Source organism: Leiobunum rupestre, chromosome 5, assembly GCF_980474605.1.
Source record: "Leiobunum rupestre chromosome 5, qqLeiRupe1.1.hap1, whole genome shotgun sequence".
Lineage (NCBI taxonomy): Eukaryota > Metazoa > Arthropoda > Arachnida > Opiliones > Sclerosomatidae > Leiobunum > Leiobunum rupestre.
The window spans coordinates 58,898,838-59,020,897 of NC_143388.1; the positions used below are offsets into that span (position 1 = coordinate 58,898,838).

At 36.9% G+C, this 122,060-nt stretch overlaps 12 protein-coding genes across 25 annotated transcripts; 6 read left to right on the forward strand and 6 right to left on the reverse strand.

Annotated features, from left to right (window-relative positions):
* The first annotated feature begins 12,041 nt into the window (after window positions 1-12,041).
* On the forward strand, window positions 12,042-21,389 carry Arms (Ankyrin repeat-rich membrane spanning). 5 transcript variants are annotated; one of them, XM_090175810.1, is made up of 25 exons: window positions 12,042-12,663; window positions 12,749-12,847; window positions 12,906-13,004; window positions 13,377-13,574; window positions 13,636-13,734; window positions 13,797-13,895; window positions 13,965-14,162; window positions 14,225-14,323; window positions 14,408-14,506; window positions 15,032-15,209; window positions 15,277-15,441; window positions 15,500-15,682; window positions 15,744-15,900; window positions 15,965-16,110; window positions 16,176-16,597; window positions 17,411-17,782; window positions 17,853-18,253; window positions 18,311-18,489; window positions 18,563-18,888; window positions 18,956-19,299; window positions 19,362-19,479; window positions 19,609-19,647; window positions 19,812-20,110; window positions 20,233-20,411; window positions 20,568-21,389. In XM_090175810.1, the coding sequence occupies exons 1-25, from the start codon at window positions 12,553-12,555 to the stop codon at window positions 21,128-21,130; spliced, it is 5,172 nt and encodes a 1,723-aa protein (XP_090031936.1). In that variant the 5' UTR covers window positions 12,042-12,552; the 3' UTR covers window positions 21,131-21,389. The 5 variants fall into 5 exon arrangements, with proteins under 5 accessions (XP_090031936.1, XP_090031931.1, XP_090031932.1 ...); XM_090175805.1 differs by having other exon boundaries at window positions 12,044-12,663; window positions 20,233-21,387; XM_090175806.1 differs by having other exon boundaries at window positions 12,044-12,663; window positions 19,830-20,110; window positions 20,233-21,387.
* On the reverse strand, window positions 21,349-22,172 carry SelG (Selenoprotein G). Its single transcript, XM_090175811.1, has 4 exons — window positions 22,015-22,172; window positions 21,842-21,926; window positions 21,709-21,777; window positions 21,349-21,652 (listed from the first exon to the last, which is right to left on the reverse strand). The coding sequence occupies exons 1-4, from the start codon at window positions 22,031-22,033 to the stop codon at window positions 21,565-21,567; spliced, it is 261 nt and encodes an 86-aa protein (XP_090031937.1). The 5' UTR covers window positions 22,034-22,172; the 3' UTR covers window positions 21,349-21,564.
* Window positions 22,173-31,426: 9,254 nt separating this feature from the next.
* LOC149945441 (zinc finger protein 862-like) lies at window positions 31,427-32,641 on the forward strand. Its single transcript, XM_090176559.1, has one exon. It carries the CDS (start codon window positions 31,427-31,429, stop codon window positions 32,639-32,641), a length of 1,215 nt encoding a protein of 404 aa, XP_090032685.1.
* Window positions 32,642-38,913: 6,272 nt separating this feature from the next.
* Window positions 38,914-40,388, forward strand: LOC149945442 (uncharacterized). The gene is made up of 3 exons (XM_090176560.1): window positions 38,914-39,730; window positions 39,800-39,933; window positions 40,347-40,388. Exons 1-3 carry the CDS (start codon window positions 38,914-38,916, stop codon window positions 40,386-40,388), a joined length of 993 nt encoding a protein of 330 aa, XP_090032686.1.
* A 1,281-nt stretch (window positions 40,389-41,669) lies between these two features.
* LOC149945443 (uncharacterized) lies at window positions 41,670-51,230 on the reverse strand. Of its 2 annotated transcripts, none has more exons than XM_090175795.1 (4): window positions 51,074-51,230; window positions 45,940-46,053; window positions 42,024-42,123; window positions 41,670-41,914 (listed from the first exon to the last, which is right to left on the reverse strand). In XM_090175795.1, exons 1-4 carry the CDS (start codon window positions 51,147-51,149, stop codon window positions 41,827-41,829), a joined length of 378 nt encoding a protein of 125 aa, XP_090031921.1. In that variant the 5' UTR covers window positions 51,150-51,230; the 3' UTR covers window positions 41,670-41,826. The 2 variants fall into 2 exon arrangements, with proteins under 2 accessions (XP_090031921.1, XP_090031920.1); XM_090175794.1 differs by having other exon boundaries at window positions 45,925-46,053.
* Window positions 51,231-61,871: 10,641 nt separating this feature from the next.
* LOC149945444 (cubilin-like) lies at window positions 61,872-70,297 on the forward strand. Of its 4 annotated transcripts, XM_090174936.1 has the most exons (17): window positions 61,874-62,034; window positions 62,623-62,672; window positions 63,512-63,589; window positions 63,671-63,934; window positions 64,006-64,113; window positions 64,168-64,374; window positions 64,438-64,551; window positions 64,609-64,872; window positions 64,935-65,030; window positions 65,100-65,507; window positions 65,563-65,781; window positions 65,845-66,219; window positions 66,287-66,467; window positions 66,545-66,705; window positions 66,769-66,933; window positions 69,221-69,407; window positions 69,614-70,296. In XM_090174936.1, the coding sequence occupies exons 2-16, from the start codon at window positions 62,636-62,638 to the stop codon at window positions 69,361-69,363; spliced, it is 2,820 nt and encodes a 939-aa protein (XP_090031062.1). In that variant the 5' UTR covers window positions 61,874-62,034; window positions 62,623-62,635; the 3' UTR covers window positions 69,364-69,407; window positions 69,614-70,296. The 4 variants fall into 4 exon arrangements, with proteins under 4 accessions (XP_090031063.1, XP_090031062.1, XP_090031061.1 ...); XM_090174937.1 differs by lacking the exons at window positions 69,221-69,407; window positions 69,614-70,296 and adding an exon at window positions 68,374-68,637 and having other exon boundaries at window positions 61,872-62,034; XM_090174935.1 differs by having other exon boundaries at window positions 69,221-70,297.
* Window positions 70,298-71,270: 973 nt separating this feature from the next.
* Window positions 71,271-72,745, reverse strand: LOC149945445 (uncharacterized). Its single transcript, XM_090175013.1, has one exon. The coding sequence runs from the start codon at window positions 72,625-72,627 to the stop codon at window positions 71,620-71,622; it is 1,008 nt and encodes a 335-aa protein (XP_090031139.1). The 5' UTR covers window positions 72,628-72,745; the 3' UTR covers window positions 71,271-71,619.
* Window positions 72,746-75,722: 2,977 nt separating this feature from the next.
* Window positions 75,723-76,706, forward strand: LOC149945446 (eukaryotic translation initiation factor 3 subunit F-like). The gene is made up of 2 exons (XM_090175168.1): window positions 75,723-75,913; window positions 76,029-76,706. The coding sequence occupies exons 1-2, from the start codon at window positions 75,734-75,736 to the stop codon at window positions 76,665-76,667; spliced, it is 819 nt and encodes a 272-aa protein (XP_090031294.1). The 5' UTR covers window positions 75,723-75,733; the 3' UTR covers window positions 76,668-76,706.
* A 54-nt stretch (window positions 76,707-76,760) lies between these two features.
* RhoGAP15B (RhoGAP_ARAP and RA_ARAPs domain-containing protein RhoGAP15B) lies at window positions 76,761-113,409 on the reverse strand. Of its 4 annotated transcripts, XM_090175162.1 has the most exons (19): window positions 95,336-95,629; window positions 95,204-95,248; window positions 82,148-83,688; window positions 81,875-81,936; window positions 81,400-81,473; window positions 80,572-80,891; window positions 80,266-80,508; window positions 80,117-80,194; window positions 79,919-80,053; window positions 79,682-79,787; window positions 79,452-79,623; window positions 79,313-79,390; window positions 79,176-79,247; window positions 78,996-79,110; window positions 78,796-78,932; window positions 78,610-78,729; window positions 77,908-77,990; window positions 77,146-77,205; window positions 76,761-77,091 (listed from the first exon to the last, which is right to left on the reverse strand). In XM_090175162.1, the coding sequence occupies exons 1-19, from the start codon at window positions 95,449-95,451 to the stop codon at window positions 76,950-76,952; spliced, it is 3,699 nt and encodes a 1,232-aa protein (XP_090031288.1). In that variant the 5' UTR covers window positions 95,452-95,629; the 3' UTR covers window positions 76,761-76,949. The 4 variants fall into 4 exon arrangements, 3 of the variants coding, with proteins under 3 accessions (XP_090031288.1, XP_090031291.1, XP_090031289.1); XM_090175165.1 differs by lacking the exons at window positions 95,204-95,248; window positions 95,336-95,629 and adding an exon at window positions 113,281-113,409; XM_090175163.1 differs by lacking the exons at window positions 95,204-95,248; window positions 95,336-95,629 and adding an exon at window positions 85,021-85,093.
* LOC149945448 (carboxypeptidase Q-like) lies at window positions 110,432-112,598 on the reverse strand. The gene is made up of 4 exons (XM_090175166.1): window positions 111,800-112,598; window positions 111,475-111,724; window positions 111,301-111,404; window positions 110,432-111,226 (listed from the first exon to the last, which is right to left on the reverse strand). The coding sequence occupies exons 1-4, from the start codon at window positions 112,361-112,363 to the stop codon at window positions 110,657-110,659; spliced, it is 1,488 nt and encodes a 495-aa protein (XP_090031292.1). The 5' UTR covers window positions 112,364-112,598; the 3' UTR covers window positions 110,432-110,656.
* LOC149945449 (alpha-tubulin N-acetyltransferase 1-like) lies at window positions 113,316-115,662 on the forward strand. The gene is made up of 8 exons (XM_090175167.1): window positions 113,316-114,013; window positions 114,074-114,122; window positions 114,180-114,265; window positions 114,333-114,510; window positions 114,575-114,737; window positions 114,805-114,901; window positions 114,981-115,012; window positions 115,071-115,662. Exons 1-8 carry the CDS (start codon window positions 113,778-113,780, stop codon window positions 115,205-115,207), a joined length of 978 nt encoding a protein of 325 aa, XP_090031293.1. The 5' UTR covers window positions 113,316-113,777; the 3' UTR covers window positions 115,208-115,662.
* Window positions 115,663-115,700: 38 nt separating this feature from the next.
* fwe (calcium channel flower) lies at window positions 115,701-118,977 on the reverse strand. 3 transcript variants are annotated; one of them, XM_090175169.1, is made up of 8 exons: window positions 118,783-118,941; window positions 118,583-118,716; window positions 118,125-118,197; window positions 117,936-118,061; window positions 117,766-117,873; window positions 117,626-117,695; window positions 117,447-117,470; window positions 115,701-117,234 (listed from the first exon to the last, which is right to left on the reverse strand). In XM_090175169.1, exons 2-8 carry the CDS (start codon window positions 118,686-118,688, stop codon window positions 117,073-117,075), a joined length of 669 nt encoding a protein of 222 aa, XP_090031295.1. In that variant the 5' UTR covers window positions 118,689-118,716; window positions 118,783-118,941; the 3' UTR covers window positions 115,701-117,072. The 3 variants fall into 3 exon arrangements, with proteins under 3 accessions (XP_090031295.1, XP_090031297.1, XP_090031296.1); XM_090175171.1 differs by having other exon boundaries at window positions 118,775-118,915; XM_090175170.1 differs by having other exon boundaries at window positions 115,702-117,234; window positions 118,844-118,977.
* Between the last annotated feature and the right edge of the window lie 3,083 nt (window positions 118,978-122,060).

Consider the following 122,060-nt stretch of genomic DNA (forward strand, 5'->3'; position numbering starts at 1 on the left):
TTGCTCCTAGATTTTATATATTGTAATTAAATATATATTTTTTAAAAATGAATTAAAGTACTTTAAGCAAAAAGAAAATATATTCGTATTATTTATTTATTTGTTCCGTCGATTTTGTGAGTGGCGCTTAAATGCAGCTCATGAAATTTGGAAACAGGGAAGTGGAAATCAGGGGTAAACAAGGGTGACAATATTTAAACATGGACACTGTATCTCTAACCGGGCCCTTGATGGGTCAGAGTGTGCAATAACTGGTGGCTTTACCGGGGAGTCAGGTCCGGCTCTTGTAACCCATAAGGGCGGTGGCGCACTGGGAGATGTTAGCTCTGATCAAATGGTCCTATCTCCGCCTCCGACTTCGGCTCAGGCTAACGGAGAGGGTCCGTGCAAACTGGCCGCCTCGGCGGATTGAGTAGCCTGCTGTGGGGCTGCGGGCCTCCGTATGAGGGCACGGCGGACCCATCTCCCGGCCCAGGCTCCCCGCCAGCAATAGGCACAAGTAGGCACGTGCCTACGTTGAAAAAGTGCAGGCCTACTTTGGGGGCCTCTAAATTTTTGAAACGGTGCCTATTATAACCCTCAATATTTTTAGTTACTAGTTTGTAAAATAAGATTTGATATTTCCATTTTTAGCCTTCTGAGAGTAATATAACAGATTGGAAACGAAGAAAATCGAAAGTTAATTTTATCGAAATGTACTATAATTAGAGTACGGTTGGCAACGCTGTCCGTGATTATAGATTTTCCCCTTGAAAAAACTTTTTTCTTTTGAATTGACTGATAAGAGATGGTGACGCCGGGAGGGGGAAATACGTCATGCTAGGCCGCAAAGTGCAGGGACACCTGTCTTTTTGCCTCGGTGTCAGTGAGAAGCTACAATACACACAACAAAGACATTTAGTTTCTTGGAATTTGACGACGTCAGAGAAGAGGACCGGAGGAGGGGATTGCCAAAACTGGATTTCTCTCTTTCTCGTCCCAGCAGAGGTAAAGCCCAAGCCTATTGCTTTGATAGGAAGGGGTTATTCTTTCAAATATTGAGGAATTTGGGTTTCCCCTTTTTCCCTCTTTTGCGAAGTCACGCGATTTCAGTGACCATCGTCAGTGATTAGGGCCTCGCGTTTCGTCAATCGTCATTTCGTTTTCGTCTCCTGAGCAAGATAATTCTCAATAGTTGATTTTTAAACAGCCTTTTTCAAGGCTAATAAGCTATTGTAGCTTAATTTTCCAAACAGCCTTTTTCAAGGCTAATAAGCTATTGTAGCTTAATTTTCCAAACAGCCTTTTTCAAGGCTAATAAGCTATTGTAGCTTAATTTTGCAAACAGCCTTTTTCAAGGCTAATAAGCGATTTGTAGCTTAATTTTCCAAACAGCCTTTTTCAAGGCTAATTTGCTATTTATAGCTGATTTTCCCACTGCCTTTTTGAAACCTAATTAGCTATTATATTTACATATACTATAGCTCTGCTTTATCCAAACAGTCTTTTCGAGACTACTAAGCTATTACAAGCTTCGTTTAGAATAGGTTTTAAATTAAGTTTTAAAATATGAGCACCCGAAAGTTTTTATCTGGGGCCCAAAAACGCCAGAAGCTCAAGAGAGAAGATGGTGTTGTTAGTAGTCAGAAAGGCGCAATGGAACGTTTTTTGAAATCGTCAGGCAAGAGTCATAATGATAGTCCCGGGGAAAGCTTGGGAAATAAAGAGGGTTTAGAATTCGAAGGTGGTAATATTTCTGAGGTTCTTCCAAACGTCAGTTCTGCTTTAGACATTGCACTAAGTAATGAAGCCGAAATTATTAGAAACCCTACTATATCTGCCGATGTGCAAGATTTAACTAATTTAACGGAAGTGCTCTTACACGAATTGGATATTAGTTTAGATAAAGATTGCCTTCCAGTTCAGCCTAAACTCAATCCTTTTCCTAAAACTTTAATGGGTGGTAAAAATCGTGGTTTCATTTCTTCTTGGTACGACAAATATCGGATGCTTGAGTATTCAGTTGCAAAAAATGCAGTTTACTGCTTTTGTTGCCGTCATTTTCTAGGCAGTAGAAATATTGGATTTGTGAACGGATTTTCGGATTGGAAAAATATGGCGAAAAAATTCGAAGAACATTTCACTTCGAATAAATCTTCCCACCAACTATCCTACAGAATGTATTTAGACTACACTGAATTAAAATCTCGTGGATCAATAGCGTGTCAGGTTAATGGCCACCATAGACTTGACGTAATTAGAAATAGAGAGGTATTATCTGCACACGTGGAAGTCATAATTTTATGTTCTCAACAAGATTTAGCACTTAAGGGGAATACATCTGCCGATAAAATTGGAAACAGAGGAAATTTTATTGAAATTTTAGAACTTCTGAAAAGAAAATGTCCTGATTTGAAAGCCAAATGCGAGAGTATGCAAAATATATTCAAAGCTTTGTACAAAATGAAATAATTGACATTTGTGCAAATTTAGTAAGGAAAATGATTGTCGAAGAGGTCATCGAATCCGGTGGGTTTTACTCTGTAATTGCCGATGAAACCCGAGACAATGCAGGGGTGGAGCAGCTAAGCGTTTGTATTCGATATACTAGAATAGAAATAGGTGTCGTAGAAAGATTTCTAGGTTTCACTGATTTACATAAGTTCGATTCTGAGAATATCAGCTTGGCAATTATAAATCTTTTGACAGAGGGTGGTTTAAAACTGGAGAATTGCGTTGGACAGACATATGACGGGCAAGTGTAATGAGCGGACACGTAAAAGGAGTGAGGGTGAAAGTAGAAGAGGCAGTAGGCGGACATTATCCGTACGTGCATTGCTACGCGCACCGCTTAAATTTAGTTTAGGTTGACTGTGGCTCCAAAATATTGGCAGTTAGGGAACTACTTGGTTTGGTTCAGGCCATATACAATTTTCAAAGCAATTCGGTTATTAGAAGCGAATATTTTGAAAACTCCCAAAAAGATCTGGGCTATGAGATACTTAAAATGCCACAAAGCTGCGACACTCGGTGGTGGAGTAAAAAAAAAGGTGTTAGTTATTTTAGAAATAGACTGGATTCCGTAGTCTTAACGTTAGAGAATCTAATTGAAAACGGAAAACCAGAGGAAGCTGCTGAGTGTCGTGGGTATATATCCCAATTACATAACTTTAACAACTTAATATTAATTGTCGCACTAGACGAAGTATTAGGCGTAACGAATTCCCTGTCGGAATACTTGCAAAGTTCGAAAGTTATTTTAACGGAAGCCGTTGCCATTTGCCAAGCTACCGTTAAGACCTTAGAAGAATGTAGGAACTCGGAACGTTTTGATTTAATTTGGGTAGAAGCTACTAAAATCGCAGAATCTGCTTTTATTGCAATACCTGATCGTAACAGCGAACCGATAGCTTTACGGAAACGTAAAATAATCCCTAACAAGAGATTAAAACATAAAGTGGTAACGAGTACAAAGGGTAGCAGGGAAACGGAAGCAAAAACCCTGTTTGACCAGTTGAGGTCCACCTATTTCGAATTAGTTGATAAATTTATTTCAGAAATGAAAATTCGACTATTGGAAAACTCTGGCTTATTCAAAGGTATAATGGCGTCTGACCCTAACTCGGAAAACTTTCTTAACGAAAACGATATCGTAACCCATTGTAACACTTATAATCGGTTTCAATTCGACCTGAATTCGTTAAAAGGCAAATTAAAATAGCCAGAAATTTAATTATCCCCAAGAAATTTACCAGCGTAATCGACTGCTTCCACTATTTAATTAAAATGGCAGATGGGTTCCCCGACCTAGTGAAATACTACAAAATTGCTTCTTGCATTCCTGTGTCAAATACAATCTCAGAAAGAAGTTTCAGTTCACTCAAAAGAATTGAAACACGTCTACGGACAACAATGGGAGAATTTAGGCTTTCAAATCTGGCTACACTGTCGATAAATCGTGATTTGTCGAATTTGTTTAAAAGAAAACCCAAAGTTAGTAGTCGACGAATTTGGGAAAAAATGCCTTTAAAAAATTCAATGGGAAAATAGAAATCATGTCAAAATTTAAAACATTTAAAAAAAATTCTTGAAACTCGGGAATTTTTTAAATAAACATTATAGATGGGGCCTCTAATTCAGGCTGGGCCTACGTGCATAAAATCCCTGGCGGGGCTACTGTCCCGGCCTTTTGGGGTTCCACCGGTAGTAATGTAAGTCGGGTAAATACCCAGTGGGTAGGGTATTTTTAAATAGGTATTTACCCGGGTATTTACCCCATGCCCGGGTTAATACCCAAAACTAGGGTTTTTATGATTGGGGCGTCAGTTAGTATAGGGTCGAGTGGTACTACCTGTTACCCTCCTTGTCTACATCTTTTGCTTTGTTTGGGCTTATTAGGTAGGGCAATTTGGGCAAACTACATTTTTTAAACGCAGTTTTATTTTAGTCTATTTTATTTCTAGCCTGGGAGTTATTCCATATAAAATTAAGGTGTTGTATTCAAATATTACTGTTAGGAGTACAAACATTCTAATGTCAACAAAATGACAAAACATATCAGGAAATGTTTTAATGGCCCAAATGAAATGAATAAAATCCTTAATTGTTCACGTTATCAAAAGTGACATAAGACCCAAAAGTGTGTCAATTCTACCTTTGCGTCCGTTAAAATATTTACTGAGAGCTAGTCTCACAATAGACTACAAAACCTACTAGTTGGAATAGTACTAGCAATGTTATATTTAGTCTATGGTCTGCCGCGATTTTATCTCTTCGATTTATACTCCCGTAGACATACGTTCTAAAACGCCTCACTCGGCGGCGCTGAAGTGGAGGAAATTTCAAATTTTGATGACGTAATTCCAACCCCCTCTCCCACTCCCTCTTTTTACTTCGCGACCAGCTCTCATTAAACATTATACCGTTCTGACACACTTTTGGGTCTTATGTCGCTTTTGACGTTACTGTTAGTGTTAGGCCTGCTAATAAAATAGTCGTGATGAGGAGTCTGAGGAGAGACTGAACTTTCAAGTGATCGTCCAGAAAAGGAATAAATGATATTTAATAGTTATCTCATATGTTATTGTTACTATGTAAAACTTGCAAAAAAAGTAAGAAACAATAATAAAAATTTAATATGAGAATAACTTGATGTGTTTGTGGGTGTTTCAATTACCGTACTCTTATTTGAATAAATTAAAAAAATAACAAAGAAATTAATGGTGTTTATAAACACCTGGGTATTTATGTATTTTTGGTATTTACCCGGGTAAGTACCTAAGGTCAGTGACGGCGATCCCGTGGGGGCTCTGGGGCTCTAGCCCCCACAGGGAAAAACAAACGAGGGCAGAGCCCCCACAGAAATAAAATTGAAGAAAAATAGTAATCAGAGAATATTTATAATCTCACTGCCTTTATTTAGGTCCGAATTCAGTCTTTTTAATGGCTTTAAAAAACGCTTGATGACAGGCGTAAGGTGATGCGTGCAGCCTTGGATATTAGACGCGAGTAGCATTAAGATGATATAACCGTAAAATTGATTTCGATAGATTCGTCCAAACAGAAAATCGACGCATCGTGTACCCTATTTTACCTAAAATACCTTCGTAAAGTATGTGGCCAAGAAAGGCTTAATTATCTATTCATGTACACAGATATTTTTCTAAAGATATCGACTTAACTTTTATTATCAATGTATTCAATGACGGATGAGATAATAGAAAGAACACTTTTAAAAAAATATAAATACTCTTAAAAATTTAGAGCTGTACATTTTCTTGCTTAAGTTTTAAGTATATGAATTTTTGGATAAAAAAAATACTGGTCCGTGCCCCCACAGAAATGTTTTCCGATCGCCGCCGCTGCCTAAGGTATTTACCCTGCGTTTTAAATACCCGGGTATTTTACATCACTATCCACCGGGATATCCAGTGCCAGCTGTGCCGGGTTACTTGGGCTGCTGTGTGCTCGTCGTTTCCCTTTAGGAGCTCTCTCCAAAGGGTTTGGCTCCTTACCTACGTAGGTAGGGTGTCGGCTGGAGTTGCTACAGCATCCATTCTTACTCCCACTGCTGTGTGCGAAGTGGGGATTGGTCCACCCATTGCTCCACCTTCTGCTGGGTTGAGTGGCTTGCGTCAAAGGTGCGACCATCAGTAGTGGGGTACTGCTACCCATGCTGGATTTGTCACCTGTCCGGGCTTGGGGACGCTGGCGTAGGGCACTATGATGATAGGCCTCCGGTGGTATGGTCTCTGTTACTAGGTACACCGGACTACAAATTCTGACACACTGTATCTCTAACCGGACGGGAAAAGCAGCCTAAAAGAGGTACCCCCTCACCATTGCGAGTGAAATTCAACCATCCACTCTCACTCTAGAATGAGAGTGAAAAAAAAATTAAATATCTTCATTCTCACTATAATTTATGAAAGGATAAAAACTTCGGACTATAGAATAAGAGTGAAAAATATTAAAAAATTCACTCTCACTCTAGAATGATGGTGAATAAAATTAAACATCTTCACTCTCACTAACGAATGAGATTGGAAAAATTTGTTAATTTTAATCTTCCACGACTTCACTTTTGGCGAACGCACTCCACTCTCAAGAGTGCCTTTTCCCCACTCGCCGAGTGTACTGGGACCCTATTCTGTAAGCACTTCTCGAATCGCTCTCACGAGATGTCGAAAAACGCTATTCTATAAAATATTTGTCGAATAATGCTACTCGAATTCGATGGACTTCTCGAAGTCGATCTCGTTGTGTCCGAAGCTTACGAGATCGCTTTCGACAGAGGTTTCAACCAATCATCGAGCTAGTAGTTCTTTTTAACTACCCCCCCCCCCTTCTCCCGTGTTGCCAAAAAGCTACCACTACCCAAACCGTCTTTCTTAGGGAAAAAAGCAATGGCGCTTGCTATAGCTCGGCTTGTATTGTTAAATATAGCCTTAGAAATCGATAATAGGTGTAATTTTCAAAGATAAAGAGTTATAAGAGACCAAACACTAAATCCTTTGGACTTAGAGCTCGGCGTTGGATAAGAAATAATAACTTTATTCATTTTTATCCACAAACGAAAATTATCCGAAAAAAAACCGATTATTTTGCATGTTAAATTGCTATATAGCCGTGGATAATATCCATGGATAAACAGTTAATCGTAATTTTTATGGTTAATCAAAACTTTAGCGGTTAATTTAGCTGTTTCGCCGAGCTCTATTTGGACTTTAAATATATACTGCAGTATTAAAATGAAAATAAATATCCTTTCTCTAAACTATAAAACATGGGCGTTTTTAATCAGCTGTTTTTGTGATGGTGTATTCTTATTGGTCGGAAAATAGAGAGCCTATGCGCGATTACAACCGGAAATATGTAGAACCCACGTGGTCTACTCGCTTTGTCGAGAGTCGAGATGTATCACTTCGAAGTCGATTTCAATGAAGTATAGAATAGCATTTATCGAGAAATGACTTCTCGATCGAAGTGATCGCCTTCGAGATCGACTTCGAGTCGACATCGAGAGTGAGATCGAGATAAATTAGAGAATAGCCTCCCTGGCGGCAAAAGAGTGGAATTCTTCAAGGTCAATTTCTTCACTCTAAATGACGGCGGGATATTTGAATATAATACTATTCAATTATTATTTTATGAAGTTTTACAGTGTTCTAAAGATTTCTAAACCTCAGTTAAATTATTTTAAGAACTTTTAAATTTTTCTAATTATTTCTAAAGCTCAGTTAATTAGTTGAATTCAATTAAAGGGAAACCTATTCTCAAAAGGACTAAAAGGCCACTGAAATTTAAAAATCAATCTATAAAACCAGTTCCCTATATTACCAATATAATATTAAAATTTTAAAGCCAAAAAAAACACCCGTGTTTTAATATTGTAAACGGCAGTGGGTCAACTGAGCCTTTGGGAGCATTAGAAAACTAATAAATGTTTACAAATAATTTGAAATAAAAATATCAAATTCAAATTTCCCACGGAATTTTGGAGTGGAAAGAGTGACCTTGAAGAAGTTCACTCGATAGGAAGAGAGTGCTTTAGGGCAATATTGAAGTTTTTAATTCTAAATCTGGAGTGAAGAGTGAAAATATTTTATTTCTTTCACTCTCACTCTAGAGTGAGAATGAAAAGATTTTATTTCATACCAGAGTGAGAGTTAAAATATTTTATTTCTTCCACTCTCGCTCTCTTACGCCAGCTCTAATAGGCGCGTCAATAAAACATCTTCCCAGAAATTGCCAAGAAGTAATATTTCCGACAGCCAGGACCCATAAGTTATTATTTATATAGTGCTTGTTGAAATATTAGAAAGCCTGAAACTTTCTCGAACGTAACATCGGTTTTTTGCTAAGCCTTAACATGAAAAAAACGTTACCTGGTTAAAAGGAAACACTTATTGCATACCGTACTGCAAAAGTAATATATTTAGTTCTAAATGAATGAGTTTTCATCTTTTTCCAAAAGATAATTTTATACGAAATGAATTAACTCTGCCTCCATGAGAAGCTTTAAAATTGCCCGGTATTATAAAAATATTACATATAATTTTAATTATTTATAGCATAAGAGGATGATAATAATAACAATATTATCTTTTTATACTTAGTTTTAGTAACATTATATATTTTACCTTAAAATATACTATCGAAAATTAACATTAGTATGTTCCTTATACCCGTGAGCCGACGCGTTTCTTATCTGACGCAAAATTCTCATGAGGGCAAAAACGCGGCTCCAATTGGCTTAAATATGTCTTTTTGGCTAGCCATTTAACCGTTTAACCACGGCCCCGTGCACGCGGAGCGAGCGCGTGCAGGGGGCCGTGGTTTAACCGACCGACCGGAAATAGCTCCTTCCCAGGTGAATTTGGAGAGGGGAGTAGAAACCAAGGAGGATTAAGGGAAGGGGAGTTGTATTGAGGCTCCTCTTATGGCTGCATCCGTAGTCAGAGAGCGTGAGACGCCCAGTGGGTGGGAGCGGGAGGAAAACGTATGTAAAATACCGGCTCGCGTTCCTGTTTTGAGCGCCCTCTAGTTCAAAACAATTGTTGAAAGTTATTTCGGTTTTTATTTTGAGAATTTTGCTGCTTCGGTGTTTCGTCGTGAATACGCTAAAAATGTATGTCGACTAGATTTACTTAGTAAATAAAATTCGATTTTTTTATCACGCGAAGATTAATATCATATAACTAAAGTAAGAGCATTTTCCATATAAAAAATATTTTGAGTTTTGCAAATTGTTTACTAATTTACGGCATTAGAAAAACAAACACCAAAGCAGCCGAATTCTCAAAATAAAAACCGAAATAACTTTCAACAGTTTTTTTTAACTAGAGGGCGCTCAAAACAGGAACGCGAGCCGGTATTTTACATACATTTTCCTCCCGCTCCCACCCACTGGTCGTCTCACGCTCTCTGACTACGGATGCAGCCATAAGAGGCGCCTCAATACAGCTCCCCTTCCCTTAATCCTCCTTGTAGAAACCAAGTATCTTTTATTGGCAGAGACGGGCAGAGTCAACCGTAAATTTCGCACTTTACTGACTTTACAAACATTTTGCCACCGAACTTTGGAGCCCCTTTAAAGGATTATGACAGGAACCATTTTTTCCCGCTTTCTAGTACAAACTGTGGTAAAATTGTTCCTAGTATTTATTCATTGCGAGATGAAAATAAAAAATACAGGAAATTTGTTATTTTTGTTTTACAACGTCCCTATTAATTGTTTTACCCAAATATCATTGTTTTTAGTGTTTTGGAAAACTAGGAAAACTTTTTTTTAAAAGGAAAATTTCAATGGTTGGAAGGGGAAATTTCGTTTTCGCGACCTGGCATCACTGGATCAGGCATCACTGCATAATTCAAAAGCTCCTAATGAAAACATTGAAAAGTTGGGGGACATCGAAAAATAACCAACATTTTCTTAACTTTTAGATTCAACATGCCAAGTTCTAATCTGGCTCAGGAAGCTCATTCATCTGGATCTCAATCATCCACCACTTTAACTCAACCATTACAAGAAAGTAATGCAACCTCTATTCAGTTATTTAAAGGACCTTGCATCTCTACAGCTCCTCCACCTATCACATTTCCAACAATTAATGAATCTAAAACACTGAGGCAGGTTGCAACAGTTCATCCAACTCAATTAGCTAATCAAGGTTTTGTACCAAGTACCAACATTGAAGTGGCTGATATAAGTAAAGATGATAGTGATGACGAAATTCAAGTAATTGAAGAGCTTATTGATATAACAAAAGGAACATTTTTGGAAAAGTGTCAACAAGCTGTTGTTGCAGAAAAACCGAATTTAGGTGAAACTATTTTGGAAATTCGTCACGAGATTGGACATCCTCAAAAAGTTATCCAATTTCGCAGCTACCCTAACAGTCATTATACAAAAAAAAAATTTGGCCAAAACTGTACTATGTCAACATGTTCCAAAAGTTGCAGCAACCCAGCTAGTAGCATTGAATTGAATGAGCCTTCAAAAAAAATTGAAAACAATTTAGTTCCAATTGTCAGTGTCACCCAATTTCCCATTGAAAATGAAATCGTTACTAAAACTGAAGAAGCACCAGCATTGTCAAATGTCAATAGTGCCAGTGGTGACAAATTTCACCATGAAGGTCACATCGAAAATCAAGCTGAAACATTTCCTGCCATTCCAAATGAAATTAAAGTTCCCAATGAGGATGATTTAAAGCGAGCCGATGATCCTTCTATTACAACAGAAATCCCTATAGAAAATGAGAATAATTCCCACGAGACACATGATAACAAAGATTTTGATGAATTCCCAACTTTGTTAGATGACAATAACATTATGGATTTGGATGATCCTCCATCACCTGAAGCAACAAGCAGCAATGGGGAGGTGATACCACCAATGGACAACTGTGATATATTGTGCCATCTTAAACAAGAGCAAATGGACTGTATTAATGACTTAAATAATAATGATGATGTTAACAAATATCTTATTCAAGAGAATGTTGAAATATCCATTCCTGTGATTAGCAATGTTAGATCTATCACTACATTCTCTGAGGATGAAGACTTTAACAAAGAAAAGGATACTTTGTTGGTTGAAAAGTTATCGTTGGATGTTCCGATTAAGAAACGCGATATACTTAGGTTTCATAAGAAGAATGAAAGTATTTTCAAATTTAAACCCAAAGAGACTAGAAAAATGACTTTCATGCTAATTAATTTGTTTGATTGAGATATTTGAAGCGTATTCAACAAATATATTTCCTTTCAAGCTTTAATGTAACGTAAAATAACTTTAAAATTTTACTAAGTAAGGAAATATAGAGCTGTTTTTTATATGCAATAACATGTTAGTCATAAACCAATGACACAATATAAATTGTGAACACAATTTTTTATTGAAAATATGAAATAATAAACCCATTTTAAAAATGTTTGTGAAAAGTATGCTTCTGTATAACATTTTATGACATCTTTCAAAAAGGAAGATGCAATCATATGTAACATAATCGCTCATAAGTATTCCTCTGTATAAAATTTCAATGAGACTATGGGTACCTTCAACAACTCTCACGGATGACACCGGGGTATGTTCAGCAGAGCTCTCAGCTCATCGGACTCGCCGATTACTAATCGGTGACATCAGTTTCCTACTGTACGCTTTGACGCGTTTCCGGTTTTTCCGATGACTGACGTCATTACTGACGTAAAACTACTATTAATTCAACGCGATTTTAAAAAACACCGATGACTGAATATAAGCGTTCAGCAACTTACGACGTCATTATGACGAAAAAGCTCATCGGTGGAAAATATAAATCCATCGGGTTTTTTTCCGTTGACTGTTACTGAACGTACCCTAGATTATCTTTGGCTTCACCACGGACTGTAAAAATTTACAGTCCATGGCTTCACTAACTTCTTTTTTTTTTACGGAATTGGAATCGCGATAGAAAAAATTTAAATTATAGCGATTATAGCGTTTTCAATTTGATTGCTCGAGATTCGCTCCGAATCTGTCTCTGACGTCATAGATCTCGCCCCAATCGACTAGAGTAAAACCGCAAATGGAACATAACATTAAAATATTCCCGCGCGGCGCTTTATTGTTTTTCATCTGCTATTAATATTAATTTTCACGTCTTGGTCTGCCATTTTTCCAACCGAACTAAATGGAACAAGCAAAAAGTTGCTCCGATCTCGAGCTCGATCCGTTGATCTGTCGAAATCGGCAGATCGGTTTTGGGCGATCTCTGAGCACCAAAGAGCTAGAAAAGGAACACGCGAAACTTGATCGGAGCAGATCCGAGCACGCAAATGGAACATAAAATGTTGATCAGATCGATCTAGAGCAGTCAAATGGAAAACGCTATAATTTCTATTTCTATGCTCCAAACACCCCTGTTTTTAGCGTCATCTGGCGAATGCTCGGTTCAAAAGTGTTTTCCTCCCCTCTAGTACGAATGAAATGAAAGAAACTATGGTGGTTGTATTAACTGTAACTGAACCCTGGAAGATCTGGTCGAACCCGAAGTGATTAGGTTTGCATTTAACTTTAATAATGATACCATGACCAGTTTGCCATTTGGAACCGCGGCTCATCTTATCAACGAAGGCGATTTAGCTACTTTGAATGGATTTATTGATGGGAAATTGGTAACAATTCATGAGAAGGATGAGGTAAGTTTTCTTGACCTCATCTCAAAGTGCAATAAGTTGGACCGAACTTTTGGTTGGACTCATTGTAGTTAAAATTTTGTTATAGAATGGCCAAACTCTGTTAATGATAGCCTGCCAAGCTGGTCAGTTCGAAATAGTAAGAGAATTAATAAGACATGGAGCTGATGTGAATGCCGAAGATTCGGTAATTTTGTAACTAAATGTATGTAATGATAGTGCTATAAGTAATGTTTTAACAACAGGATAGTTGGACTCCGTTAATAAATGCAGCTAAACAGGGCAGCGAAGAAATAGTTCGATACTTGGTATCCAATGGGGCAAATTTGGAACATAAAGAAATTGTATGTATTTTATATTACATTATATTATTTTATTTATTAAGTCAACAGACCTACTAAGCCGTAATGACTTGTTTGTAGGTAGGTATCGAGATATGTACAGTGGTCAATCGTAGGTGAAAAGTAGTATATACAGTGACTCGTAATGCCATATACAAAAGTGACAGTTACAATTTTGCATGTTGAATGACTGTATAAAGAGCTCCGAAAAATAAAATGGTTTTAGAGGGAAATAAATTATGGGTCACGTGACTAGTATAGTGGGATATTATAAATCACCAATGTACATTATAGTATAAATTATACATATTATATGATTATTATAATTAAACTATTCCAAAATAGTAGGGTAGCTGAATAAAGTTTTTATTGCAGGGGGGCTGGACTGCCCTTATGTGGGCATGCTACAAAGGACGTGCCGAAGTTGCTCTTTTTCTTCTTAGGGAAGGAGCATGCCCAAATGTATACGATGCCTATCATGTTTCTTGCTTAATATGGGCTTCCGGTAGAGGCCACGAAGAAGTTGTACATCACTTGATAGAGCATGGAGCCAAAGTGAACACTGGAGACAAAGTAATTTTTAAAATTTGATTATTTAATAGGCATTTATAAAATAAACCTTGTTAATTTATAGTATGGAACAACACCTTTAGTATGGGCTAGTAGAAAAGGCCATACAAATATTGTCAAAGCTTTACTCGATGCTGGAGCCAATGTTGATACTGCTGGAATGGTTAGAGAAGCTAGAAAATTTAAATTATCTGGGCATATTTTATATTTTATTCCATTTTACAGTATTCATGGACTGCCCTAATTGTTGCTGCAAAAGGAAATTTTGTGGATATAGTCAGTCTTACATTAGAGTGTAAACCAAATGTCAATGCTTTAGATAAAGTAAAGCTAAACTTTTTTTCTCATTTAAGATTTTTTTATATTTTTTCAATTGTTTTTTGTTTATATCAGGATGGCTGCACTGCATTAACTATTGCATGTAAAGAAGGTTTTTCGGAAATTGCAACAGATTTGATGAATGCCGGGGCGTATATCAATTTACAGGATAAAAATTTAGATAGCAATCTTATTCTTGCTTCTCGAGCTGGCCACTATTCCATCGTGGATTCTTTACTTAAGAAATATGCTGATATAGATATACAGGGCGCAGTAAGATTTCATTTAAAATTTTGGAGGTTTTTGAATTTTTTATTTACACTTTCCCTTTGCAGGAAGGAAAAACAGCCTTGTACTGGGCAGTTGAGAAAAATCACACTGATATAGTTCGCGTTTTGCTCAGTGCAAATCCTAATTTGGAAATAGCCACTAAGGTACTAGTGTTCTCTATTTACTCTTTGACTCTATTTATGCCATTTGTTCCAAACATTGCGATTTTAAACTTTTTTAAACAATAGGATGGTGATACACCATTATTAAAAGCAACCAGAAATAGAATTGTAGAAATTGTACAGCTGTTGATGGACAAAAAGGCCAAAGTATCGGCAGCAGATAAGGTAAATTATTATATTTAATAGAATGTAAAATAGGGATACACCGATATATGGTCGGTAATATCGACAAAGTTACTTATCATAACAGTAATGTATATGATAAAATCATTGTAAAAGACGGTTCAGTACACTCTCATACCATTTTATTCTAATTTTTCATTAAAAGAAGATTGCAAGAGCAATGTTTCTTTTCATTTTACGTGATACATATTTTCTATTTGTTTACACTCTTAACCCCCTCTCTAAAAATAGGTATGTCTACCTTCTGAAGTCTGGCATACGGTAATGCCGTTGTCGTTGATTGGTTCATATATATATTGAATTAGGTAGTCTCTGCTATTGATATTAAGCCTAAAGGATAATGGAGAAAATTCACAACAGATATTAGAAAAATAGGCCGATATATCGGTGCATCCCTAATGCAAAGTTTCCGGTTCATACACTTGTACCTGTTTGGAAGCCTATACACAAGCCAGTGATGGCTTTGTGGATGTTTCTTAATAATAAATAAATGAATATAATCCACAGAAAGGTGATACTGCCCTGCATATTGCAATGCGAGCCAGCAGCAAGGGCATTGTAGAAGTTCTTTTACGGAATCCTAAAAACAGCCAGTTGCTTTATAGGCCTAATAAGGCTGGTGAAACACCTTACAACATAGATGCTAGTCATCAAAAGAGCATTTTAGCTCAAATTTTTGGAGCTAGTAAGATTTTCTAAATCTATTTTTTTTTTAAGCTATTTACTAAGAAAACTTCTCACTTTGTTTGTAGGAAGACTCAATACAAATGAAGATAGTGAAAATATGCTCGGCTATGATTTATACAGTAGTGCATTGGCGGATATTCTTAGTGAACCTTCGTTATCTATGCCTATTTCAGTTGGTTTATATGCCAAATGGGGAAGTGGAAAGTCCTTTTTACTGAACAAACTTGAAGGTTTTTAATATTGATAAATTTTTTAATAATTTTTTTCACAAATATTTTTATTTTGTAGAGGAAATGAAAAACTTTGCAATACAGTGGCTCGAGTCCACCTTCGAGTTTTCCTGGTTGTCATTTTTTGTAGTTTCTCTTCTTAGTTTGTTGGTGGGCAGTGTTGTACTTCTTATATCTTGGATGTGGGAAGTGGCGTTAGGAGTTGGACTTTTAGTTTTTGTATTAACTTATATTGTTTTAGGTAATTTTTTTTCAATACCTTGTCTATTATTTAGTGAAATAACTTAATTTAATTTTTATAGGTGTTATTATGTATGGAACGCAACAGTATGATTGGATGTGGGCGTATAAAGCTAGTGTTTATTTAGACAAGCAGTTCTTAGCTTTGAAAACGCTACTACAAGTAGTATTTTGCAATCCACCAGCAAACAGAAAAGATTTCAACACTCTTCCTGTGAAGTACGCTTAGTGGTTTTAAGCCTTGACTTTATAGAATTTAAACTTTATTTTTTTTATTTTTCAGGTTTCTTTTCACTAACCATACTAAAGTCAGTAGCTCAGGTGGTGACATGTCGGTTACGCAAATAATAATTTGCCTTTGTCATACCCTTGAAGAAGAATACGGTTATTTTACTTCTAGAATGTTTAGAGTCTTTAGACCTAAAATTGGTTAGTAATTTGGAATGCAATCATTTTAGGAACGTTTTTACTAATATTGTTACTTTTCATTCAAGTATCCGCACCATCATGGAGGTGGCGTAGATTATGCTGCATTCCAAATTTTTTGGTAGCTTTGCTGTCACTGGCTTGTTTTTTGTGTGGTGTGGTACTCCTCCTGCTTTTCTTTATGTCTGCATCACCAAAAAATAAAAGCGATGTAGTTTCGTCAACCCCAAATGGAACAAACAATACTGTTATTCTCGGTGATCTACCGCTATCAGATGAAACGAAAGCTGCATTTAAAACCACTCTTATTAGCCTGGCTTCAGTTATGGCAGTGGTTATACTTTCAAACCTCTTTACATGGTTTCGTATGCTGGCTGCCATATGTATATCGCATCAAAGAAGAATTCAACACAATTTGAGAAATTTGGATGCCAATGAAAAGTCTCATTTAGAAGCTGTAAAGTCTGAAGTAGAATCCATTTCAAATATGGTAATAAATGCTTTTCTTCAATCATAGAAATTCGTTAAAACTAGGCGTGTGGGAGTACTTGAAAAATTCGAGTACGCCTCACGAGCCCGAGCCAGAGTCGGACGTCTTAATATATTATTCGTACGAGTGCCAGAGTCCTTTGCCAAGGCTTAAAAATTACTCTAAGTGGACTGAGTTTATAATTATTCCACTGAGTCCTTTATTTTGTGACGAGTCTTTTGCATCCCTAATTTTTGGACGAGTCCCAGGAGTTAGTTTTTTTCCCCTCATTTTTTTAACGCATAGTTGCATTCAACGGCTCACCACCAGGTAACATCCCGTAATCGCGCTATGGTAGTTGTTTTTATTTTTTATGGTTTGTTGGCCATCTGGTTTAAAGGAGATCACGTGAATAACCAAGCTGGCATCTTTTCTGAGTTTAGTTTTGGTTTTGAATTTCCTTTGTGCTGGTGACACAGCTTTAGTTTTTTACAATAGTCTTAAGAAGTTAAGACTTTTAGTTTACTTAAACTACTATGGGACTCTTAGAAGTTAGAAGTGGTTCCGTACAGTTAAGAATTGAACTGGGCTCGACCAGAAAATTAAGAACTAATTCTTAAGGACTCAAGACTCGTGAGTACAATTCTCCAGGACTCGAGGTGGTGCCTTGGGAATTAGCCTAGCTGATTATTATTATTATTATTATTATTATTATTATTAGACTCGACTGAAACCCTAAAAAGAAGACTCGCACACCCCTAGTTAAAACCTTATTTTCCCACACTAAACTCTTAAATTTTTCACTGTAATTCTGGTACTAATTCCCAAATGTAGGTAAGGTGTTTGGACTCTTTTTTGGGCCAGCAAACTCGATTAGTGGTTATAGTGGATGGCCTCGACAGTTGTGAGCAAGAGAAAGTTCTCAAAATACTCGATGCTGTTCATTTACTATTTTCCCATCCATCTGCTCCGTTCATAACAATCTTGGCGATTGATCCTCATATTATTATTCGGGCTATTGAATCGAACATTCACAGAGTCTTTCACAATTCAAGTATTAGTGGCCAAGATTACCTTCGGAACATAGTGCATTTGCCTTTCTATCTCCAAAACAGTGGACTGCGTAGAGTTAAGGCTGCGCAACAAGCTGCATCTCAAAGTGCAAAGAGATCAACCACATTTTGGAATGAAGAGAAAGAATGTGCGGTATGCATTATTATTTGTTCCCTTCAAGATCCCCATTTTCTTAAAATTAAATTATTTCATTTATTGTCAGACTTCTATAAGAAAAGCCTCAGTCTCCAGTCTTTCTATCCCGGATGTCTTTCGCAAAAACCGCAAGGGCAACCACAAATTGAAAGCCAGTGAGAGTATGGCTAGTAGTATCAGCAACTTGCATCGAATGGTGGCTGGAGCCCAAGATTTGACAAAAGTTTTGTTAATGGATGACTATTTTAGCGATGTCAACCCCAGATCTATGAGAAGGCTCATGAACATAGTTTACGTCACTGGCCGTCTACTTAAAGCATTTAACATTGATTTCAATTGGTATCATCTGGCCTCTTGGATTAACATCACCGAGCAATGGCCTTATCGGACATCGTGGATGATTATGTATTATGAGAGGTACGAGGCTGAATTGGAAGATTCAGTTCCGCTTAGAATAATTTATGAAAAGTAAGTTGATTATTTATAAAAATCTAATTGCTAACTAACACTTTTTTTACTACACAGAGTTAAACCATTCATTCCATCTTGTCGAGAACTGGAGCCAATGATTGACCTTGATCACGATGAGCGAAAATTTGAAGTTTTCTTGTCCTTCCATTCAGGAACTCTTCTCATGAACGACATGAAAGTTTTTCTTCCATTTACAATCAATTTGGATCCCTTCATTAGAAAAACGATACAAGGTTTGCTCCTGCAGTTCTTAAAACTTATTTGATCAAAGTACATATCGAGAAAAATCCAATTTTATAATTCTAGAGGACCATCAACACGTACCCGACATCTTTAGAGCTGATTATGGGGGTGTACATCACCCCCCACCACCTCCTCAACCACCCATAGCACCAGTAGCCCAGAACCAAGGAGACTTTCAAGATAACACCAACAAATGGCCCTATGGCAGTGGACATAACTATCCGAGGCGCTACTTTAACAGTCACACCCCAGCTGTTAGCCCAACATACAGGCCCGATCTGTACCATTCTGCACCAGCTCCCCTACCTTGTCAACGGTGGGATTGTGCTCCTAGGAACTTTGGACATACTTATGGAGGAATACTGAAATCGGCCAACAAGGATGCTGGTGTTAGTAGTATTTGTATAAATGACCACAATTAGACTTAAAATTTATGAAACTAGTAATTTCTACTAGGTTTCATTGGAAAACATAAGACTGAGCACATTGAATGTAGATGGAGTGGTTAACATGTTAAATTCATTGTCCAATATTGACAAGAGTAAAGTCAAAGAGTATTGCTCAAGAATGAGCGAAAACAATATCAATGGCCGTGTACTTCTCACATGCGATTTAGATGAACTTAAGAAGGTTACTTTTATGGCTTTTGGTGACTGGGAGCTATTCCGAGTTGCAGTATTAGCTCTAAGGGATAAAGAGCTGCATGATGTATCTTATGAAGCTACAATTCCGCCTCCAATGCTAAAAAGACATAGTTTGACTCCTGCAACTTCTGCTAATGTGTCAAGTAAATTGCACAGGTGAGTGACGTAAACTGTTACACTCTCTTTGAAATTGTTTTTGATAATATAAAATCATTTAGATCTGATTCAGTTAAGGCGGATGAAAAGCTGAATGCAGAAACAGTGGTGGTTCCATCTCGAACTGAAGAACGAAGAGGTAGAACAAGATCATCAACTAGCTCTGTTTTAGAAAAACAAGTCAGTTCAATTTGGATTATTTGGCTCAATGAGTGTTCACTAACACGACTGTTTCTTAGTGTGGTTTTTCTATTTTTCTTTCTTATTTTACATGTGTTTTTTAAATTAACAATGCAACTGGTTGGTTAGAAAATCCCATTTCCTGGCTCAAAGGATTTAGTCATTCAGGTAACTTCAATATAGTTAGTACGATAACTTAAACACCTACCACGAATAACGCTTTCGCCTTCTCTTTACTTTTGTGGTTCTAATGTTACTAATGAGTTGTCTTTAAAAGTGGTTGGAGTTTTAAGTTAAAAGGGATATTTTTGTTGAGATTACTATCTTCACAGGTTTGTTTTGAAAAACAGGTGACAATGGAAGAGTCCCTGATAGTTGGAGCATTGGAGACGTTAAATGAAGAAGCTTTTGAAGATGCCTCGGAAGAAAAAAAGATTCACGATAAAAATGACGGCCCAAATTTCTTGCACGCCAGTAATCCTCTCAGTCCTATTCTTTCTGATCCAGAAGAGTTGTCATGTGATGACATCACTGAGGTTTCTCAAAGTACGCTGAATACCAATACACCTCAAATGGAATTGGATGTTATGTATCTCAAAGGACCAAGAAGTGCTCCTTTACTTAAAACAGGGTAAATATCATTATTGCGTTTTGGGGGTTTTTTCCTTAAAGGAACAAAGCACACCTTAAATTACTTTTGCGCCTATATACATCTGTTAGTGTACAATATTATTTAAAGTATTTGTCATTTAGGTCTGATTCAATCGATGACGCCTCTTGGGAATCCAGTCAAGGAACTCCGATTGCCAGACCTACTTTACTTTTAACAAACTCGCAAGACATAGCCCATTTGCAAGTGGATTCCACCGAAAGTGCACCTACGTCATTGGCTTCATCTCCAATGGCCCGAGACGTCATGTTCCGCAGCCTGGGTAGTGATTTTCAATTCCACCCTCAGTCTGAATCTAACCAACTTCTGCAATCTACTGAAGATATACCCAAACCATATCCTATCCAATCATCCAATCTCCTCAACTTTATAACATCCAGCTTAGAAACCCTGCCTAAATTTCAAGCTGTCTTGCCAGATATTAAAACCAGCAACTGCAGTAATTCTGATCACACCCTGCTGGCTAAGTCCAAGATACGTAAGCAAGAATTGAAAGATGATACGGAAAAAGATGATTCTGAGAAAATTCATGAACCAAAGTCAAAAATACAAAGAAAAGATTCCAAATCAAGACATAAACACAGTAAAATAAATCCTTATTCCAATCCCGATGATTCAGGGGATGAAGCGACTCCTTTAGTTTCACCTGGTCACTTATCTAGAAGTCAGAGCAAGCATTTAGTAGCATCACCGTTTCACAGTAGCCCTAATTCAGACAGTAATCTTAGCAAGAAGGAGTTGTCTAAAAGTGAGTCCGAAAAAAGGCCACCGTTGGAACGTCAAGTGTCAATAGAAACAGTCAGCTCTGCAATTACTGATGAAAATTACTCTCCGGTTTCAAGGCGTAGTTCAACGACACCAAATAATCAACTGTTGCATCAATTTACCACCAAGATGGATGGGAGCAATAACATAATTAGCCCTACTACATCAGTAAAAGGTATGGAAAAATTGGATAACAGTAACGAAACTGTTTTGTAACAACTTAATGTTGAAGAAAATGTCCCGGTGTTCAAATGAATTGCTGAAAATGACTGGAGAAAATTAAAATGGAAATTATTTACATAAAAGAAACAATGTTTTAATTGCACTAACTACTTCCACAGCATTTAAAACTCTCTGGTCATTTTAAACGTATCATGCTTAATTTAATTGAAGTGTAATTTCAAAGGCTTAATATAAATAATATCTAAGATGTATTAAAATGCTATATGGCTATTTATTTAGCATACCAGTAAATAAAATTTTACATAAGAAAAGATTAATGATTTTACATGAAAAGAAAACATAAATATGGTTGTTCTATCTTCAGAGTGTCTTGGCCTGCTTTTTATTCACAGTTTCCCAAGAACTCATCATGCGCATTATACAAAATGCAGAACGTAATTATTTACAGGCGAGTTTCAAATTTAACCTCATCCACCCATGCTGGCGGGAGGTGGACCAGGTGAGTTATTAGAACCACCAAAGCCTCCGAATCTCCTTGATGGTGGTTTGGGAGGTCTTTTTAAAAATAAAATTATTCAAAGGATGTTGATTTAATAAAAAAAACATTATACCTTCTGCCATCTCGCGAGTAGTTTGAGGAGCTAGTGCTACCACCTCCAGGTTGGAACATGGATAGAAAACTGGGAGTAGCAAGTGTATTGGTTAAAATAAAACATTTTAACTTTAAAAATTAGAAAACCATACAAGAGATAGATAAAATTGGCCACATCGGTGAACATGGAACGCAAAGTTGATAAACTCCATGGCCGTGACTGGCTAACTACACCACCTTAAATATTAAAGTTAATAAATTAATCATTTAACCTATGGAGAACTAAGCCTTGTATTATTAAGTTAAAAGTATACAATTGACTTACTTTCTGATATATAAACCATTTTAAGAACTTATTTGAAATAATACCATAATTTATTTATTTTGAGGATTATCTTCCGCAAATGAAACCAAAACTCTTTTAGACCTTCTTTGAATTGTTGATCATAAATTCATAACTGAACTTACTGAAGGAAATGGGCTAGAAACCCAAATCCACGACGTTATTAAAAATATTTCGTCACCATTCCTTACGAAATCACTTTTCATTGGTTTATTCCTGGGATAATTTTAGCCAATCAGCTATATCTATGGCCAAACCAGAAAAAACTAAATACCATTTTCTAGAAATATTTGAACGTTGCTAGAAATATTTTAGCACATTAAGGAATATTTTAGCACATATAGGAATATTTTAGCACATTTAGGAACATTTTAACACATTCAGGAATATTTTAGCACATTCAGGAATATTTTAGCACATTTAGGAATATTTTAGCACATTTAGGAATATTTTAGCACATTTAGAAATATTTTAGCACATTTAGAAATATTTTAGCACATTTAGGAAATTTTTTAAACTCTACGAATATTTTTAAACTCTAGGAATATTTTTAAACTCTAGCAATATTTTTAAACTCTAGGAATATTTTTTAACTCTAGGAATATTTTTAAACTCTAGGAATATTCTTAAACTCTAGGAATATTCTTAAACTCTAGGAATATTCTTAAACTCTAGGAATATTTTTAAACTCTAGGAATATTTTTAAACTCTAGGAATATTTTTAAATTCTATGAATATTTTTAAACTCTAGGAATATTTTTAAATTCTAGGAATATTTTTAAATTCTAGGAATATTTTTAAACTCTAGGAATATTTTTAAACTCTAGGAATATTTTTAAACTCTAGGAATATTTTTAAACTCTAGGAATATTTTTAAACTCTAGGAATATTCTTAAACTCTAGGAATATTTTTAAATTCTAGGAATATTCTTAAACTCTAGGAATATTTTGAGTTTGAAAATATCTTTAGAAAAATACCTGTGTACATGGTCTTTCTTAGCCACATACTTTACGAAGGTATTTTAGCTAAAATAGGGTACACGACGCCGCGATTTTCCGGTTTTTACGAATCTATCGAAATCAATTTTACTGTTATATCATGCAATCTCAAAATAACTTATAATAAAAAGACCCAAATAAAGGCATTTTTTCAGAAATTTATATACCGGTGCTCCAAGCGAATCAAAAAGCCTACTACACCGGTGGTCTCATCAGAATGCCCTACGCCAGCGTCCACAATCCCGGACAGGTGACAATTTACAAACCCAGCATGGGTAGTAGAAATTTTACCTCTTCTAACCAAAATAGTGTGGTTCGGGCTATAGGTAAATAGTAATTAGTTTTACATTAATAAAAATTCAACAGTTATTGGATTCTATTATAATTATAAAAAAATTTACCTGATGAAAACATTTTAAAGCAAGTGTCGGCTTTAGGTGAAGTAGCTCTTTTTTCAACAGATGTCGCTAGCGTCGAAATCAAAACAAGATGCTGAAGCTAAATGGGTTAGAGTGTGCAATAACTGGTGGCTTTACCGGGGAGTCGGGGTCCGGCTCTTGTAACCCACAAGGGCGGTGGCGCACTGGGAGATGTTAGCTCTGATCAAATGGTCCTATTTCCACTTCCGACTTCGGTCAGGTTTGGGCTGGATACTGAACTTCGGTTCAGGCTAACGGAGAGGGTCCAGGCAAACTGGCTGCCTCGGCGGATTGGGTAGCCTGCTGTGGGGCGGCGGGCCTCCATATGCGGGCACGGTGGTCCTGTTTCCCGGCCTTTTGGGGCCCACCGGGATCTCCGGTGCCAGCTGTGCCGGGTTATGCGGGCTGCTGTGTGCCCGCCGTTCCCCTTTAGGAGCTCTCTCCAACGGGCTTGACTCCCTGCCTCCATAGGTGGGGTGTCGGCTGGAGTTGCTACAGCATCCATTCTTACTCCCACTGCTGTGTGCTAAGTGGGGATTGGTCCACCCATTGCTGCACCTTCTGCTGGGTTGAGTGGCTTGCGTCGAAGGTGCGACCATCAGTAGTAGGGTTCTGCTACCCATGCTGGATTTGTCACCTGTCCGGGCTAGGTGGACGTTGGCGTAGGGCACTATGATGATAGGCCTCTGGTGGTATGGTCTCTGTTACTAGGTACACCGGGCTATAAATTCTGACACACTGACCCAAAAGGCGGGACATAAAAGTATGCTACGCGTTAATTGGCTCGTTTGTAAATTTGTCAATAACTTCGATTATAGTAATTGTTTACAATATATTTTATATGGGATATATAATTTAGGTTCACTAAGTAAAGTAAAAGTGGTCGAAATATAATACTCTATAATGACTCTCTGACGACGTTATTGTTTCGCTATTTTGAATTTTAGCTTCCGTTCCCATTAATAGATGGCTTCACGCTCTCCACGAAAACTATTTTTCGAAGATTCGGATAGATTCATGGCCATCTCTAATAACAGGGGTCTTTTTAATAATACAGGTGGCAATGATAGAGCCGACAGTTGCTTTAAAGGGAATATAACCTCAGGTATTTGGTGTGGAACACCAACGTTTGCAGCTCTGGCCGCTCTTGCCTTTGCCTTTAAAAATGTTTGGCGCCACTGTACAGGGAAATTTGAAAAATTGAAGGGGTCTTCCATAAAGATTGCTTTGCAGGTTATATTCCCTTTAAGTACTAAAAACAGAACCGCGATGCAAAAAATTGATTAGATTTCGCGGCGCCAAACAAACTGCCAGTCTGCTCTCCGAGTTGAATCGTTTCCGCTTAGGCCTAGTTCTGATTTCGCCCGCTAGGACCGATGGCGTTTGAATCAAACTTATTTTTGAAGAGAACTATCCCTGTGAGTTATTGTTAATCCATGCTAGCACTCAGTAAAATATTCACTAAAGTGACAAACTTATAGAATAATATTACATAGACTTATGGTATAGATTATCTTTGATTTTACTACCTACCCATTTAAAATTGTGCTCTAGAGCCTAGACTTAACAAAAAGCACGTGCTTTTTAGTTTTGATTTTTTTAAATGAATTTTATGCGGCAAAGAATTCTTAGTTAAAGAAACGCATCTGTTTCAAATCTTACCCTAAGAATTTTTCTGACTCAGAAATTTTTTTTTTGTCAGAACACAGTATGATACTCTAGACGCACCCATATCTCTATGGTTTTCATGAATAGGCACTTCAATACATAGAAATCTCATAGGTAACTAGAATGCTGCCGCCTACGGCCTAGCTTGACGCCAGTTCGCCTTGAACCTTCAGCCAATGAGAGGCCGTAGAGTGGTTCCGCCAAGGAGGATAATAATCCTCCTTGGATCCGCTACTATAGCGGGAGATAGGTGACGTCATTCTCTCTGGTGACATAAAATTCTTGGCAGAACCACTCTTTGAGCTCTGATTGGCTGAGATCTGGCTATCGTCTGCCACGGCGTTTGGCCCATTTGCCAGTTACACGGCAGCATTCTAGTTACCTATGAGATTTCTATGCTTCAATAGGCGCTTAAATTAATCATCCTCCAAGGAAATCGCTAAGAAGTAATATTTCCGAGAGCCAGGACCCGCAAGGTATTGTTTATATAGTACTTGTTGAAATAATGGAAACTTTTCACCTGTATCAAACGAGTGTTTAGTTTTAACCAGGTAGCTTTTTTTTAGATATTATGGCTTAGCAAGAAACACGACGTTCCATTAGTACAAAAGTTTCCATTATTTCAACAAGCAGTAACTTGCAGGTCCTGGCTCTCAGATATATTACTTATTGGCGATTTCCTTGAAGATTTTTCATTTAAGCGCCTATTACAAATAAAAAAGGGTGCACAAAACTTGGAGTACATTTTTTTTATTTTGCGTTGAGTAGCCTTGTTAATACCATAAGTATGACACTTCATATAAGTGAATTCCGAAAGGTAGTGGCTGAAAATTATATTCCCCCTAAAGAGTAAAATCGGTAAAATTTCACTTCCCATACATCATAAAGCCGTGTCTATCGGAAGTAATCGGTAGTAATATTGGCCTGATCGACTGTCCTTTGGATAACCAAAATACTGTTGGTTCATAGCCGTCTGTAATACATATTACAGGGGGGCGGCAGAATAACAATAGTAGCGGGGATTGGTGTATATAGCAACGAGGCCTTCACACCAGGCGCACAGGGAGAAAAGTCCGCGAACAAACGTTATTTAGAAAGAACAAGCGCGCTGAAAGTTATACACATCAGGAAAATAAACACAAAAAGAACAATAATCATAATCGTCGCGGAAAAGCTTTACGAAGAAGTTTACAAGTGTCCAAAATCACATCTTGCCAACCCGCGTGAACGGTGGTGAGAACACCCACCACGGAGTCCGGGAGACCCCGCGCCTGGAGCGAAAGGTAGAGATTCCGCCGAGGGGTCGCGAAGGAGGCACACGCGAACAGGACATGTTCGGCGTCCTCTCGTACCGCACACCGAGGGCAGGAGTCCGAGTTCCGAAGCCCGAAACGATGAAGAACCGCCTTTGTGGGAAGTCTGCCACAACCAAGCCGCGCGAGAAGAGTGTCCTCCAGTCTAGAAAGTTCAACGGCCAGAACGGCTCGAGAGTCAGGGTTAGGCTTCGCAGCCAGGAGAGGCCACTGGGCTGCGAGAGACCACCAGCTGCGAGAGACCACCAGCTGCGAGTCCACGAAGAGGTGATCGCTTTCCCACAGACACTCTATAGCTCCGAGAGTGTCGAGGGAAGGAAGAAGTGTACCCCCTGAGGACGTTGAAGCTGGGTGACCCCGGCCAGTTTGTCCGCCGTTTCGTTGCCTGGCAATCCCACGTGAGCTGGGCACCAAAGGAAAGTGACGGAGCGGGGATAATTGTCACATAGATCATGGATTATTGAAACAACCGGATCAGAAGAGCGCGTCAGCAGTTGGGTGAGGGCACTCTGAGAGTCGGAGCAAATAACCAGCTCACCAGGCACATAGAGGGCGGCATTACGGTTTTTTGAAATCCAACAGATGGCGGTAATATTTGGAAAATAAGAAGCTCGTGAATTTTCAAAGTTAAAATTTTGTTTCACCCTAAGCCTTAAAATATTAATGAAAGTACTTTATCACGGCATTTTTTATTGTGAAAATATTACAAAATAGAGTGAATTATATTACAATATATCACAGCGCATGTTTCTACAAAATTTTAACTAGGAAATGCTTACTACAAAAACGCTGATTTTCGTCTAAGTTCAAAAATTTTCCATTCCCATTTCCGGTGAAGTTTTTTTGATCAAACAATAATGAACCATGTTGGAACTAAATAATAGCAGACAATTCTTTCGTGTCAATTGCATTACATGTGTAACGTTATCATAGAAAGTAAAGAAATAAGCCTTAGCTAGATGAATTAAAACGTTTGAAAAATCACACGCGCCACCGTTTAAATGCAGCAGTTGACCAGCAAGCTGACGTCACACGTGTGGTTTTTTTTCCCCAATATTACCGACATCTGGCGTTTATCAGAATGCGGAAGAGCCAGATTTGAAAAAAAAATTAATGTTCATAATAAGGCCTGTATTACAGACGGCTATGGTTGGTTCACTACTTGAAACCAAACCAAATCTCAGCGATCGCGAGGCACGAGCTAAAATATAGATTGGCAAAACCAGACCTGCGCGAGGAATTCTCCTCATTTTCAAAATCTCCTTCACCTATACTTTCGTTTCCCATCTATAAAGTTGATGACGCGTCTTTCGTCACAGAGTTAGCTGGAAGTGACGTAATATACGTCATATCCCGCGAACAAGGTTTCAATAAAGAAAATGGATTCGAACTTGTTAAATATAGCGCCGTCTGACTTAATATCCGTCAACTAAATATGTGAAGAAATAGCTGCAGACGACTTGGAATTTCAATGTTTTTCGGCTGAAACTTTAAGTTGTTGTGCACTGTGCAGAGGTAAGTTTTTCATACATTCAATTTCAAACTCGGTCGGTATGGAAGAACTACTAGCAGGTATCGAAGGTGTGATACCGTACCTTGACGACTTCTTCATACAAGTTTTTCAACGTCTCGATGATGACGGAATTCAGTTATGCCGAGTCAAATGTAAAATAGCTGTACCCGAGCTCGACCTATTGGGTTACAGGGTAAATGCCAAAGGGTATACAGCCTACTCATGATAAAGTGGCAGCAATCCACAACCTACCGGCACCTACTGATAAGACAGCTTTACAAGCATTTCTTGGCATTCTGAATTTTTATTGTTGTTTTCTAAAAAATCGTTCAGACATTCTTGAACCTCTACATCGCCTTCTACAGAAAGATACGTCGTTGTCCTGGACGGACGAGCACCAAAGGGCTTTTGAGGACGCTAAAATTCTCTTACAAAAAGATGACTTGCTTGTTCACTACGACTCGGAGCTTCCACTAATTTTAACAAGCGATTCCTCGTCGTATGGATTGGGCACAGTTTTGAGTCATCTGTTGGCAACTGGAGGTGAAGCACCAATTGCTTATTATTCTCGTACACTGGCCAAGGCCGAAAGGAATTACAACCAAACTGACAAAGAAGCATTGGCTATAGTGGCTGATGTAAAGAAATTTCATCAATACCTATATGGCCGTCGATTTCGCATTTACATGGACCACAAGCTACTTTTGGGTTTATTGAATCCTACTAAACCACTACCACAAAATTAATGGTCTCTCCGAGAGTCATTCGCTGGAGTCTGCTGTTATCCGCCTACGATTACGAGTTGATTTACCACCCAGGTGCTAAACTCGCTAATGCTGACGCTTTCAGCCGACTGCCAGTTGTAACTACCCAACTTGAAGTTCCGAATCCTTCAGAGGTTCTCCTCGTAGAAGAAGTACCAGATGAGCGAGTCGACTCTGCTAAAATAGCTCTATCAACCAAGAAAGACACAGTCTTGTCACGCATAGCGCTATTCGCTTTAAATGGATGGCTCGACACCGCACCAGACGATCGTTTTCTACCCTACTTCCGAAGGCGCAATGAGATAAGCGTCCATCGCCACTGCGTTCTTTGGGTAGTTATCGCCACTGCGTTCTTTGGGTAGTTATCGCCACTGCGTTCTTTGGGTAGTTATCGCCACTGCGTTCTTTGGGTAGTTATCGCCACTGCGTTCTTTGGGTAGTTATCGCCATTGCGTTCTTTGGCTAGTTATCGCCACTGCGTTCTTTGGGTAGTTATTGCCACTGCGTTCTTTGGGTAGTTGAGTAATTGTACCTGATGACCTACGTCACGAAGTTTTTACACTTTTGCATGGATCACATCCTGGAATTGTCCGCATGAAAGGTCTTGCCCGTAGTTACGTCTGGTGGCCAAATATGGATAGCGAGATAGAGCATACTGTACATGCATGCCATAATTGCCAAGAATGCCTTCGCAATCCCCCCAAGGCACCCGTTCACCCTTGGGAATGGACTGAAAAACCGTAGTCTCGTTTACACATTGATTTTGCGGGTCCCTATCAAGGACAGACTTTCTTCTTGGTGGTAGATTCTCATTCCAAATGGCTTGAAGTAATAAACGTGTCCTCCATGTCCTCTGCTACTGCCATTGGTAAACTACGAACTCTTTTTGCGACACACGGATTACCAGACACCATTGCTTCCGACAATGGCGCCACGTTTTCGTCGGAAGAGTTAAGTAACTTTCTAAGAAAAAATCAAATTCGCCAAGTCTTCGTTGCTCCATACCATCCGTCTTCTAACGGTCAGGCCGAGCGCATGGTTTCTGCTACGAAGGAAGCTCTAAAACGAAATATAATTGGCGATTCGCAGACACGACTGGCTCGTTTTCTCTATTCTCAACATACGTTACCCTGCACTACAACCGGAAAGACGCCAACTGAGCTACTAATGAATCGTCGGTTAACTTCACTCTTGGATCGTCTTCACCCTGATCTGAACAAAACCACGAGGAATAAACAACAAGACATTGCATCTGCAGCGCAGACTCAACACCACGTTCGTGCTTTTTCACCGAATGAACCAGACACCAGTGTACATCCGCAATTATTCTACTAGGGATTACAATCCAGCTGGATTTTTGCTGGACCGACATCAATCCAGCTGGATCCAACGCGGATCCAGCAATTTATATAATTTTCAAAAAACAAAAGAATTTTATCAAAAATGCCCAACAAGTTAGAAAGCCAAAATATACATGGAGATCTAACCGGAGTTTTTTTTGATAGGCGATGCTAACGTTACCTGGCTGTCGTACTGTACTAAATAGCGTGACAAATTTAAACTTCTCCGGTTTTTTTTATTTGCAATTAGTAGACGTGGTAGTCATTGGCTCAGCTGTAAAAGATCGGTGTTCCTAAAAAGCCACTTTTTTGGATTTTTGTCGAGGCCAGGGGAAAATACTAGCAAATAGTGACTAATAAAGAAAATAGGCCTTTTGAAAAGAGAATAAGTTGAAAATCTAATTCTTAGTTATCAATAAAAAACTTTTGGACTAGCCCAAATTCTGGCAACTATGGATAGATATTTGTATTTTATAGTCCAAAATGCAAAGTGTTGGTTGCACGAAATTTTAGCTATGGCTAATTAATGATTCATTAGAAAGAGCAAACATTTTATAGCAAGTACAAAAAATTTCGTCAAAATCGGTTAAGTGGTCTTTGAATTATTGAGCGGAGCGAACGAGCGAAGCGAGTGAGTGGAGCTCTCACTGTGGTGACTTCAATGGGAAAGTTGGCTGTGTGTGTGTGTGTCGCACTTGGGGGAGAAGAGAAAGGGAATCTGAACGAGACGGAGAAGAGAGAGGGAAATTCGCGGTAATGTCCGGAAGAGAGGGAGACCTTCGCCGCGTGAGGGGGGCAAGAAGAGAGAGGGGGGACAAGAAAAGAGATAATTATTGAGCGGAGCGAACGAGCGAAGCGAGTGAGTGGAGCTCTCACTGTGGTGACTTCAATGGGAAAGTTGGCTGTGTGTGTGTGTGTGTGTGGGTGTCGCACTTGGGGGAGAAGAGAAAGGGAATCTGAACGAGACGGAGAAGAGAGAGGGAAATTCGCGGTAATGTCCGGAAGAGAGGGAGACCTTCGCCGCGTGAGGGGGGGCAAGAAGAGAGGGGGGACAAGAAAAGAGAGGGGGGGACAAGGCACTGCCGTTCAGGATATAATTTAAGTGGAAAATAAAGAGTGGACCGGCTTTTAAAAGTAAACAATAAGAGCGGCTTATCCGCCAAAAAAAAAGAACTAGAAAGACTTAAATTACTAATGTTGTAATTGTACTATTTGTACTAATAAACTGTTTGTAGCTTAATAAAATTCGTTTAGTTTTCTTTTGGTATTAATGTTCAATTAACATAAATACGACATTACTTAAGTTATACAACTCTTCAACAACTCCGTAATTCACGATTATCGTAGCGCCCACGCTCCGCTCAAGTCTTTGTCGAGGATGCCAACCAAGGCTACAAATACTAATAAACCATCAAATTCGAATGATGGGCTAGAAAGCCTACAATTTCCAGATCATAAAATTAGTACTGAATCTACTGAGGCAGAAACGGCAAACAAAAAATGTTTGAAAAGGAAATTTACACAAGAATGGATCAAAACTTTTCCATTTATAGACTACGAAGATATTAAAGGTTTGATGTTCTGTAAAATTTGTCGAAAATGGGAAGGATCCAAGTATGAAGAAAGTGCAAACTTTTTTGTTCGAGGAACGGACAATTTTAGATTGTCTTCCATTTTGGCCCACGAAAAAAGTAAAAGTCACACAGCAGCAACTTTGCAAAATAATAAAACTGTAGGGGTTGATCCTGCAGAGCCATTACCAGCAGCGATTTTGAAACTAAATGAAAAGCATAGAGAAAAACTCATTCATATCTTCAATAGAGTTTATTACATTATTGTAACTCATTCGTCTTATAGTTCTTTTCCAAAGCTTTGCTGTCTCCAAGAAAAAAATGGGGTTTCCTTAGGAAATACATATACCTCACATCACAAAACAGTCCCCTATTTTGCCAGATATATATCTGATGTATTCTTGAAGGAAATTATAGAAATGTTAAAGCAATGCGACTATTTTTCACTAATACTTGATGGTTCAACTGATCGAAGTTCTAGCTCCTGTGAAATTGTCTACATTACCATATTGATTGAGGGTAAACCTACCACTAAATATTTGGCTAACTTGTCACCTGAAACAGGCTCAGCAGAAAGCATTCTGAACTGTTTAAATTCCTATTTGGAAAAAATTGGTATTTTAAATTGGAAGGATAAAATTACAAGCCTTACAACCGACGGTGCATCTGTTTACCATGGACATAAAAATGGTTTAGTAGAGATGATTCGTAACTCCAAGAACAACAAGTTTCTCATTGGGCACCATTGTTTGGCACACAAAATGGAGCTTCAAATTAAAGCAGCATTTCTTATAAATGAGAAGCTGGAAGGATTTGTTGACACTATTAGGGAAATATTTAATTTTTACCATAAGTCTCCTAAAAAGTGTGATGAATTGAAAGAAATTTCAATGCAACTTCAACAAATAATTTTGAAGTTTGGATCATTACCTAAAACTCGTTGGATATCATTCAGTTTTAAATCTGTAGTGGCAGTTGAAAAAAATTGGAAGCCGCTAGTTAGACATTTAAAGCAATTTTAAAAAAAAACGAGACACTAGAGTTCGAGAGAAAGCGAAGAAAATACTTGAGAAGATTTCAAAGTCTTCATTTATTGCTACAATGGCAATTATGTTTGACGTATACTCGCAACTCAGTATATTTTCACAGAAATTACAAGCAAGAGATCTTCTACTATATGAGGCACAAGATGAACTTGAAAACACCATTAAAATCATTAGATGGTACAAAATGAATGGCGATGCTAAAGTTAGGTCAATTACCACAGAGCTTTTGGAATCGCCTGGGCAATTTCGAAATGAAAATATTGAGTTTGATCTAGGCGATGCAACAGCGTTCTTAACAGAAAGTTAAAATTTGTGTGAGAGAGTAGCATCATATCTAGAAACAATGAATGTAGCAACAGAAAAGATCCCCCATGGTCAAATCCTGGATACCAGAACCTGGCCATTAAGCGAAGAAGACTTGAGCCCGTTTGGGAAAACTGAAATTGAGGATATTGGTTTGTTTTTCAAACCATTGTTAAAAGAAGATGAGGCTATTGCTGTTAACTCAGAGTGGTTGTCATATAAAAGAATGGTTTCGACACAAATTTCAAGTAAAGTAAAAACTTGTCCCAAAGATCTTTATGCACTAACAATAAATAAATATAGAAGTAGATACCCAGTGCTCTCAAAGATTTTAAGAGTAATTTCTCTCATTGCCCCGTCTTCTGCTGAAGCTGAGAGAGGTTTCAGCCAACAAAATCTCTTAAAAACGCAACATCGTTCATTGCTTAATGCCGAACACCTAGATGAATCTTTAAGAATATGTTTAAGGAACATAAGCATAGAAGATTTTGATGCCTTTCCTGCAGTTTCTTTATGGCTTTTAGAAGCCAAAAGACGGCCAAAAAGAAGTAAAACTGTAAAAACATGTGTAAATACAGGTGCGTTATTATTTGATGAAGAAAACGAAGATCAAATATTTTTTAAAGTTCCTTAAGTACAAAATTCTTTGTAATTAATATCAAAGCTCTTATGTTTTCGATTAAAGGGATCCCTCACTCACTACAGGGGTAACAAAAAAAACTGTAGCATAGAGCCAGTCTGTATTTTATGTTACCCCTATGCCTTCCCCTGTCGTGAGTGATGGATCCCTTTAATGTAAAAAAATATTTGTGATATATAGCAAAGCTCTTGTTTGTGATAATTATCAAAGCTCTTGTTAGTGATAAATAAAAGTTTATAGAACTTCCTAATCGCTATTGACAATTTATTTACAAAGGTAAAATAAAAGGGGGAAATAAGTGGGGGAAGAGAGTGGTCATGACCAGTAAATTATTTTTTTCAGTAGGGGGTCTAGTGGTCACATTGACCAGTAGTTTTAAAAAGCTTATTTCCAACACTGTACACAAGCCTACGTAGTAGAAAAACGATATGAAACCGACGGCTCCTCGTGTTAAACGTCGGGTCACGCTATTTTTTATTTCGATAATAAACCTAATATTATGATTAAAAACCTCTGGTTTGAAAACTTCTACAAGTAAACAGAATCTCTCCACTTCAGTTCCTTCTATTTTAGGAATAAAACTACAGCTTTGATTTGCCCCAAATTGCTCGTGCTACGGAGGAGAGAAATTCACCGAAAATTTCAGGATTTTGAGGAGCGAAAAAGGTCAGTTTCGGACTAAAAGTTAATACACTTAGGCTTGGAAATTTGTTTCGACAATGACATTTTTGGAAAGAGAACGTCCTGGGCTTCAAAACAAGCCCGCATTCATTCGTTTTTATTACTATCGATTTTTCTAATTGTTGTAATTTGAACAAATCGCCGTTCAGAAGGTTGTCTATGTAGCAGAACGCCATTTTGTTCTAAAATGAACAAAAAATATTCGTTCGATAAAGAACGATGGTTGATGGTTCAATATTGAACTTAGATGTTCTATATTAAACAAACCTTCTTAACGTTTTGTCGTTCGCGGTGGAATGCTTTGTCGTTCGCCGTCGATCATTTTATCTTTCGCCGCGGAACGCTTTGTCGTTCGCTGTGGATCATTTTCTCGTTCGACTTGGAATGCTTTATCATTATCCAATACAAAGAGTACCTAAAGTTATTGCTTCCAAAATTATAGCTCATGTCTCCTGCTGGCGGTTCATCTTGCTAAATTAATAAAAGTTACCTAACCTAACCAATTGCCCGCCGAAAAGGAAAACCAGGCTTAAAACTAGATTATTTGAATTTAGTTCCAACCTCAAGTTTCCTCAACTACAACCATCTTATTACGCTTAAAATATCTACCACGAAAGTGATATGCGTAAAACAAATAAATCTTTATTACATTCTTTTCTCAGCCGAGAGGCCGAGAACTGGTAACATACAATTTTAGAATTTATTTCTATGCTGAAAACGTCGAACCAAATTGCAGTATAATACGAAATATTTTCTGTAAATTTTAATTCTGGAACTTGGGCAATTACATTTCCGAACGTATTTCGTCTACCTTGCCAATCAAATAAAAATATACTTAAAACAACGGTCCGTGTCCTATAAATTCGGACCTTTCACGACCCTTTTTCGTTTTCCCATTCGTTAGGACACGGAGGTTATTTATATCGTTATTTGTGTGAAGTTTATTTTCAATAGGTGGGGTAGTTTCTGAGAAACAGCGTTACAGACCTAACGCCATTTGAGTCGCTAGTGAAGAACAATGAAATTTAATCTTCTGTAAATTTCCAAACACACTGTACATACAACTACAAAAACAACTTTATAACAACATGTTCTAACTCACCCTGTAAATAAATTACTACGAGTAATAGTTTCATCAACCAGTACACTAACTTAAAACAACATAATAATGTACGAAAAAACTACCTATAACAAAGCGCACTCTAAACCACTCATTTATTACTTTATGGATGTTAATCTTGTTTGTTACTTTTGGCCATACGAAGTTTTCCGCAAAATAGTGTCACACTTATTTGTTACTTTTGGTCATACGTTGAAAGTGTCACTCTTATATGTTAGTACATGGTCAACAAACCAATACAAAGAAATCCATATAGGATTGTGTGTAAAACCTGTTCTCTTGGGAACGATCTCTTAGCTATTGGAACGAATCTATTCTATTGTGTACTTTACAAGCCTTCCTCCAGAGGGCGAAAGAGCATTCGTTCTTATTTGAACGAAATAAAATATCTTGAACACGCCGTTCTCGGTTACATACCTTTAGAACGCTATCGTTCATTTTTGAACAGACTGTTCTATGTTGAACGTCTTCTGAACGAATTTTTTTAACAGTGTATAAATAACAAAAATCTTGCTGAATAAAATATATATATATATATATAACAAATAATATAGAATAAATTACGTTAATGAGTTCATAAAAACTTAATAAAGGTTGACGGACTTTTCAAAAAGTTGTTTGTATAAATATCGTTGCAACATCATTTACCGTAACCCTAAGGACTCGGCCCGTCCCAAAAGTAACAAAAAATAGGAGTTGGAGAGAAGAAGCCCCATACATACAGAACACACACAACATTCGCCCATGTTTGAACACAAACACACAGTAAACAAAACATTACAAAAACACGAATTCGAATACAAACGTTCAAAAGCTGGTTTACACTAACAAGTAAGTCAAAACCGTCGTTACGGTGGGCGTTAACGTTAAAAAAATATATCAGATCATTCAGATGTTCAGCCGTTACACCGGTTTTGCCCTGGTGAACCTTTTCCAAAGTTCATGAAACTGCCAACGTGGTGAATACACTTTGCCAACAGTCACACCAAAAAATGGTAAAACCCCTCATAGGGAACTCTGTTATGGTAAAGTCTTATTAGAAGTAGGAGTTATAAAATATTAGTATTAAAGTATTTTAAAGGATTAAATCAATCACGTTTGTATAATTTGTAACGCACGTGGGTTGAGGTATCTATCTACAGCAACTAGTTAAGGCGATTCTTGTTCACATCTTGGAAGAATAAGGCAGACAATTACAAATAAACCAGACTTTTGTAAATACTGGCAACTAGCTACATTTTATTCAATATTAAACCACATACATAAATACAAGAGGCCTTTTTTAAAACTTTTCTGGAAGTACAACCTCAAGAAACAAATGGTATTGATGTTCTTGTCTCACGCAGGGCTGTAGCCCACCTATCGAAGCGGCAACGTTCACTTTTGTGCCATTCGCGGCGCGCGAATCGCGATTCACGTGCCAATTATTTAAAAGTTAATTACTTGCGAATCCGCATCGCTGGATCCAGCAGACCGTAAATTGCGCTGGATCCAGCTGGATTGCTGGATGAGGGATCCAGCAATTGCAATCCCTACTTGCCTCTGCCTCAGCATGGGATACTTCCCAAAGCTTTGGAAGGTTGCTAAGCTAGTCTTTCTGTATAAAGATGGCAGAGACAGGCAGGACGCTAAGGCCTACAGGCGAATCTCACTACTTCCTGTGGTAGGGAAGGTGCTGGATAAGCTGTTGTCAAGAAGGTTGTATTACTTTCTACACAGCAACAAATTGCTTAGCGAAAAGCAATATGGGTTTAGACATATCACTGAGAGAAAAAACTGTAGAATTTACAGAAATATTTTACAGCACCCGTTCTGTATCTTTTTTAATACAGTACTGTACTGTTGAAATTACTATATTCAAGAAATATTTACAGTATAAATTACAGGATGTTTTAGGTATTTAAAATGCAGGGGCTTCATGTAGTATTTATCGTTGAATAGTAATATATACATACATTTTCAGTATATATTACAATTTGTTTTACAATATAAATTACAGGATGTTTTAGGTATTTAAAATACAGGGGCTTCATGTAGTATTTATCGTTGAATTGTAATATATACATACATTATCAGTACATATTACTATTTGTTTATAGTGAAAATTAGAGGTTTGTTTCAGATATTTGTAATAAAGGACAGCCATGTAGTTTCTATGGTAGAAATGTACATATTTGTTCAATACATATTACTATGTATTTACAGTAAAAAATGAAGACGTTTTAAGGTATTTAAAATACAGGTAGTTCCTGTAGTTATTGTGCTCGAAGTTGAATTGCTACCAAACAGTAATAATCCATAAAAATGCATTATTTGTTGTAAATCAACTAATATGAAGAAAAGATTTTTAGTGACATCTCGTAAAAGCATCAATGGAGTCATATTTTTAATTACCCATCAAATGAAAACAAATTAATGTTTATACATTTAAATGCAAATTCATCGCGTTAGTGTTTGTGGTTTGAACTAAGTTTAATACGTGTCTGGATTCCGAGCCGATGAGTTGCATTACTATGTTGTGCACGTGTTTATGTTCCTTGCTTTGAACTTTAGTTCTGCTGAAGCTTATTGGTATATATTTAGCAAATGTGTTGAATATTTTTTACAATTAAAGTACCTTATTGGTTAAAAATTAATAACGGAAATGTTTAGTGTACATAAACTCATTTTTAAGAAGGGTAGTAAAAACAAATCAAATATGTAATATTTCCTGGCTATATTCACGCAGTTTTTAAATGTAAATTCCGTAAAATTTACAGGCGTATTAGAAATTTTAATTATTATTTCAGTTGTATACATTACAATAATTCTGGTTGAAAATTTTACTATGAGCTATTTGTATAAATTACAGGAATCTCAAGTAAAAGATATTTACGAAACTTTCTGTAATAAATACAGAACATTCCTAGCTACTGTGCGTCCAGGAGTTCCATGTAATTTCTACGCAATATTTTTCTCTCAGTATAGTCGGTCCACCACTCACTGTCTTACCAATATGGTGAACCGCATCAGGGATAACAAGGCAAATAATTGTCACAGCAGTCTGATATCTTTAGATATCGAGGGTGCTTTTGACAATGTGTGGATTCCGGGAATCTTACACGGTTTAAGGAACTTTAAGTGTCCAAAAACATATACGAGACGTATGTTAACTCTCTGAAGGATAGGGTGGCAGTGGTGAGGACAGGCAGTACCTGTATACGTAGAATATTGACCGGAGGCTGTACTCAGGGTTCATGCAGTGGACCTCTGCTATTCAATGTGGTTATGGATAGCGCACTGAGGATTGAGTATCCATAGGATTCTCAAATCCAGGCTTTCGCGGATGACTTGCAATTACTATTTTGGGGCACGTCCAGGCGTGCATTCGAAACCACGGGTAAGGTGATCATGGATAAGTTGATTGAGTGGCGCCAAGTCTATAAGCTGAGATTTTCCATAAAGAAGTCGGCGGCAATCACCTTCGCCGCAAAGAGTGTTATGAAGAGACTCCCATTCTATAAGATGGGAGTGGTCAACATTGCTAATGTTGACAAATTGAAAGTTGTCGGTGTCACCATCGACAACAAGCTTACCTTTCTTCCTCACCTCGAGGAAGTTGGTGTTCGGGTGACAAATTTTGTGCAAAACATTGCTTGTTTTGCAAAGGTTGAGTGGGGCCTCGACCATAAAGCGTTAACGACTATCTACAATGGGTGCATTGTGAGAGTAGTTGCTTACGCTTGCGGTGCATGGTGGAAGAGCACGCAGAACAATGTAATGGTGAGGAAGCTGAGCTCAATACAGAGAATTGCTGCCCTACGTATAACTTGTGCTTACCGGACTGTCTCGAGCGATGCGCTAAGGGTCCTTGCTGGTATACAACCATTAGACCTGGTGGTGAGTCAGGAAGCTGCTGTGTTCAGGTCCTTCTGTTTAAGAGAAGACAGCGAGCACTGTGGTGTGGAGATACAAGGTGGTAACTACCTCTACCCAGGTGACTCGTGCGAGGACCACCCAGCGGTCAGGGGCATTATAAACATCAAAGAGCAACTACCCAATGGTAATGGGGTAGAGGTGTTTACTGAAGTTTCGTTGTCCAGTAGGGGTGCCGGAGTGGCATTCGTTGTGTATAGGAACGGTGTAGAGGTCTATAACGTGGTCAGTTGCATTAATGAAAAGGTGGAAGCGTTTCCTCTGGAGCTCTTAGCAATACATGAAAGTATTTGCTGGTTAAGGACGAAAGGTCCAGGTGATGGTGCAACGGTTTTTACGGATTGTCTTTTTGCTATTAACGCAATAAGCAATCATATAAACAATCATGGCTTATTCTATAAAATCCGTAAGGTGTTGAAACGGATGGTGACGTGAGTCACGTTTACTTGGATAAAGTCACACACTGGGTGTGTAGGGAATGAAAGGGTGGACTTTCTTGCAAAGTCAGCAGCCGATCTTCCAGAGGAGAAGAAAATGAAGCCAACTAAGTTGGTGATTAAAAGGTGGCTAAATGAGGTGACGATTCAAAGGTGGCAGGAGTCGTCGGAGGTAAGTGAGAAAGGTAAAGTAACTAAGAAGTACTTTCCTAAGGTTAAAAGTAGTTTCAATACGAACTACTATTTGACACAAATCCTAAATGGACACGGTAAATTCCCACTTTACCTGTACAACTTAGGGCATATTACATCGCCCAAATGCATATGCGGTGCTCTGGAAGCAGACTCAGAGCTCTATGTTCGTAATTGTCCCAGAACGAACCATTTGAGAAGAAGACCACTCCAAGCGGATGGGCTTCAAAATCTGAATAACGAAATGATCAACGATTTCGAACGTGTAATGCGTTACGTCGTTGTAAATTTTGTAAAACCCACGAGTGAGTCGTGAGTAGGTGTTACAAGTATACGGGTGTATACTTATTTTTTGTACGACTCTTAGGAAGTGATTCCTAATTTCGTATACAGGTCGGCGGCTCGGCCGGGACAAATGATGATAAACCCCTGTAATGCTTAGGCGGTGCACGGGGTATATAATTACAATAGACCTTTCTATAAATTCCTAGCTAAACAGGCCAAACATTTTCTCAAAGACAACATAGCGCTACTTCAATAGGATTTGTAAACTTAATTATTCTTTGCTCTTATAAATTCTGCTTATGCTCTTTTCTATTTGATTTTTATGTTCTGAAGCGTCACCCATAAAGTCGATTTCCAATATGTAGCTAAGATAACCTGCGTGAAGATAGTATATTTTGAAATATATCAAGTTCTTAACTGAACTATTTACAAAGTCCATAAGGTATAGTGAATTAACTATTTATAATGGTTTGTATAAAACTATAACCATTACATAAGTAGGATTTTGATCAAAAATCTACTATTCATCCAGACAACTAGGTTGGCAGGTTTGTCAGAGAATCCTTTTTTGAGCCTCCCTGGTTCATGAAAAATCGGGCCAAACCTTCTACCTCTCTATACCCAAAAGTAAATAACGAAATATGTATTATTTTATAGAATGGTCTATAGTCTGATGTCTATGTAGTCCAGTTTTATATTGCCTTTACGCTTGGGAACTTGTGAAAAGGCAACTTTATGACGTCTTCCAGGGTTGCCACGGTACCTGGAAAACCTGGAAAAGTCAGGGAATCTGAATTTGGATCTAAAAATCAGGGAAAAGTCAGGAAATTTTTAAAATTAGTCTAAAAATCAGGGAAAGTCAGGGAATTTTTAAAATTAGTCTAAAAATCAGGGAAAAGTCAGGGAATTTTTAAAATTAGTCTAAAAATCAGGGAATTGTCAGGGAATTTCATTTAGGTTTCAAATAGAAAACCTTTACCCAAATTTAGGGAAAAAATTCAAAACATTTTAACAAAATACATGTAAGTCTAGGAAAATCTCCGGAGATGGTTAGGGAAAACCTGCAAAAGTCAGGGAATTTGAATGTGAATAAACTGTGGCAACCCTGTCTTCACGAGATGAGGAAAATAATTTTCACCCGATGACTTTAATTGTACAATTCTGCACATCAAAAAATATTTCAGTAAGAGCAATTTTGGGGACTGTTTCGTCACAGTTCCGCGTCCGTTCGGTCTCTCGTCTCAATTCGCTTTTACCAGTGTTTCGTTTACGGGCGATTGTCTTCCTGTGATGAGGTTCGTCCGTACGTAACTTAGTAAAAATATATCCCAAAGTGACTTATATTGATTTATGCCACAGTATAGCAGAATTATGTTAGAAAAAAAAAGACCATTTAATGATATATTTTACATTTCATTTTGAGATCACAGTTTAATTTAGCTTCGCGTCGTTTCTCTGACAAAACGCGACGAAAGAAGAATACGACGCCATTATTAGAGTCTATATATATATATATATATGTATCCGTGGGTCTACAAATCATACACCCATCGTGAAACTAAAGCCATTTATTTCATCCTTTCGGATTCTACCATCCGCTATAAAAAGACGCGTCGGTGTTCGAATCCTTTCTCTTCGGCAATTTCCATCGAGTCGCTTCGGATTTCAAAGATTTTCTGAAAGGAATAATAACGTAGAAAATGCTTTTATTGGCGGACCCTCTTTTGAATGCGGAAGACGGCCCTCCTCTCTCCGCCATTAAATTCTTTTCAAACGCCTACGTACATAATGCATTGCGGCCTACGGCATGGCCGGTCGGGTTTGTCACTTCCTATTAAATCTTGTAGCCTCTGCTGGCCGCCAGTAGGTAGCGCTCGTGGAAAGCCTGTAACGAGATAAACGGGGGGAAATCTCTTGATTGTAAGTGGCCGAGACGGCCTGTCCAATGACATTTACGAGACTAAAATTTTCCTTTAAGAATCTTTTTCGCCTTCACTAAGCGCCTCTGAACACAGCCAATGGCTAAATAACAAATCGAAGCCTAGCTTACGCGCGCTAAATGATAAGCCTTGGCTTTAAAAATACCAAAAGTAAATAGATATAAAACGGAAAGTTTCCAATGGTGTCCGTGTAATCTGAGATGTAAACTACCAGTATTTCCTTCATCCTTAAAAGAACCATATTACATATTTAATTATATTTAAAAAAAAAATAAAATTTAATTGAATATATTCATTTTAAATTTGAAAAAGCGTCCTTATGTTTTGAAACATAAACATACTCTGCTTAAATGTCATTAAAGAACGTTGTCTTATCTTGTTTTATTATTTTTACGAGCTTCGGCTACTCCCCAAAAGAAGGCGCTGTTGGCCAATAAAGTTTAATAAACATAAAATCCCCCCCCCCCTTCTCTAGACGGGTGGAGGGGAAAGTCTGACTAATCTCTTCCATGCTCGCGCTCCGACCTTTTGTAGATAGACTCTGCTTGTACGTTGTTCATTGCCCTGCGCAGCAACGTTGCCAGACGTACCATAATTATTGTACAATTCAGTAATTCTAGCTACGAATTTTGGTCGTACCATAATTTTACCAGTGTGCCATATGGTACATCTTTTTGCAATAATTTTAACAGAACACACCATATTTTCAATAATTCTGATAGGACACAGCTAAATTTCAATAATTTTCGAACACACTAACATTTTACTCTCATGTTCAGCCCAAAAAGGTTATTAGTCGCCTTTGTTCAAAATAAATCTAGACGTCGACAACGTCGATTTTTGGTCGTTTGATGTTAAATATTAACTTTTATTTTTTAAAAAATCGCTGAATTCTCGAAACAAGCCTACATGATGCTCGTGAAATAATTTAGCGAAGAATTCAATAATTTTTTTATTCGTTTACCATAATAGGCCTTTCTATAAAGTAACATTGGCCTTCTTGTTTCGATGTTGCTGCTGCGTCACGGGTGACGTATCGATGACGTTTTACTAAGAAAAACCCTGGGCATACGAGTAAATTCGACGAGGCACCCTGTTTTTAGGCTTAAACGAACTGAACTTCTACGTATTTCGTGACGAATGAGCTACATAAAAACAAGTTCAGCAAGCGTAGCTTATTTTATTGAAAGGTCTATTGCCTTTTTTCCATCTGGCAACGCTGATTTGGCTAGTCAGTTTACGTAAAATTAATATAACTACGTACCCTAGATTCGAAATCACGGCGTTTCTCGATAGCGCGTTTTCTCGTGAGGCTTTTACCAGAGATCCTGGCAGTTATAGAGATGCGAAACTCCGCCGAAAACCTGACAAAAAAATGCAAGCATCAGTGCCGCCCTTCGGCCGGAAGGAAGCGCCCGTTTCAAGCCGAGAGACGCAAAAATTGTAAACGCGTTTTATTTTCGAAATAAAGTTTTAAAATGCCTGGAACCTATTGTTCAGCGATTTTTTGTAATTCTTGTAAAGAAAAACAGCGCATTTCTTTATTTAAGTTTCCAAAAGAAAAAGAACGGTGGGATATAACATAAGTTATTTTAATCTTTGTTTTTCAAAATACAGTTCAAAACAATGTCTAGAAAATTGACGCGATCTTTTTGAAAAAGATACCAATTATCTACGTAATAATAATAAAATATGTGCCCTGCATTTTGAGGAGTCTTGTTTCATGAACAATAAAACCAGAAATATAACAAGGCCCAGAAACGTTTAGATCGCAAGTTACTTAAAGTTAATCACTAAATATTAACAAACTTTAAAATATTAGCGTAAATCCTTGATTTAGTCCTAATTTCTCAAAAATCCTGTTTCTTATTTCCTTATTGTGGTTAAACAAGGCCTAAAATATTTAAAAATGATAAACAGTTAAAATATGAACTTTATTTCAAATGAATTTTAAATATATACTAATGTATAAAAAATACTTAAACTAATAAATTATGATTCAATTCCAGTTTCAACTTGGTTTCGTCTTCGTTGGCGTTAGCCCAAAAAAAATGTAAACAACGGTAACAATCCTAGGATCTCTGCGATTACTCCCCACGTACAGGCGTCGCTGCGATCGGCAAAAATTTGAAAAAAACTGGTTTGCTTAGGGTATAGGGAGTTTCGCAGACTATAACTGCCAGGATCTCTGCTTTTACTGAGTTCGCGCCGGAAGTCGGAAAAATCAGGCTCCATAGCAGGGTGAGAAATAAGGAATTTCAATAGATAACCCAAGATTATATTACTCACCTTTAGTTTTCTTTCGTTTAGAAACATTTTTAGAGCTACAGGCATGATCCATTATTGTTTTAAAACAATATAACGCAAAAATATCTGGTATCTTGAAAACCGCGAGTCAAAAACCACGGCGCAATTTTCACTAAAACTTTACGTTTTAACTAGATGTCGGTAGCCCTGCCAGCTCCATGGAGGCAGTATTTTCCGACTTTTTCTTTGGTTTACGCGTGTACCTTGTTCATTGCGCTGTGTCGCGAAGAGGGTAGAACACCATAGATATAAGAAATGTATATAAAGGTCTAGATAAATTTCGGGGCGTCTAAGCCTAACATAAAATACGGAATTGACACCTAGCAGACACCGAGGAAGGCACGTGACCAAGAGCGCGAGCTCTCTTAGCATTTTAGTACTAAGTGCTTGACCTTTCCGCAGACCGTAGTCTGTAGACACCCTCTGTTGGTGACTTTTAGTATAATTTTAAAGCAGGAGACAATGGCTCTCGATAGCACGAGCTTTCTTACCGATAGATAGCGTCGTATAAGGATAGCCTGCAGAAATTACGCGTTTCTGCTAGCTGTCACCTCCGTATTCACCCCCTTTGAAATATTTTATCTAGACTTTTATATACGTTTCCTATATCTATGGTAGACACCGCCCATATAGATAATTTTCTTTCCAGTTTGCGGCGAAAAAGGGCGTTTTTGGCGAAAACTGTCTTGGTGAGCACCAGAAATTTTAAAACCGGCGAAAACCATTGAAAACGGCGAAATTTGCGGCGAAAATATTTTTCGACATTTTCAGTCAGAAAAACTAAAAAATCATCGTCTCTGTAGTCCCCCTACTGTGCCCCCAATGGAAACCCATTCAATTTTTTTGCAGAGATAAAATGTTTTTTTTTATTTAAAAAACAAATAGTTACCTTTTGTAAAAATAAATATATTGCCTAAATCTAAGATTGGAAATAAAGAGAAGAAATATATGCAGTAACACCATAAGTGTATAATATTCTCCCATAAGTTTGTCACGTTGGGAAATATTATACTGAGAGCTAGTAACGAAGTGACGTCATCACCAGAAGAAAATCTCCCCTTAGCGAGGCGCTGTCAAAGGCTACGTGTGACGCGGGAGCAAACGGATGCAAAATGGCGACGAAGCCCGTTATGCAGTCTGTCTTGTGAATAGCTCTCAGTAAAACGTTTGCATGTGAAGAATAGAAAGTGTCACACTTATGTAAGAACATTATACACTTATGGTAACAATAAAGGAAATTAGGTCAATCTATGAGGGGAAATTGTAGCGAAAACGGCGGCGAAAATCGACTATAGAACCGGCGAAAACTGGTAAAATTTCCCCTAAAATAGGCGCAAATCTCGACCTCAGAGTGGAAACACTGGCTGCGGCTCAAATTAGAGACTTTCGGTACTTTTATATCAATTTACTTTTGAAAAGAAATATTTTGGAGTTCGTACGGGTTCGTTGCTTACCGCATTTGGTAGTGTGCCCTTTCATAAGTAGACAAAGAATTTTGTTGGCCGTTTCCTCCTCCACGGTTTCCAAGTTACTTATGAGGCCGGTTAATTCCTCATCTTGATCAGTTTCTGTCAAAATAACCAAAATTGTATAAGCTGCGTTCTCCTTGTGTTTGTTGCTCCTAGCTTTAAGCAGGGCCGGACTTAGAGATCCTGGGCCCATAGGCTGATAAGGAGTCTGGGCCCCCTTTTCACGCGCTGCATTTACTCTTATCCCTGGAACTAGGCTGTGCCTGAATTTCCCTGATTCGGCGTAGAAGTCTGAGCTCTACGGTTATATTACTTAATAAAAGCTCTTAACAATCGTCGACTAAATATGCGATAATTATCCAACATTGCGATTTAAGGCTGCGTCCGTAAACTGCCAGGCAGAAATTTTGGTAATTTTAAAACAAAATCTTCTACCTAACAATTTTTCCAATATAAATTACGATTGATATTATAGATTTATGCCTTCGAATACAGTAATTACGGTCACTGGAGGGCCCCTTCCAAGGATGGGCCCCTAGGCCACGGCCTAGGTTGGACTAGGCGGAAATACGGCACTGGCTTTAAGTAACTAATTAATTCAGAAATATATAAAAAATCTGTTACGAGAGAAACATACATTTAGGCCATAAAAATGAAACGTCTACTTTTTTAACCCCGCGTAAGCACACACGGCATCACGACCCAAAATGTATGGAGTGTAAGCCTGATGACGTAAAGTCTAAAAATTATACTGCATCTAAAAACAATATTTTATGGATTTAATAGATGTGGAAAGTCACTATGTAATGCATTTCAGCCCGCACTATTTTTTCTTCCGAAACGTATTTGGAAATATCAGCGGGAACCGGCGATGATTGACGTTTCAAGCGGATAACATTAGAAGTGTAGAGAGATTAATACTTATATCTCAGAGAATATTATTTACTTCATGTAAAAATAAGTTATGGTTAAAGGCCGACTACATAGTTATTCGGTTTACTCTGTCTTTCACTGGAAGTAGGCTCGCTGCAAGACGTCTGTGCTATGCAAGCAGCCAGCTACCAGTGAAAGACAGAGTAAACCAAATAACTATGTAGTCGGCCTTAAAGGGGAACGGCCAAGCTTTAACCAGTTAGATAGCCCTATAGCCCATTAAAAACTAAAATTTATGGCGAAAACCGCATCAAAAAATATTGAGTGGTTAATTTTTAATAAAATAAAGACATTTTGGGAAATCGAAAAGCGCGGGTCCGCCGCGACAGCTGGTGAGAAGTCGGTGAGACAGAAAAACAACGTAAAAGCGCGCGCTGCTGAAGACGCAAAAAATATCTTTCGCACGCGCGGCGCGTTACAGTTATAAGACACCTAAGCCTAAATTACGCGATTTTAAAAGTTAGGATAGTTCGCAAATCGCTCATACGGGGTTAGGGGCGCTGGCGTCAGCCCCTAAGATGGCGGCGAAAATTCAAACCCAAACACCTGGCGTTATTTTTCATTTCAACTTTTTGGGCCAAAAGCTATTTTTTCAAGACAAAAAAAGGTACGTGTTAATATATTGAACGTCTTGTTAATCTTTTGATACGGAAATAAGGCCATATTTGGAAAAGCTTGGCCGTTCCCCTTTAAGCGACTACAAAATTCTTATCATTGCTTCTATGGTCTTCATTTTAAATTGTAAGATGAGCAGTATCGTCGCCAGGATATTTTGGGAAGCTAGGCCAAGCAGGGTTGGCTGATTTATATCATAATTTAAATCAAGTGATTTTTTTAGAAAAATCGTTGATTTGAATCACACAATGTATTTCAATGAATGAATAAAAAGGTTCTTAATTAAAATGCATAAAAAAACTGAGCAAACTAAAATATTAAATAATCATTAAATTTAATTTAATTAAGATTTCATTTAATTCAAGATTAACTAACTGATAAAAGTAAAATATCCGTTAATTATACAGGAAAATATCCATTAATTGTATAAAAATCAATAAAAATCCAAAAAAACTGATTCAAATAAAAAAAATCGTTTGATTGGATTTTTATTAAAAAATAATAAAGTGCCAAGTACCTGGGCTCCATTATGGTGGATCAACGAATTTATCGCTAATTTGAAATTATTTTGCGTCAAATTTCAAGATAGAGTAGGCCAGGTAGGCGCCACTGAATGAATGAATGAATATTTATTTACTCTTTGTGAAAGAATAAATCCCCTTTATAACAGGGAGGAAACCATAAATATGGATTCACGAGTTACACTTTAAATTATATTAGCCATCGTCAAAAACATATTATACACTATAATTTCGTTTGGATAAGTTTGGCAAAAAAAACTATAGAATTTAGAAAAATAAAACACAAAAGATGGATATGACAAATAATAAAGCTATTTACAATATGTACAGCTCATATATGAATTAATTTGCAAGAGGGAATAAAATTTTAAATTTGGCACTAACTAGAAAAATGTTTAGTTGTCAATTAGCCTTTTAGGTTTACATAGAGCCATGTAGCGGCCAAAGCGAGAAGCTCATAAATTACTGGATTTTCGTCTGCTAAGCAGACTATTTTAATTGATAAGAGACCAAAGCGTCTGCTTAGCAGACGAAAATCCAGTAGTTTTTAAGCTTCTCGCTTTGCCGATACGTGGCTCTATGTAAACCTAAAAGGCTAATTGTCCCCAACGCCCCAGAATTCGTTTCGTCACGGCCAGATCTTGCCATTTCGCACTCCCCGATCCTAAGCCCAAAAGATAACGGATGGACAAGGGAGAAGATCCTTTCACAGGACACGCCATTAGATGTTGAGTTTTAAGTACCCGAAGTCTTACCAGATGGTGCCTTTAGTCTGATACGTAGAAATTTGTAATTATCCAGAAAGCGTTAAATATTTATAATTTTTTCGTGTTTCTATTTATTCTAAATTTTTCCCGTGTTGATTTTTTATTTGTAGTTTTTACGTAAACCATAGTTTTTTTCCTTATCTCCAAAACGTTTAAATTGGCGCCATCTAGTATGAATAAATGCATTAAAATCGAACCTCTAAGGGCTTCTCTCTGAATGTTTGTTTCCTTGGAAGCTTTTTATGAATCGGTCTATTTAGTATGACTCTGCAAGACATCGAGTTTTTTCTGTGTTACGACACAGAAAATAAATGATGATGAGCTATCTGACAGAACTATTATGAATTGTAATTGAATATGAACTTTTCGTTTTAAGAATAGAACCTCGTGAGAAAAGAATCGATAGAATGACGCCCTTGTCGTCGGACCCTGCACGCCATTCAATAATAATATAATCTATTCCGTATGGTTTCATCACATTGTGTGGGAATAATTTAATAACCATGACAGAAAGGTAAATAGAATGGTTATAACCTATTACTATTGACCAAAAAGTCGATAAAATTCCCCTTGAAAAGAAATGGAACAAGTGTTTCGTTAGAATATCACCAATAACAATCCGTTTTCTTGAGAAACAAATAGCTAGAGCGGCATGTAGATGGCGGTAATAGTCTAGCCCCTGTAAATTAACTTCACCCAACTTTGTATCCTTTGCTTTATATTTTTTTTATTATTTATTTAATATCATGAAATAACAACTGCAAAGCCAAAGGTTGGCTTTTGTGCAGAAAAAAAAAGATATAAGAGTACAATAAAGAACATATTTTAAAAATCTACACTGTAAAAGAGGGAAAATTTGATAATTATTCTCGGTTACAATATCGTTGGGGAACAAATTCCAATCAATTTTTTTTATTGTTATTATAAAATGTTTTGTAAATTTTTAAATATTGTTAGTGCAACCTTATTTCCGTTTTCAAAAATTTATATCGTTGTATGCTATAAACTGCTCGCGGATCCAGAAATGGATTCCTCCTTGTTTTAAAAGGGATTTGTAAATTACATAGAGCAAATAAATATTCATTCATTCAGGGTGGGGTGCCAGGGTGGCCTGCGCTTAAAGCGCTCAACAAGTTAGTATGTTCTTCGAATACTGGTTTATACATTGCAAATAGTATTTGTTGTAATTATATGTAATTTAAAATTGTGTAAATTGTAAATAGCTATACATTCTTCAGTCTTTTACTACGCTTGTGCTAGTTTATCGTTCATATCGAGTAGTATATTAGTGTATAACGTATTATTTTTATCTTCATCTCTGCTTGTGAATCCTATTTTAAATTAGATTCATCCCTGTTATAAAAGGGACTTTTGTAAAAGAAGCAAATAAATATTCATTCATTCATTCAGGGTGACAATTGAGAACTAAACCTTTTTGTAGTTAGTGCCAAATTTAAAATTTTATTCCCTCTTGCAAATTCATTCATATATGAGCTGTACATATTGTAAATAGCTTTATTATTGGTCATATCCATATTTTTTCTATAGTTTTTTGCCAAACTTATTCAAACGAAATTATGGTAAATAATATGTTTTTGACGATGGCAAATATAATATAATCCATATTTGGTTTCCTCCCTGTTATAAAAGTTATTTGTTCTTTAACAAAGAGTGAATAAATATTCATTTATTCATTCATTCAAGGCGTATGGAACACTTTTACAGGCGTTTTCGCCTATTTTTTAAACTTATTCTTAAACTCATTACCCGTTAAAGTTTTATACAAAAGTAACTATTATTTATCTACGTTTCAATAAGAATCATTGCTTTACTTTGTATAACTGCTTAAAAGAAAAGATTTATTCGACGCCTACATCTATACTACGTCACGACGCTCTAGATAGGAAAACCAATTAGTCTTAATTTAGTTGGCAGCTTAAATCAATTATAAAAGTCGAAAATCGGGCCGTATACGCAAAGTGATAATTATTTTTGATTAATTAAGTTAGGCTTCTCCCCCAAATGAGATCACGGATTTGGGCCACTTTCCTCCGAAGTCTCGCGTTTTTGGGGGGCGCCTTAATCCTTACATATTAAATCTCTTACTATTTATCATTTTATTTTACTTTTAATTCGAGTTATATCATGCTGCTCGAAGAATACGTGACGATTTATTGAAACTAAAGCCTTAGAACAAAATCGTTTTAAAGCGTTTGTATACATCCAAAATTCATAAACTGTTGATAACAAAATTTGAGATCTTTGAAATAAACTTTAACTTACCGGTGCTAGTTTCGCATATGACGGAGCAATTCCACAAGAATAAACAAAATAAAAATAGGAATCGTGAAACTTCCATACTTGATTCTAACAAAAAAACTAGATCTTTTCAAATGCGTTTATTTTTCGATGTGGAAAGGCTGGCGTGCCGCTCTTATCACCGAAGAACTTCGTTTTCTAAAGTGCTTCTCGGGCGCTTGCTCTTAGCTATGAACTTGGGTCTACCTAGTGGTCATTTGTGGAAGCTTCCCAATGAGAATTTCGTGGGCGAAAATTTAATTATAAGCCTTATTCTGATTACTTATTGGTTCGCGCACCGCTGACGTCACGGAGTGTAGACGGAAAATATTATAGGACCCTTGAGTATTGAAATTAAGGTAAAAATCTTTCGATAGAAATTAAATGGTAAAAGTAATTAATTTTTATCGAACGTCTCTTGAAAAACCATATGGCCTTTGAATGGATAGGTCAATCGAAATTATTTTTGTTGTCTAAAACCGATACAAATAATATAACACAAAAAAGTGTGCCTTTGTGTAAGATTTTTATCGAAATTTATTTTTATGAGACCTGGTTTCTCGCAATAAGTGGACCCGAAAATTGAAAACTCTTATAATCCGTGCGCTATTGAAAAGATTACCATGGAAACCAAATCTCGAGAAATTCTGCGAGTTTTCAAAATCCGCTTCACTTCCCATGTGTAAAGTTAATAATGGAATTGGAAGGGACGTAATTTATACGTCGTATTAAAGAAAATTCTTTTAGGACATACTTATGAGCGATTATGTTACATATGACGATAATATATAAATGAACATGAAAAAAGCTTACAAATAACAAGTTGGCAAGCCAAAATATACCTCTCCTCGGAAGAGTTTCTAATTTTCAGTGAGGTTTATAATGTATCCGTGGTTCTGTGGTAGAATGCTCACCTGACGTGCAGCAGGGCTCGGGTTCTAATCCCGCCCGGTACTAACGCAACTTGAAAAATATTTATAATACACCCAATGACAACAAAAAACGGGCCCTTTAGGATAAACCTTTTCCCTATTTCTAAGAAACTGCGTACGCAGCGATTACCCTTTGCCCCGAAAATGCGAACGCGTTCGCAGGCCAGACAGACAGACCCACAGACAGACAAAGTCCCCTCGGAAAGGTAAAAATGTTGTTTCAACAATATATACTAGCCGTAATAGCTGAACAAACTTGAAGATTTGACCGAGGGGCAGATCACTTTGTTACAGGGTGTCTTAATAATCATGATTAAAAATTTAATCATGATTTAATCACTTTTAATCTTTTTACAGCCAAAGCTACAGATTTAATTTTAATTTAATCTAATCATGATTTAATCATACGAGAGTGTCCTAATAATTATTGGAGTGAGCAGCCACTCTGATTGGACAGTATTAAAGTGATTACGTCGCTGATTACAGAATTAGCATTAGCAAAGACTAAACTAAACGGTGTATAGATTTTTAGGAAGTGGCTAGTAGAGCATAGCGGCCATTTAATTTTGGTCGGCGGCGGAGGAAGGGGGGGGGGGGTCAATTTTTCAAAAAGCCAAAGGCGGCGTTGATATTTTTCGGGAGTGGCAAAAAAAATGAGTTGTTAATATTCCGGAATAATAAAATAATCGGAAAAATAATAAATTTAAACTTTAATTACTTTTTAAGGGTTTTTAATGTTTTTATTGATATACAATTATGTTTAATAACAGTAAACATACTACAAAGCATTAATAGTGTTTTCATTGTTAATCAGTCTAGAGGTTTAGTTTTACTTTAAGATTAAAAAAATGAGGCGAAAATTCCGCTTTATTTAAATTTGCAAACAATATTAGACTAATCATGGAATTAAAACTTTTTTTTATTTTTTCTGGAAAAGTTTCCGGAAAAGAAGGCCTCAGTCGGCAACGACGGCCCTGGATCGGCCGGCCCTGGATCGGCGGCGCTAGGCTCTATAGTGAATAGCCCCGCACTGGCGTGTGCTTCAATCGCGTCGGAGATATCAGTGGGATTTTATTTTATTTGTCATAGAAACGGGCGAGTTTTATAGCCGATATTTCCATAAAATTCTTGCGTACATTTTTCATTAGTTAGCCTGCTGCCGTCGGAAGGGGATAATTCGGAAATTGTCTTCCCCCCGCCCGTAAAACGTGCACTGTAAAGGTTCATCCAATGAAATTTGTACCGCGTTAGCGTGTTTAAAGGCTAGCTGCGTTCTCCTTGTGTTTGTTGCCAATAAATTTGAAGAAAAGAAAACCGTGTGACGTCATTCATTCCCGAGCAACGCATCCTTAGACATTCCAAATGGTTTCCTGATACTCTTAATACTGAGGTGTTGCTTGGGAACGCCTTACCTACAAGAGAAAACTTGCCTCCTCATATCTCCGGTTGGTAAAGGAGTCGTATTCTAAAACTATTTTATTTCGGCCCCTGGACGTCCAGGGAAGAATGGGGACTGGCACCCATTTTGCACCATCAGTAAAACATTACGCACCCATGGTGTTCAGTAAGAAATTGCAATTTCAAAGGAGGGGGGCAACTTTAACCGAGCCCCCCCCCACTTCCACTTTTCCCTAAAACTTGTTAACCAATCAAACGCACCATTTTGCACCACAGTCGAATTGAAAAGGGGGGGGGCTAGGTTAACCCCAGCCCCCCATTCACCATTGACATCGTAAATGGTGCCATTCAAGCGCACCCATTACGCACCATTATGCACCAAAGTCAAATCATTACGCACCTTTATCCCTATAGCATTACATCAAATAATAATTGGGGGGGGGGGCTATGTTAATCCCAGCCCCCTTATTCACCATTGGCATAGAGAATGGTGCCATTCAAACGCACCCATTACGCACCATTATGCACCACAGTCGAATCGTTACGCACCATACTAGTTTAGGAAATAACTTCATTTTTCAATTTTGGACTTTCAAATTTTCGAATTAAAAAAGTGGGGGCTAGGTTTAGGAAATCCGTATTTCCTACCTCCAGGAAAACATAGGCCGAATAGGCCTGGGCCTAGGGCACCAAGCCTACAAGGGGCACCAAGAGGGTTCGAAAAAAATAAAAGTACAAAACTTTAATCATTTGCTTTTCACGAAATATTTTCCGGAGAAATTTTAGTAAATGCGTCCACCCCTATGAACCAAAAACGTTTGATTGTCCCATTCTCTGACGGACTGCCGTCTAGCCCCTGACGACATAATAAATCTGGCAGCAAAATGAATTTTCCTTCCATTTCTCAATTATAAATTGAGGAAGTGCCATTGAAAGGGGGCACCAAAATTCACTTGGGCCTAGGGCACCATAAAGCCTTAATCCGGCCCTGGGTACGAATGCGAGTTTGAGTTACTTTTGCGGGGAAAGGGTAATTATAACATGGGAAAAGCGGAGAGGGGGTACCACGGTAAAAGGGGGAGGGGTAACCCGGTAATTACCACATGAGAAAAAGGGGGAAGAACGGTCATACTGGGGTGGTTCTACTATGGGGAAAAGGGTACCACGGTAATTATCACATGGGAAAGAGGGGGAGTAGCCCGGTAATTATCACATGGGGAAAAAGGGGAGGAAGGGCCTTACTAGGGTGGTTCGACTTTGGGGAAAAGGGTACCATGGAAATTATGGTCTGGGTCCGATGGCCCGAAGACCAACCGATCGAATGGGAATCCAACGGACCGAAGTCCACCCAATCGAAGGAAAGCACTAACCGACCGAAAATTAAAAAATTCCTTTTTTATGAGTTAATTGCAGAAGGTTTCAACGGACCGAAATATATATTTTTATATCAAAACAAGAACATGAAAAGCAGACCACCTTGAAAGGGCAAAAAATATACACCCCACAAGAAATTGAACGCGCGTTCGTTTTTGTTTTTCACTCGAAGGCCTTTCCTTTCGAATAGTAATTAAGAATAGTAATTTAATGCAATAATTTTGCTTTGGGCCCATTCGACCGAAATCCAATTCGTTGGAAATCGATTTAACATTGAGTTCCAATCGATCGAAAATACCCCAATTGTGCGGTTTACAGCCCAATTTTGCACCTTTATATTTTTTTTGGTACATCGAATTAAGGTTTTTTTATAGATATATATAAGTCACGGACGTATCCAACGGTGCCTACGCCATAGATGGGCAAAACTCCGGAGTTCCGGAGGGAACGCCAAAAACCTCCGCAACTCCGAAGAGAACTTCCATAAGTTCGGAGAGCCTGATAAATACCTCCAATTTTGCAGAGTGACACGGCATTTATTAGAGGAGTGAACGATTACTCCGGAGGGATGGAGGGAAAAACAATACCACTACGATTGGAGGGTGGAGAGACGGAGGGGAAAATGCTGGAGTGATAGTCTTCAGGCAACCTTGGTCTTCAGGCGGAGGGACGGAGGGAAAAATGCTAGAGTGATAGTCTTCAGGCAGAGGGACGGAGGGAAAAAGAGTGCCACTATGACTGGAGGGTAGAGGGGTGGAGGGAGAAGTGCTGGAGGTTTTTGCGATTCCCTCCAAAACTCCGGAGTTTTATTCAGGACTCTCTATATACGTCTAACAAATAATGTGTTTAATGAAATAACGCCTTCCTATAATACATGACATTTTATTTTATGTAATTATGGAAATGTTATCATTTTTTAGCCAATCAAACGAATTCATAAACTTGCACAAGTAACACAAAGATCGGGGTTATATAGAAATATTGTACAATTATTATTTAAAATTTTAATAAAATATTATAATGATTTGTGGTTTAGTTCAGTAATTTGATATTTGTGTGCTGTATTGGCGCTTTTTCATACCGGGCGTTTAGCTCGCCCTCTTACATATAGCAGTAGTTGGTAATTTGAAAGTTTAGACTGTAGCTATCTTTTATAGGTCTAACTCCCAATTCTGATTGGGTTATAAATGAGGTAGTGTTAAATACTAAATATATGGGGAATGGTGTGAAACACGCTATCACGTTCCAGAATATTCAATGAATTTGTGTTTTTTTTTTGTGTAAATATGTCTATACGTATAGGTGGGTAGGTACGGGTGACGATAGGTACGAAAAGGTACGGTTGTTTAATTTGTATTTTTTGCAGGGATTTGTGTAAATGTATGTGTGTATGTATGTATGTAGGTAGGTAGGTAGGTAGGTATGTATGTATGTATGGGTGTATGTATGTATGTATGTATGTATGTTAAGAGATAGGAGTATCTGCATGGTTTTAGGTAGGCATAAGTAGAAAATTGTATGTGTTAGAACCCATTGGCTACAATAACAATTGTGAAATATCGCATTTGGGGAGAAATGGGATCAACATTACCCTTCGATAATCCTGGGCTCTGATTTCCGTATATCAAAAATATGGCTTATACTCGAGACATATAGTTATTTTACTTACGAAATCGAATATTAAAGTGATAATTTTTCTAAGTCTATTACACTTTTTTGGTATTGTTTCGGTGCAATATAAACTTTAAAATAGTAAAAAAAAATTAACATAATGTGAAACCGTTTCAGATTTGACAAATTTGGTGGGAAGTCTCAAATGAAACCTCAAAAATTTTGTGTAATTTTTACCTCTCCGAGGGGACAAAGTCCCCTAGGAGGGGTTATACAACGACCGTGTCTGTCTGTGGGTGGGTCTGTGGGTAGGTCTGTGGGTGGGTCTGTGGGTGGGTCTGTGGGTGTGTCTGTCTGTCAGGACTGCGAACGCGTTCGCATTTTCGGTGCAAAGTGTAATCACTGCGTACGCAGTTTCTCAAAGGGTTGGCAAAACCACCGTGTGACGGTGAGCGTTAACGGATGCATTTGCGGTTTGGTTTGGATGGTGTTTTTTCGCTCACCGTCGTGACGGTTTGGTGTATTACGGTTTTTGTAATGTTTATGCGTAGGTTGTGAGTGTTGAATTTGTTGTGTTTGTGTTCTGATGGATGTGCATGTTGAGTCTGTTGTGTTTATATGGGCGTTTTCTCTCCAACTTCTTCTTAATGACTTTGGGACGGACCGAGTGCTGAGTGTAATGCTACCTCTCAACGTCCAATGGCAGGGTTTCCACCAGTTGTACACGGTATTCGTCTTAGTATCAATTTGCGATCGCATCGGGCGGGATTTGAACCCGAGACCTCCTGATTGACAGAACCACCGACACTTGTTACGCCTTATTGAAAATTAGACCTTCAGCTTTATCGGAAGCGTATTTAATAGAGTACGAAATTTTGGTTTAATTGAAATAGAATTGAAATTGAAATTATTGCATCGAAGAAATTCTAATTTAGCGTTTCTCTATTGATTAAAAACAAATGCGCCACCCAGGTTTCGAACCCAGACCATTCGGCTTGGCAGTCGAGCGCTCTACCACAGAACCACCGATAGCTGCTTAGATTCACTGAAATTAAGACAGGCATCGTAAGCATAATAGGTAATAAAGTCTTTTTTTATTAATGAATTTATGAAGGCCTAATCTGGTATTTTTTAAAGGTTAAATCTTGTTTTAGCGCAGTCAGCCGAGATTAGAGGGTTAAAGGGTAGACCCTGTGGGTGGTCCACTTTCTTAACGACCTATATATAGTTCTGTTAATTCAAAGGAGATAATTTAACGTTAATTGCTTTAAAAGCTGGCGGTTAGTCAAGTGGCTCTCTGTGCTTTGTTGATGGTAAGGTTTTTGCTTCTTGTAAATACATTTGGTGTGGATATTTGGATATCTACGATTTCTAACGCAGTCAATGATTTCTTGGGTGTGCGAGTTATTATATGATATTGGAAATTGGACGGCATTGGTCTTTTTCATGTGGTATGCGTCACAACGTCAACAGGAAGTGAACGAGTCGTCCACTACCAGATATCTACGGTATCTTCATCAAGGGCGAGTGTTGAAATAAAATGAGCGTTAAAGATGCGGCAAGTATTTCGTAAGCGAGTAATTCCAAAAAGCCTCTGTAGATATTTCATTAAAATTTGCTTCGTATTATATTTAACTGATAAACTTGTTCTGTAAAAGGGTTTAATTCAATTGTGCATTGTTATAGTACGTCTAACTTACTGTTGTAACTACTTAACTTATGATATTCTGAATAAATTAAAATTGGTCGTTTCGTCTCAATTATTTTAATTATAATTAAAATTTTATACCGGGCGGGATAGAAATGGGTTAATATTTTTAACAAATAACTCTAAATTGCGGAGATATATCTTTAAGGGTTATCTCGAGAAATTAATACCACTAGGGACAATTCTTCCGAGGAGAGGTATATTTTGGCTTGCCAACTTGTTTTATCAGATTTGGTTTTTTTTCGTTAAAACAAAGCTACTTCTACAGAGCTACAAATTTCCTATCTACGTTTTCAGTGGTTTTATAATGATTTAGTTTTCTTTTTTAAACTCAAACTTCGTAGTCCGCAAATAAATAATGTCAATTGTAGCAGTCGTTATCCGTGAGAGTCGGCATGAGCTGACCGTAGGGTATCTGATAATCGCTTAACAGTGCAATGACTTTGACCAATGGTAGAAGTAAGCACATGCCAACGATGTGTAGACGCTGCAAAAAAGAGTACAATCTTTGTACCAGTTCAAAGTATGACATGATTTGAACATTACCCTCTACAGCTTTTACACCGACTAAATTTAATGAATGTCCAGCACATGGAATTAAATCTGCACATTTATTTATTTCCTTGATTCTTGCCTGCAGCCCTGAATATTGTCCCGACATGTTCGATGCATTATCGTACGATTGTCCACGACAATCTAACAGCGAAATATCTTTGTCTTTCAGAAAATGTATAACGACTCGCGATAAGTATTCAGATCCATGTCCAAAAATACGTATAAATTTCAGAAAACGCTCAATTGGAATTTGTTCTTTCATATATCGAACCGTGAAAGTCTGGTGTAGAATCTACACTTATTGAATAGTACTTGGCTTTTTTAGTTCAGTTAAAATTTCGGACAAAACTCTGCTTCCCAAAATGGCAATGAATTCTTCGCATATATTAGCTGAGAGATAAGACGGTTTTCCCTTTCCAGCATTGCCAAATTTTTCAAGATGTTGTTTCAGAAATGAGTCAAAGTCGCTAAGTAATTCTAGAATGCCTTAATAATTTCCGTTGTTACGTTTCTATATGTGGAGTTGATGTAGTAAATATCGACCATAGAAATCGGAATAACTAACTAGAACGATTTTAGAAATATTAAGTTTGAGTTATTTACTATGGGGAAAAGGGGGAGGAAGGGCCTTACTGGAGGTACCCCGGTAATTATCTTATGGGGAAAAAGGGGAGGTAGGGCCTTACTGGGGTGGTTCGACTATGGGGAAAAGGGTACCACGGTAATTATAACATGGGGAAAAGTCGGGAGGTGGGTACCATTTGAACGTCCCGTGGCTCTCTCGGCGTACGTTAGTCCCGTGGCCTTTATACATCAGCCATTGGATACAGGGGGTTTAAAGGGGTACAGGGGGGTTTGGTACGACTGCGAGTTTGAGTTATTTACCACGGAAATTCTCGCATTGGAAAGAGGGAGGTGGGTACCACGGTAATTATCACATGGGCCAAAGGGGGAGGAAGGGCCTTACTGGGGTGGTTCTACTATGGGGAAAAGGGTACCACGGTAATTATTACAAGGGAAAAAGGGGGAGGTGGGTACCACGGTAATTATCACATGGGGAAAAGGGGGAGGAAGGGCCTTACTGGGGGTACCCCGGTAATTATCACATGCGGAAAAAGGGGAGGTAGGGCCTTACTGGGGTGGTTTTACTTTGGGGAAAAGGTTCTCGCATGGGAAAAAGGGGTTGGGGGGCGTACTGGGGTGGAGTGCCTCGAAAAACACAACTAGCTGAGGGCCGGCCTGTAATGCGGGCTTCTCGGCTAGTTTATAATATGATGCAAAATTATGGTATTTGTACCATAATTATAGTACGTATGGCGACGCTGCCGTTTACTGACAAGACTCGCTGTAAGTTTTTAGAAATTGTAGGTACTGTATGATACGCGATGAGGGTATGAGTCAAAACAATTTGGACATAACTAAAACCATAAGTTAATAATATCATTAACTTATGCTAAAACTAAAAGATACATAATTTTAAATAAGCGTAAAAAAATCAACTAAATGCTTATCCCCACAACAGGCGCTGTATGGCTGGCCTTTCCGGGACCCCAAAACTGGCTGTAGCCCACTTAGCCCATGCCTTAAGACGGCCCTGGGTTGGGGGGGCGTACTGGGGTGGAGTGCCTCGAAACACACAACTAGCTGAGGGCCCGCCTGTAAGGCGGGCTTCTCGGCGAGCCTTTATTATAAGGAGCGCTTGGTACGTTGGTCGTCGTACGTCCGAGCTTTCTGGAATGTTTGCTTAGTTGGTCATGGAGTCGCCCCTGACAGTTGGGCCGTGTTTATCCCAACCCGCAATACACCCGAAATTTTCTCTCTTTCCGCCGCGAATTTCGGAGGGGGGGGAATGGTATGGTGTCGTTTCAGAAGGCCTGTGAGTTTCGGAAACGGGGAGGTGGGGGTGGGATTTCGGGTTCGTTCTGATTTGAAATTACCGTGGCTCTCTCGGTGTTCGTTAGTCCCGTGGCCTTTATGCATCAGCAGGAATTCATACCTCGAACTTGGAATGGTTATCCGGCCGTATTCCCTATGGTAAGATCTCGGGGACCGTTTTCAGTGACGTGTATGAGAAAAAAAATCGCCCCCTCGCACGCGTCTCCCCTCTTTAGGAGTTTTTAACCCGCGCAACCTCCCGTTTTTACAACTGTAGTTTTTTGTTGTTCGACTCCCCGTCCATTTCGAAATTTAGGGTTTGAAACCCCACCATTGATAGCGACGGGTCAGCTCGCTCTCCCGACCTCTCCATGTGGAAGGATTAAGTCCGGCATTGTTAGCGCTGTCAAAATTGTCAGCGGTTACAATGCCCTTGAGAACCGCGAAGTCCGAATTACGAGGTGACCGTCGCTATCAATACGGGGATAGCGAAGGGAAAAGCAAAAAGATGTTTGAACCCTTTTTCGACACTGGGGGATGAAATTATCTGAAACTAGGATTTAATACCATTGAAAATCGTATGAGAAAACACGTATGCTCTGACGTCAAAATGATGGAAAAAAACGGTCCCCTAGATAGAGTCGGAAATCGGGCGAGATAACCATTCCAAGTTCGATGTAAGAATTCCTGGCATCAGCCATTGGATACAGGGGGTTTAAAGGAGTACAAGGGGGTTGTACCACGGTATTTATGGCATGGGAAAAGTGGAGAGGAGGTACCACGGTAATTATCACATGGGCAAAAGGGGGAGGGGTACCCCGGTAATTGTCACATGGGAAAAAGGGGAAGGTGGGTACCACGGTAATTATCACATGGGAAAAAAGGGGAGGAAGGGCCTTACTGGGGTGGTTCTACTTTGGGGAAAGGGTACCATACTTATGAGTAATTATGTTACATATGCAAACAGGAAACGCGCGCTCCTGCCGAGGTCTGGTTAAGCCAGCACCAGAAAACAGAACGGGGGATAGCGTTCTCCATTTGGACTCCTCCAAATTCGGTTCGAATCCGTCGTGTGTTTCAAATCAGCCCGCGAAATACATAGCCCTGAGGGAGCCGAGCACGTTGGAACTTGGAACATGAAACAAAATAGCTCCGAGATCGAGAGCAATAACTGGAACACACAATTATTGATCGGAGCAGTTTCGAATACGCAAATGGAACATTAAAAGTTAATATGGGCGATCTGGAGCGCCTGAGAGCAGTCAAACGGAGAACGATATAATTTAAAAAAAGGAAATTGCCGCAAAAAATTTGCGCAGGGGCCGCTTGGCAGGGGCGGTCTGTGTTTTTTTCTCGGAGGATTTAGAAGACCGGTGTTGCGCTGTTCGGAACGGGTTGCATTTATTTGAATGTAAAATTATTCGTGCATTTAGTAATATAAATCTATTGCATTTAAATAAATATTAAACTTCACGCGTTAAAGCTTTTTTTAGGTAAGTTAACATCTTATTAAGTACAGTACATATTTTTCTTTCGGCGAAAATAATTGTAACGTAGTAAGCATAGGCTTAGTACTTAATGTAAATTTAATTTTTCATATACATTTTTCCTTGTTAAAAGTGGTAATTTTCAGTTTGAGTTAACGAATTAAACATTGAGATTAAGTAATACAATTTGAAGCCGCACTGAAATTTTGTCTTTATCTTGTTATTATTTAGTTAAACAACAAAGTTGATTAAACAGATGAAGGGCGGTTTATTATCCTAGTAGAACGTATCTTGATGTACATGTAATGATGTACGCATGTAGCCATATGGCTCTCTTATATAAAAATCTAATGTTTCAAAGTATCGTAATATAAATCAATAAAATTATATGGCATTCGTAAATTTTCAAAACCCATATTGAAAGTTAAATAGGTTTTGTTCCTATGCTTTTAGTTTAGATGACTTATCAGCACATGATCAAAAGTAAAACTAAAAGCATAGAAACCATATTGAATAACCTGTTGCAATTAACTAAAGGTGGAAAATAGTTTTTTTTTAGTCACTACACATTTTCAAATAAAATATAATTTGCAGAAACTGATGTTTGATGCTTAATACAATGAAGGGCCTCTATCTCAATACAAGTAAATATTTTTTTACTTTAAGGGAAATTGTTTTCTTAGGGTATGGCCGTAACATATCTATATAACTGTGTTTGAAACAAAATTAATTCTTATTTAATTTGAATTAGCCTTTCAGTTTAAATAGAATACTTTAATAAACTACTGGATTTTCAACTGCTTTCATAAAATACAAAGTCTGCTGAGTAAAATCCATCAGTTTGAGTTTCTTGCTTTGGCCGCTACATAGCTCTATCTAAACTAAAAAGTTTAATTTTGCATGCTTATGACTGGGTTCAAACAGACCTAAAAATATCAGGGAATTGGATTATAAACAGAAAAATCTGGGATATTCCAAATTTTTTTGTAAAAATTGGGGGGAAATTTATGAGGGCTAAGAAAGTTTGCCTTAAAGAGTACAAATTTACTTAAGTTTTTCTTATGAAAGATTTTACTTTATTACTTCTTTTATATATAATAATTTGGAACTAATTTAGTCTGAATGTCAACCATAAAATGAATTATTCTTGGAAAGATGGGTTCGGTTACCAATAACACAGATTATTATTAGGTAACTGTTTGAGACGTAATAAGATAAAACCTTAGTTTTTATTAATGTTATCTTGCACCTGGAAATATTAGTGCAAAAAATTAAAATATCAGGTAAATGACAAATTGTCCCTTCGGTCTTATGTTGAGCAAATTTTCTAAAAGCATTTTCATTACCTACTGTTTCCACGACTTGATGATATTCTTTAAAATTGTTTATGAAACAATCGTGACTAAGTATTTATAGGATGTTATTTACTGTTCCCTTCCAACTAGGCTACTTTGTTTAGAATTTTAAAAGATTTAATTTATAGGAATTTATCATTTCACAGCCTTATTGCTGTTGGTGTCATGCAATTTAATCTATTGCCAGAGTATTTCAGCAACAAATGGTAAATTAAGAGAATTTAAAAAATTTTATGTCACATTTAATAATGTCTGTGAACATTTTTTTTCCCTCACCACACGTGTAGAGACGAATGTGTGTGGTAGCACGTATAGCTCTGAAGCTGGCCACTTTCAAATTTACAAAAAAGGCACCAGCGTTCCAGGAGATGGGGTTTTAAAAAATTGTACTTGGACTATCAAAGTTAATGAGACTTTGATTAAGGATTCCAAAGGAATATTTCTCTTGGCAAATTCCTTTTTCCTCCAAGATATATACTCTCTATCAATTAGAGTTTTGGATAAAGATAACCATAGTGTTCCTTATTTAACAGATTTTAAAGGAAAATTAGGTTATTAAATTTGTGTTATTTTTATTACTGTACATACATTTTTGCTAATGCTTAATCTTGTAATTCTTTAGAACCATTTGGAATTTTCGTCAGTGGTTACAAAGAAGTTAATGTCACGTTAAATATGCCTGATAAAAGTGATCAACATGGCGATTTTCAAATGCAATATTCTACAGAAGGCGAGTTAAGATGTATTTGAGTCTTAACAATTTTTAATAAATTTTAATTTTTAGGATGTAAATATAATATGACAACGACTGAAACTGGAGTTTTTAAGTTTCCAGTTTATGAGAAGAATGTTGCGGCATTTACATGCAATTTCGTTTTTATCCCTGGATCAAATTCAATCAACACTCTACATGCCTCTTTCAGCGAATTCGATATTCCTGCGGATCAATCCTTGAATGTCTCTGGTTCCAAACAGGATAAGAGCTATACCAGTAAGTGAAGCCTCGTGAAGTGACCATCGATTAAATATGAATTTAACACTTATTTATTTTTAGCTGCTGACCCTCCAAGCGAATTACTAGCAGCCGATAAATTAAGTCTGAGTCTTGAAATAAAAAATACCAACATCTCTGATAAAATTACCCTAAGATATGACCTCCTAACCGATGGTAAGTCAGACTTTGGTGTAAAAATGTATTTGTCAACCAATTCATTTTTCTAAACAGTTTGCAGTGATGTTAAGACTCTTTCCAACACAATGAAAAGTAGCAATTTGGTATCCCCATCCACCGACAATATGGAATTCTTTTCTTCCCAAAAATTCAGCTGTCTTTGGATGTTGAAAAGCGACCCAGGAACAATTATCAACTTTGACCTAACAACTGTTAATTTAACTGGAGCCAGTGACCAAATTTTGATTCTGGATGGCCCAAATCAATCGTCCCCTTTCATCACTCGCATCACGCAAGCAAATTTGCAAAGCTGGAAAAGTAAGGGACATTTTTTAAAGAACAATAGTTGAATTTGAATCAAATAACTTTTATTTTCACAGCTAAATATATCCAAACAAGCAGTAACAAAGCGTGGGTTGCTCTTAATACTCCATTAGCCCAGAAAGGCTTTGCAGTTGATCTTACAATTTCTCAAAGTAAGATTGAGGATAATAAAGAATTTAATTATAGTTGAGCTATAACTCAAATTGAATTTATTTTTTTAGAATATGGTGGTTTTTCATCCAAGTCGGGGCCATTTTCCATCGGTGATGTAGATGAGGGAGTTTATCTCTTCAAACTGGTAGAAGGAAAACAAGTCGAATTCTCTTTTAATGTAAATGGTAACAATATCCCGAAAGGAGGAAGTATCAAATTTTTCAAGAACTTTGAGAAAGAAGGATTACCTCTTGCTGTTTATGACCAATCGAGCCAACTTCTACCAGTCGTTTCTATGGAACATACCATGACAGTGGTAGTTGAAAAGTTTAATAGTGGTAAAATCAATGCAACTGTGTCAATTAGAGAACCTGGTTGTTTTGCTGAAGAAAGTGACAGCGCTGGGTCGTACTCGTTGCAGGGAGCTTGTAATAACTTGTGTACATGGAAAATATCACCAAAGGCTAATAGTACTGGTAAATGAATCATTTGATTAGTTTTATTACAGACAATTAATTTGAAACTCCACAGATCAATTTCAGTTCCATTTTACCTCCGTTCAACTGTCAGAGGGTGATACCATTTCAATTAGTGATGCAAAAGCTGCACCGATTATTACAGAATTGGGACCGTTAAGTGGTTTGCCAGATTTTATTATTCCCGCTTCCGGAGGTGCTTTGATTAAAATCACCAGAAACAATTGTTCAACAAGCAAAACAATTGTTCAAGCTAGCTTTGCTAGTAATACAGGTGTGTTTTTGGTTGGAACGAAATGCTTTTCCACAACTTCATTATAATTATTGCTTACTTTAGGCTGCAACTCGGAGCAAAAAGTTATCAGTGGTCAAACTGTGCTAGTTACTTCTCCAAACTACCCCAACAATTACCCCTTATTTGCAAACTGTACTTATAAAGTGGCGAGTGAAGGCAACACGAGCCTTCTTCATTTAAGTTTTGAGAGTTTAATCTTGGCTGCGCCCGGTCACGTTCTCACTCTCTACACTCTTAAAACTGAGAAAAACAAAACAGAAAAGGTAGTCTTGGCAGTTTTCAATCACACCACGACTCAACTGCCAGACGATTATCTAGTCAAAGACAATATCTATTTCGAGTTTGCGTCTTCTGTAGCTAACAAATCTTTGCCTTTGAAAAGCGCAAGTGGTTTTAGTGTCAAAGTCTTAACTATTGGTGCGTTTGCTGATTTTAGGCCTTTTTTATCCTTTAAGTGAATCTTCTATTTAATTATTATTATTAGATAACGGAGGAGTTGTTACTAATACTTCTGGAAGTTTCGAGTCTCCTGGATATCCGGCCAATGTGAAGGCTGGCTCTCGTTTCGCTTGGGTGGTTCAAGTTCCATTCAAGAATGACACAGATGCTCAAAACATTATTTCCTTCCATTCAGGAAATCAAACCAAAGAAAATGACTTAAAAAAGTACGTATCAATTATCAAATTGTTTTTCTTTGTTAAAGTTTAAAGACTTGCTAATTTTTGCCTACGGTCCCACTCAGATTTCTTACAATCTACGATGGTCCATCAATACGAAGCAATCAATTGTCCAATTTTAGCAATGATATCTATTTAAGCCGTACTAATACAATGATATTTTTGTATCAGCGTTTGAATCTTAGCGAGGAAGGTCCAGCTATGCTTTTTGAATTCCAAGCTCACGGTATTGCATTCCCAAATTTTGGTTTTTGTTTCAATCAATAACCCTTTATCTAATTTATATCAGCTTGCAACTCATCACTGATGTGTGATAATAAAATCTGTATGCATGAAGACTGGAAATGTGATGGAAATAATGACTGCGGAGACTATAGTGATGAAAAAGATTGTCAAGGAGTATTACCTGGTCCAACCCCTAAACCCGAACCACCGACACCAAAGCAATCGGGAAGTAAGTAAAATGTTTCTATTTTATATAAGCCACGAAATTGGATATTTCGAATTTACAAGGGAATTGGGTGGAGGTGAGCAAGTTTAAATAAATTACTGCTAAGCTAATACCCAAAGAACCAAAACTAGTGACTTTTGAAGCCAATTACCAGTGGCTGGGTTTAATTGTGTACTATTTTTTGTGATTTGTTTTCGAGCTGTTTTCTTAAAAATGTAGCTTTTACTGTGTTAGTAGAAGCGCATTTTGCCAAAAATGATAAATTACTGAAAAACGTTTTTTATTTCAAATTTCTATGGAACATTCCTTTTGCAGGTAAATTGAATGACCTTGAACCATTTCTTCAAGACTTATCTTGAGAATGTTGGGTTTACGGATTTGGTTCCAATTAAAACGCTGTTGCTCACCATATTAGTTAAAATAACTTAGATTTGGCCAATCAGAAGCTGAGAAATTGAAGGTTAATGAATTCAGTGTTTGAAAATAAAATAATCTTATTAATTTTAATGTGACTTAATTAAAGGAATTCTGAATAGTTTACAACGGTTCAATTATGCCACCATCGGCTACGATACATGGGTGAGCTCGTTTAACGGCCAGAGTTCATAGTGTTGTTCAACATTTCAATTGAAATGTGTTGTTTAAATGAAAGTTTTTAATTGAATTGGGATATTTTTATTCTTCAAATGTCATGAAACACGTATAAATTTAATTTAATTACAAAAGTTGTTCCAAATGACCACTTAAAAATAATTCTTGAGCCCATTCGAAGATTCCAGGCGTGTTGCGGATAGTTTCACAGGCATCAATTGTTCGTTGTTGTAGGTCATCAATGTCCCGAACTTCAGTCTCTTAAGCCAAGTCTTTAAAGGGTCCCCAGAAATAAGTCTGGAGGGGTTAAATCAGGAGACCGAGCAGGCCATGTTACAGTCCCCCTCGACCAAAGGAATTAATTATTCTTTCTCGCCAAACTTCAATTTCTCGGCTTTTGATTGGTCAAATCAAAGTTATTTTAAGTAATATGGCGAGCAACAACGTTCTTATTGGAAGACATGGTTCAAGTACATTCAATTTTTCACTAGTAAATGTCACAAGGAATGCTCCATAGAAATTTGAAATAAAAACGTTTTTCAGTTATTTATCATTTTCCGTTTTTTTAGTGGAAAACCTGTATAACACTTCTAGTTGGGAGCCATTCACAAATTACTTACTGCAAAAAATTTACCACTCCCCTTAAGAATACAATTGGAAGACCCCACTTCCGAAATTACATGTAGAATTCTGATGTTACTTAACATATTTTAGTGACCCTTGTAGTACTCATGAAATCCTACTCTGAAATTTCAGAACAAGCTGTAACTTTTATAAGCACTGCCTATTTTCTAGAAAAAAATTATTTTATTCTTGCACTGTGGGGGTTCTAAAAATGGTGCCTTTTTTCAGTTTCTAACTTAGCACTTGGCTTTGGTATTGGTTCTTCCCTAATAATTGGAATAGTTTCTGGACTTTTGTTTCCTATTTTAATGAGAAAGTTAAGAGAACGCAGAGAAACTGGCTATACTTCTCTTAATTAGGATTTCTATTTTGTTTCGAATCAATACTTAATTTTGCATTGCTCAATCATTTTTTACAGTATACAGTACCTTTTTTTATAGTTTTGAGTTGTACATTTATTTGAAAAATAAACTTAAATTTAAGTTTTATGAATATTCACTTTTTATTTTCAAATTCAAGGAATTGGGTTTTGTTTTATAGCCAAATTTTCCTTTAACTGCATGAACGCACTTCCTTTATTTCGGCCTGTTCATACTTTAAACCTCATCCTAAACTTAGTGACCATAAAAATACCATTAGAGTTTACTGTTGCAGTCATTGTAGGCTGTTTCTAAAGGGAGTGCAACCTTGGCTGGGAAAGGGTCTACCAATACTAACTTTTGTACCTCATATTCATAGAGCCAACAAATGATGTAATAAAATTTTTCCTGTAAGGAACTGGTGAAAATTAAGAAAAAAAATTAAAAGAAATCCAAGTCTTTACGAATGTAGAGGTTTTTTTTAATTATAATTTGGATACGTATTGAGAGGCATAATTTAAGAAGTGGTGCATCTATAGAAAGCTGGTACCCCTGTCCATTCTACGAAATCCAATGTGGTTTTTTCAAGAACATTTTTTTCAATAATCTTATATATGAAAGATAAAACTGCTTAAATGAAGCTAAATTTGGCTTTGCACTGTATCATTTGTATACCATGATCCTAAAATCAATTTATGCTTTCTGTTATGTGTCAGCTTCAACTACCGCCTTGACCTTAGGAATCCTGGCCTCTCTCGTAATTGGAATCTTGCTTGGGGTTGCAGCCCCAGCTGCTTACCGCCGTATAGCTGGAAATAGATTCAGCAGTTACAGCACTTTCAGCAATACTGGGGAATAAAATGAATGAATATCAGAAGGACTCTAAGCCTCAGGCAAAAATAGGTATTGTTTTATAAGTAACTACACTGTAAACCACATATTCTAATTTGAAATGCCCCTATCCCCAGTTCTTTAAATTTATAAAATTTGGAGTAAGAGTCTTCCAGGGTTTATTGTTATGTTTTGTTAGGTTACACTTTATACTTCTGATTAATTTATAAAAAAAAAAGTTAGTTTTAAAAGTGAAACAATTTTTGATTCCTAAACAGAAAGCAACTTGCCTTTTTCTCATTTTTGGTTTTCTTTGCATTTTCCAAACTCTTTTTAATTTCATTGTCAAATTGAAGTAAATTATACATAAATTTTTTTAGTACATATTTTGGCTTAAAAGTAGTGGCTTGGCTGCGCAGTTTTAGTGTTGGAGATTTTTTTCTAGAAACTTTTTTTGTATATGTCAAATAACAGGTGTAATTTCATTTAAATTAAGTATTAAATACAAAAATATGGTTAAAGGGTACCCAAAATATAAATGTTCCAAAGAAATTAGTAATTTCTTGGTCTATTATCACATAACTAAATTTGCTGAAACCGCTATTTTTTTATTGTACATTACTAAAAAAACCATTTTAAATGGTGCCTTTTTAAGTTATGGTAAATTGCAGGAAATTGAATAAGAACTGTGATAACGCATTGTTGTTAGTATAGATTAAGGCTTTTTTTTATTTTTTCATGAAAAATATTCGATCTAGTTCTTGTTTTTTCTATTTTTCAAATGTAACTAGATCTGGCCCAGTCTTGTTTTCTAGTTTAAAACTGAAATATAATCTCATTCCTTAATAATCTTAAATAGGCTTAGATCTGATATTTTGTTTATGCTATGCCATGATTGTAGACCAAATTGTCTACCAATTTATATAAAAATACACTCTTATATATCCTATATTGTACTTTTCTTTTGAAATTAAACCAAATATATAAAATTATCTGTGACTCCCCATTGAGATTGGTAATTAAAGATCGCTAAGTACTCATTTAGAGTTTTATTAAAGTGTGCACATAGATAAATGGTTGGTTATGTTAATACTTCTTTCCATAAAATCCTCCCCGACTGTCTTGCCTCCTGGCCAAATGGTGCTGTCAGAACTTTGACCACAGCTTTAGCAGTATAATGAAAAACTGGTTTTACATATAACTCCCTGACTTGACCACTGATGAGCTGTTAAGGCTACCTAGCCCTAGCCCTAGCTCTTAACGTAACCTGGAACAAAAAAAGTCTAGTTGTGCTATCACACATTCTTAATTTCACTTGAACGAGAAGTTTATGGAAACATCTATTGGATATAAATAATCTTTTTCAAATAATGTTACCCATACTTAGCCTTTTTTAACAACCATAATTCGCGGTGACTTACACTACCTATATTTTATAATTTTATTCCTATAATTAGACTGCTTTCCTACTTTTTACATTGCGATTAACTGTTTTTAAATATCTAAAACTACATTATTGGAAACAAAAATTACTAAATACTCATTTGCGGCCAAAATAAAAAATACCCTCGGCATCTACGTGACAAGGTCTATCAGGCGCAACCAAAATTAATATAAAATTCAATGAAAATGAGAAATTTTAAAATTAAAAAAATTAAGTTAAACAATTAAATAATCATTTGCGGCCAAAATAAAAAATACCCTCGTCATCTACGTGACAAGGTCTATCAGGCGCAACTAAAATTAATATAAAATTCGATGAGGCCGCTGTAGTGCACTTCACCCTAAAAGGCCTCCTATAAATCAATTACAAATTTTTCTTAAGGTTTTACACTAAAAAGTTACAAAGTTTATATAAAAATAACTTTATTGTAAAACTTGAGATTTAAAATACAGTTAAAAATCTATAAATTAATAAATTAGATTCCTTTAAGTTTCAATACTTAAATTAGTCGATTTTAGTTTTTAATTCAAAAGAATCGGAACTCTTAGTTAGTAATATACTTAGCATTTATTTTCATGCCCAGAGTTGGAAGTTTAAGTTCCAACATTTACCAGAAAGTTCCTTGCACAAATAAGAATAATTAATACATTATGTTAATAAATCTTAAAGGACTAAATGCGTAACATGTGTTTGGAAAAATTGAAATTATAGCAAATTGCACTACACAGGTACATAGATGTGTGGTAGTTCAGGGTTCAAAGAACCTTCTTAATTCTGCCTGATTTTGGGTTCATAGAAATTTGGTTTTTCATAAATATATATGGAAAACCCTTGTGCATTTCAAGGTAGCAATGAGGTCAGCGTGTCACTGCTTGTGGAATTATCTATAACGTTTGTAGTTCCGTACAAAACTAATCTTGCCATCTGACCAAAAGATCTACCATATGTTTTTACATTTTCTTCATTAAAATCTGGCACATTATCACTAGGAGCTAGATAACTGCGGTGTCTATAAAGCAAATGAATGGCATCATAGTTCTTCCAATCGTCGGATGGAATGCCATAAAGCATGTGCGTTAAATCATGAACACCAAAATTTATTGTAACTCTGTGTACCAATTGGGGTTTTACCATTAATATTGTTTGAGTTGGAAGTTCTCCCGCATTATAATACCATCTATCAGGGCGATAATACTTGTATGAATTATACCACAGCTTAAGAAAACGGGCATCTTTATTGGCAATTAAAATCTGAGTTCCCAAGTTTTGTTTTAAGGGCCAACCAATAGCAAATTCAAATTTGCGGTACTTATCAAGTGATTTTACAATGTAAGTGTCACCATCAAGGTAAATTCCCCCATATTTAATCATTAACCTTATCCTAGCTATATCTGAGGCATGGTAAATAGAGCTGAGTCTTTTCCTAAATATATGGGTTGGTCGGGACAAATAATGTACTTTAAAACCTTCCAGGTCTTTGACCATACTCCAGTACTTCCCATAAAATCTTTCACAATCACAGTGAATAATTATTTGTTCTGGTTTTTGGTTGCGATGAGCTGCTTTGATTACGATCATCTGCACAAAACTCAGTTCTGGTTTCAGATCATCTGTGAAATGGACCATGTGAACCACATTTGGCACCACATAAAAAGAAAACCCAGTCTCGTTATCTGCTTGTGAAAAGTCCACTTTTTGAAGTCTTAGGAAGTTGTTTGTGTAGAAAATGTTCGGCAAACTCATAAAGCCATATAACCACAACAAGGAAACCAATATAAGTAACAGCAAAAAGATGTACAGTGTTGGTATTCTCCTCGGATACGATAAGATTGATGACACGCTCTTCATTGTTGTTTGAATTTCTTATGTTATCTCCTTAGGACGTTCGTAGATAATTTCAGGAATCGATACCTAGACCTAAGTATTGCATTATAGTAACCGAATTCATTCTTGATATTCCTGACAGCTTGGATTAATAATAGAAGCTAACGCTGACAGTTTTTGCTAGAGAAATCGCCGGTTCTTCCGGCCAACTTTCAACTTAAAATGCCAGATATAATTTTACCTTTACCGCCCAACAGCTCTTCAAAGGAGCCCAATTATAAATAGGCCATATTTTGTAAACAAGCCCAATTTGGCGAGAGTTTTTTTTTTAAAAGGGGCGCTTTTCAAAATATTGGTGTTTGCGTGATGTTATAGTTTTAAGTATCATGGGAAATTTTATAGAGTAGTATCACCTCGTAGCTTTGGCCATGGCCGCCATTTTGGGCGCGTTTTTTTCTCTATAGGAAAAAGCATGGGTGACGTTGCGTGATGTAGCACTGACACTACTCTATACATAGTTTGCATCCCTACGTCATCAATGACGCAGTTCCAAGTATAGATATAAGAACCAAGAATAAATATTTAATTTGAGCAAGAATGAACGGTTCTTTGCCGCCATTTTGAAGGTGTAGATTTCTTAGTAAAACGGGAGGGTTAACAGTTTCAATCGTCTGTTTGCGGATTTTAATTATTTTCAAATGATTAAGGATTTATTTTCACGTTAAAAATGGTTATCTGCCTGGTTAAAAATTGTTCGAGTAGTTCAATTACCAAGGGAGAGCGAAAATTGTTTATTTTATTCGATAGTGAAGGTAATTGTAAAAAGGATGACCGCAAAGGCCTAACTTTGATAAGCTTTGTTAACTTCTTTTCGTAGATATTTCTGTCGTAATTTGATATTTTATTTAAATAACCCGGCCTTAGAATCTTATCTGGCTTTGTTTAGGGCCCATTTAAAATTTTAAAGCATAAATCTAATACGTTTTGTAGCTTTGACGAGATTACCAACAAAATGGCTACCTATTTAGTAGCTACGCGCGAAATGGTTTGAATTTTTGATCGCCCTCCCAGTTTCCTTGGAGACCATAGGCCCCTCCCTATGAATAGAAACTCCAATAGACGGTAAAATAAATTCCAACGGCTTCCCAGCCTCTGAAGGGTTTTTGAATTTGGGGGTACGAAAAAAGGGGAAACGTTTCGTGACAGCATGGCTGCCAGCCTCTCCGCTTCGCGACTTTAATTGTCACTGAAATTATTTCAACCGTTTTTCACGTTATTACGATTGATCTCAGTTAATAATTTGTATTTTAATTTAAAGAATTCAAGTTATAGGTAAATTTACAGTTAAACCTAGAACCATTAACCCCTGGACCCGGTACTCAATGTTATAACGCCGTTTTAGTTTTCTCCACGTGGCAGCACCATCAAGCGGAGTAAAACGGGGAAATTGGTCCTCAGCTGCTCATTTTCCCCACCCTCCTTTACTTGGCTGCGAGCGTTTCGTGCTCCTCGCAAATCGTTGACGCGCTCTCTCTTAGTCAAGTTCGTTGCTTTCGCGCCGTGACCGCCAATGCCGACGAGTTTAGCGGTAAAACGCCGCACGATAGGAGAGCGAAGGGAATACGTTTCGTCAGTTCTCGTTTTTACCGAGGACCAATATTTCCGCTTATTGCCAGTGGTGGCGTTGGAGTAGCGGAGGCTAAGTGAGAGCCGCGTCGCCTATCTAGTACCGGGTCCAGGGGTTAATGGTTCTAGGTTAAACAACCATTTTGTCTAGCTTTGATTCCCGAAATATAACGGTCAGTTTACTTAGATGGCGCCACGTGCTCTACGAAGAATCACGATTTAGATATTTGTTACTCTGCGAAAGTTAAAAATTGGCCTCTGCACATGCTCCAATACCAACCAATCCGGTGTTCCCTCCCTGGCTAGTGTCCAGTTTTTAAGTGGCAATGACGGTTTAAAATTCCACCCCCATTTATTTTACCGTCTATTTTTATTATTCGAAATATTTTTTTAAGTACAAATTAATCGAATTTTTGTTTAAAAACTGTACATATATTGAGAGTAATATGTTTCGGAGTGCTTCATGGCGTTTTCCATTGGAGTCCTCTGAGCGCTCCTAAATATAAAACGTGTTCCATTGGGACAAAAAGGGCAACTCCAAAAAGGAGGCACGTCTTCCATTGGCACTGTTGCTCCCTCGCGGATTGATCCGAGCTGCCCCAACTCGAGGGACGGGGCAATGGACGCTTCAATAAAAGATACTCGGTTAAGTCGGTTTTTACTCCCCTCTCCAAATTCATCTGAGAAGGAACTATTTCCGGTCGGTTGGTTAAACGGTTAGAATGGCTAGCCAAAATGTCATATTTATGCCAATTGGAGACGCGTTTTTGCCCTCATGAGAATTTTGCGTCAGATAAGAAATGCGTCGGCTCGCGTGTATAAGGAACTTACTAATGTTAATTTTCGATAATATATTTTAAGGTAAAATATATAATGTTACTAAATCTAAGTATAAGAAGATATTATTATTATTATTATCATCCTCTTATGGTATAAATAATTAAAATTATACGGAATATTTTTATATTACCGGGCAATTTTAAGGCTTCTTATGGAGGCAGAGTTAATTCATTTCGTATAAAATTATCTTTCGGAAAAAGATGAAAACTAATTCATATAGAACTAAACGTATTACTTTTGCAGTACGGTATGCAACAAGTGTTTCCTTTTAACCAGGTAACCTTTTTTGGCTTGTTAACGCTTAGCAAAAAAACCCATGTTATGTTCGAGAAAAGTTTCCAGCTTTCTAATATTTCAACAAGCACTATATAAATAGTAACTTATGAGTCCTGGCTGTCGGAAATATTACTTCTTGGCAATTTCTGGGAAGATGTTTTATTTAAGCGCCTATTCAATTTTTCCCGCAAGTAGACATAAAAGAAGCCCAATTGGGCTGTAAAATAGCCCAACTGGCAGCTCTGGCTTTCAGTAAATTTTTATAATTTTCTATTGCCTATAACCCTACCGCCATCTATACGCAACTTCCGTTTTCACTACTATCCTTTCGGTGTCTCCGAAATCCAATTTAACAAATTTACATTCAGATTTCAGACATTCAGTCAACATGGCACCATTATTAGACGTAAAAGTGCATCCTGTTGTTTTATTTAGTGTTATAGATTCTTATGAAAGAAGAAATGATGGAGCAGATCGAGTTATTGGTACTTTATTAGGCGTTCATGAGAAAGGAGCAGTAGAAATTACAAATTGTTTCTGTGTTCCCCACAATGAATGCGGTGATGAGGTAATTTTTAAACCGAGGCTTAAGATATTGGCTCTTGCCAACAGGGCGCATGGAGCCATGGACTAGCAAGCAAAATATTCACATACCTTTCAAATATTCCCTTTATCCTTTTAAGGTTGCGGTTAATATGGAATTTGCAAAGGATATGTATGAGTTACATCGTAAAGTTAACCCCAATGAAGTTATTGTAGGGTGGTACGCCACTGGGCTTGATGTAACTGACCATTCTCTGCTGATCCATGAATACTACAGCCGAGAAGCGAACAATCCCGTTCACTTAACCATTGATACAAAACTATCTGGAGATCAACTCGGAATCAAGGCATACTCTAGTACCGTTTTTGGAATTCCACGCAAGAACATTGGTACAATGTTCACCCCTATCAAAGTTAGCATTGTCAGCTACGATCCTGAGTTGGTGGGCTTAAAGCTAACTCAGCGTACCAGGTTCAACATCAAGAGAAGTACAGAATGCATACCGGATCTAGATGAAATCAGCAATGCCACTTTGAAAATTAAAGAAATGCTTGATGTTGTCATAAGATACGTTGATGAGGTTTTAGCTGCAAGAGTACCTCCTGATAACAATATTGGGCGATTACTGATGGAAATGGTTCAGGCTGTACCACAAATGGATGGAGAGGATTTTAAAGAAATGCTAAATTCAAATATGAAAGATTTGCTTATGGTAGTTTATTTGGCGCAGTTGACTAAAACACAACTAGCTTTACATGAAAAATTGAGTTTGCTCTAATGTTGCTTAAGTATATTAAAATTGAGTATAGTGAAAGAATTTTGTTGACTTTTTTCTAACTTAGTATAACATTTTTAAAGAATTCCAACAATATTGAGATGTAACAGTTTTATTTGGCCCTGTTTAAAATTAAATTCGATTTGCAATGTAAATACAAAACTTCTACAACAAAAGTATATTTCTAATATACATAAGTTAAAATTCATCAATGTTACAAAATATTTGATCATATTCGTTATGTATAAAAATGTGTAAATTATAATATCACATGCTTTAAAATAATTAAGAAAGTAGATCTGGCATAATAACAACTGGTAAAAGTCCTTTCGGATGCTTCCCAATTAGGAAAGATGCAATCCATTTATACAGTTCATCTTCTGATTGGAAACACATTGTGGAACCAAAATAAGGGTTACTTCTTGATCTGTTTGAAAATTAGATTAGAATTTTCTTCAGATCTATATTCATAAGAGAATACCTTTTTACTGGAGCTTGTTGGGAACTTTTATCAAGTCTTGGAATGAATGTTACAGCCCATCTATAATAAAGGGGCAAAACGTTTAATTGTGAACCTACCTGTAAAGGCGGATGCACACCATGGACTAATTAACAATTAGTCCATGTGCACACATAGCCTTCGCGCGTGAAATTTCGCTGACAAATCCGGTCGCGTGACTTAAATAGAATGGAAGTCATGGCGCATGGGCACGTGCGCGAAAATTCGCAGGCAAAATCGCTTGCGAACCAGGCTTGGAAATAAGGCTTATTTCTAAACTGGTCTATTTGGCCAGTGACTCTCAACTCTTGAATTGTTTAAGTGGTCACGTAGACCAGTTGGTTAATAATAGGGTAGATAATTTTTAATTAATAAACTGGACACTGGACCAGTGAACCCCTAGCTTTTGAATAAAAAAACTGGTCTGAGTAATTAATAAACTGGTCTTTGACCCAGTGACCACCGCTTATTTCCAAGCATGTTGCGAACCGTATGTGTGTTTGGGCCTTTAAAGCGCCCCACCGGCGTTTGAAATTCGTCAGTTTCCCGCGCGAATCGCGGACATAAGGAAAGCTACGACACGTCGTCTGCTACCTGATTTTCTGGGTGAATTTTTCAAACAGGGTTTATACATGGACTAATTAACAAATTATAAGCAAATATTCGGGAACGGGGTGTCCCTGTGTTAATTAGTCCCAAGTATAAACCATGCTGGTGGGGCCCTTTAAACATTACAAAAATTACTTAGTAGGTGTGGATCTTTTCTTCTCTGATCCGATATACCACGTAATATCTTCAATATTCCATTCGTTTAATTTTTGAGCATTCTACAAAATAAAACAAGTTAATTATATTCAATCTGAAAAAATTAAAACTAAGTTTTGATAAAAGATGGCGCTAGGAGTCCATAAATATATTTTTTTAAATATTCTGGACAATGTTAATAATGAATTCAGTTTATTTGAATAAGAAGTTAAAATCTTATAGTATTAAGTGAAACTGTTTGAAAATTTGTCGAGTAAACCAAAATTATAGGACATTTTGGAACCAAGGCTTAAGATGAAAATACCGTTTTTGCCTGTGACAGTACCTTTACATTGTGAGGTAAAGCAGGCTTATTTAACTGTTTTTATACCCTAACATGGCGGCGTATTTTCACGCTCAAAATGAATTTTAAGATCCACCAATACTCAGTATTATAAATAAATAACTAACTTGGTGTACAATCGTACAACGCACTTACGAAAGTCATCAATGGTCAAAATATGATATGCACCAAATGGATAAAATTTGGCCTAAAAGACCTTATTTTATTGGGAATATTATATTGAGTACTTTATAAATACGTCTTCATTTGGCACAAAGGCATGTGCCCAAGGAAACCAATATTCCCACTAAAATAGCCTTCTTTTACCATTTTGTTGTTTTATTATTTGCAGTTCTTACTTTCGAATTTTTGAAACATTTCAATTTGGCACTTGTAAACTCAAAGGAGAATTTCTTAAATGACTTAGTTGAGGAATCTGCATAGAGAATTTCGCCAAATGCACTTAAGGGCTGAGAATTCTGTAGTAACAGATATTGTTAAAAGAATAAGTGATCAAGGTTTCACTGTAATTTTCTGGTTTTTACCGTGATGAGTGGTGTTATAGCATCAAAAACAGAGTTGTGTTTGATGCACAAATAGTTCAATTTAGACTCTTCAATGCCCCATGTTGACCATGACAGAGTAACTTCAAGAACCGACTCAGTGTAATGCAACAGCCGTTCTATATAAACGATATATTTTAAAATTAATAATTCCAAAAATTTAATGTTAATTATTAGCTTACCTAATTCTCCATTGCACACTACTTCCATTAAAACAATCTTCGTTAAGGGCTCTCTGACATTAGCCACATTTATGGCATACTCGCAAATATCCCTAGCTGTTGTACTTGGAGTGAGCTATATGTGGTAAAACCAATTTTTAAAAGCAATTTGAATTAAGTCAAAGTACAAACAATATTTACTTTAACATTTATGCAGGTTCCCCAATCTTTACTGTAAATGTATACACCAACTAACAAGTCTCCAGCTGGTTTCTGTTTAAATTAAATTATGATTAAATTAAGCAAAAGGCATTACATTAAGACAGTAAGGTTTATACTGAATTAAGCCTGGCTTCTTTCATTTTCTGAACAGCCTGTTGTATCTTCCGTTCCCTCTCCAGCTCTTTTTCATCCACCTTTTTAAATATTTCCTTAGTTTTTTGACTGGCAAAGTTGTTAATATAAAAATGGTAATACCTGAAATAGGTGCACATAATGACTAATTAGATCAGACACTGTATCAGACGCCCACGTTGATTCGTCATAATTATGGGCTTCCCCGATACCGGATTTGTAGAGTAAAGTTGGTCCAAATACGGGGGCCAGATTTATTACTGGCATTAAATTAGTATTACTGCTCTCTGCAATACTATTTAAACAATTTAGTTGTCTCTTCAATTATATGAAATTTGTTTTCCTAAACTTACATGCAAAGATGCCCTATAATTTTCCTTAAAGTTTGATAATTTACATCAAGCAAATGTGATAATAGATACTGCAAATGGGATATACGGTCATTTTTGTTCTCCAACACTGCCATAACAAATTGCAAGATTATAAAAGAGTTGTTTAAATTGGAAAAGCCAAGAAAGTTTAAATTTTTAATAGTTCTCTTCAACAAAGAGATGTAAAAAACAGATTGTTTAACTTGAATTTTAGCTTACAGCTGGTTTCAACCCAAAGTTTGTACAACTTTTCTGTCAGTAAACATTCTGGCAGAGTTCGTAGGTAACGTTTCAGAGCAGAGGCAACATCATGCGCGCTGTATTCATCTGGGTTTAGGTGGACAGACCACACATCTAAAAAAATTCTTTAGCTTTTTAGCTTATGTGAAAATTTTCAAAGAGTAAAATACATCTTACTCTCTGAAAACTTTTCCAGTAACTGTTTAACTTTAGTCGATGAGCCTGACAGCCTATAAATACCCTCCAACATCGTTCCTATTTAATATAAATTATATTTTAAAGTTATGTTAGTTTTTAAATTAATTTTATTAGTCAACACAACATACCATGCGTACTAACAAATTTTAAACATTTATCTATGGCTACTGGCACATTTTCTTGAGTAAGATATTGATCTTGCAAACGCGCATTGGTTGGCACCATCCATCCAATTTTTAGAGAGCTGAGGACATTATTAGTTAAAGATCGGAAGTCACTTTGAAAGTATAAAACTTGTTGAGGTAGTTCTAAATGAAATGAAGGTCCCATTTCTTTGGCTCTTTCGCACCGTAATCTAAATGATTCCTCAGCTAAAATTTAAAATTATATTAAAATTACCGGAAATTTCTAATTAGAAAATTAAAAATACTTACGATTGACAGAAACATGCTGTAGATTTAGGCATTTATAAGTTTTTTCCTCCAAAACCCATAAGGAAACCAATCTTTGGTGAACTATGGTATAGCAGCTTTGCCAATTACCAGCTACCCCCATTTTGATGTGCATGTGAGTAGCAACTTGTACGTTCGTAAAGGTGGCTGTATCCATTCCTTCGGTGAATGGTATCATTTGAGTTGAGAGATTCTGCATCCAGTCACTTCTCTCAGAGGGAATTTTGGTCCCTAAAAGCAATGTTTTGCCATCGTCAAAATATATTCTGAAGTACCATAATTCAGATACAGAGCAGTCCAAACTGTTTAAATAGAATTTTATTGGTTAGTGGCGTTTTAAATCTTGGGTAATTTGTACTGACAAAAGAATATAATGTATCTCTAACGAGAACCAAGTATTCATCTACTATTTGAAACATGTACCTTCAGAGGCTCAACATTTTTAAAAGTTGGTTTCGAAAAGAAAAAATAGTGCAGTGAAAAATCATTGTTATAGTTGTAAAGGTTGAGTTTAATAACCATGGTTAAGATATAGAAGAAATAATATAATCTTATATTTTATTTCATATTGTTATAGTTATTGCAGACACAAAATATGACTTATAAACAGGTAAATATTCCTAAATGGTGTAATTTTGATATTTTACATAATTAGGCGAAGTAAAACACCATAAATTTTGTGCCATGATGTGGTCTATGCTTCAGTGGCTTGGAGGAAAAATCTCAAAGGTACATGTTTCATTTTTACATCATAGTTGGATACTTCTCCTGTATGAGAGATATTATATACTTCTGGTACGACCATATTACTTTGGGTTATTAGAGTTGATTATCGTGGCCCCCATTATATTTCTTGTTAAATAGACAGAGTCTGGTGAATTTGCCTGAAAGTATTAGTTTAAATTAGTTCAAAGAATTTACAAGATTTGTAGAGATAATAAAATTCAAAGGAACCGAAAGATATAAAATAAACTAAATTTAAGTTATTAAAATATAAAATTTTAGTATTTATAGTAGTATAGACCTAAGCTAAATGTGCTAATATATTAAAAAGTACCTTGCCTCCACTATACAAGAAAGCAATAAAAAATTAGATGGAAAATTATGAGATTGGTTAATTTTATATTATAGCTGTGAATTGTTTGATGATGAGGTTGGCTAATTACTATCAAGAAAGGAAATTTTAGTAGCAATGATTCTTAGGAAGAGAAGCGGATGCAAGTTAATTTTTTTTCTCAGAAAGGAAGTCGTTACTTCGATGGAAGGGGTTATGTTCAAAACTCACCATATTATCGCGATAGAAGTTTAGATATCCGTTGCTAAGCGTGACCCATTTCTTGCTTAAATCTAAAAACGGAAGAAGAAAAAATGTATTATTTATAGGCCCGAAATTGATGCACTCAAAAGAGTGGACAAGAAAATGAGCTTGACCTTAATTTAAAAATTTGCTCAAGTTGAATGCGACAAATAAAAATTTATTGGGCAGACTTATTTAACAGCTTACCCCCCCCCCCCCCCCTCCTTCTCATCCAAATTGTTAAGTTGAAAACATTTTTACCTTTATTTGTACCAATTTGGAAAAGGAATCCACTGCACATAGTCTTTGGTATAGTTTTAATGGAACTTGGAGTTGACTTTGGTATGATTTTGTTGCCCACAAATTTGTAGGAGGTTGACCAATCCGTAGATTCGTTGCCAGACTCTGTCGATGACGAGGTCGCATTACCCACACATAACATCGTCGCTTCACTCGTTGACGAAGACGAGGTACCAGCCACGTTACTCGCCATTGACGCGTTACCAACTAAGTCACTCGTTGACGAAGACGCGGTACCAGCCACGTTACTCGCCATTGATGCGTTACCAACTAAGTTACTCGTTGATAAAAACGCGTTACCAGCCGCGTTACTCGTTGACGAAGATACGTTACTCGTCGTTGGCGCCTTACCAATTATGTTACTCGTTGGCAAAAACGCGTTACCAGAAACGTTATTGTTGGAAAATAAGTTACTAGAGTTTATGAACGGATTACCCCAATCGTTCTTGGACGATATGGAGGCAGTGTCCACGTTTTCTTCCGCAATTTTAGTGAAGGCATTGGTAGGCGTATTAGACCTACTCCTCTCCGAACCGTGATCTTCGACCAAGCGCGCGTGTTGAAGCTTGGCCCCGAGTTCAACCGCATAGTCTTCGTCCCGCGGTCCCACGTCGTACAAATGGACGTCACACGAGTCACTACATTCAGATCCATCAGGCATTGAAGCGGTGGGTGTCGAACAATTACTTCTTTGGGGTACTGGCGGCGGAATCATTCTGGTCGGGACAACAGGCGGGGACTCTAAGATACCAACGGGTAATGGCGGGGCCGTGCGAACCGGTATAGAGGGAGGCAAAACGCGGGGTGGTATGGACGGTGGAGATTCGGAAGGCGGTAAGGGAGGTGGCGGATAAGATGGTGGTAGGGATCCCGGTACGTCGTAAGTGTCGTTGAGAAACGGTTCCTCGAAGCTTTCTTCTGAAGACGCCACGCTTCGACACGGCGGTATGGTGGTTCCGTACAGGGGTGACTTAAAAGACATAGTTTGGAAGATGTCCACGAAGTGTTTCTTGTTGTTCAACACGGGTTTGTCGTAGTTGCGAGGATAACTGGTGTCGCACGATTCGTACACGTGGTCAGTCACTGAGGTCTTATTTTGCGTCCTGAAGACGAAGCTACCGGGAGTATCCACGTAGCGTTCGGATTTGATCAAAGAAGGACTGGTCTTTTCCAAAAAGCAAATGCTGTCGGTGTCGTTGTCTCGTGTCTGGTGACTTTGGTTGGGGGTCCCGCGTTGGGTCATCAAGTCGCTGACTTCCGACGAGTCGCTGCTGCAAGTGCTGAGGCTCTCGGATCGTCGACGTTCTCTAATTCGGTTCTCGCTCTGATTGCCGCAGTACAGCGGGTTGACGAAACTGGCGGCGATGCGGGCCCCCTCTGTCACAGGCTGATTGGAGCAGGGCACGGGCCGATAAAGGTCCTCTTGAAACGCAGGAACTTCCGATAATGGTCCGCCGGTAGTTCCGGATCTCGGGGGCAATTCCGGCGCCGTCGCCATCGCTCTGCGAATGATAAGAGAACGCGCAAATTGGGGTTATCTTGATACATTGTTTTATAGTTAGTCTCGTATGTTTAACCCCGCCCGTAGATGTTAATATTTATAGATTTAATATTGACTCGTTACCGCGCATTTTTAGATGATAGGGAGGCGCTGACTCGCCCATATTATCATGACAAAATAATAGGAAACCTAGCTCTCCAATTTGATACAGGTGTCGTACGCTTTAAATGACTGTACAAAATTACATATTAATTAGGGACTGAAGCGGTAAAATTGGAATCCTCTTCCGTCTCCCATATTAAGTGAGGCTGATTACGAGTATAGAGGTTTTGGAAGGGTACTTATATTTCGAATTTTATATCTATTTACACAAATATTATTTAAACGCGCACAATTTAATGAGGAGAACATTGTTTGAAAAGATAAAGGCAAAAATTTCAAAGCAGGTGCTTCTGATAAAAGTTTAGAACGATAGGCGTGTACAGACAAGAGAGAGGGGAAGCCGTTACAAATTACCGGGGCCCGTGCAGCTTTGGTGGCCCGATTTGGAACAAACGAGGTATAAGTCTCCTCTAAAATGTATAGTTACCTCCTATAGTTACGGCTCTATTGGGACCAGAAATTAATAATTTTCCGGGGCCCGGGTTCGTGCAGCGTCCTGGGCCCGATTTGTAACAAACGAGGTATACGTCTCCTCTAAAATGTATAGTTACCTCCTATAGTTACGGCTCTATTGGGACCAGAAATTAATAATTTTCTGGGGCCCGGGTTCGTGCAGCGTCCTGGGCCCGATTTGTAACAAACGAGGTATACGTCTCCTCTAAAATGTATAGTTACCTCCTATAGTTACGGCTCTATTGGGACCAGAAATTAATAATTTTCCGGGGCCCGGGTTCGTGCAGCGTCCTGGGCCCGATTTGTAACAAACGAGGTATACGTCTCCTCTAAAATGTATAGTTACCTCCTATAGTTACGGCTCTATTGGGACCAGAAATTAATAATTTTCCGGGGCCCGGGTTCGTGCAGCGTCGGGGGCCCGATTTGGAACAAACGACGTAAACCTCTCCTCTAAAATGTATAGTTACATCCTATAGTTACGGCTCTATGGGGACCAGAAATAATTATTTTTCCGTGGCTCGGGCCCGCTCTCGTCGGCTCTATTTACACAGTACCTGAGGATTTATTTATAATTGGGTAACTTTGAGTCAGAATTTTTTTTAAATATTTATTAAAATATGCGCAGTAGCTTTCCTTCTATTTATAGCATTTTTTTAAATCCTGGCTGATTTTCATCTAACTTCCAGCTGTATATTTATAAAACTCTAGTACATACCGATGACGGATGCTCCTAAAACGTTTCCATAAGTTCGTCTTCATTTTAAACAATGGACATAATTTAATCCCAACAAATTTTTTATCTTAATCCTTGGGATATTAAAAATAAATCGAGACTGGAGACTTAAGCGCATTCAACTGAGGCTGATCTGCTAAGTTTCAAGCCCAATGTTAACCCATCTTTATCCTCGTTACAGTCCATGTGGATTTGGTTTGGGAAAACTACCACATATTAAAGGTATTGGAGAAGGTTGTTTGTGTCGTTGCAATCGTCTAACTGCGCGTCACGCCGTGGTTTATCCGCGTCTGTCGTGACGACTGATTCGGTTGGTCGCAGGTGTCGTCGCTTTGAATGTATTACCTTCCTACTCATACCTTTCGAAAAACAAAACGCTACCGGGGGAGAGGGAGACGGGTACATGGCATCGTCATATATTAGTGACACCACACGCAACACCGTGTTCCTACTTGCGGTATCGCGTACTTTGCTGGTAACCTCTCGTATTTCGCAGTTCATGACGTAAAAACTAACGTAAGCAGAAGCAGAATGGGAAAAATTGTGCGAATTTTGACGCCAATCGCGATGTTATATGATTTTAGTTGGTAGTTGAGCAATCGATTTTTTTTAGGTCGGTCGGGTTGGGGATGCTCAAGTATTCATTTGGGGGGTGCTGAGCATCCCCTGGCGCCCCCCTCCCATATACGGGCCTGCAAGTTTCCATGATGTTATACTTCTTAGAATGGAAACGCCCTAATAAAATTATATCCGTAGCGCCATCTGGTAAATCGAAAAGTGGGATATTTTTGCCTACTCTGAACATTCAAAGATTTTCATTCACAGACGAAAGATTTTTATTTAGAATTATAAAAATATGAATAATAACAATAAATAATTATAATAAATTATTACTTTAAGACAACATTTTCCACGACTAAATGAAAATGGAGACGGTAGTGGGCGTCAGTCCAAGGATATAGGATTCTTGGTCAGTCCATGAGCAAACTTCCCATGGTCAGTCGATTCCCCGGAGTTTGAGAAATATAACTTCATGGTGCCACCTATTAGCAACAAACACAAGGGCCGAAAGGGGGAAGATAAATTCCGAATTTCCCCCTTCCTTCTAAAGCGTCTAGCCAATGAAAAATGTACACAAGAAAATGCACTTCTATGCGTTCTTGGTTTAAAGGAAGTAAAAACTTCTATGTTTATGGTGGTTCAACGTAGTTAACATTTCTGCCACCAGGTTTAACACAGTGGCGTACCTAGGGGGGGGGGTCCGCCCCGGGCGGCACTTTCTAGGGGCGGCATTTTTCACTCAAGAAAAAAAATCGTGTTTCTAGTTATGGTTAACGTTTAGTCTTTTCGCGTAGTGAGCAGGCCCAGATTTAAGGGTGGGCATCCTAGGCACGTGCCTAGGGGCCCCCACAAAAATTAAAAAAATACAATTCCAAAGGATTGAAAAAATCCCAAAAAAAAATTCACAAGATTTGTTGAGACTTATCTACGGCCCTGGCGCGTTCCAGAGGGTCCCTTTTTAGTTCATTTTATAACCTTGATTTTATGTTATTCTATCACGGCACAAATTAAGGTTTTCAGTCCTTAGGAAAAGATTTTTCAATAAATCGGGGATAAATGAAGAAAGTATAAGCATATGTAACATAATTACTCATAAGTATGCTAGTAGCTCTATTTCTTCACTAACGGCCCCGTCCAACTTTTTGGTCAGTTGAAATCTTCAAAAGGCTCAAATTCTCATTTTAAAAGCATATAAAGCTTATAGAACCTCAACTGTGTTTAGATTTCAGTCTTTTCCCGCCAATTTTCACAGTATTAAAAAGTAAACATGCATTCGTAGAAGCTACACTCCATTAAAAATTCAAAACCATTCTTCAGACCCCTTTTCGTGTCACTTTGCCCCCTCCAACTTCTAGAACTCTCCTACGCCCCTGCGATCGTGTTCAGTTTTTGGATTAACGGAAACGGATTATACGGATAGTTGAAATATATCTGTGCTGGGTAGTGTAGATTACTCATTTGACATTGACACCGACTTTTAAGTTTGTAAGTTCTTTTTTTTCTGTATTTGTTTTCACTTCATTAATTTTACATGACATTGATAATACATATAGTAAATTGTTAACCAAGTTTATTAATCTTGAATTAACCCTTGGTTTAAAATCGAAAATCTAACAATATTATCAATATATAATCTAAAGTGAAACTAAAACTTTATCGTTTCCCTCAAACGTTCCATTTTTATGATGCAGTAGTGTGCACGACCACACAAGACGACAACCATGTTTAGGTAATACTAATATACCAGTATATATAATCTGTTTTAATTCTTACTAAATACTAATTATACGTAGACACGTATAATACGTGTCTACGTCCGCTATGATGTAAAAATATAATTTTAAAACCTTTATAGCACGAAAATCGAAACACGTGCAAACAATTTTGTTCGGTTTAAATACGTTTATCACATCTTAACGAATTACGAGTTCTACTCTACTTCACTTTAACTTACATTGTTAGACTGCCTTGAAATCAGCGTTGCCAGACGTACAATAATTATTGTACAAAACAATCTTAGGTTAAAATTTTGCTCGTACATTGGACGCTGTATCTTTAAAGATACAGCGTCCATGGTTGTACAATAATGTACGCTTATTAACAATAATATTATATTATATACTTGACGTTTTGGCTCTTTTGGAAATTGGGAGGGGCGGCAAATTCGTGATCCGCCCCGGGCGTCAAAGGGTCTAGGTACGCCACTGGTTTAACAGAAACTAGGTACTATTAGCGCTAATTATGTTAAAAAGATGTCGCAAAGTGTGTTAGCAGATTATTTTTTCGATTTAGTTCCTATTCCCTTTAAACGTTAGTACCGGGCTTACGAAATGAAATGATATGTCTGTCAGACTATATAACATTTTCTGAGGCCCGGATCACTCCATAGCCCCTTTGACGCACCCAAGGTAAATTAGACCATGATGCCGGCTCATCATCTCAACATAGTTATTTTACTTAAATTACGTGGCGGCTCTATCATTGCCACCTGTATTATGAAAAGGCCCCTGGGCGTGGTGCCATCTATTTATGGCCAAAGAAGCTAAAATAGGAAAACGATAACCTCGTCAGAGAGCCATTGTAGAGTATTATAGCTAGACAACTTATACTCCTAAATTATATATCTCATCTAAAAATATTGTTTATAATTGCTGCAATTTATGTTATTGAGCAATCTTCAAACGATCCAATCAACGCGAGGGGTACCTATAAGTACCGCTTTTTACACACAATCCTAAGGATTTGTGTGTATTAGTCTCACGTACAGTGTAGCCGATGCCGATAGCGATGTGTCGCCCATATCTCATCAACGGTTAGAGCTAGAAGAGTCAATGATATTTCCTTCGAATGTACATACATCGCCATTGATAGCCTTCTTGAAGTTTTCAAATCGGAGCCCTAGAAGTGGGGCATTTGCCCAATTTACTATTTTCGGTGGTTTCGCTTTATGTGGTAGATATTTTATTTAAAATTAAGTCCGATAACGTTAAAAAAATATTATTGGATAAGCAAGGATTCAGCGGTTCTACAACTTCGGTTATATCAGTAAATATTAAATTTAAGTATAGTTTTCAGGGTAATTTACGGAACCCCAATTTTCGTGTGTTTATATTTTCGCCTAAAAATCTACATGACGCTCTTTAATTTAAGTCCGACTTTCATGAAAGTTATATTTTTGAATAGCTGTGGTTTCCATATAACCTAGAATTGCAATTACGTTGCTTAAGTTTATTTCTTAGTTAGGTTTTTTGGACAGCGTATACGTACCCCCCTCAACTTCCAACATTGAAAATACGCGTGGTTATAGAGATTATACGCGAATTTCTCTCTGGCATTTTTCAAGGCCGTTCTAATATGACCCAAAGTAACAAAGAAGTGTGACACTTATCGGAGTAATACGCGATGCTTACAACGTGTGACCAGAAGTAACAAATAAGTGTGATCAGAAGTAAAAAAATAAGGAACACACTGATCGAAGGAATCTTCGATGCTTTCAAAGTATAACTAAAAGTAACAAATAAGTGTAAATACAATTATTAAAGTCGCATGTTGACTTAGGCCTAAAGTGGTGCCTTGGGTATTAGCCTAGCTGATTATTATTATTATTATTATTATTATGATGTGTGGCCGTGGATATATATTGGTTGTGATACCGGCGTTGCAGATTGCTGTGAATAGCTCAAACAAACTTAACACATTAGAAGGATTGTGTGTATTCTGACCGTCATACGTCTTTTTTTTATTTCGACGCTAGCGACATCTATTGAAAAAAGAGCTAATTCACGTCGAGTCGCCACTTGCTTTAAGTATAAATATTTACATTCTTCAATTCAATAGGGTGTATTCTCGTGACGTCATAATCGCTGTTGTGGAAGGCTAGTGTCATCCCCCTTTCCCCCATAACCATCTACCTTAGAGCAATGGCCGCCATCTTCTCGTGAATACCACCTATAGGCTATTCAATAAAACAATGTCAAGGAAATTGTCAAGAAGGAATATTTCAGAGAGCCAGGGCGCCCAAGTCTGTTTATACAGGGTGTTTCAAAAGTTTATGCAAACATTTTAAGGAGTTGTGGAGGGTGAGTTGAGAAGTATGCCTGTTATTTTCCCCATTTTCCTACGATGAGTTAAAAGAGCGCCAGAGAGCTTCAAAGTGTGGCCTACTAGCCCCTGGAAGTAGGCTGCAAAACCAAGCAGCAGGGACTTTAAATACTGTTTAAGTTTACTGTTTTACGCTGGTTAACTCGATTGGTTTACAAAGTCCTTTTTTACCTATCACACGAACCCAAACCTTAAAGGCCTAGGTAGTGTTCGTACGGGGACTCCGACCCCGACCCCGACTGTCGCAAATCAAGTCGGGGTTTTCCATTTTTCGGGGTTATGTTTTCGTAGTGTAATTTTAAATTTTCGCGCCGACGCACCCCGCTAAAATCCTAAAAATATAAAATAGATAGGTTCCTTCTCTCTTTTTTTTCGTGGGCGACAATAGAATGATCCGAATGACTTTCGGCTATGCCGCTGACGTAGGTCTCGCTTGACGCTTGATCATAAGTTTTAAGTCTCAGTCTCAGCTAAGGAGTGTGGAGTTACAACGTTTGTAAATAACTTGTGTATTTATAAAACAACTTATTTAAACAATTACAATGCCTAAGCTATAGACCTCTATTTTAAAATCTACCTATCTTATCTATTTTTACTATAGTCCTAGTCGATAATTCAAAATAACGGTCAAAAATGCCGCCGATCAGTTTTGTAAAATATTTTCGGCGGCGTAATCGTCGGCCATTTTGGGTATGGAGATACAGGCCGGAAGGCAGGCAAGGCTGCCAGATTTCGATAGATCGAAAAAGGCCAACTCTCTCCTATGTTTTCGTTTTCAAAACGAAAATTTTGCGGCGTAGCTATCGACTAAGGCTATTACTAATAGTCCCTAGGCTCAGAGGCTGGCTTACACAAGATACACTATCTAATCTTAACCAGTAAAAATTGGGGTATTTTGATAATTTTTCTATTCTTAATAAATACAAAGAATTTTCCATCCCCGACCCCGACTTGTTTTTCGCGGGGTTAGACCCACCCCGACCCCGACCCCGACCCCGTACGAACACTAGGCCTAGGTTTTCTTCTGCATGCCGGTTTTCCTTTAAGTTTACTTCCCGCCGCGCAAATATCCTTAATGTTCGCATTTCCCTATTGCTTGGTTTTGTGCTTGTTGCAGCCTACTTCCAGGGGCTAGTAGGCCACACTTTGAAGCTCTCTGGCGCTCTTTTCATTCATCGCGATCGTAGGAAAATAGAAAAAAAAAACAGGCCTACTTCAACTCACCCACTACAACTCCTTCGAATTTTTGCATAACCTTTTGAAACACCCTGTATAGTGCTTCTTGAAATAATGTAAACTTTTCACCTGTAAATAGAGCTAAGCCTTAATATGTCAAAAAAGCTACCTGGTTAAAAGGGAACACTTATTGCATACCGTATAAGTAAAAAGTTTCCATTATTTCAACAAGCACTATATAAACAGTAACTTATCCTGGTTCTCGGAATATTCTGATAAGGTCTATAAAATGCGATAGGTCACGTGATTATGTTAGATTCATCGTACTGTTAAAGTTAGAGTGCGCGCGCACATTTTTCATTTTCGGGAGCTCGTGCAAAAATGCACGAGTGTTTCTATACTGAAATATTATAAAGCGCGCGCTCTAAAAAATAACGCTTTTATGTATTTGTTCACATTATATTATAGAAAGAGCTATTACCCATTAGACGAATCTATTGTAGAATTTTATTTAATTACTAAATTTTGTAACTAACGTGAAGACATTTTTTACGTATTTTGAATATGTAAATTTCTTTGAAATTTAGATAATTGTAACGGCGATTTTTGTACTAAAATGTAAAAATTAAAAAGATTTTTTGTAATGATTTTTTGTCATTTCTCTAACAAGGAGACATCCCGACGAGGGGCTAACCACTCTTAGAAAGTCTGTACACCGGATTACGCTTAGATTAGCACTGCCAAAGGCAGGGACTTCAAAGATTACGCGTAATCCCATTAGTACAGTCAAAGGCACACCGATTACGCGGAGTGATCAGCCCCTCGCATCCCGAGGTGTAACCCACCGATTTGGTTCAAACTCGGGGGATTAATAGACCTTCATGTATCATGAAAAATCTTAAAGGGGATTTATTCAATGGGCAACCGTTTTGCCATGGCAACGAAAAATGTTTTTGGCAACAAAAAATTTAAATTTTCCCATTGAAAATAACATGGGATTCTGATCGATTCCTAGCCCCCCCCCCCCTGTGAAAATTTTTAACAAATTTAAAAAATTCTAAAATGCCAAAAATAGATAAAAATTGACAAAAAAAAACATCACAACTGATCAACTTTTGATCAATTTGAGGTCAAAATCCCATGTTATTTTCAATGGGAAAATTTAATATTTTGTGTTGTCAAAAACATTTTTCGTTGCCATGGCAAAACGGTTGCCCATTGAATAAATTCCCTTTAGGATTTTTCATGATACACGAAGGTCTACCAATCCCCCGAGTTTGAACAAAATCGGTGGGTTACACTTCGGTATGTCTCCTTGTAAGTTCAGTAATTTTTTTTTAAATTTACGTTGGGAATCTTATGTAATTAATGGAATTGGTCGCTCTAGAGTTTAATTACTTTTTGGGGTTGCAAAATATACATAAACTTGATACGTAATTCATTTAAAGAGCTGAAATTCTTAATTGACATGACCAAGATTGAACCCCAAATTTCGTCCTTATATGGATATAATTACTCCAGTTCTTGCTAAGCTACGTTATTCAAACGAATATATATATATTTTCCTAAAGACATGACTAAACTCTGAATTAAATGTAGATAAGAAATAACCATAAAACGATAAACAAATTTCTTAAGAGTAAGGACTCCGTAAAAAAGAACTTACATGATAAGAGGCAAAACGTTGGGGTTTGCGCAACTAAACAGAAACCGTTATCGTAAACTTCAAAAGTCCAAAAAGAGCTAATCAAAACACAACCGTTTAGCTCCCCTCGCTAAGAAAATGGTACCGAAAACGCCATAAATAGGGGAAAAAAATGATGAGTAAGCCCGTCATGTGCTCAAATTATTAGTCAAAACATCGAAATGTACGACGCAACGCATTCTCTCAAACGCCAAACACGTTGGCAAAGGCGTGTGCGTTCCAAAAACCTTGGAAGCGCTTCTAAAACGTCTACTTCGGCAGTTCCTCGAAAAAATAATATAAATGTTTACCGCTCAGAAGCAGACGCTTCAGAAATTTCGCTTTTTCGAGGAAATGGCGCGTCCAATTGTGTCGGATACGCGTTATTGACTTTCACCATTTCACTAATTGTAGCCATGTGGTAGATTTTAAAATCAAATCGGGTTAAACGACTCAGGAATTTTAGGTTTTTCTGCCGCTTTTATCAAATCAATGGCAAACCGGTTTTCTGTTGTGCGCTTTGTGACGTACTTTTTTAAGGATAAGTCGGTTTTTCCTCCCTCGCTATTAATAGGTTTCCGTTACGGTTTTAATGGAGAATTAAAAATATAAATGATATGGATGGGTTTTTTCAATATAAATTCTTCAACTGCATATGCTACTAAGTGTTAATTTTGAATTACGCAATAAACAGTAATTTGTCAATTTTTATTTAAAATTGTTTTATGAATGTATTTTTGTGTTTAAGCCTTTGTTATTTGAATCTATAGTTTCTATCTCATACCACAATTTAATCAGTAATAAAAACCGCTAAAAATTTTTGGGTTCCCAAAAAAACCATCCAACTTTTTTTTTTTGATTATCGAAACGTAAAAACCAGGGAACAACTCGGGTATGACAATTTGACATAAATCAAAAGTTTATAAAATTTATTTTACGAAAGAAGTATCCATCTGTTTTGGAATCCACGGATTTTTTAAAATATCAGAGCTACATACAGATTTTTTAAAGCTTTACATCGATAAAATATGGATTATAAATTTATGAAAATCCCTACGCAATGTAATTTTTACATTTTACATAATTATGAGCAATAATGCACGTGGTAAATGTTATGCGTTATGAGGGGAAATTCGCGTCCATTTGAAATAGGCCTTTCTATATAGTAACATTGACCTTATGGTTTTGATGTTGCTGCTACGTCACGGGTGACGTATCGATGACGTTTTACTTCGAAAAGCCCCGGACATTTAGAGTAAATTAAGACTATGCACTCACGGTTTTTGAGCATAAACTGAACTAAAATTCTACGTATTTCGTGACGTATGCGATACATAAAAACAAGTTCAGCAAACGTAGCTTATTTTATAGAAAGGCCTATTGCCTAGCGAAGGATAAACTATAGCAGGTTCCGGTAATTAATCAGAACATAACCCTTTTTTTAAACTACTGAAACCAGAAATATATAATCTATCTTTTTCGAGATAAGTATTTTCCTTCCTATCCTAATAATGTTATTTGTTTGAAACATATCTTCGAAGGATCCGGTCGATTTTACAAAACATGTTTGGGGATAAAAATATTATTTAATCGGGAAAATATCAATAGGTTAATGTTTTTAAAGATAAAAAGATAAATTAATTTTTGGTAAGATTATTGGCGAGAAAAGATAATTTAGAGCAAATAAGTTCCAAGATTGCTCGAGTTTGACTTCTACTATATCCCTGAGCAAGCAGGAAACGATCCAAGGCTACGACCAAGTATAGGCAGTCCTTCGCAAAAGGGGTTTGTCAATCAGTTCAATAAAACTGATAACCCATCATAATATTTATTATCTGCAGTTCCTTAACTTTCAAAAACTATAATGCGTCAAATATATTGCTTAAATAATGTACAATTTTATTTATAAACAGAAGTTTGTGATATATTTCTTACTAGAGGAGTTAAAATTAAACGCGTGCATTTGACAGGTTAAGCCACCCCTCGAAAACGTTTAGGTAAAACTTGTAGGAGTGTAGACGTAGCTTTTTTCTGTACAATCTACACTCCTACAGTTTCATTTTGTACAATCTACACTCCTACAGTTTCATTTTGTACAATCTACACTCCTACAGTTTCATTTTGTACAATCTACACTCCTACAGTTTCATTTTGTACAATCTACACTCCTACAGTTTCATTTTGTACAATCTACACTCCTACAGTTTCATTTTGTACAATCTACACTCCTACAGTTTCATTTTGTACAATCTACACTCCTACAGTTTCATTTTGTACAATCTACACTCCTACAGTTTCATTTTGTACAATCTACACTCCTACAGTTTCATTTTGTACAATCTACACTCCTACAGTTTAATTTTGTACAATCTACACTCCTACAGTTTCATTTTGTACAATCTACACTCCTACAGTTTCATTTTGTACAATCTACACTCCTACAGTTTCATTCTGGCCAAATTTACTCAGTCTAATGATGCAATATTGGTAGTTATAATTACTTACGTAATTTAGAAAAAATTTCGAATTTTTTCATACATGTTTCAAACAAATTAAATTATTAAGATAGGGAGATAAGCGAGTACAACACCTAAAATGTTGTTACCTAAATATACCCAAAATGTCATTAAACATTGAACTTACCCGGTTTTAACTGAATCACTCTGTAAAAATGAAGAAAACCCCATTCTGAAAAACGAAAAATATCCATAATCAGCCCGTTTATCACAGCGAAACGCTCCAATGAAATTTTTTTCAACGATGAAGCCTACCAACCTGGGTTTTCTCAAACTTCTTTGCAAAGAATTAAACTGAGTCGAGATAAGAGAAACGCTTCTTTTGGGTTTCTTGGTGGTTGGCAAACTGGGAGGCCCCAGCGAAAATCTATCCATAACTGTTGGCTTCAGTTAGCGATTAAAATTTTCGACAGAAATATAGCTCGAATCCGCGCGCTGTTAAATCCTAAAACATTCCGAAAGACCGCGTCAGTTCGCGTTGCGTCTACGGGCAACTCTTTACAATTTTTGCCAAAGAGACAAATGATGCCGAGCCACTTTTTCGCGAGGCGAGTTTGCCAACTTTCACTTGTTTCTACCGCCGCCCACTTGTTCCTAAAAACCGCACCAAAGTCACTCGCGAACGACTTTTTGCGTGAAAGCGCTAAAATAATTTCTAAAGTAAGTTAATGATTACGTTTCGACGTAAGTATGCCAGTTTCCTATTTTTATATTAGACCGGTTAAGCCACCGTCCGAAAACGTGAAAACTTGTAGGATTGTAGACGTACGATTGTGTGTACAGTCTGCACCTTCTACAAGTTTTTCTATACGTTTTCGAGCCATTTTCTCCAATGTTATATTTCTAAACACACATTTTTGTTGAACTTCAAACTAAACCATTAGGCTTAATGAGCGTTCCTTACCTTCGTCGTCATAGTAAGCGCGTGCCGAGGCGTAGGACAGGCGCGTGGTAATTTGGTTTTTATTAATTTTTCTCGCTAGAGGGATCTTTTGGGTACGACACTCTACACCGTGTTAACAGTAATAGTTGCATTATTAGTATATTATTGGCACGAGCGCTAGAAAAAACTATATTTATCGTATACTATGACGTAAGAGCCACATTAAAACAAGAAGGCCACGTTTCTTTATAAAAAGAACTATTAATCAACATTTTCAACTAAATGTGCTTCTTGCGTTCAGGGCCGTGCAGAGGGGGGACAAAATCCCCGGGGGAGAAGTTTTTAGGGCTCAAGGGGGGGGGTGCAAATCGAAGGGGCCCCCGCGAGTAAGTTTGCCCCGGGCCTCAGGATACCTCTGCACGGCCCTGCTCGCGTTAGTCGCTAGGGGCTCTCTGCCAACTGAAAAAAGTAAAATTATTTCGACTAAAGAACACACTTATGGAATATTATAATAGACTTATGTTTTTAATCTTCACCTCCCAGTTATTGCAAAAACTGTGACGATAGAAATTGAACTATATACATATCGCGATGACCTTGGTGATTTTGGTTTTTTAATGTATTCGAGACTGACTTGAAACGCAGGTTTTTGAGCCCACTTTCACGCATTAGTTCTTTAGGGATTGTTTCACAAGTTTATTTTGTTTTTGCATAAATTAAATCCGGTATCGGGTAAATTTTAGTAGTTTTTTTTTTTGAGTATAATTTCAAAGGTTAAAATTTCGCGCCATACTTTAGATTAGAGCCTTGGAGGGCGTAACTTCCGGTTTATGCGATCAACAATCATTTAATGTTTGACTCATTTCATTAATATTCATGAGGAGTCTATGAGTTTTAACCTCACTCTAAATATTAAAATATGCATTCCGCCGTATTTTTCAATTTTCACAGTAAAACTCATAGATTCCTCATGAATATTAATGAAATTAGTCGTACACTAGCGTAGCTAGAGGGGGGCGGAGGGTGCGGTCCACCCCGGGCAGCACATTCTTGGGGGCGCCATTTGCATGGGAGGTATCCTGTAAAATAGTTTGAGGGGTGAGACTGAATTTTGGTGTGTATTGAAAGGGGAGGCAAACTTGGGTACCCACCCCGGGCGGAACAATCTCTAGCTACGCCACTGTAGTCGTACATTCAATAATTGTTCATCGCACTGCTTGCAAAGCATTCTAATTTCGCACTGAAATTCTAAAGGTCTTTGCTTAAGCTCTTAAATTTATATAATTTTATTTTAAATTTAAACAGTTTATCTAAATTTGGCCAGTGGCGTAGCTAGCGACACCCGGGGCGGATATCATGGTGTGCTACTTACTAGTCTCTAGTTTGTGTAAGTTTTTAGTTTTTTCACGGTCGGGTGTCACCCCCAAATCACGCCCAAACGTATGGCACCCGGGGTGGACCCCCCCCCCCTTAGCTACGCCACTGAATTTGGCTATTAAATGAGCTCTCAGTTTGATTTTAACGAAGGCCGCCAAATTGGGCGATTTTCTTCACCGTCTGGCAACGCCGCACCATAACAATCCCACCCCCACCTTCCAGGAACATCCTCACTCTTATTTCCTGCCCCCTTTAAAAATACAAAGCGAAAATATCGCTCCCCCCCGCGCATTTAAAAAAAAGCCATAAAGAAGGAGATGAGAGAACTTTGGATTCTTTTGTGGGGTCCAAATTTCCGTGGCAATCGTGGCATGCCCATAAACTCGCGTAAAGACGTTTCGAAAAGTGAACTATGGCGGCGGGGGTTCATTTTGGCCAAATCATCATAATCATCGCGGCTACCTTCGCAGTTTATTGAACTATTCGGCACTTTTGTCGACAATTGAAATTTATTTATTTTGTAACGAAGAAATTGCATTGTTTCGTCAACCTTCGCAGTTGGTTTCCCAGTATATGATTAATAACGTTGTCTCTCAAATTGCCGCAGTCGCTGACTCTCTCGAGAGGGGAATTTTTTAGTTGCCTTCTTTAAGAGTTATTTTGGCGAGTAGCCATCAGAGTCAGAGTACGTTGACAATCGCGTCGTTTCATTCCGCGATTTAAAACCCCGAGCAGAAGCGTATGCACTAGCACATACTGTCTGTCCCGATTCGACTGTTTAGTTATTTCAATGTCGTGTCAAGGACGTTGATTCATTCTAGGAATATATTAAACTTAATTATATTCGTATTACCAAAAGTAGCGTAAGACCCAAAAGTGTGTCAGCTGTACCTTCACGCCTATTAAAATTTCTAGTGAGACCTAGTTACACTATAGACTACATAACCTGCTAGTTGGAACTTTGGAAGAGTACTAGCAACATTATATTTAGTCTATAATCTGGCGCGATGCACCAATTCGCATATTACATGCAGGGAAACAAACCTTTAGAAACCGCCATCGAGTATAAAAATTTAATTTCGTATTTCTACACTAGATGACACCAGCGTGGATATTTTGGCGCAAAATTTGAAAAATAAAATCAAATTTTTATATTTATTATATAATGTAAGTGCTATTTCAAGCTGAAAGTTTATATAAAATATTTTAGAAAATATAGTTATACAAAATTTCAGCTTTTAAATAACCACAATTTAAATTAGACTTTCGCGGATATTATAATTTTTGTTATTTCGGATTGTAAACTGATGACGCCATCTAGTAACAAGTAGATTATTAAAAATGTACACACAATGGCGGTACCCCTGTAAAAGGGTCTTCTCCCTTCTTATATGCGTATTAGTGTATTATCTCTTCGATTTACTAGCCCGTAGACATACGTTCTAAAACGCTCCACTCGGCGGCGCTGGAGTACCTCAATTTTGATGACGTATTTTCCGACCCCCTTTCGTTTCCCTGTTTTACTTTGCGACAAACTCTCATTAACTACGATACCGTTCTGACACACTTTGGGGTCTTATGCTACTTTTGGTATTACGCTGTGTTAAACCTGTGTGGGGTGCTGTGTTTGTTGCTCCTAGGTGTCAAGGACGTTGATTCATTATAGGAATATATTAAAACATAAGCCTATCACCTCCAAGTTTGAAACGCGCATAGCGCCCTTTGTACCACCACTGGACGGGCGAAAAAGAAGAAATCGGGCGATAGTATCGGCACCTGGTAGAGATAAATTGAAGCTTCTTCCTTCCCCCTTTCTCTCTCTACGCACCTCTCTCTTACCAAAGCAGCTGGCATCATGCATTGCGGGACGCGTTACGTTTCTCTTTTCCGCCACCGGGTGGATTTAGCGCTGTACTTTCGCCAGTCGTTTGCTTGAATCAACACTGCCTTTCGATTCAAACTTAGGGTTGATAGGCTTATGATTAAACTTAATTACATTCGTATTACGCCGTGTTAAACTAACTTGTCTATAATAGTTTTGGATGGTGGAACGCAGGAATCCATATCTCTACTGGGAATGCTTATCCTTCCGTATCGCGTATGGTAAGATTACTCTGACGGCTTTGGCCCCGCCTACGAGAGAAAAAAATCCCCTTTGCGCGCCCTCCCCTCTCACGTTGTTGTTTGTTAGTGACGTCAAAAAAACCGTCAGCCAAAGCGAGACGAAAATCTGCCGCGATAAGCAATCCAAGTAGAAGTATGGATTCCTGGTGGAACTGAAAAATGGTGACCGAGGAAAGTCGCGTAGTACAAACTTATGTTTAGACCACTATTTCCACTTGGTCAGGTCAAAACTAAGCGTTTTATCAGAAGGAGATAAAGGGGAAGGATGGCACTGCCCATATGCTATAATGCTTTACGAGTGTAACAACAGTTCGACCAACCTCGAATTTCGTGATTTTTTCTAATTGGCTGACAAGCGTATGCCGTAATGATGACAAACGATGTCGTCAGAAACGTGACTCACTGACGTCGCGAAAGACGCGAAAATAGATTGCTATGGCGGCGAATCTTAGTAAATCTGTTCAAGTTGATTTAATTTCGCGGGGTAAAAGGTTTAAATCTACCCAAGTTAATATAAAGCCAAGTCAAGTTAAATGTTTAAGTAAATACCGTTCAGGAAAGCGATAGTAAAAAGAGGGAACTAAACGATTCGGTAAGCCTTGTTTAATAACTAATTTTCTAACTTTGATGCTAACCCAAACTAGTCCTTAGTTTCCGGTTTTAATAATTTAATTATAAACAAATACTACTTTAAAAGGTAATAGTCAAAACTGTTAATAGTTTTAATTAAAATCTGAGATAAAATACATACCTCCAGCTTTCCAAACAAACAAAGTCTACATCGTCCAGTTACTCGAGTCGACTTAAGCAGACAACAAGGCGGAATTGTACCGCGGAGATCTCTCGGGACTACGTTTATCTTTGGGAGTAAATTGGTTTGAAAAAGTGTGTACTCCCGCCATATTTTCGCGCCTTTTAGAGGTTGGTCGGACTGCCGTTACAGTAGAGAACCCTGGTGTCATCCTTCCCCTTTATCTCCTTCTGGTTTTATCTTGTACAAAGATCTTCCAAATTTTAAAAATAATTTTTTTTAAAAACTATTTATCTTTAAAATGTTAAGTTACATTTTATCACAAGTAACATAATAAACATAAGTACTTATTGCTAGTTTTCTTAATCTTTTCTCGATACTGACACTTTCACCCAGCTCTGTCTTGGACTTGTAACCAACTGCGAATTATATGTTATCGTTCTTGGTAGTAGCAAAAGTGACATAGTTACAAAAAATATGCAAGTTCCTATACTTTTCAATGCTAATTATCGAAGCTCTCACCAGGCGACACTTTTACTTTGAATGTAGCATTCATTTCAAAAACGATTATATTGACACAATTTTGGTAATTATATCACTTTTGGTAGTATATTTCGCCTTGGACATATTTAGATTTCTTACACTTGATTTCGCAATAACATGTTTTCCTAATTATACGGCTTAAAAAAGCCGTAGACTATGCACCACTTGTTTGTAACGTAACTAGCGCCATTTAGTTCAAGATTCTGTGAAATAGGTGGCCCAGTGGCGTAGCTAGGAAAATTCGGCCCCAATGCAAGATAAGAAAATGGGCCCCTGTGACATGTCAATTTTTGCGCGTTCCAATGCACGCGATTGGGTGCGTTAGCCTATTTACGTCACTGGCTTCCAATATCGTGATAATGACATCACGGTAATATTATCATTAAAATATACATGTATACGGCGTTGTTTCGTGAGACAGCCGATCGGACAGTCGACTAAGTAAACGTTTATGGGCCCCATTACTGAGGTGGCCGAAATGTGAACTTAGGTGATACAACAAACAATGTAAAGTTACGGCGGCGACTGAATGTCAAACCATAATTTGTGTTAGAAATCAACATAATCAAATTAATCATAAAGTGAATCGAGGGGCAGGTGACTTCCTTGATTAACGACGCACCCCTCAAAAGATTAAATCCGATTTAATCGTGATTAGTTTGATTAAATTCAAGTTAATCACGATTAAGTTGATTAAATTCAAGTTAATCACGATTAAGTTGATTAAATCACGTTTAATCATGATTAGAATGTTTAAATCTGATTTAATCATGATTAAATGATTAAATCTGATTAAAATGATTAAATCTGTTTAAAATGATTAAATCCTGTTTAAAAAAATTATATCGTGATTAGTATGATTAAATCGTACTTTAGTTTTGATTTTAATGATAAATTCTCGATTCGACCGATTATATTGATTAAATCGTGATTAAAATGATTAAATCGTGATTAAAATGATTAAATCGTGATTAAAATGATTAAATCTAATTAAAATGATTAAATCTAATTAAAATGATTAAATCTAATTAAAATGATTAAATCTAATTAAAATGATTAAATCTAATTAAAATGATTAAATCTAATTAAAATGATTAAATCTAATTAAAATGATTTAATCTAATTAAAATGATTAAATCTAATTAAAATGATTAAATCTAATTAAAATGATTAAATCTAATTAAAAAGATTTGATCATGATTAGAATGATTAAATCTCGTTTAAATGATTAAATCCTGATTAAAAAGATTAGATCATGATTAATATGATTAAATCTCGTTTAAATCGTGATTAGATTTTTTAATCTTGATTACCCTGATTTAATCACGATAACCCTGATTTAATCATTTTACTATGATTAAGTGAATCACTTGGAAGCTGTTAAAAAACGGTCTCTTCAAGTTCGAAAGGACGAAGTGGTTGCCAGACCATTGTTTAACCTCAATATAATACGTTTTAACTAAAATGTCGTGTTTATATCTTTTTGGGTGAAATGGAATTGGGTGAAAATTAGTTTGGGAGAAATGATTTTGGGTGAAATGGGACTAAATCAACATTAATATGGAACTTTCAAATTTTGGCATTTCCATAGTGAAACATTCGGGTTTTGTCCCTATTGTTATTTTGTTAGATAGCACCACCTCTTCGCCCCCCCCCCCTCACCCTCCTAGCATCGCAATAAGCCCAAAACGGGGAGGAGAAAATCAGCCCTTTCTCCTTTTAAAAACCGTAGCGAGGAGGTTTGAATGACAATGGTAGCTCCAAAGTATTCTTATCTTTTTAACACTTCGCAGGTGTTCATGTAGGGGTAAAAAGGGGGTAAACACACCTTAATTTTTAAATGGCCCAAAAGAGAAAGCTTGGATTTTTTGTTCCGTAAGGTTGCCCTGGATTTTTTTCAAGGTAAACCTTTGTACATATAATTAAAATAATGTTACGGCCTATTCAGGCGTCAACGAACAAACGATATTTAAATCTTGACAAACCAAGAATATATTTATTTATACAGAGAATGACTATGTCGCGACGATCCAACAGCGTGCCCAGTGATGCCAAGTAGCAAAAATTAAATTTCCGGAAATTTCCCTCACAGGGCCTTAAACTTTCCCTTTTTAACCCAAATTTTCCCTAGTTTTTCCAAAACCTTAAGAACAATTTTTTTTTTTAAATAGAGCTAATACCCAAGGCACCACCTTCGACCACATAAGCAATGTTGCTTGTGCGTGATCAAGTAAAATTTTTTTCTTTATTGGCCTTCAGAAAGTTATATTGAATACTACATAGGGCCTTCTACCAGGCCTGTTTAGGGGGGGGGGGGGGCGCTAGGGGATGCTCAGCACCCCCAAATGAATTCTTGAGCTTGGATTAATAATAGTAGTTCCTACATGGATATATCACTTGAAAAAAGCTGACCAACAAATGGCTTTTGGGTGGCGGAGTGGTTAGCACTTTCGCCTCGCAGCAAGAGGAGCCGGGTTCGATCCCAGCTTGTGGCACTGGGTGAAAACTCGGAATAACTCCTTCTGCGTTGAGTTTGCAAGTTCTCTCCCCACTGGTTTAAGGGGTTTTCCCCCGAGTTCTTCGGTTTCCCCTTCCATAAAAACTTGTCGAGGTTAACGGTAATAGTTAGTGTAGGGAGCTGTTGGCTCGATCTCGTGGCATGCAGGGCTGGCCACCACCCTCCTACGCATTGTAACCCGGCCACCTGAATTAATGGCTTCAAAAGTCGCTTGATGACTTAGGCCTAAGGTGGTGCCTTGGGTATTAGCCTAGCTGATTGATTTATTATTATTATAGCTTCGGCGGAGTTAGCGGAGTATTTCCGAAACTCCCGTAACTCGTAGCCTTCTACAATGTAGAACCCGTAACAAACACTTCGCAAATGCACGCGGAACTATAGAGTGATATATCCAGGTAGAAACTACTATCCAAGGCATCACTGAGCGTGCTCTTAAATCGCCTCGAAAGACGTATCATTTTCGAGAACCAATGAGATACCGGGCCGATTTGATTGACATATAAGGGGTGGAGTCTACTGGGAGAGCGTGAAGTGGGTTGAGATAGCCATTCTCTCGAAGTATAAATAAATATATTCTTGACAGACGTAAAGTAAAATTGCATTTATCCACTTTCTTAGACGGTTATCAACCCTCGCAAATTTCTGCAAATTAGCTTGAAACGCTAATTATCTTTTTTTTGTCGACGGTGTAGACGTAAATTGCTCGTGAACTATTCGCAACCCTGACGCGTCATTGGGTTAATCTCTAAAACGGTGCCTTAAATTAGGAAATACAATGGGTGGGAAACCGCTTGGGAGTTCTGGCGAGAGCAGGGGCCAGTACATGTTGACGGCGTTGCCTGCCTGCCTTTGACAGCGCTTTTAGGTTATAATGGTGGGATTACGGGATGAGTTCATTACGGTTTCGTAACGGCCATGAACCGCGTTCGTTGATTTATATCAGCTGATATAAAAAAACTTAAATTATTAACTTCGCTTCCTTATTTGTGTTTGCAAACAAGACTGAACTGATTACATGCTTAGGTTCATCATATATTTTATTTCCGTATTCGCATAGACCCGTTCGCAAATTGCTTGCGGAAAACAAAGATTTCGACTTTCGAGCGAAGCCTAGAGAAGTTCAATTTTAATGCTTTTATTCATACTAGGTGGCGCCATCTCTAAGACTTCGGATATTTTACAATAGAGTAATATCGGCGTGACGTATGTCGACGTCACCCATGCTTTTTCCCATAGATAAAAAACTGCCCTCAAAATGGCGGCCATAGCCCAAAGCTACAGAGTGATACTACTCTATTGGTATCTAATGGCGTTACTGCAGTGAAAGTATATTTTCCCTTGCCAAATCTTAAGCAGGGTTAGACAAAAACTGTTTTTTTTGTTTAAAAAACCAAAATAACCGTTTTTTTTGGATAATTCGTTTTTTTTTTGGTTTAAACCAGGTTTTATTAAAACGCTAGTTTATAGTACTTTTAAACAAGTTTTTCGCTTGTGTTAATTCTTTTAACTGTAGATACTGTTCTTTATTAACTAAAATTTAATTTGAGTTTGAAAAAATTAAAGTACCAAAAAATATTCCCAGATTAAAAAATTAACTTTTTATTTATTTTCTGTGAATATTCTTACAGGACTTGTTAAATACTTTAATGATTTCTCTGTGCCTAGTCTATTATTATTAGCCAATAAACAACTATAGAACAGCAGTATAGGTACTTGGCAGTGCTACGTCACAGTTTTTTTCAATAGTTTTTATCCTGGGGATAAAAGCTATACCAGAATGGCGGCCATGGCCAAGGTACGGCGTGACGTCATGCTGCCAAGTCCCTATTGTTTTAAAATTTGTAGTTCTAGATTGAGTTTCGGTTTTGAATTTTACAAAAGTTTTGTCAGAAGCGAAGTTTTAGTTTCGATTATATACAAATCTTTTGGCCAAGAAGATGTTTTAGTTTTAGTGTAAGTATTTTGTTAAGAAAATGTACAAATAATTGGGAATAATTTCGTAGCAAAGCTTAAAAAAAACACTTGGTTCAAGCTATCCAATCCTGATGTTAAGCATTTAAATTTAGTGTTTTGTTTTTCTGTTTCAATATCTATCGAAAGGTAAAATAATATGAAGCTTTCTTTGGTCCTTCCTTCATATGCTCAAAGGATACAACGCCTCAGTATTTTATTGTACGTTAAAGGCTTAAAATATCCGATTGCAACAACTGTAAAGTCATTTCCGCTTCGGATTCACCAGATAAATGACTCATCGAAATAGGACGAGCAAAACACAATTCATTTTAGACGCTATTTAACCCGGAAAATGATTTGGTTCCGCCTTAACAAACCTTGGCATTAATTAATAACGTAGTTCAGGATCATATTCCACCCTTTAAAGGCACGTCCTATTGCGTTCAACAGGAATCCATACCTCTACTTGGAATGCTTATCGCGGCAGATTTTCGTCTCGGTGTGGCTGACGGTTTTTTTTGACGTCACTATGTTAACTTAAAGCTGGTTTCACACTCGACGGAAAATCAGCAGCGTAAAGTTGAACGTTAGCGGTATATCAAATGGGAATCAATTTTCATCTCGGCGTTTATTATCGTCTTTCCGGCATATTTTCCGTCGAGTGTGAAACCAGCTTTACAAACAACAGCGTGAGAGGGGAGCGCGTAGGCGGGGCCAAAGCCGTCAGAGTGTTCTTACCATACGCGATACGGCAGGATAAGCATTCCAAATAGAGAAATGGATTTTTAGAGCAGCGCCACTGTGTCCGATATACGAATGATTTCCACACAAATATTAAGTCTAAACTATGTATTTGGGTGCAAACGTTTCGCGATTCTCTCGGCAGGAGCGCTGGTGGGAAATGCCATTTGAAAAATGCGGTTTTTGCTTACGATTCGGGTCTAGTATTTTATTCGTCACAAGATGGGCACTTTCCTAAGGCCTGGAAAGTCAAATGGCCGGAAATTGGTTTTACTTTATTTTTAAAGGGATAATGAAATCGGAAAATACAGTACCTTCAAACTATTCAGCTTCCAAAACTACATATTTTTTCAATTTACAGTCATTAGAAAAAATTTAAACTCAAATTTTAAGAAAATAAAAACTACGCCGAAAAAAGCAGACGGCGCCAACGCGAAATCGCCGTGTGTTTTGAAAATCCCGGAATCTGTACGGGCGACCAATGAGAGGCGACTTTTGAAGTTAAAACGTCGCCTCTCATTGGGCGATATTTAATATTATGGTTATTGTGATTATAGAAGTCTAATATTTTCGGTTTATGAATTTCTGGAAATAGGGCTTTTTCAAAAATTCAGGCCAAAAATCCCACCAAATCAATGATTTCCGCTGAAAAATCCCACCAAATCAATGATTTTCGCCGAAAAATCCCTTTATCCCACACTAGTACAGCCCAAAAAATCGCCAAAAATCCCACAATGTGGGATTTATCCCACACATTGGCAACACTGAACCCAACGCAGATGTTCGGAATAACCAAGTGAAAATAAAACTAACATTTTAGCAGACGACAGATGAATCATGAATTTGATTTTTCTTAAACAGGGCTAGACATAAGTATTCTTCCTATTAAACCAGAAGAAAATAGGGGGAAGTACGCTTCTAGTCAGCTTTGGAAAGGCGTCACTTTTCACGAATTTTCGCGCCAAAACGGTTTGGCGGGAAATCGCGGATGAATACATCGTTTAAAAAGTCATTTTTCTTAAATTGAACAATTGTAACATATTGCCCTTCTCATTCTCTGCTATTTGAGCTAAGGCGTATTTGCTTTCGTCGATTATAGCCGTGTTGAATCAAAACAAAAGTAGGACTACTTTTTCAGTTTGGTTTATTATGCGTAAAAAGGCGTTTTCGTGGGTCACACGACGACTTCTACAGATACGTACTTCCCCTATTTTCTTCTTATTAAACGTATCAAGCTTTTCTAACACGGCCTTCGACTCCTTGGAAATTCGCAACCAAAATGAATTTAGGTGGCGCAGCGGTGCCTAGCTCTTCGAGTTAGTGCGTTACGCCTATGACCTAGTATTAAATTTGCTGGAGTTAAATTACATTATTAAACGATGGAAAAATACACTAAAACGCGAATAACGTTAGGTTTTGAGTTTTGTAATCTTGTGCCACGTATTTTAGGTACATTTTAGCCCGAAAGATCAAAGAAAATTGAGAAAGTGAAACACGAGTACGATGGTAATTTACCACAGTAAATTACCCTGATAATTTACCACAGTAAATTACCCTCGTAATTTACCACAGTAAATTACCCTGGTAATTACCACTAATTACCATTTTCGTAATTTACCTGAGAAAATTGTAAATTAAAATTACTGTTACCAGGGTAAATTACCGATTCGTATCACTACACCTTCCACTCCTGGGGCTTTATATTCTTTGCCCTGACCTTACGCTCGCCTCAGATCCTTACCAAGTTCTGGACTTCTAGGCTTAAGCCTACTCAACCTATTGCTTATTCCGCTATTTTATATCTGAGAGTTGAGCTACGTGTCGAAACTAAAGGAGTTGTGTGAACAACGGACCAATAATTTAAAGAGACTCACTGCTCTCGATATTTTGATCCGGTAGGCGTGATCTAAATCGGAAGGTACATCAGCCGCTTGGAAGCGTCTCAAGAATTCTGTTCAACTATCACTGCGAGTTGGGGCTTAGGAGACAGTACGTGCGATAAAGCTAGGTTAGGCTTAGTTCATTAAATTTTTTAGGCTTAGAAATAAAATGGATTCCAATAAATTTGATTAAAAAACCTCAGCCATACGCGGCTTATTGGTTATTTTTACTTAACACAATGGTTAATTACCATTACTTAACTTTTAAAGGCCCAATTTAAAAAAATAAAAGGTTTAAAACTTACTAAGCCTAATCATTTTACCGAAAACAACGGCACCATTTTGTCAAAATTGAACGTGAACGCTCCAGCTTCTCTACGAAATTACGCTGGAAATCGACTTCAGCGACGCCAAGTTTGTCCACATTGAACTAAAATTACCCTTGATTTTCCTATGCCTGGTATTAACGTGTTGTTTTTAAACCCAAAACAGTGAGTCCCTTTAGATTCTTGGTCCATGTGTGAACCAGGCTAAAGAAATCGTTTTAAACCGATTCAAACCGTTTTCTACCGCTAACTAGCGCGCGTGCAGGCTCATCGCTAAGGTTTGAAATGTACAAACGTTTTTAGGTGCGTAAAGAAAAATGCATTACGATGCGCCGCAATTCTTCCCTATTGAAAACCACCGTTTAACCTTATTCCTCGGCTGAAACGCCGGTTAGGGTTTTGACGCCAATTTATGGCGTGTTCCTTTCTCGGAACACCTCTCATTCTAGCTGCCTTCATCCGCGGAAAAACGCCAGGGATGAACAGTACGTATCCAGGATCGAAGGCGGGATATTTCTTGAAGAGTGCCAACTCGCGAAAATGTCACAGATGTCCACTCCCCCTATTAACTCCTCCTACTGAGTAGTTACGTATGATTATAGGGGCAATGAACTATCATAGTCTCTGTTAGATTAAATTAAACTGGGTTCTGTCATGTTTCATCATGTAATGGAAGTTGATTGTTGCTAAGCGAAAGATGGGGCCTAACGTTCCTCAATTTACCCACGCAGAAAAAGTCTTTTCTGCAGAATTATTCCGTCAATTATTTTTGCTACTGGCTTGTTTCTATCTTATTTGTCATTAGGAAATATTTACAGACTTTTTATCAGCTTTAAAATTAACGAAATCACTTAAAGGGAGTATCAACTTTCATTCTTATTGTGGATCAACGAGTTTCATATTTCTGCCACCAGGTATAACATAATATAGGGGTGATTGGCGCTAGTTATGATAAATACAAGTCGTAGCGCCTGTTAGCAGACGCTTTTTGAATTTAGTTCATACTCCCTTTAATAGGAACACTTTTTTCGACACTGACACTCACCGTTCTGAAATTCTTCACCAATAGTTCTATTTATAAAGAAATATATGGCCTTATTGTTTTAATGTGGCTCTTACGGCACAGTCTCTTACTTAAATTACAAGTCTACGAGTGCGCGCTACAGTCGCGAGAAAAATAGATTTTTTATCTATTTTTCTCGCGCGCGTGGAAAGAATATACTAACACAAAGCTTTGTCTTGTGACATAAGAACAACATTTTAACAAGCTGGTCAAGACCACCTTTTAATTTATAAAATCCACTATAATATTGCATGGCGATCGCTATTATACTGTGGCGTAGCTGATGGTCCGCAGGGCCCGCGGGGAGCTCCGAGCTTCAGGGGGCCATGCTCAACATAAAAAAAATTGAAAAAGGGGCCTCCCATTGTCGCTATACAGTAGACATCTTTTACGTTCGGGCTTCCGTTAAAATTAAACAGTCTACTACAATACTGATGAGCCCCAAAAGGGTCTACTGTTGGAATCTCTGGCTGAAATGTTAATTTTTGATTCAATTATCTTAACGTTGGATTTTAACGCCAGCCCGAGCATAAAAGATAACTGCTGTATAGCGACCGCCATGCAATAATTGGTGAAGAATTTCACTATTAATTGCAATGGACTGCTCACAATCATATGGATGCATATTAACAATATGTTATGGGTTATTCAATTAATGGATTTCCTAGATCATGGAAAAATATAAAGATAAACTAAATGAAATTCGACCCGAATTTCTCAAACAATCCCGTGAACCTTTAAGGCGTCACTGATCACGGACAGTAGATACTGTCCTTGCACTGATTCACTTATTTCACTATGATACCAGTGGGAAAATGGGGCTGACGAAAGCTGCAGTGGTTGCATGACCAAGGGATTTGTTTGCAGCCATGGATGATCCTGCTTGTGCACTCTCTTTCTATTCATAATGTTGCTTCACGTGTGAAAAAGGATCTGATTTTGACCACATTACTGTCACCCCCATGCTTCTACGTCACGGGTCTGCATATTTCACAACAAGACTCCTTACTTTTCTCCATGAGCTATTCTCTCATAGAAAATATACATAGATTTTTTGGAAAATACCTGGCATCACTGACAAAAATGGCGCGTAAGACGAGTCTCAAAGGTCACGCGTTTTTTATATTGTTATTATGTTTTCTTAAATTAGGTTTTATGATAATTATTAAAGGATATTACTTCACAACAAGGTAAAATACTGAAAATTTATATTTATTTGGCGTAAATTGAGATTTGAAACATTTTTTGTATTGAAAAAGTTTTGAAAGTTGTGTACAATATTTTGACATTGCATCATTGTTGTGGCTTGAGCTGGTGGGCTAACCCTTAACCCTTAATTATGTTATAATTTGAGTATTATTTAGTATTTAACTTAAATTGAATGGTATAAAATCGCGTGAAATGAAAATCGTTAAAGTTTATTATCTGGGTAGCATATCTTTCAAATCAGCAATTACATATGAAGTTGCTGCCCATAAGGCTGTGCATAAGTCTAGTGTATGAGGATCTTCTACTGTCATAGTATCGCCATTTGAATGGTGATAATAGAAATACTTTTCATTGTCGTTGATTAAACTAGCTCCTGGAACCCCTGCTTGCATCCATAGTGTTGTATCAGACCCTTCTTCCATGTATTGAATTTTGGAAGCATTCATGAATGCGAACTGATCCATCAAAGTTTTCATAATGCATTGGGCCTTTTCGTTCTTGCCAGAAAATGTCAATCCTCTTGGGGTGAATGTTCCAATATCAGATTCCATTACAATACTGAAATTGTCATTTTGACTTCGATGGCCATTAAAATATGCCTGTGCACCCCATAATCCTTCTTCTTCTCCAGTCCAAAGAACCGAACGCATTGTGCGCTTAGGTCTCAATCCAAGTTTCTTTATAATGGAGAGAGCTCTCCATGAAATGAAAGCACCAGCTCCGTCATCCATGGCACCTTGACCAACGTCCCAGCTGTCCAAATGACCACTTACAAGCACAACCTGTTTTAATAGAATTAACAAATAGTTTGAAACTGAAGGTACTGTGTCAATTTTCAATTTCTGTATGAACTTACTTGTTCAGGGTATAGCTGCCCTTTCAATTCTCCGACAGTGTTCCTGGACATGGCAGCTGGCAGATTCTTCGCTTCCATCTTTATTTCGATAAAAATTTCATCACCTAGACCAAAAATATTATCTTCACATTGCGGACAACTTTTTATGGTAACAAAAACTATATTTGCTTTTACCTCTTTGATCCATTCTGTGGAGCATTTCAGCATCTTCAATAGTTATGCAAGCAACTGGTATTTGTGTTACATTATCAGCATAATCTTGCCAACCTGTATGGGGGCTATTGATAGAGTATGGGGTAATAGAACGTATAAGGGCTCCAATTCCTCCCAGTTTGGCAGCTTCCTCAGCAGCATAATCTCGGTATTCAACTGTAACTCCGTAACTAACAAAGTCTTGATTGAAAACAACAATTTTTCCAGCAACCTAAAACGAGATAATATATCAGGTGAAAAGGAAATACTCTGTATGACATAATTTAATCATTATGATCAAACTTACATCTTTGCTTCGGTTCTTAAGTTCATCGAAAGATTTTACAACTATGGCATGTCCTGTAATTCCTTCAGGTGGTGTTCCAACACTACCACCAAGACCCATCATGGCCAAATTTTGAACTCTTGGCTTTATAAGTCTAGCTGATTCGTTACCTCGTACCCAGTGTGGTACAATTGCCGGTTCAGTATGCACATTTTCAACTGCGTAGGTATTCATCAGTTCCACCATGTAGTCAATAGCGTTTTCCAAGTTTTGGGAACCAGCTATCCTAGGTCCAAATTTGTCCACGAATTTTGCCAATTCATTGTATGTAACGCCTTTCTCTGGGCCATTGATAGTGTAATTAACGATATCCTTGATTACCTTTGAATACTTGGCTATTTCATCCACAATATTTTGGTCGCAATTCCCTTGGTACTGGTATTGCTCTGCCTGGTTCTCATTGCCAGTAACAACTTCAATTGGGACAAATTTTGTGGGAGTTTTATAAGGGCTTGATATACCGATTAACACAAATGATACTAAGCACATTGCGATGAATGAAACCAAAGTTATTAATGCCATCATAGTATTTTTAGTAACCCGATAATTGCTCCTATTTTTAGACTGCTTAGCTAAAGGACTAGTACCGTAACTGGTCCAATCCTTATGACTTGTGACTAAGTGATTTTCAATTTTTATAACTTATCACCGTCTTGTCAATCAAACATATAATGCAAATAGAACTATTTACTAAAAAAGATTTCAAATAGCCGGTTTTCTTAGCAAGAACAGAAATAATCTACGTACTCTACCCTTCTGTTCAGTATTGCAAACTGTTAAAATCCAAATAAACGTAGATTGATAACATTATAGCTTCATATTAAATATGCTAGTGTGACCTGCAAATATGTAGGCTCTGATAAGATAAGATTATCTTATTTTGAAATACTACTTTGAGCTTATTTAAGAGATTGTGTGACATTTTAAAAGTTGGGGTACTTTTTTTGGAAAATTTTTAGTGACATGCCAAATACTTAAGTTAGCATTGGTAATTATCAAAATTTTGGGAAATGGAATAAAATCTTTGTCAAATATGAGAGGGTAATTGTGAAGGTATTTGCTGAAAAAGCATATTTAGATTGTGGATTTTCAAATTATCTCTGTATACAAATGGTTTATAGGATCAGAAGAACATATTATATCTTTTGGAGAGCTGGAAATATTTACCTATGTAGGCTCTCTCTGATTTTATTATTAAAGAAATGCTTTATATAGTGGTTTTCTTAAACTATGACACCAAAAATATGGTTTATCAAATAGTAAATATCCCTACACACTATTAATTTTTAGCTTTTACATGGGTAGTCAGACTCGAGAGTAATTAACAGACCCTTTGAACAGACCACCTTATTCCATCTAGAACACCATAACTGCCTTTTTGCCATCAAGCTGTCATGGTAAAGACAACACAAACAGATAGAAATTAAATTATTTCTACTTACTGTAGAAGATTTTAATTTTCTTTTAATTAAAATATTTATCAAAGTTTATGAAAAAAACACACCACTTGTAATTTTTTGAACAAACATATTTTTAATTTATTTTAAAATAAGAAAATATATAATGAAATGATGTGACCAGTGAAAGCCCCATAGCTACTAGGAGTAGGACCATGGTTTGTTTACATTTTATCTTGATACTATGGCGGTATCTAGTGGTAACCCAGATACTTGACAACCTTGAAGACAAGTTGACCTTGTAATTTTAATGCGAGCCACGAATGCACAGTGATATCACAAGTTGTCTATCACTAATTTAAGCTTTTATAGCCTATAATTAGGTATCCTTATTTATAAAATAACTTCTCCAGTTTTCAAGATCTTCTAAAAGCATTTTATCATAGATTCATTAATTTTAAAAGCCCACATGTATTTATATTTTGCATTCTGACAAGTGCAAGGCCTACTATCTGTCAAACGTTGATTTTTATGGCCTATACATGGAATTCCCTTTCGAAATTGGGCCTATACTGAAAGGAGATAGTTCCATATGTGTTGTTCATAATACTCTCGAAGCAGTTAACTTGGATGACTTACCAGCTCAAAATATTAAGACAAGCAAGGAAGAAAATCCTAACAATGATGCTAGACGGTCTTGTTGCCTTAATCCTATAACACATTCGTTATTTGGATCTCCTGCTGCAGAAAATGGTTGCAATGGAGAGAAAAATGACTGGTATTATTTTGCTTATTGTTCACAATTTATATAGTTTTTAATGGCATATCCCTATAATAGTGATCTCTTGTGTATTGTTATTGACAAAGTTGGAGAAGCATCGGCTAAGGTTAGTTTTATCAGAATAACAAAACTAGTTAACTAATGATTTTCATCATTGGTATAGGCGCAATCATTGCACATACCAATAACAACGGCGCACAAGCTGAAAATATCAGATCATATTTTGTATATTATGAAAGATTCTGAAAGGTACGCTTATTACCCTTAAATTTGGGAATATCTGTGTATAATATTCTTATCCTTTTCACCTAATAAGTTACGATGGTAAAGGATGTGTGGTTGGAATTTTAAAAGTTGGGAGGAAAAAGTTATTTATTGTTGATGAAATTGGCAAATTTCACGAGGTAAACCCTTTATGCATTTTGGATTTTTACGTCCATGAATCTCGGCAACGTATGGGTTGTGGAAAACAGTTGTTTGAGGCTTTTCTTAAAGTAAATATAACATTTTAATGTTTTAAACTCGTTAACTATGTTGACGTGGACTATATACACGTAGGTTGAAAACATATCTCCTCAAGAACTGGCCATTGATAGGCCCTCACCTAAGTTTCTGGGTTTTTTGATAAAGCATTACAGTTTGGAGAAAACCATACCACAAACTAATAGATTTGTGGTTTTCTCCGGATTTTTTGATAAAATTATCTCCAAAACACTCGAAGGTAATAGTAATTTTACCTTATTGTGTTTTGTGCGATTTTAAACTTCTTATCTATTTCAAATTCTAAGCTCCACCTCGAACAAATCAAAGACACAGTTTTGCAGGAGTTGAATATAGGTGCAAAAATCAGAACGGAAGACCACATTCATTAGGGGGAATTGAAGGGTAAGCTAAATGCTTCCGTTCTTGGGTTTGAAATTGAACATCACAATCACTAATATGTTATTTTCTGCATATTCTTTAGCTGTTTCTCACAAAATGAAAAAATTGCTGAAGGTACATATATTTAACATTCTAGTTAAAATAATTGCTTGAAATTGTTTGGGTCTGTTAGATAACTCAGGCATTGGTCTGAGAGACATTAGAACATCTAAGAAAATGTCTCAAGAGTCTCAGAAGAGAAATTCTTCGTCGTGGAACGTATTCGGTGTCCCATCACATGATTATACTCAAGACCAAGATAAATCTTAGCCCATAAAATATTTTTTAGTTACATGTTGTTATATATATATATATATATATATATATATATATATATATATATCCCTGGTTCTGGAAGTCATAAAATATTCTTTAGCTAGAATAATTTAATTTTTTTAATAAAATTGCTGCAGTATTGCTATATCAAAATAGAAAATTTTCATACATATTTATAGATATATTTTTCTTTGGAAAATGTTATTTCTGCATTTATTAGAACAATGCAAGAACTTCTGTTCTTGGTAGTAAGTGATAAAAACGGGCTTTAGACTGAAGTGTAATATCAATATCAGTTATGTACTTGCGCAATTTTGGGAAGTGATACCACAGTGAGGATATTCAATTTATACCAAAGATGTAATTTTTTTTACTGTTATTTGAATTTCAAATGCTCATGCAAAATATTTTGATTGTGAAAAAACTATATAATTATTACTCTTAATAAATGTTTCACTAAGTTCCAAAAAATTCAGTCTGCTATAATTTTATAATTTATTTCACTTAATTGCCATTATACAACATCACATTTATTCAGTTTTTTAAAATTATTTAACAAAATAATACTAGCTATGTCACCAATTGAGACATCCTATTGTTTTTTTTTCTCCTAGGCTTATCTAAGTTTCAAACGGTTTTGAAGTAGTTATCACGTGACTAGTGCTATTAGTTGCGTACTTTGATCATTCCACATTAAACAACATGTAAATTGCGCTACTTTCGCTTCTTTTTACAAAACCAATTTAATTAACTTATGCATAAATTATTTTTAAGAAACAGTAAATCAACCCTATGAAATAGTTGGCTAGCTTTTTGATCAATTTGTCTTGTTGGATTGTAAGGTTGGATATGTTGTACTTGACCAAAATACCAAGCAAAAGCAAATTTACATTAACAGAAATAAGATGAAAACATACACAAAAGTGGGCTTTTTCTGTAATTATTCATCAACATTGCAAAAATGAACACTCAACTTTTTAGAAGTTAATATCATAGTAAACTTTGTTTAGAAATATATAATAGTGGTAGGGTTAGTTTTAGTTATGGATTGAAAAAATCTAAATTGAGTAAACTTAAAATTTTTATTTGAAATCAGACATGCTGAATGTTAATGTAATTTTTTACACGTTTAGTGACTCCGTGCTAAACAATTTGCAATTCATTCTGAAAATCAAGCTTATTACTCGAATTAAAACACATTTTATATAGTATTTATAACTGAAGTTTATTTGTAGTCCATAATTTAACTAATAGGCTAATTCAAATTGTAATTCAAGCTAATGATCCATTTTACAGATTAATTTGCGTACAAGTTTACAAACCACTTGCAAGTTATTCTAATAAACTGAATTTTACAAGTTTATTATAACATATTTAGAGAAAATATAACATGCACAGTGTACCACAATGGGCTGATTATTAGTTGCCTTTGGTTTCAATAAATGAATGAATTTAAGAGTATTAATCAAAAATTAGTGGGAAAAGTTAAGAATTTTTCAATACAAGACCTAAAAATATACAACGTTATTTACAATTTCCTCCCTTTTAAAAATTACAATCCAACTACCTTTTAATATTGACATTTTTGATAAATCATCTCAACTTTTGCAAAGTATTTAAGTTAAAAATAGGAAAATTTAACAATTTTGGTTACTTAAAAAAATTTATAAATGTATGGTTATGAGCTATTGAAAAATTTCTCCAGAACGAATTAGTAAAAATAGGCCTATAAAATATTTATATATATGAAAATAAGTTTATTACCCTAATACTTTTATAAGTTGGTGTACAATAGTTACGCATTTGTAACTGCATCTTTTGTATGTTTTACCATATTAAAATGATAGTAAATGAAACATTTATGATTTTCTATATCCACCCTCTATGTCATTGTAGGCGGGTGGAGCCTCCCCGGTGCTGTAACCTCCCACAAACTGATTAGCGCTGTTCACAAACTGGCCTGGGTTATTCATAAACTGGTTAGTTTGAGCTTGCACTTGATTAGCCACAAACTGGTTAGTCTGAAAATTTAAGGGTTAGTCAATTAGTGCCTTACAGCCTTGGGGTTTAGTTAAAACGCTCTAAAGGAATAATGTTAACTTATTTTTTTTAAACCCATCGAAATTTGATTTTTAAGTTATTTTTTTTACAAGTAATATTCAGAATGTTATTTGGGCCATTTTATGGTATAACACTATTCCCTTATGTTAATTAGTAAATAATTAGTGCTCACTTGCTCAGTCGCAAATTGCTGAGCCTGCATGAAATCAAATATAAAATGAAGCAAAAAAAAATTTAAAACTGGTTTATTTTATACAAGTATATGAAAAATATATTTAACACAAGTAAGGGCACTTCTGATTTTTTTTAATTAAAAATTGAAAAATAATTTAAGGTGTATACGTCCTATACCTGGGAAGTTGGGTTGCCTATCAAATTTGAGGTGCTGGCTGCTCTGGTTCTCATGATGCTCAAATCCGCCCTGTAATGTGAGAAATTCATTAAGTCCATTTAGGCATATTAAGGAAAATATGCGTCTCAAGACAACTTACTTTTTTCCTAAAGCCAAAACTCCGTATAAACTACCAGCTACAAATATTAAACCTGATCCCAAAATTGTTGAAAATCCTGGGCATGTTATAATTGGAAGAATAGCCAAGCTATGATGTGATTTTAAGTTAATTATTTTTTATTATTTTATAGGTGTTTAAGTTTAACTTACACCACGTATGCTATAGCTCTCATCCACAAGGGTTTTTGGTCAAAAAATTTCCCCGGAACTTGTGCAAAGTCCAAAAAGGGACATAAACATGGTGACTCTACTACCACAACAAATACTCCGATTAACCTAAAACAAGAGGTATATTTTAAACTATAGGTTTTTGAATTGTCACATCTGATAAATGTTTACATTTGCATTATCCCAGCTAATATACATGTTGGGTAAATGGTGACGCACGCAAATGCTCCTAATCCGATTGCAACTAAAATATCATTCAAAATTAATACTTATTAAAATGAATATACAGAAAGCTTTAATTAAATAATATTTTTCATATTACTAATTACCGTATGAAATTTTACCCCAGTAAATAAATTAATCGTGCACAAGGAACAATTTTATAGAGCAAAATATTTATGGCCTAATGTGGAATTAGAGGCTATTAACGTAAATTTTGTTCACAAAAATGTACTAAATTTATTTGTATTAAGAGTGTTGGTAAACAGTTTTGATGTTTAGCTACAGTAGGCTTCATTATTGGCTTCAGTTAAATATATTTTTTGGGTGTTTTCTTGTCTACTAATTAATCAATCTGATCTATATGGATTTGTATTTTCCTTATTAACAAAAATGTAAAAAATAATTACCTAATGGTCCTGCAGTTGCAACAAATTTAACCGTATGCTTCAGCCACCACGGAGAATCATCAGCTGGAGCTGGAGGCTTATTTTGCAGTTGGTGGGTATCCTCCATTATCACTAAGGCTTAGTTTTCAGCCTCCCTTAAAATGCGAAAATATTACTTAGAACCCTAATTGATATACAATAAGCCTATATTACTTATATACTTGATAATAACGGGTCTTGTGAAATATACAAACTAGCTTACTCATCTATTTTACAACTTACAATTTGATCTAAATATCATCAGTCAACTCAAGTATCCATTAAACCGTTTATGACGTTATCACGTGACGGTTCGACTTACGTCACACTTTATAAATAGACCGTATTTGGTATACTGTCGGTAGATGGCGGCCAAAGCACGTAGCAAGTGGTTTATGGCCAAGGTTCGTAAAAAACTGCGGTTTATGGCGCTGTTAGCAAACGAGGTTGTTTCAAAATATCTTCGTCCTCCCAGAAAATATCAAATGTGAAATATCGACCTAATTAAGAAAAAAAAACTAAAAAACGCAATAGTTTCGACTCCTGGTTTTGATTACATAAATCACCTAACTTCACATAGGAATTTCACTGCCCAAAGCTATGCTAGTGAGGCTAGGTGGCTAATTCAAGTGCACTATAATCGAGGGGTATGACACTCGTCAGAATTGTGTACGAAATTTGAAATCTTCGAATTTTTTGTTCAGATTCGAAGATTTACGCAAAATGTTTCGAATTTTTCATGATTCGAAATTTTTAAAATTTCACAGGTAAATTTATGATTCGTATAAGATACGGTCGGGATTCGAAACTTCGAGTGAAATTCGATTGTGATTTGCAGATTTGAGTTGTAATTTGATTTAAATTTGTTTTTCGGTTTTTTTGGAACGCAATTTCTTTATTTTCAAATCTCATATCATACAAATTGAAATTATGTTAAAAATATTTTTGTCTTATTCATAAAAATTATTAAATTTGGTCAACTTTTATAAAATTGTTTTTTAAAATTCAAGTAAATATTTAAGAAAATCATTTGGAAGAAGTAAGCCTTCATTTTCAAATTTAAGTATATCTTTAGAAACCGAACAGCGGTAAAATTTTAAATCAATGAAGTTATGTGATATCGAGGAAGGCTTTATGATTTGAATTTCGGAAAGGGAACTGCCTTCTAAATCAAACCAATTACAAAACACCCCAACGGCTTTCTTTGGAGGTGGAATTCTGTGAACGTACATACTGCTATAGGAAAATTCACTTTTAGTTCTGCCTGTTAAATAACAAAATTGTAGCACTCTTCCTAGGAGGTGGAAATTTTCTGATTGAAAAATGTAATAATCTCCGACGGTGATAGTTGTCATAGACTGAACTCCGCTGTTGGCCTCATGATAAGAATGATCATTTTTTATAGCAGAGCATCTCACTCTTATTGTTCTGTCGCTTGACTATGGCACGCCATCCTGGTCAAAATTAAGTTGAAATATAGGGTGATGTTTTTGAAATATAAGGTGATCTTTTGGAAATATAAGATGATGTTTTGGAAATATATGGTGATCTTTTGGAAATATAGGGTGCAAGGTGATTTTAAAATAGCGACGCTATCGCCATCTCTCGCTTTTGCTTTAAAACTATTATTTGCAGTGCTACCGCTCACTTATCATGAAATCGGGGAATGCGACCCTCCTGGTGTTTCGAGAAAAGATAGGTCTATAATGGACGAGGGTCTAATTTTCCAAAAGATCACCCTATATTTCCTAAAGATAACCCTATATATTCAAAAGATCACCCTATATTTCCTAAAGATAACCCTATATATTCAAAAGATCACCCTATATTTCCTAAAGATAACCCTATATATTCAAAAGAGCACCCTATCTTTCCTAAAGATAACCCTATATATTCAAAAGATCACCCTATATTTACTAAAGATAACCCTATATATTCAAAAGATCACCCTATATTTCCTAAAGATAACCCTATATATTCAAAAGATCGCCTTATATTTCCAAACCATCACCCTATATTTCCAAAAGATCGCCTTATTTTTCCAAACCATCACCCTATATTTCCAAACCATCACCCTATATTTCCAAACCATCGCCTTATATTTCCAAACCATCACCCTATATTTCCAAACCATCACCCTATATTTCCAACTTAATTTTGACCAGGATGGCGTGTCATACTTGACAGTCTATCTGGCTCTTGCAACATCCAAAGAGCCGTAGTTTTCCTAATTATAACGAACGTTTTATCTTTATTTTTTGAAAACTTAACAAACGGACTATTTGGGTGGATATCTATATTAATCCAGTAACTTTAGGAAAAAAATCGACCAAACTTCGGAAAAAATGCCCCCGGGCTGAATTTTTGCATACACCTTTATTTAGTGTCTATAAACGTTGTGTCAAAAGTCCCCATCATTGGGGTGTATGGAACTTTTTTTTGGCGGGAAAATGCCCGGCAAAAATGGTTTTTCACCAATATCTTCGTTATTATTACTTTTACAGCTATACTGTCAATTACAAAATTAATGCTGAGCACGTTTTGGACAAGAATGGTCTTATTTGAATTTAGCGTCTGAGCAGTCGTTTCTGCGCAATCGCAGTGCCAATGTTTTTAGTACGGCTTCCGTGTTTTTTTTTGTGGAAAATAATATGCCATACCTAAAAATTTCACAATCGAGGTTATGGTCTTATAGAACCTCCGCAAAGTCCTTAAGTCTGCAGTGCCAACTTTCACCGCCATCTTGGAAAATGGCCGCCATTTTATATTCGCTTATAATTCAAAAATTATTTACCCAAACTCAACATATGAGGTGTCATCCTTCTTCCAATTGTCTTATCCTTCTTTATAAGCTCTTCAAAGGTCGATTTTATCAAAAGGTCAAAGGTCACGAGCTAAAAAAGTTAAAATATCTTTAAATTATAGCGAAACACGGTATATTTCTTACATATTGCTTATTAATTAAAACTTCTAATAATATTTCATAGTAGCCCTGTTGCTCTGGAGAAGGAAAAAGTTTAATTGGATTAAATTGAATAAGTATTTATTTTAATATTAAATAAAAACTGATACCCCACCCTTCGTTTTCTAATAAAAAAAGTCCTTAGTTAAACGCCAATTTCAACTGAAAAATGTTCTGAGGCGAATTCTAAGTCAAAATGTTGCGCTATGTTCGAAAAAAATTGTTTCAAGACTGCCCGACTTGACATTCAACCACCAGGGGGCATTCTAGGTCGTTACGACCACAGCACATGCAGTTTCAAAGCGAACGGTACGAAAGATATTTTTGAAAACCAATTTTATAAAAATAAAGTAAATATCAAATATTAATTAATAAAAACATTAATAAATACATGTAGAAAGATTAAAAAAACGGCTACTCTTGCATAGTAAAATTTAAAAATGTTTTATTAAAAGACACGACTTGTTTCGCTGCCGTTCGGTTGCATCATCAGATGCA

Bases quoted from the DNA above. Each gene is read 5' to 3' on its own strand.
- Arms (XM_090175805.1), top strand. From the start codon at position 12,553: ATGACCAGTTTGCCATTTGGAACCGCGGCTCATCTTATCAACGAAGGC. The intron at 16,111-16,175 runs GTTAGTAATTTG...TTTTCATTCAAG, and splicing joins AGTCTTTAGACCTAAAATTG to TATCCGCACCATCATGGAGG. The intron at 16,598-17,410 runs GTAATAAATGCT...TCCCAAATGTAG, and splicing joins TAGAATCCATTTCAAATATG to GTAAGGTGTTTGGACTCTTT.
- SelG (XM_090175811.1), bottom strand. The intron at 21,778-21,841 runs GTATGGTTTTCT...TGCTACTCCCAG, and splicing joins GCCAATTTTATCTATCTCTT to TTTTCTATCCATGTTCCAAC. The intron at 21,653-21,708 runs GTATAATGTTTT...ATTTTTAAAAAG, and splicing joins TACTCGCGAGATGGCAGAAG to ACCTCCCAAACCACCATCAA.
- LOC149945441 (XM_090176559.1), top strand. From the start codon at position 31,427: ATGCCAACCAAGGCTACAAATACTAATAAACCATCAAATTCGAATGAT.
- LOC149945442 (XM_090176560.1), top strand. From the start codon at position 38,914: ATGGGAGTGGTCAACATTGCTAATGTTGACAAATTGAAAGTTGTCGGT. The intron at 39,731-39,799 runs GTAAGGTGTTGA...CTGGGTGTGTAG, and splicing joins TGGCTTATTCTATAAAATCC to GGAATGAAAGGGTGGACTTT. The intron at 39,934-40,346 runs GTAAGTGAGAAA...TTTCGTATACAG, and splicing joins GGTGGCAGGAGTCGTCGGAG to GTCGGCGGCTCGGCCGGGAC.
- LOC149945443 (XM_090175794.1), bottom strand. From the start codon at position 51,149: ATGGAAGTTTCACGATTCCTATTTTTATTTTGTTTATTCTTGTGGAAT. The intron at 42,124-45,924 runs GTACGAACTCCA...ATCTCGTTACAG, and splicing joins ATGCGGTAAGCAACGAACCC to GCTTTCCACGAGCGCTACCT. The intron at 41,915-42,023 runs GTACGTAGGCGT...TATTCCTTTCAG, and splicing joins CGTAGGCCGCAATGCATTAT to AAAATCTTTGAAATCCGAAG.
- LOC149945444 (XM_090174935.1), top strand. From the start codon at position 62,636: ATGCTTAATACAATGAAGGGCCTCTATCTCAATACAA. The intron at 63,935-64,005 runs GTTATTAAATTT...GTAATTCTTTAG, and splicing joins AGATTTTAAAGGAAAATTAG to AACCATTTGGAATTTTCGTC. The intron at 64,375-64,437 runs GTAAGTGAAGCC...ATTTATTTTTAG, and splicing joins ACAGGATAAGAGCTATACCA to CTGCTGACCCTCCAAGCGAA.
- LOC149945445 (XM_090175013.1), bottom strand. From the start codon at position 72,627: ATGAAGAGCGTGTCATCAATCTTATCGTATCCGAGGAGAATACCAACA.
- LOC149945446 (XM_090175168.1), top strand. From the start codon at position 75,734: ATGGCACCATTATTAGACGTAAAAGTGCATCCTGTTGTTTTATTTAGT. The intron at 75,914-76,028 runs GTAATTTTTAAA...TATCCTTTTAAG, and splicing joins ACAATGAATGCGGTGATGAG to GTTGCGGTTAATATGGAATT.
- RhoGAP15B (XM_090175162.1), bottom strand. From the start codon at position 95,451: ATGGATAGATTTTCGCTGGGGCCTCCCAGTTTGCCAACCACCAAGAAA. The intron at 81,937-82,147 runs GTAAAAATGTTT...TTCCGTTTTTAG, and splicing joins CCAAATTGGTACAAATAAAG to ATTTAAGCAAGAAATGGGTC. The intron at 80,195-80,265 runs GTATGTTGTGTT...TATATTAAATAG, and splicing joins AAAATTTGTTAGTACGCATG to GAACGATGTTGGAGGGTATT.
- LOC149945448 (XM_090175166.1), bottom strand. From the start codon at position 112,363: ATGATGGCATTAATAACTTTGGTTTCATTCATCGCAATGTGCTTAGTA. The intron at 111,725-111,799 runs GTAAGTTTGATC...ATCTCGTTTTAG, and splicing joins TTAAGAACCGAAGCAAAGAT to GTTGCTGGAAAAATTGTTGT. The intron at 111,227-111,300 runs GTAAGTTCATAC...CTATTAAAACAG, and splicing joins GGCAGCTATACCCTGAACAA to GTTGTGCTTGTAAGTGGTCA.
- LOC149945449 (XM_090175167.1), top strand. From the start codon at position 113,778: ATGGAATTCCCTTTCGAAATTGGGCCTATACTGAAAGGAGATAGTTCC. The intron at 114,123-114,179 runs GTTAGTTTTATC...TCATTGGTATAG, and splicing joins TTGGAGAAGCATCGGCTAAG to GCGCAATCATTGCACATACC. The intron at 114,902-114,980 runs GTAAGCTAAATG...CATATTCTTTAG, and splicing joins TCATTAGGGGGAATTGAAGG to CTGTTTCTCACAAAATGAAA.
- fwe (XM_090175169.1), bottom strand. From the start codon at position 118,688: ATGGAGGATACCCACCAACTGCAAAATAAGCCTCCAGCTCCAGCTGAT. The intron at 118,062-118,124 runs GTAAACATTTAT...CTCTTGTTTTAG, and splicing joins TTAGCTGGGATAATGCAAAT to GTTAATCGGAGTATTTGTTG. The intron at 117,696-117,765 runs GTAAGTTGTCTT...CTCACATTACAG, and splicing joins GTTTTGGCTTTAGGAAAAAA to GGCGGATTTGAGCATCATGA.